Source organism: Trachurus trachurus (assembly GCF_905171665.1).
Source record: "Trachurus trachurus genome assembly, chromosome: 6".
Classification (NCBI taxonomy): Eukaryota; Metazoa; Chordata; class Actinopteri; order Carangiformes; family Carangidae; genus Trachurus; species Trachurus trachurus.
The window spans coordinates 4,119,718-4,244,398 of record NC_139897.1 but is presented as its reverse complement, the minus strand read 5'-3'; the positions used below and the strand labels follow the sequence as shown (position 1 = coordinate 4,244,398).

The following is a 124,681-nucleotide window of genomic DNA, read 5'->3' as shown; positions in this document are numbered from 1 at the left end:
GTCTTTGATGGAAAGTTGGTTTCGAATTCGTTAGTGCCCTATTGTGTTATAACGACAGTAGTTTGAGTCACTTGCCACTTGTGAACAGTTGTTGTTCTTTGAGGCTAGATTGTTGAATCTCCTGGGAAGGGATGAAAGGGCAGCATTGTAAACTGGAGATAAGTGGTGTCTCAGACCTCCTCCTCTGTTTAGGGATGGTTTCTCTATTTTTACATAGATGGCTTCTTTAACTCCTCTTTCAAACCATCTGTCCTCTCTGTCTAGGATTTGGACATTGCTGTCCTCAAAGGAGTGGGCTTTCTCCTTGAGATGTAAATGGACAGCAGTGGTGGTGGTGTACACCCCAAGGACAAAACACCACACACCCACAAAAGCAATCTGGTTTATGCAGTCCAATGCAACGAGGAATGCAAAGACCTCTACATTGGAGAAACAAAACAACCACTGCATAAGTGCATGGCCCAACACAGGAGAGCAAACTCCTCAGGACTGGACTCTGCTGTCCATTTACATCTCAAGGAGAAAGCCCACTCCTTTGAGGACAGCAATGTCCAAATCCTAGACAGAGAGGACAGATGGTTTGAAAGAGGAGTTAAAGAAGCCATCTATGTAAAAATAGAGAAACCATCCCTAAACAGAGGAGGAGGTCTGAGACACCACCTATCTCCAATTTACAATGCTGCCCTTTCATCCCTTCCCAGGAGATTCAACAATCTAGCCTCAAAGAACAACAACTGTTCACAAGTGGCAAGTGACTCAAACTACTGTCGTTATAACACAATAGGGCACTAACGAAGTCGAAACCAACTTTCCATCAAAGGCAGTCATTTAAACGACTGTCGTTGGCACTTGGAGCACAAAAGGGAACCAGTGACATCATCACCCTTGTGAACGCTCAGCCTGGTCAGCTGCGTACATGAACTGATGAAGCCTCTTGGATGAGAGGTGAAACGTCTTCCTAGACAAATAACTAAGTCCAGTTGCTTTCGATTTAACCTCCTTTGAAATACTATGACCTGGGCAAATGAGAATATGCACCGGCTTATCAACACATTCATGTAACCATGCCACACTGTCACTCAGCTGGGTCCAGGGTTTTTCAGGTGGACATGCATTGAGTCAATTTCAGATACATAAGTCCCTTTTCTGTTGACTTTAGTTGAACAGATATACAGTATGTATCCTTTAGAAACCTTTATTCTATTTATTTGATTATTAATGACATAATTTGCACACTATAGTTAGGTAGCTGTGTGTGAAAAAATCCACAACAAAATAAAGCAGAACCAACCACAACACTGAATACCGTTTCTATTTCACAGAATATTTAAGACTTGGAGACAAATTGTGATGTTTAACATCATGGTGGAGTTTGACTGAGGGACAGGTAAAAGTTATGACTATGAACTGTACAAACCCAAATGTGCTGAGACAAATCCTTTAAAACTGGACTAACTCCCTAAATGAAAAACGTAGCTCAACATCCTGAAATTTAAACAGAACCTTGAACACATCATTCCAATACTATTTCGCGTGGAAACCGGGAATATTATGAAGCATAATGTGCAAGAAAGTAACACTGATATCAGTAATACAAAGACACATGAAATTACATAAAATAAATCTTTGAAAATGTCCTTAAATCTTTTAATTTCATCCAGACAATTCAGCTGAAATGTTAGATGTTGATATTCCTTCTTATTTAGTGAGAGTGCAGACTGCTGTCTCAGTCAGAAGGAGGCGTGATGCTGCCACTGTAACAGCAGCTCCTGGCAGTCAGTATTTATTAGTATGTACCATGGTCTCTACTGTGCACTCACAGTAAGTTTACAGCAGCTTGAAACAGAAGGTCACGTGAGCTTTATTCACTTTCAATTCATTTTTGACCTGTTGACATTTTTTTCACATCACACAGTCACATGGGCTCCTGCATCTCCTGGAGCTTCATCACAGTCGTGGCCCACATTGAAACAACAGTCTTTGGGCCCAATCAGCATATAGTAGCTATAGTGAGCAGTTTGAGAGCCCACGTTGTACCCGAGCAGCCCGGGGCGTGTTGGACTCACTGTTGGGTGTGTTGACACTTCAAAACATTAAAGCAGTGAAGAGTGATTGTGAGATGGACCACTGAAAACGCGGTCTGATATCAGTGGGCCATGTGGTGCCAGTTAGGCACAAGAGAGCTGAAAACAAACTGAGATAAGAGACATTGCATCACAGCCCCTTATATAGCTCTGAGCGTCACGCACTACGTGCTGTAGCTCATGGTATGTCTTGAATGTGACGCACGAGGCTCTGCAGAGCGGCTTCTCTCTTACCTGTGGAATCCACAAGTGTTTCCAGTCATCACCTGAATTGCATCATCGCCTCCATCTCACAAGGAAGAGATAATTCACACTGATTATCATGCAGCACGTTATTTCTACCTGGTGATTCTCCTCAGAGCTGTGGACGGCGCATTGATCTGAGCGACTGAAGCCCTGCAGGGCTGTGCTCACTGCTCAGGTTCTAGTCAGTGACAATGATCAACTGTCCACAAACAGCCGCTAACAGTGTCACTATAATAAATAAAATCGGTGATAAAATAATAATGAAAAGCTTGCAATAAAGTGCAAGCGCGCCTCTATATAAACTAGGCTATGTGCTTGTGTTTTTGTCAGAAGTGATGTGCACACAGCTTCGACCTGCAGTTTTGTGGCCTACAACATTTTCTTCATGTTCCAGTATCAGCACAGTGAGACAACGAGACCTGTTTTCTTTAAGACTTGTTTCTTTATTTAGCTTCAAAAGAGCTTAACTGTGAAGTCTTTCTTAGACTCATAAGATCCCACTGGGACAAAACATTTTAAGATTCATAAATAAATAGTTTTCTTCATCCACACATGAGCATTTAAACCCTTAATACATTCAAACCAAATAAATAGATATAATTATTTCAATATTATTAGCACTTAAATTGTTACTCTGCAAAACTATACAATAGCCACTTTCTCGATGACAAAGCCATCAGTATGAAAACAGTACAAAGTACATTGTAAAATACCCACTTTACATTAGCTGCATTGTGCAGAGGTGTAAATGTGGCAATATAGAGCAAACAGGGTCTACAAGATCCTACATAACACACACAATATATCCATCAATTATGATGTCGTTCTGACAATAAATAGGCCCATAAACACAGGCTGGTAGATTATCCCTGGGGTGTGGGCCGTGTCTACAGGTGTGACCAGGTCAGGCTCTGGTTGAACCAACCGGCTGCTGAGTGATGTCCGCTCACTAGTCACACTGTAGGACACTGCCGACTCCCCACAGAATTTAGCAGACACAAAAAGAGCTGTAGTGTGTCGCTGTGACTGCAGGACTCCTCTACGAGCCGCTGGCTGTGACGCAGGTGCAGCCCACAGCCACCTTCACAGAGACGGGCTTCAGGTAGTATCCCTTTCCATCAGAGCAGCGCTCCTTCTTCAGAAACACCCTGCTCTGCGTGATGGCGCGAGAGTTGTAGTCGTGACTCTCCTGAGGTGGATTCTTGCCCTGGATCAGGATGCACCCGGTGCACAGGCACCGAGCCTCTGCATAGCTGGAGGGATAGTGATCCTGCTTCTCTACAAGTCTGGAGAAGAACAAGAGGGCTGAGTGAGCAGCACATCCAAACACAGTGAGGAGATCTGACACATGCAGACTCTGTTTAAATAAAACAAATCACTGCACAACTCTAACTTCCTTTTCCCCCCCTTTTTTTTACTTTTGTGTTTTTGTGAAACATTGGATAATTTTATCTCCAACTTAAATGGAACCAGGACTTTAGAGGAACTTCTGACATCTGAAATGTGACCCCAGCCACACACTGAAAGAGACAAGACTTCAATATTCAACACCCATACTAGTTTATGAGCCTAACATCTGAGAACTCTGACAATACCTGAAGTAAAGGCACTATAGTGAAAAGTCTCTATCACTGCTTCTCTGCACAGGACATCACTTCAACAACAGTCTTGCAAAACTCACAGTCAGATCAGACACATTTATTTTTGCCTCTAATAAACTGGTATTCACAACGAGCTGCTGCTGCTCCTGCACACAGGAGGATTTGAAACCAGCCACATTCTTCTACATCCTCTGGTCACACACACCCTCACCTGGAGGTTCAAACTCAGCACAACTTCTCACTCCTGTCTTAAACACTTTACTAACTTCAAGGCATTTGTTTCTCACTTTGAGGTCACACTTGCTCCACAAGACACAAGAAACCACTCTTTCACCTTAGTTCGTTTTATGCAAATTGGGCTATATTTGTTCTTATTCGTTTTCTTATTCAGTTTTTGCTCTTGCATTTTCGATTTTACTGTGGAGTAGTAAGGTGTCCTGGCTATTACTATTAAGTTTTCTCCACAGTGATTAAAGTTGTGGAGGCATCACTCTCAGTTTCAGCCTATAGACTCGTTCAGAGCAGCAGCCGTCTGCAGGTAAACAGGAAACTCCTTCTCCAATTACCGAGCGGCAGACTGGAGGCAGAGCTGCTCACTGGATGAAGCAATCCACGTCATTCCCTGCGAAGGGGAATTCCCGGGACCGGGGAGTGGCTCTAAATGAGGAGCGCGGATGTTGTAGCTGAAATTGCCACAGGTTGAGGGCAACGGCAGTTTTACAGAGGATTATGAAAGCTGTGGTGCACACACACTCATCTCCAGGTCCCGCATCACGCTGGGATGCTGAATGATGCTGAGTGTTTTTTTTTTTTTTTTTTCCATGGGTGCATCACTGAGCAGTCAGGATCTTACTGTGGGCTTAAGCATGGCCCATGATTTCCAAGCAGCTGCCCCAAGGCTTTGGAACGCCCTGCCTGACCACATGAGGGCCCCCCAGACCACAGACTGTTTTTTAAAAAAACGTAAAAACTTAACTTTTTAAGAAAGCCTATCGCTGATGTCCTGATCTTTTAGAATGTCCTCGTGCTTTTTTTTTTTTTTTTCTATTTTAGCTTTATTTTTATTTTTTATTTTTTTTTCTATTTTATTTTTCTTTTCTATTTTTTCTAATTTTTATTGTAAGCGCTTTGAGACTTGTTCTTCAGGTGAAAATGCGCTCTATAAATACAATTTATTATTATTATTATTATTATTATTATTATTATTATTATTATTATTATTATTATTATTATTATAGATGTTCATTTATGCTGCTGATAGGCTACTGCTGAAATAAATGACAGCTGCTCTTATAACAGCCTAAATGTTATCATCATTAAAATAACTGGGCTGATTACCATCTCCCTCTCTCTGACTGACAGCTCATCAATAACCAAACCCCGGCAGCATCAACAGCCTACTAACCCTAACCCTCTACAGTCACTGATTCCATTCATGTAGCCTAGGTCTATCTTAACATTTTTAAATGTGTGTGTTTTCGTTTGTTTGTTTGTGTGTGTGTGTGTGTAGGCTACTCACACTAGTCTCCAGGGGGACACGGACCGGTCGCGGACCTCCGTAGGCGGCTGGTGCCGGTACAGCTCCACCGGGCAGACGGGCGGTGTGTCTGCGGCCGTGCGCGGGGCAGCGGGCTGCGGGTAGTGGTTCTGCAGCTTCCTCTCCGCAGCCTCCTGAAGCTCGTGCTCCTCGTAGCACTTGTAGCCGTCACACGCCCACATGGGCACGAGGAGCAGTAGGACGATGACAACCTGTGGAAGCAGACGGAGCTGAAGTGATGGAGCAGCGGAGAGGAGAGCAGCGGAGAGCAGCAGCAGCAGCAGCTGTCCTGTCCTGTCCCCACATGTGTGTCACTCACCTGCTTTATGTCCATTCTGTGTCTATGTCTGTCCTCTGACTGACTGACACTGACTGTCACTGAGGGAACTGCGCTTTGCTTCTCATGCTGCTCACCGCCACTATTTATTGTGCTCATGTGGGAAAACATGAGGAAATGGAAATGGTAATTATTTCCTGGACTTCCTCTTTCTTTTAAGTGAAAGTTGCCAGAGATTGTTGGTTGGTGTGATGACATCACGTCCTATACCTGACAGCGCTCAGCCCACACACACGCAGGGGCGGTGTTAGGTCCATAGATGATCTGTTTACATCAGTGTAGTCTTGTAGGTTTAAGACAGAACAAGTCCAGTGATAGGAGACTTCAATGGTACAAAGCAGAAAATGAATGAAATCAGAGAGATAAAGAGATGCTGATACCGATCAGGACAACACAACAGAATCGTCAGTGTTACATCAAATCTAGTTAAACATAAAGATTTAACCATTCCTTGCTTTTAACATCTCACATTCATTCATTCATTCATTCATTCATTCATTCATTCATTCATTCATTCATTCATTCATTCATTCATTCATTCATTCATTCATTCGTTCATATTCATCTCAGGTTTTCCTATGAAAAATGCCATACACATGACATGGGGGGTATTCCTCAGTGTAATTATTATTATCAGAATGAAGTCATATAGATTTTTATTATTTTTGCATACATGCTGCATGACTTAAGTCTCTCAGAAATTAAACATCATATCCTTTGTTTAGTTATGATTTCACGACACAGAGTACTTAATAATCCTCATTACATCATTATATTGGTAAATATTTATATAAAAAAAAATTCCTTGTGTCACTTCCCACAGAGTTGCACAAACTCGAGAAACTTGAGAATAAAAAATTTCCAGGGCAGAGGAGTCGTGTGTCAGCCCTACACTGTGTGAATACAGGCTTGTGGATCCCAGCTGGGATCTGGGTATTTATTGTGACCTGTGTCGGTTTGTGTGTCTGACCCAATAACATGTCTTTACAATGGTTGTGTATCCATCTTGCCCTTATGTAATAACACACCTCTAATATTCAGTGATTGTTTGCACGCTAACTGTCAAATGTGTGACAATGGCTTCAACCTTACAGGATTACAACACACACACGCACGCACATGTGACTATGATTGTTAATGATGACCAACCCACAAAGCAGTATCAGATCATCTCTCTACAGAGCTCAACAATATCATTCAGCTCATAGTTTTTCACGTCTGGCTCACCCAAACACTAGAACTGCCGTGTGGTCATTTTGACCTCTCTCGCTTCTTAAAATGCATGTAACTCTGTTTGCGTAAAAACCCTATGTCTCCCAGTCGATGACTTTTCCTAAAAGTGTGTTCTACATCATCTTATGCGTTTTTGCGATTCTAGTATAAAAGAGAACGAAAAAGAGTGATTTTACCTAGAACTGCCAAGAGGTCATTTTGACCTCCATTCATTCTAATGCAAAAATGGTAAATGGACTGCATTTATATAGCCATATAGCCTACATTATAAAGCCAGCCACACACACAATTCAAAACACTTTATAGTAATGCTTCACATTCATATACACACACAACCAACCAATATAGACAACTCTTTATTTTTCTATTTTTCGAACAGTGTGTGTAGGCCTATATAAAAATTTATAAATATGATTTTCCAATCATTGCAATCTGGGCTAAAGAATGTCCATTTAGTCACTCAGTTTGTCAGTTAGTTACATAGTTAGATATTTAGTTAGTTAGTCATTTTGACCTCATCCCACAACACAACACGAGTTCAGATATTAGAAAGTTGTCAAACTGTTAAAACAGGTGTCAAACAGATAACAAATGAACATTACTCATAAACATTGAACATAACATTGACAGTCCCTTGCTCTCATGAGAAATGGACATGATTTCAGAAATTTGTAACAATCGCCTATATTGGTTGCCTAGCAACGACTATTGTTATTTTTTGTAAAGTATGTGTGCGTATATGAATGTGAAGCATTACTATAAAGTGTTTTGAATTGTGTGTCTGGCTGGCTATATAATGTATATGGCTATATAAATGCAGTCCATTTACCATTTTTGCATTAGAATGAATGGAGGTCAAAATGACCTCTTGGCGGTTCTAGTGTAGATGGATCACTATGGTAACTTGCTCCTGACCAGTCATTAATTCCAGGTCAGTGGAAACAATAATGATCGTCCCCACACAGTCCTGACATTAGTTATGACAAATAATCAAAAGCATCAGTTGAATCACTTTGCTGTTTTAGTCTTTGCATGTATCATTTTGGTTTAACAGAGAAAAATGGCTGATGCAAGGCTCAGTGAAGACAGATCCAAGACGCCCAGGCCAGGTCCAAGCTGCGTCATGGTACGGTACAGACTGGTACAGACCAAGACTTCGGGCTCTGGGTCCAGCATCAGAGCAGCAGGGGTGTGTCTTTGTGTGTCAACACAAAGACCACTCCACATACATCTAAATGTGATCTTATGTTAGTCGGATGTGTATTGCAGCTAGTGTTTGCTCACTTGAACTTGATGAGGTGATAATATGCAAGTCAATGCAAACAAAATACAGAAAAGGAAAACTCTTGCTAATCAAATAGAAACTGAGGACTGAACTTCACATCACACTAATGTGTTCTTCTTTTGAATTTCCAGAGGAGCATGTTGACAACACGAACAAAGCAGCATTTCAGAAAACACTGTGTTGTTTCTTGTTGTAATATATTGTGTGTATTGTCCCATGTCACATTGTTATTATTGTGTGTTCTGGTGTAAGACAGGCAGTGATGAATTTACTATTATTTGTTGAGCCACTGTGCACACAAATCACAGCACACAAAAGCACAGGTGGAGACACCACATGACTGTCCAGCTTTTGCATTAGTGTTGAGGACACTGTTTAGTACAATAAAAAAAAAATCACATACAGAATAGGAAGATGTAACACAAGATTTACTCAAAATCAGATGAATGCAATTGAAAATATTAGCTCTGTTTCTTCCAACTGCATGAATAAATAAATATACCAAAAATTAATAAATACATGAATCCAGCATATAACCTGGTAGGAATCAATTGAGAGTCCATGTAACGTGTGCATATGAAATGATAAAACAGAAATCAGAGTTTGTAATCAAATAATATTAAAGTTAATTTGAAAATGTATTTATAGATTCAGTGATAGCGTGGTACAGCAGCACAGTGAACAGTGGTTCATAAACCAAAACAATGATCAAGATGCTGAAATAAGCAGTTACATGTTAAATCATCACATGGTTCCATGTTACACCCTGTGGTTTTGCATTAATGAGCTCATGGGTGAATGAAGTGAGTTGACTTCAAGAAGGAAAGGTGTTGTCACGGTTGTGACGCTGCTGACCTAGTGTGTATCTTTGTGGGTGTGTTTGTGTTTGAGGGCGTGATTGTGTACAGTGGGATATTTTGTCTGCTAACAGGGGAATGTCCTCTTATCAGCTCAAACCTGTCAGGGGCATTCACCGTTAACTTTCCACTGGTCAGTCCCTGTACTGGACATTCAGCCTCTGCAGATGTAAACACCAATGTCTTTGTGTTATGTGCAGGAGCAAGGACTTCTGGGAAATTGTATCTAGCAGCATCGAAGTTGAGCATATGATTTTTTAATAGTTAGGCTCTGACTATTAAAAAGCGCTCTGATGTGACTGTCTCATTTTCTCCATCATACATGAAAGCTTCACGCAGGAGACATTGTGTGATTTCACACCCGTGCACCTGAGTATTCACACTGTTACCCTGTTGGCATCAAACTTCACTGGAGGTGTCAAGAGACCTGGACCAGGAAACAGAGTCAGCTCTGTCCCTCCTGGTAGATCTGGCATCCATGTTCAGGGAACAGTCCACTTTACTGTCCCACTGCACATCTGGGTAGTTATAAGTGTGGATCAGCTCTCCTGGTGCACCTGTAACGGAGGTGCACTCACTCACCCGTAAAGGACGTGCAAACCGTATTGCCAAGCGCTCATTGAGCTCTTGGCAAAATTGTTTGCATCGTCAGCTGCCGTGCAGGAGACCAGAGTTGGAACCCCACCTGGGGCAGTCCGTACCGAGAAAAACCAAAACGCTACAGTGGTATCGTGACCCGGATGCCCTGGGTGGAGTGAGTTCAGCGGGGGTGAGTGTAATGGAGGTGCACTCACTCACCCAGAAAGGCTGGAGTGTAGAAAAAATATGTAGCTGTAGAAGACCTGGTTCGTGTCCAACCTGTGGCTTCAGAAGATGGAGAAGCAGCTGCTCCAGAGTCCTCTTACATTAACTTAGGGAACTGTCAGAAAATAAGAAAACCTTTTCCTTTAATATCTAACACCACAGTCCACTGTTGCTGAGTGAGCAGTCCTGACAACCACCACTCTCTTCCCAGCCACTGGAGGTCATGTCCTTGGATCTGACAGCTGTTTCAGATCAAATGTTTATTATCATCCTGTCTTACACTTTACTTTCTGTTTTCCTGCCAAGTTCTGGAGTGATGTCACACCATCTGTGATTGATGCAATTCTATGAGTGTGGGCGAGATCAAAGATTCACTGTGAGGCAATAAATGTTGACAAAGTTGTAGGGTGTGGCCTGGTAACAAGTTAACACGGATTATTACGAAAGTCTGGAAGTTTATGACACCAAACAATTTAAAACCTACAGAGTGCGTCACTACGTATGAGCAGTGTGATGTCAGTACTTCACTCTGATTAAGTGCTGCAGCATGGTGGTGAAATAGGAAGATCTGTTAACTCTGTTTTTTTTTTATTAAGCATGTTAAAACAGATTGAAATCCATTAAGCACATTTTTAGTCAGAATCCCACATTGCTTCATAATATCAGTCACACTGACAGACAAGCATTGCCACTGAGTCTACTGGAGAACAAAGGTTAGAGACAGAAACACAGCTGGGACCATCATAAACAGTAAACAGACAATAAACAAATTGAGGGTTACAGGGGAAATTTTTTTACAACTTTCTCATACCAAACATGGACTTTAAAACCACATAGTACAATATCCACACACACACACACACACACACACACACACACACACACACACACACACACACACACACACACACACACACACACACACACACACACACACACACACACACACACACACACACACACACACAGTAAATGTACTTAGTTTCTGGTGGACAGAAACTAAATACATTCACACAATACTGTCCTAGGAGCATTTTGTGATATTTGTATTTTACTAAATACTTTCATCTTAATGATAGTTGTTACCTGTTGCTGTTGATCCGTTACATAAAAAAAAAAAACAGAGAACAATCTGAATAATATGAAAATGTTTATCATAAAAAAATCCACAACCCACGTTCACCCTGTGACCCAGAGGAAGGGGCCATGGCCCCAGACTGGGAACCACTGGATTACACTAAGTACTTTTCATTTATGTTAGCGATATTGAATAAATGACCCTAAATTGTAACAGTAATTTGTCGTTATTATGCTGAGACATAAAATGAAAAGACAAAACAGTTTTATAACATTTACAATTACCGCTTACAGCAGATAAAGTAACAGCTTTCTCCTTTTTGGACTCTCCAGGTCTCCATCCTCTTCAAATGTCAGGGCAATTTGGTTGAACAAAGTTGAACTCCACACAAAAGCACTGTGTGAATTTACTGTGTATTCATTAATGACTTTGCTGAAATAAATTTCAAAAAATCCTTTCAAAAAGAAAAAAACAAACACGTTTACTCATTTATTCATCTGTCTTAATTTGTTTTGCATCTCACCATTACTGTAAAGATGTTCAACTCATTATCACAACACACTATTAGGGCTTAAAACTTGAGTCATATTATCTTATGGAGTATTTATCACCTGCGTATGGATATCAAATCTTAAGTGAAAACACAAGTTTCGTATGTAGATTTTGTTACTGTCCATGTGCTGTTTACGCCGTCATGTACATGTTATGAAAAACTAAGCAAATGTCTGAGTCTGACAAAGGTCAAACGACTTGAATAGAATTTGTAAATGCCAAACACATGATTAAAAAAATACCACTTACATGACTGAGTGTTGTCCATTCATTTACCTCTTACTGACAAAACTAAATTGACATAATCATGATGATGTTGTGATTCAATGCTTCTTTATAAGAGACATTTTTACAGTAACTCTGGTCCCTTCAGAGAAGCCGGTCACTGTCCTTGTACTTCCAGCATCAAGCGTCATTCTTGTTTTAAAAGATTGTATACGAACAGAATAAGTTTCTCAAGAAATACATTAGTCTAAATGGAACTGTTGCGCTGAGGGAAGAGAAGAGGAGATCAAAATGCAGTCAAAATTTTGCCATAGATATTTCACAACACTGAAGTGATGCTTTGAGAAAAGGTTTGACGTCATTTAAGCCTCATGTGATGGATATTAAGCCTCTGTGGACATGAAGATGAACTGATCAGATTTTGGTGATCAAAGGTCAGGGTAATGGCCCCACTAAACATGTTTTTGGCCCCCTCAGCGTGGCGTCTCCGGACCTTGAGAGGATTTCTTCTTGTGTGGAACTCATTGCATTTTTGTGGACAAAGTTCAAGTTCAAGGTCATTGTGATCTCCCGTTAATGTAATATATCAAGGACCCAGAGAGGGTCATTACATCTGACACAAACATTCAGTTTGACTCAAAGATGAACCGATCACGGTTTAGTGGTCAAAGGTCAAAAGGTCACCATGACTGCCCAAAACACATTTTAGCTACAAATCATTGGCAATTTAACACAAATATCTAATGGGATAACATTATGGCATTTTTCATCCAAACGGTTGTCATATTTGTAATGTTTTATAAAAACACCTGTTACCTGTGTTATTCACCTCTATACCTCAAGAAGGAATGATTGTAACCAGGTTTCCTGCAGATGAGCTGGTTGGAGGCAAACAACCACAAAGTGCTAATGCCAGTTAACTTTCTTCTTCTTTTTAAAGTATATTTTTTGGGGCATTTAATTGATAGTCGAGAGACAGGAAATTGGGAGGCAGAGTGAGGGGGAATGACATGCAGCAAAGGGACACCAGAGTCAGGATTGAAGCGAGGACTATACATAGCCTCTGCATATGGGGTACCTGCTCTACCTACTGAGCTAAATGACACCCCACACCAGTTAACTTTATGTTAATGTGTTCACCCTTAGACTCTGAGAATGTAACAGTGATTATTGTGTCCATAAATGTGTGTAACTGTGCAGGTTAAAACACCTTAAGAAAAAACAAAACAAGCGACTGATCTTCTCTTTATCAAAATAGTTTATTTAGAAGGCTGTTGTCACAAAAGCAAGACATATCTTGTCTCTAAATGTCCCATTCCATCTTTCATACTCCAACTAAAAATGTGACACAAATAAAACATTGGTTTATCACTTGAGAAGAGCTAAGAAGAAAAAAAAATGCTGCAGATAAAAAAAAAAACAATATTTCACATCACTATTGTCTATAATTATATGCTTAAAAGAATCTGATGACTTGCTATTATTGTACAAGGTGTGACAGTGAACGCTGCCCTATAACACAGAACGCAGATGAGTCATTGGTTAAAGACAGGCCCGCTGTGAACAAAGCCCAGGCTCATGATTGTTTACAGGGGCTTAATACGGACGCTCAGGAATTTGTGGATTTCTACAAAGAAGCGTTGTGAAGCCCTGACGGCCATCGGTACCCCGTAGAGCTGACTCAACAGTCACACCACTCCACACAGAGAAAACTTAAGCAAAGATGTGGGAGAACAAGACAATAAAAGGGGGGGCAGAGTAAGACAAACAGAAGTAGAAGAATCAATGTGTATAAATCTGCTATTCATCACACCACATGAGGAAGATGCTTCCTTTTCACTGGAGGAACAGAGGTCAAGTTCATCTCACTATGCTTCTGTTTCTACACAAAACACACTCCATTCCTGAGACGTCCCTCTCTCGCCAAACACCCTCGTTTTTTCCCTCCTGTTTCTCGCTGATGAGGTAAACTGCAGCCAGACATTCAAAGACGTTGAAGGGGAGCAGGAGTCGGGCGTGTGGGAGCGAACGACGCTGTGGAATGAAGCGGAGCCGAACTTCTCTGAAGGCAAACAAGCAGAAGATGTTTTTTTTTTGTGGCAGCATGAACCATACAACATTTTTACACATCCACTGACAGCAGGGGAAAAAACGCTCCATCCCATGACCCTCACTGCTGCCCCGGCTCGGGAGAGGGGGGGGCAGGTAAACAGGTGAGGAGTGGGGCCTCCTTCTATTTGGCGGGGATCTTGGCTCGTTTCCGGGCGATGGCGTCCTCTACCGCCTTCAGCTGTTTGAGGAGCTCCTCGCGGCGGGACAGTGTGTTGCTGGGTTTGTTGGAGCCCGACCCTGAGCTGGAGCCCGAGCTGGCCGCCGCCGCCGCCGCCGCAGAGCCGGGGGCCACCGGCTTGCCTGATGGCGCCGCTGGGGGTTTCCCCGATGACTTGGAGGGTGGTGACAGAGGACGTTTTCTGAGAAAGATAATAGAGCGTTAAGGTCACGTTTTTACCGTGATCAGTTGTCACAAGCTGATAATGTGACATGACTAAGAAAAAAGAGGAAATAACAAGGTAACTATAATAATAATAAATTATCAGAGAGATCAAACTTCACTGTAACAGATACTTCAGCTCTGCACAGATCATGACATGATTTTAATCAAAAGTTTGAACAGACTGAACAGAGGTTTCATGCCGTTTGGGTTTCATGGTCAGCCTACACCACAGTATATATGATATACATGCATTCTCATTATTCTTTAGCTTTGCATTTGAAAGAAGTTTTTTCATTGGCTCAGTCGGTCTGTTCTCTGCTGACAGAGACGCTGAGCTCACTTACTACCTGTAGTTGTGCAACAATGTTACTCCGTGTGCATAGTGTCTTTAAACTTGACCGAGGCCGTGCAATTTAAGCAGAACAGAGGCTATTTCCAGCTGAGCCCCGTTACACAGCACCTGTTCTCGCTGGGGATTTTGCTTGAGAGCTGCTGAATGTTATGACACGTGCAGAGATAGTGTAATATCTATCTGCTTCCACCTCTGTGCTATGTTCCTCATTTTGGCAAAACACTTGTGGTCATACGAACTTCATGATCTAAAATCCCTAATGTGTTTGGCCTGAGTCAACATGGTCAGTGCTGCTGATAAGGACGATACGTCAGATAGAAAAGCTGATTTCAGAATTTCCCCACTTCCAGCTGAATACCCATTTTTACTACTGTTGACCTCTGTTGTTGTGTGATACAGCACTGAAAGATAAATATCACAGTTGTACAGCAATAACAAGCAGAAGTTTGCACCAACCTGTCTCCATGGGGGGGCAGGGGTCGGGGCCCTTGGCCTCTGGGCCGATCCATTCGTGGAGAGAGCGGGGGTCGTCCAGATATCCTTTTATCACGGCCTGAAAAATACCAATGTGAGAGTTACTTACAGATAACAATATATTAAAGATATATTTTGGGACTTTTAATGCCTTTATTGTGATAGAACAGTATGTGGCATAGGGAGAGATGGGGATGACATGCAGCGAAGGGCCGCAAGTCGGATTTGAACCTGGGCTGCTGTGGTAAAGCCTGTGACTACGGGGGCTGCGTTCCATGGGGGGGGGGGGGGGCACCGAACAGCGTGTGGTTTAGAAAGTCTGAACCAAAACTAAATCCCTGTGGTTCTTTGACAGAGTGTGCTGTTCAAAGTTTTTATAAAATGCCTCCACTTCCACTGAAATAAGGATGTGGGCTTAAGAAGGAAATTAAATGGACAGAGTGGACATTGATGCTTTCATCAACACCGACTTCCATATGAAAATCAGAACAAGAAGAAATGAAAGGGTGACAACCTCTATGGTGTGTTTGTTTGGAAACAGCTGCACTCAGTTGTGCAACTGAACCAAACAGTGACTCTGCGTCAACGACCTTGAAATCAAGGAAAGGGGCCAAAAGAGGCTGAGATGCTCATCATCTCTCTATTGTCACAAAGGAATAATATTATTATCAAAGTTGCTGCCAAAGCAAAAGTTGTGGCGGAACAACAAAACAATACATCACTGAAAGATAATCAGCAAATGTTGACTGTTAAAGTGAGAGGAAAGACTGGGTCTGACAGAGACTGGACAAACATTTCCAGCAGGAATGAAAACATGAATTGTTTACAAATGTTTTTCACAGTGTGAAACTTGCCAGAGCTCCAACGAATGTTTTATTATCAACGGACTTAAAGACTGCATAAGGGTCTGAATACAGCTAATGTTTGGCTTTTTCATCAAACAATAAGATTATAGGCAACTAGTTCTCTGTTAACCATCACCACCACAAGTTCACAACATTATTAATAAATGTCACTAAAAAATGTAATAAAAGTAAAAAACTAGGACTGTAGGGGGGTGCGCTCATCTGTGTGTGAATGACAATAACAGAGAAAGAGTGCTATGTGGAGATGAATGGACGGAACAATATTGCGTTGGTCGAACCAAAAGCTGAAAAATCTGTTCATGGCGGACGTAAAGAATGTATGGGAAACACTGATGGACAAAAGGCAGAATCATTACCACGTGTCACTCCAGCTGTGGTGTGTATGGTGTGTGTTTGTGTGTTTGCCATCTCACCTCTGTCTGGAGACATGGCCATCCTCTTGCTGGCTGGGGAACCAGGCCTGTCTTTGTCTGAGGGCAGGTACCTCTTCCTGTTACCCTTATCTCCCTGCTGCCACAAAACAGCACAATATCAAAACATTTAAAAAACACAACATCCACAGAATTACAATTTATTTCAACGTAATCAGTGGATTAAAGGGATAATTCACCCAAAATTCAAATTTCACTTATTATCTACTCACCCTCATGTCAACTAAGAGCTGTGAGTCCTCTGTGCCTTCTCTGAGTTATGGGGGGTCCGCGCAGCAGTATTTTTCCATATAATGGTTGTCAATGGATACCAACTTTCTTCATCCAAAAAGACACACCAAAAAACATCCAAATACCTCCATACTGCTCGTCTGTAATGTCCCTCTTGTATTGAAGCCCCGACATGAGAAATTGTTCCGAAAAAAATTAAATAAGTCTATATTTTAAGCTTGTTTGTAGCGGAAGCTCCCAGTGTCTCAGTTCACTGCTCTTCCTGTGTCAACCGGCGGAACAATTTCTCATGTCGGGGCTTCAATACAAGAGGGGCATTACAGACCAGCAGTATGGAGGTATTTGGATGTTTTTTGGACGAAGAAAAGTGGTATCCATTCACAACCATTATATGGACAAATACTGCTGCGCGGACCCCCCCCGTAACTCAGAGAAGGCACGGAGGACTCTGAAAATTCTCACAGCTCTTAGTCGGCATGAGGGTGAGTAGATAATGAGTGAAATTTGAATTTCGGGTGAACTATCCCTTTAATCCACTGTTTTTCAGAGGAGACTGAGACATTGTTTCATTCAAGGATCAAATCAAATTAGCTGAGTGGTGGGAAACTCCACACAACCAAAACCATCTGCAGGGTTTGACACTTCCTACAGCTGGATGAGAAAATATTTACAGACGTTATGAGGAGCAATAGTAACCTTGTTGAGGAGGGTGAGTTTAATGTCTTTGTGGGAACTTGGACCTCCGTAGCTTCCAGGCGGGCCCATGGCACCCGGTGGGGGATGTGCACCCCTGCCACCAGGCCCTGATCTGGGCACAGGGTTCCCTCCTCGAGGGGGGGCACCAGATGGGTCCATCTTCCTGCGGTCCTCCCTAAAGGACTCGTCTTTCTTTGAGGGTTTCTCTGTGATGAGGACAGGGAAACAATGTCATAATTGCTTCTGCATTTCTCATTTGTGATATACATATATAAAAATTAAGAGACCACTTCAAAATGATCAGTTCCTCTGGTTTTACTATCCATAGGTATGTGTTTGAGTAAAATGAACACTTTTGTTTCATTCTATAACCTACTGACAAAATTTCTCCCAAATTGGAAATAAAAATATTGTCATTTAGAGCATTTATTTGCAGAAAATGGCAACAGATCAAAATAACAAAAAAAATTCTGGTGTTTTCAGACCTTGTATAATGCAAAGTAAACAAGTTCATATTCATTTTAAAACAACACAACACTACTTTTTAAACTTAGAGTAGGAAGAGTTTAGAAATCAACATTGGTGGAATAATCCAAATTTTTAATCGCAGCAGTGTTTTTATTTATTTATTTATTTATAATCTTTCTTCCTCATTAAATATGATTTGGTTGATCAGCTAAGTAGAGTGAGGTGTGCTTGTGTTGGAGTTCAATAGACACTGGAATCGATGGCTTTACTTTACTTTATTTGTTTATTTAGTTGGGACAGTGCATATTAATGGACAGTGAGTACAAGAGTACCCACTGTAAATACACCGGATTAAGCACTGTGCTAAATTACATCTGTAGTCCCCAAAACAATACAACAATTAACATAAAAAGTCCATACATGTAGAGAAGCTGATTTATTAAGAACATTTTGGAGTGGTCTCTTTATTTTTTCCAGAGCTGTATTGCTGCCTAATTTCTGGAACTTTGACCTAACCTATTTGTGTATTTTTCTTTTCTACCTGTTGAAGTGATTGTGTACATGTGCTTTGATGTTTCTGGGTGTGTTAACAGTTGTGTATGAAGTCAGGGGTGGATGTGGCAGTGGGGTTGTTGCACACCGTTTCGGGACATCCTATTACAGTATTTTGTTATAGAGCCTTGATTTGTTTGTGGTGGCCATCATCTGAGACTGTGTCCTGTGTAGCTGCTGCTCACACTGACCTCTGTTCTTGTCTCTTCCATGTGGAGCCCGGTCCCGTGCAGCTCCTCGCTCTTTGCGGGGGTGATTTGGCGTGGGTGAGCGGGAGCTGGCTGAGGACACCGGGCTGGCCAGGTCGGCGTACATGTCGTCCGAGTCTGCACTACGCACAGAGCTGCTGCTGGACGACGCCGATGAGACGGACGACACGCTGCTCACGCTCAGCGACCTGCAGGACAAGACGACAGCTCAAACGTGGTGTCGATGACTCTCGGTCACACAGGGACAATAACTGTGGTGTTGCTGACTCTGTGTACACACACATACACATGCATGCATATGTATGTGCCAACACATTCCCTGAATAAGTATAGTACCTGGATTTCCTGGACAGTTTCCAAACAGAGACGTCACATGAAAGAGAGAGAGAGAGAAGAACAGAGTTACTCAGACACATCAGGTTGCAACTAGAAACAGAGGAAAACGTCTTGTCTTGGGATTTCCTCCACAACTGACTCATCTCACTGACTTCAGACTTGGCAACCAAATACCCCAGAAGTGTCAACTATAAAATATTCTGTCTGGACTACTAATAGGAATGTGAACATGTACTGTCGTTTTTTGTTTAGTCTGATGTCAGCCGCGTTTTGCCAACTGGATGCACTGCGCGCGCCGAACAGGCGTTATGGACTTGGTTTGGAGGACTCTGAATTGACTGTTTGGGCAACTCATCAAACGGAAAGTGGATGGGGGACATCAGTTCCCGTCCATTATTGAAGTCTGTGACAAGATGTTTTCCCCAACATGAACTGTTTGCTTCGTATTCTGATATCATTGCCTGTTACAAGTTGCTCTGTGGAGCGCCTGTTTTCAGTTGTAAACAGGATTAAATCCATCAGCAGAGCTACAATGCTCACAGAGAGACTGAATAGCATCTTGTTGCTCATGTTTGAAAAGAGCTCGTGGAGAAACTGGACTCTGATGAAATAATAAACGGGCTCAAGGCCAAGCCACGCCGTCTTGCCCTTTAAATTAAGAGCTGCGCAGTGCGCACAGGTAAGCAGCAATATCGTTGTCCTTTACTCTGCTGCTTTGTTTTACGACATAAAACCATCAAGCCAGGCTGTAATCATAATCATATGTGATGAATGATAAGCCCAATAATTGTGTTCAGATGGTTAAATAGCTTTGTTGATCATTAGGGCTGGGACGATATGCTTTTCTCCCGATTCGATTCTTCTACGGTTTTTTGGATGGCGATTCGATTTAAATTGCGATTCTACGATATTGCCGATTCTCTCGATCTTTAGTCTGCATTTTTAACATTTATCTGCAAAAAAATACTGTAGGAGCCTATAAATTAACATACTCCATTATAAAAGTGAACTTAAACTCTTTTCAAAGCCTGTACTCTCTGTATGTAAAAGAGGCTAACAAATACACATTGCACAATATTTAAAAAATTTCACAAAAAATTCAAAAAAAAATCTAAAAAAAAAAAAAAAATCGATTTTTGAAAAAAAAAAAATCAATTTAAAAATCGTCAAAAAAGATATCGCGATATCTATGTGAATCGATTTTTTCTCCCACCCCTATTGATCATGCGTATTGTGAATACCTACATTATGGCTCTACGAGAGTGCATTGAGTGTGTTATATTTCACTATGTGCATCTCATTGGGCACGCAATGTCTGTGTGTGTGGTTATGTTTTTGCGATGTTTTTTTGAGAACACACATAGTGTATTTTTTAACTCATTGAGTGCCAACCACGTAATTTCTCGTTTTTCGTTCCCATGCGTTGAGTGCCAAAAACGTAATTTTACGTTTTTTGCTTTTTTTTTAAATTATGAAAATAGACACTTTAATACACATTATATGTAAATTTGGGGACTCTACGACGAGGAGAACTGAAATAGATGACGATCAAAGTCACATGACAGCTCATGATCTGAAAGTTTTTATCATAACTCAGCTTCTGCAAACGAGTTCTGCATGCAGATGCAGCGCTGCTGCTCCGCAGCTGCTCTGCTCTCACCCGCGCTGCTGCTCCAGCTGCTCGAGCTGCTCGGAGCAGAAACAGGAAGCTCTCAGCCCACAGTCCCGCCCGGTCTTCATCTGGAGCAACACCGTGTCCTCCCCAAAGTCCTCCCGCGGTAAAATCTGATGGTCTCTGGACCAAAGCAGACCGGCATCACCGACCCGTACCACAGCAGGACCGCGACCACCGGTGGGACCGGTATTCGCGAGCCGCGGTGGCCGACTGACCCTCACGCTCCGCGGGGAGAAGCTGTGACACGGCACGGTGCGTCTGTGTTATTGTTGTTTAGTGGCGCCCCCCCCGCCCCCGATGGTGGTTTTGTGAATAGAACAACAACTGTTGTATATATTTATCTTATACGAGCCCTTTGATCCAGAAATGCGAGTGTGAGAAGAGCGACAGACACAAGCAGAGCACCTTTCATAAAAGACGCTCTATCTCCTTTTCTAGAAAAAAAGGAGGGATTTTGGTGAAACCCAGCCATGTTTAGCTTGACTTTTCTCAGGAACGGAGGCACGTAGAAACAAACGGTTTGTGGCCACTTGAAGCATTAAGTTAAACCTTTCAATTGAGCTACAGTATGTGTTGGTGGCAATAATATAGAATACACTGTGGCTCTACATAAAAAGTCAAAAATGGTCTAAATTGCCGGTACACTTGACTAAAACTTTGGAAAGGAGCGCGGCACTCAATGAGTTCATACATTGTTATTGATTTATTTGAGAGCACGTCATACAGTGTTTCCCATTAATTAACGAGAGTGTGGCGGCCCGCCACAGTCTCGTTTGGGCCCGCCACAGTCTCTCACAGAAAAAAATAATTTTTGAAAAAAAAAAAGAAAAAGATTTTTTTTTTCTCACATGTGTCTACGTGCGGAGTGCCCGCACGCAAGAGAGGCGGCAGTGTGGGAGGCTGACTGGCAGAGATTAGAGCTGGTGAAACGCTAGCATGGTTATTTAAAACACCATCTCTGATCTCTGCCTGCACATAGATACACAGACACGGGCGCACGCTAAATGTGCTATATCGCGCTAATTGCTCAGCTGCAGCGCTAATTATGTTGGAATGGAGAGAGATACATTCTCTTTTGAATGTTTGTGGAGGTGTAACGCTCAGTTTGTTGAAAAATAAATTTGGCACACTCAGGATCCGCATACAGTGATATAGTCAGTTGCTAGGCACCAGCCGAGGCGACCCGCCGTTTACGACAAGACGTCGTACTTTTACCGTGATCTTAATAAAAAAGATAATGCCTGGAAGAGGGTCAGCTTCCTCCTAAGTTGTGAATATTTCATATGTATTATTATTTATTAAAGGTCCCATATTATACTCTTTTTAATCAATTTCACACAGCTGTCAGGCGTCCAACTACACTGTATTCGAAATGTATTACCCCAAACTGATCCGTGGTCCTGAATGTCAGCTGTCTAAAAGTCTCTCAAATGAGCTCTAATGAGAACAAGCTGTTTCTGTGCCTGCACCTTTAAGTGTTAATGAGCTCCGTCTGTCACAGCCTGCCTTGCCTGTTTCACGCCCCTCTCAGGGACAGGATGTGGCTAACGGTAGCATGGGCTAATGTTTATGGGTGGATGTATCACTATGGCCAGAGCGATTGATATAACAGAGTGGTGACAGCTTTTGATATCGCCGCCAGTGCGGTCTCGTGGTTCATGTAGCTCCCAATAGTCCCAAACTAGGCTAGGCTTGAAACTAGAGATGCACCGATTGCAAAATTCTTGGCCGATACCGATTTCCGGTTTTTAAGGAGGTCTGACCTGCCAAAACCGTTTTTTCCGATACCGATTTTCTATATAAGAAATAATTATAATCATACAATAGACACCATATTTGTTTGGCTTGAGTACCCGTTCCCAAATTTAATGCAAGTAAAGTACCCCTCTCCCAGACAAGATTTTGCTTATATAACTGCAATTAAAGCCACAACTAGTGGTAGGCTATGATGCTATCATAACCCCCCATTTCAAGAATAAAACATCACAAATAAGCGCTTCTGCCCCTCAGCTGTGTGTGTGTGTGTGTTCATCTCTTGCGCTCTTTTTAGATTAATAAACACAAATAGGCTACAAACGTACACACACTGGCACACTGGCATCATCACGAGATTCTCTCGTGTTTCTTTGTGTGACCTCCTGCCAACATTGACGCGATCGCTCGCGGCTCGTGCACAAAATAGACCAGACGCCGAAACGATCGCTGCAGGGTGCGAGCCGGCCGTGGAGGATTTGGACGCCGAAATGAAAATGCCCCCGCTTCTCGGCGCTTTTGCCCCGGCGTTATACGGTCCGGACGATCCGGTGTTATGCTGGTCGCGCACTGCAGTCGTACTAGGAACAGAGCAGACGTGGTTAGGAACAGACGTGGTGGGAGTGTTCTCGCGCAGAGGGGCCGGCCTAACTCCCGTCTTTACGTCACCACAGGAGCTGAGTCTGAACAGCCTGTTTTAGCACCGTTTTACCAGTGGGTGGGCTGCAGAGTGGATGCAGGAATCGTCTGCTTCGCTCATTCTAGGAGTTGGTAGGCTCAGGGAGGGTCAGTTTATATATGTAGAGACCAGAAAAAACACGTTTTTCATAATATGGGACCTTTAATATTTCAATACTCAGCCATGGTTGACAACAAGAGAAAGAAAATAGTGGGAGGTGGGTTGCGTCATCGCACGATTGAAGTGATGGTCAAAAATGTGACAAGCGGCGCGATACTCGCGTTACGGGCGATGACATCGCATCCATCGCGTTTGGTGTGAACGCACGGTAATACTGATCGCATGATGATCAACATATAGACTCGAGGCCATGTTGCAATATGTAACATATGCACCTTCCACCACAATATATGTACAGCACCACAAACATCACAGCCCCTGACTTTGTTAAGTTGTCTTGTCAATCCTTGAAATAAGTTGTTTTATATGTCCCTCTATGTTCGTGTTTTTCCCCACCTGTCCTGTAACCATAGCACCTAATAATAATAATTTAAAAAAGTGTTGCATTGTGTACTGATACTAGAAAGGTATCACATTAAAACAACAATACCATTTCTCACGTATTTAGTACTGAAAATAACAGCGTTTGTTGTCTTAGCGGAGACACTAACTGCAACACAAGCTGCGTGGGTGTGGCTGCCTTTTCTCACACACACAGCAGGCAGCTCTTGCTTACAGGATTGAGTGACTAGGATTATCAACATGTCCTTTGAAATACAGAACAGTATGTTAAGGATTAAATAGTGTGTCACATTCTGAGCCATCACATGATGAGGTTTGTCCTGAATTTCAGAGTTGTCTTGACTGCAGCATCATCTGGCTCTGCCTGTGATAGGGTAAAACACGCTGCCAACGTTGGTTGGATCACAGACAAAAGTTGGAAAATTCAAACAACTTGTCATATGGACATGCAGTGCTGCGCCGAGCCCCCCTGTAACTCAGAGAAGGCACGGAGGACTCTGAAACTTCTCTCAGCCCTTAGTCCACATGAGGTTGAGTAGATAATGAGTGAAATTTCAATTTTTGGTGAACTATCCTTTAAAGTATTTTTCTTGGTATCTCAAGTTTGTAATTTTAGTATTATGACAACCCCAGTTCCGTTAATTCTCCATGTCCTGCTATATGTGAGTGTTTCAATTCCTAAGTTCAATCAGTGCAAACCGGAGCTAAACCATCACCTCATCCTCATGTATGTATTCACTCATTTAAAATTATTAATTATAAATCCCACTTATTATGTGTCTTTTTTTTGACAAACTGAATTTCTGATGAAAATGAGGACAAACACATGGGCAAGTACCTGGATTTTCTGGATCCGGAGCGTGAGTGTGACAGGGAGTTGGACGAGGATCTGGATCTGGAGCTAGAACCAGTATAACTACTACCACTTCCGCTAACACTTCCACTCACGGTTCGCCTGGAAGACAGAGAGGAAGATAGAGCTGAAACCACAGCAGGCTGTTTTTCATGATATCAGAATAGAGAGTGAGCCACACAGCTTCACGTTCAGCAAATAAAAAAGGATGCACATAAAAAAAGGAAGCAAAAAAAGACTAAAAAAGAGGATGAGAAATAATAAATGAATAAATATCAATCTGACTCAGACAATAAAGAGCAACTAAACCCCTCAGTTTTGGATGGCGTGCTCTAAGCTTGAAATTCAAAAAATGCCTTGATTGTGGGCGGGGCTCCAGGAGCACTCTCCGATCCCCCCTCCCACCTGCGCCGCATTCACACCATATAAAAATAATACACACCCACGAAATCACACAAAGGAGAAAAAAATAATAATAAACACACATCGACACTTCTGCTATAGCGCTAACGAGCTACTAACAAGCGACTCTAACAGCACTAGTAGCGCGGACACTACTAGGAGAGGACACCGGAGCCGTGACACAGTGCATCTACAGCCGATCCGCCGGTCACCGGCTGCGGGCAGAGCCACTAACAATAGAGAGCCTAAGCGGAAGCAGGAAGTAACGGTCACCATGGGACCTCAACTCTGAAAAACTATCCATGCAAGTGAACGGGACTGAAAGTTTTATTTCGTGATCCGATTGAATTGCGCCATGAGAAAAAAATATGACCTCTACCTGTTTAAAACATCATGTTTCATAAAGAGAAATCAGCAGTTTATCGTAAAACTATTGTAGAATAAAATTAGGAAGAATCTGTAACCAGAAAGACTACAAGTGGCGTAGGTGACGTCACACACCAAATGCCGCCCTTTCCCGTGTCAGTTGGTGACGTATTTTTTGTGGGACACCAGATCTGTAGTCCGTAGAGCAGTCTTCACACAAAATACATTCTGCCGTTGCCGTTTTACGATAAACAGCTTTTTTTCCGGATGAAACGTGATGTTTTAAACAGGTAGAGGTCATATTTTTTTCTCATGGCGCAATTCAATCGGATCACGAAATAAAACTTTCAGTCCCGTTCACTTGCATGGATAGTTTTTCAGAGTTGAGGTCCCATGGCGACGTTACTTCCTGCTTCCGCTTAGGCTCTCTATTCCCATCCAGGCAGCTGTTAGCAGCCGTTAGCGGCAGGCAGCGGCCGGTGCTGATTGGCCGGGGAGCTGGTGGCCGGTGACGAAAGCGGCCACCAAAACGTCATCGACCACCATCTCAGCCAATAGAGGGTATGCGTTTACGTCACGTTGCCCTCGGCAACGCCCCGTTCGATCGGACTGAGTGGCAAAGCAAGCGTCCCTCAACATGCTGGCGGATAGCGGTGGACTCATAAACTGGATAAAATATCTTATATCAAAACAAATTGATGTCTAATCAACAACCAGCTCCCCAAAAGCGTCTGCTCCACTGACACTTCCTGTAACCATAGTAACACACAGTGTGACCGCAGTACCTGCAGAGTGACTGACAGGCTGCTGTTACTGTGCAGAGGGACGAGATTACAGCTGTTGTCGTCCTGACAGTGACTCCCGACACTTAAACACGAGCTGCTTTTATTCTGAAAAACTCTGACCAGTCAAACTGTAGGATGTGTTAGAGGACTGATTTATCTGTCTAAACATCAGAACTATGACACCTGAAACTGTAAACACAGCTGATCGATCGAAAAAAATGACCGCTCCAGTGAATTTACTTTCCGTCATTGAGTACAGGTTCACATGCTGGCAAAGCTAGACATGTCAGACTTGTATTGTTGTGTCAACCCATAGAGGGCAGTCACTCTTAACATTTTTACTAGAAAATACACCAAATTTAAATATTTTGACTAAAATGTCAAAAGTTGGACCAGAATCAATCGTCAATTCTTTCTCACACTTGAGTGCACGTAATGACCAGTGCAGCACAGTGCTTGGCACCATGGGCGCCGATTTATGTTTTTGCCCGTGGGTGCGTGCGCGTGTCGGGGGGTATTATATTATAAGAACTAGTGAGGGGGAAAAACGGACGCGCGGACACCACGAAAATGAAACACTGTAACTCCTGTGACAGTGACCACAGCTGGCCACGGTAGTCCAGGTTAGCCCCACGTGTCAATCACGGGCTACAGAGGTTCAGCGCAACGTGTGGGCACGTGAATTAATATTATCATTGATGACGTATGACACGCATTGCCAGGAAAGATCCGATCTGTCTGTTTAGACGCATTGGCAGATATCCGATTTGTATCTGATTTATTTCCACATATAACGGGGGCCTGAATCTGATCTGACAATATCTGATTCCATGCGCATTTGTCCTGTTTACACATTCATGTTACAGATCCGATCTGAGCCACTTGAGAGGAAAAAATCGGAATTGGGCCACTTGAACCATGCAGTGTAAAGACAGCCATATATTCCCCTGGCAAATTAATATTGGAGGGCTACATGCCACGGGGCGGGTAAGTGTCCCGTGTTGTTGTTGTGTGTTGCACTGAAGTAGCTCCCCCAACGACCCCGTGGTAGAAAATCCTTCCCCTCAGAAGCAACGTGTGCGCAATGAAAATGGCCCATGACCAGGAGCCTTCCTGTTCACACCACATACGCATTTCTCCACGCCGGTTGACAAGCGCTTCTGCCCCTCAGCTGTGTGTGTGTAGGCCTATCTCTTTCTCACGCTCAGTAGTCTATAGATTGACAAATAGGCCTATATATAAATGCACACATGTATTGTACCTATTTGTCAATTGCTGTGTTTTATTTTGAAAATTGTTTTCAAATTAAAAGCAGCAATGTGGCGACACATATCCTACCTGGTGTGACTGAGTAATGAATGAGTGTTTCCTTTGTTAAAGTTTTGCAATGTTAAAGTTTCCCAATTTGCAATGTTTTGATTATTCAATTAATAAGTTTAAATAATACTTTGGCCTCTTGCCTAAGCATGTATTGCTATATAATACTGTTATCTCAATGAAAAGTACTGAAACAGATGTATATGTAACAAAAAGAGGCAATTTATTATTTGGCTGGTTAAAGATTTACTTGGCCGGTATTTTTTATATTTTTTTTCTTGAACAAGGGGACTCTGTAGCGGCGTCCTGATGGGAGCGGGTGGGTGGGGTCTTATGTGATGGTCTTAGCTCTCCTTATGACTGCTTGAGTATGGAATTCTGATAGTGGGGTTTGAGTTTTGCCTGTTATTTTAATTACTTGCTTGATTGATGATCTGGGAGAGATTAGATTTGTATTTTACTGAGGTGTGTGTGAACCAGTTAGGGCTGCACAAACATCAAATTTTAATCACGATCACGATTTTGGCTGCCACGATTAAATTAAGATGATCGTCGGCGATTTTAACATTTAAAAAGCGGGCTCTGTTGCATATCAAATCAAGCATTTTCTCAACCCAATAGTCAGCCGACCACCAGGGGGCGACCGAAAGGTTAGGGCTGCCGAAACAGCAAGCGAGTGCACCCTGCAGCAGCGGCAGCTTTCTGTTGACAAGCAAGTTATCAGAGAGAGGAGAATATGAGAGGAAAAAACACTCAAAGATGTGAAAAACGGCAGCCAGGAAATGCCAGGAATCTCAGAATAGCGCCGCAAGTTTGTGTACGTCCCTCGATAATTTGATTGGTTTGGATTCTGAACCAATAGAATATACTCGCGACAAAATCGTCACGCTGCATATCAGGACACCTTCGCGCGAGTTTTCGTTGGTGTGAGAGTGTGAGATGCGATGTCGGGAGCAGCATCTGGAGGTGAGGAGCAGCTTGTGCCTCCTAAGGGCTCCACTTTCATTGTGTGGAGGTTTTTTGGTTTCACAGAAAGTGATGCTGACCAGAAGGCGGTCCTGTGCAAAGAGTGCCGCAGGGTTGTGTCTGCGCCACAGGGCAATACAACAAACTTGTTCAACCACCTGAAAAAACACCACAAACCCAAATATGATGAATGCATGAAGGCCAAAGCTAACGCTGGCCCACTAAATCCCCGTCAGTGTTCAGCGCCAGCCCAGGCAACAATAACGGCAACCCTGCACCGGGCAACGCCGTATCCCTCCACCTCTCAAAGACATGCAGAAATAACGGATGCCATAACGTTTTATTTGGCCAAAGACATGTGTCCAATAAACACAGTGAACAACGAAGGCTTCAAAAGCATGGTCAAAACACTGGACAAGAAGTATGTGATCCCCTCGCGCAATTATTTTTCCAAAGTGGCATTACCTGCACTGTATGAAAAATGTCGGGGGGAAATAGAGAGGGAAATAACAGCAGTCAAGTATTTCGCAACTACGACTGACCTATGGTCCAGCAGAACAATGGAGCCATACCTGTCCCTGACAATTCACTATATTGACAATGATTTTACAATGAAGAGTCGGTGCTTGCAGACATCATTTTTCCCACAAGATCACACAGGAGAAGCTATAGCCCAGGGACTGTGGGAAGCACTGGCCTCATGGAGCCTGCAAGAGGAGAGACAAGTCTGCATCACCACAGATAATGGATCTAACGTCGTCAAGGCAGCTTCTCTAAATAAATGGATGAGGCTCCAGTGCTTTGGCCATAGGCTCCATTTAGCAATTGGCGAGTAGGAATAAAAACGACAATTTAAAAAAGTACACAATTGAATGGTACCTATGTATTCTGTGCTAATATGATGGAGTTTGGTCATCAAATGTGTAGGCATTTTATTTATATTTAAATTGCTTTACAAATGACCAGATAAAATTACAGACAAATATATAAATAAATAAATAAACAAATGATTGAAATAAAACATCTGTATCTTAACTGACCAAAATTTTACTGTGTGTGTGTTAAGGTGATTTGTATCTATTTATGTACAGTTTTTAGCCTTTTATTTCATGTGATGCTGGGACAAACTAATTTCCCTCCTCTGGGATCAATAAAGTTCAATTAAATTCAATCCAATCTTAAAACAACACATGAAAATAAAAGATTTAAAAGGAAAATGTATGCAAGGTTTGTTTTGTTTTAATTATGAATCTCATTTTCTTTTACAGAGAATGCAATGAAAGATCCTCGGATTGACTGTGCAGTAGGGATCTGCAAAAAACTTGTGAGCAGTTTCGGCGTAAAAAGGAGCTAGCACGGGCTCAAAGGAGCTGAAGCTTCCAGAACATGGGCTGAAGACGGAATGCCCCACAAGGTGGGGGTCAAGACAGGCAATGATTGAAAGAGTTCTGGAGCAGCAGAGGGCCATCTCTCAAGTCTTGTCTTCTGACAGAAAGTCCAGACATCTCATCCCATCATGGCAGGACACTGAGATCCTTGAAGCCATCCACAAATCCCTCCACCCTTTGACTGAGTTTACTGATGCACTGTCCAGTGAGAAGTATGCCAGTGTTTCCTTTGTGAAGCCAGTCCTCCATCTCTTCACTTCCTCCATCCTCAAAGTGAACGATGATGATTCAGAGCTCACAAACACCATCAAGACAAAAATCCTAACTTACCTGGAGGAAAAATACAAGGATCCCGAGACACAAGAGCTGCTCGACATGGCTTCTGCTCTGGATCCCCGTTTCAAGCTGCGATACGCAAGTGAGGACAGGGTAGAACCAATCCAAGCCAGACTTGTGTCTGAGATGGCTGCATCTGTGAGCATGGTAAGTAATAATTGTAGATACATAAATACACTATTTGTTATAAATTCAAGAAACTAAGTGGATTGAAATGTGCTAAAAAGTAATTAATGTGCTGTAATCTACATTCTGAATGTGGATGTCAATTTCATTTGACTGAATTTGTTATTCATATTTTATTTACCATGCACTTTTCAAGGAGCAGGGCCCAAGTGATGGGACTGCAGACAGGGCAGAGGATACACCCAGCACATCCAAGAGAAAGAAGACCTTGGGGAGCTTCTTCAAGATCACTGAGAGAGCCAGCCCAACCCATCCTCCTCACCAAGCTGTAGCCTCTGAGCTTCAGTCCTACCTGCAGTGTGCTGACCTTGATAGTGAGGAGAACCCACTGGACTGGTGGAGGGAACATCAGCGAGTCTACCCCTGACTGTCAAAGCTGGCCAAAAAATATTTGAGCATACCTGCAAAAAGTGCCCCTTCCAAGAGGGTCTTCAGCACTGGGGGAAACATAGTGACCTGCCTTCGGTCGTCTCTGAAACCACAAAGTGTTGACAGGCTGGTGTTTCTCGCCAAAAATCTGTAGGCCTGTACTAGTATGTTCCTGTTCCTTGTAGTATGTGCCTTTTCTGCATAGGCTTCGTTTTTTTCATTTGTTTGCACTTTATGATTGCACTTTGCAATGGCATATTTAATTTTTGCCCTTTGTCTTGGGTAAATTTTAGGGCCGGGACTTTAACGCATTAATTACGATTAATTAATTACACAAAAATTAACGCGTTAAAAAAATTAACGCATTTAAAGCAATACTTACCGATCTGGCATTTCACTCAGCACAGCACAAACATTTGAAAATCAACAGCTCCACCTCCCTCACAAGTCCCACCCACCTTTCCCTCCTCCTGCAGCTCCACGAGCCCCCTCCCTCCCTGCTGCATGCGTTGGCATGGCAACGGTAAACAGAACAGGAACGCGAGTGAAATGGGAACAACACAAACAAACACAACACCGGAGTTTTAAACCGTATAAACGGACTCAGTGATGATGACTGATGAGTTTTATAATAAACTGTTGTTAGCCTACTGCTACTGGAGACGCAGGGGAAGTGATTGTTACAGATTACAGTTCTCAACGAGCCGGGCTGGCGGCCGGACCAGCGCCACCTGATGCGCTGGTTCAGGCCGAAAATAAATCCAGACCGAGCCGAGTCGAGCCGCGCCGGTCCAGAGTTCCACCGGGTCCGGACCGCTGAGAACTCACAGAGCTAACAGTAGCCTAGCCGTTAGCACAGAGCTAACAGTAGCCTAGCCCCCTAGCCGTTAGCACTGGATGCTTTAGACACATGTGACTTCCTGTGTTTACGTATCACTCGGGGCTGCTCACTATCAACGTTACAATATCAGACATGAAACTCCACGACCAGCTGCGGCTGCAGTTATTGGTCTTTTAAAAAACTATTTATTTCCAAAAACCTTCTTTCTTGTGTGTGTTGTGACTCTAGTCTCCTCTGCTCTCTGTGTCCTGCTACTGCTCTGTCAATAAGCGTTCTTCCTGGTCGGGAGGGGGGAGAGGAGGAGAGGGGTGCACAAAGTGATTACAGATTAAGTAGGTTCGGTCGCTCGTCAAATCTTATTAATCGGACCGAATAATATTATTGGTCAGACTTTTCTCAGAATTATATGAGAATGAAAAAATGATGAGTTTTTAACCCTGTTGGGTTTCTCTTACATTTTAATGTATCATCAGATTATTAATAGCATTTTAACTTAGACAAAGAAATGTGCAAAAGTTCCAGAAAGGTAAGTATTGCTTTAATCGCACTTATTAAAAAAAAAATTCGATTTTTTTTTTTTTTTTTTCAATTTATTTATTTATTTTTCTCACGTGTGTCTACGTGCGGTGCGCCTTCACGCGAGAGAGGCGGCAGTTTGAGGGGCTGACTGGCAGAGATGAGAGCTGGTGAAATGCTAGCATGGTTATTTAAAACACCATCTCTGATCTCTGCCTGCACATAGATACACAGACACGGGCGCATGCTAAATGCGCTATATAGCGCTAATTGCTCAGCTGCAGCGCTATATCTATGACCTGTCACTGTCACAGGTGCATCTCATCTCATTATGATAGGACTTCACCCTCAGAGCTCTGTCTTCAGACTGTCCTGACCTGTCCCTGAACATCACACAGGGACAACATGGAGCAGCCTGTGTGATTGGTTACTGAGTTTTATTAATGTTTACATCAGGCTGAGTTCAACAAATCAGGTTATGCTACTGTGATTTAAGTAGCCTAGTTAAATACTACAGTAATCATCATAGTGTATTGGAAGGAAAGACCATTTCATCTGTATGTATCAAATATCGATTAATGAATTAATCGATAATTTGCATCCCTAGTCTGTTGGTCTTGGTTAAGTACCACCTTGAATGCTTAAGCTTATGTATTCAGTCATTCAATGGTATACTAAAATCCATGTGAAAAAAAAATGCTTCTCACTGTTCTCAGGTCAAATATTTATATGCGATTAAAATGCGATTAATTAATTACAAAGCCTCTAATTAATTCGATTAATTTTTTTAATCGAGTCCCAGCCCTAGTAAATTTTATTTTATTATTTATGATTTATGATTCTTAAAAAAGAAAGTGCAATAAAAAGACATGTTTTACCGAACATAATGAATAGTCGTGATTAATAATCGTGATTACAATATTGATCAAAATAATCGTGATTATCATTTTGGCCATAATCGTGCAGCCCTAACCAGGATGTGATGTTGAAGGTCAGGACAGATTCAATTAGTGATGTGCATGCCATTGGGGAACCTAGCGATGGCTTCTGTGTTACAGATCTTATCTGTCATTTCTAAACCGAGCACATTGATCTGAAGTTCGTACTGCAGGTGGCTTGCTTACTGTAGGTAAATACCTCACACAACTTCTCGTCAAATGAGAACTATCACATTAAAGATGAGGACATGAAGTGAAAATGATCACAGCCCAGCATACATAACAGAGGGAACTTAATTAGACACGGTCAAACAAACAAACTTTTCTGAGCAACTAATTTAACAAACACACTGTTTGAGTTGTGTGTGCCGCAGTAACCGAGACTTCTCTCTGCTCTGCAGTCTGCATGTGGGGTGTTAAGTGGAGATCTATTAACTGTAGCATCTCACTAATAGGCAATGCTGGTCAAACGGCACATTAACGAAACCTACACAGAAAGAAGAAAGAGCAGCCAATTACAACGTAATAGTTTCAGACACATGGTGGTGGAACTCGTGGTATTTGACTGGCATCTTGTCATCACAGTACGGAGAAGCCAATCCTAAACCAGCTGCATATCTGACTGAATCTAGTTGTGTCGGGTTAAAGTCATTCCCCGTCTTAATGGAACCACAAAGAGACACGACAGCTATCTGGCCAAACGCGTGTCAAACTAAATGATACTCTGCTTCGCTGCCCCAGGTCATATCACTAATCTATACATCTGTCAATCCAACTGTTGTGTTGTGTGTGTCAGCATAAACAGGTACTGGAACTGGTTTTCCTGGATATTTTCCATGTTGTATGACCCCTTCTGCCCACATACACACCTACATACACACATGAAAACAGTCTCACACTCTCTCTCTCTATGTTATTCCCTGCCCTTTAACTGCTCTTCCTCTCCGTCTCGCACACATACACACATGGGAGCACATGTACGCAACTTACAAATATGTAGTGTTTCCACAAGTCATCCACCCACTCCCTCGCCCACACACAATACCTATGGTCTTCTTCCAAAAAGCACAGCAGGGGGATACACCCGCAGTATCACTCATGGCACGACAAATATGCAAATGTAAATGTGTTTGGAAACACGGCTCTGCTTGATGCAATTCTATCTTTTCATCCACTGTTGACATATTTTCTTTGCAAATATGGGCCCAGTATACAAACCAGAGGAAAGCCTACATTCTCCCTCGCCCACGTACACACACACCCAAACCTGACGGCAAGACAGGGTTTCTCTGCAACCCACGCTATGCTCGGCAAGGAATCAGAACCAGTTTTTTCATTCAGTATCATAACACACGATGAAACCTCGCGGTGAGATAATATCTGTGACAGGTCCCAAGACTGACCACTAAACTGTTGCAATTTAACACTGTGACTGATGACAAGTCAATCTATTTCTTTAGATATTATAGACAGAAACCAAGGCCATGTGTTGAGGCTGCTAGTGAAACTACTGTACTGTAGCGTAAAATCACAAAAAGACCAAAACAAAACGCAACAAATCCTGGAGTAAATCACTGGGTATTGCATTTGTTTTACATTTCCATCATCATGGTACTGTGGAATTTTCCTATTCATGAAATAATTATGAATTAGTAGTTGAAGTGATTAGTGATTCAACATTGTAAGTACTGAGTGCATATAAATGGACATATAAATGGACACTTTGTACTTTTTTGTTATTCTGTAACAGAGACAAAGAAGGGTACAGATAACAGTAGTGATAACTGTCCTGTTGACATACAGTAGATGATGGATAAGCGGTATCCATTTAAGAAGTACCACCATTAAAATCTTAATGATAACCATATCCAAAAACAAAATGATGCACAACATCTTTATGAAAAAACAACAATCAAAAGACTGGATTAACTGCTTAAATACATGTCACATTCAAAGACTGGTTCTTGATGAATGGCCCTGCTGCTTCCATTCTACTCTCTTCTTCTCCTTAATTCTCCATAACTGGAGAGTCAGCTGCCAACCGAAACTGTACGTTTTCCAAATATGTGATCATCATCATCATCAACTAAAATGTTGACATTGTCACAGCTTCGGTGTCGTGTCTGCTAACAGGTCACACTGGATCTAAGTGAACCAAACCCCTTTCTCTTCCTGATTCCTGGAAGGAACTAAATTCCTTTGAAATCAAATGTAATCCAAGAGTCTGACCTCGTGGGTGGATAATAAAAAATGTATGTATGCAGCACTTCCTATTGTTTTAATACCAAGGGCTTGAAGATGAGACACCTACCTCCGAGGAGGGTGCTGCTGTCGTTCTTTCCGCCTTCCCTCCCTTGGGTTGGGAGGTTTTCCAGGTTCCCGTGGTGGCAGTGGTCTTCCTGCTCCACTGCTACTAGCCCCACTACCTGGGCCGCCAGCCTCCCGAGGGTTGGGGGGAGGCTTTCCTCCCTCTAGAATTGGTTTTGGGGGCCGACCCTGTGATCCCCCAGGTGCAGGAGGGCTGGGAGCTTTCTTCATGGGAGGCTTATCCCTGCGAGGGGGGGGCATGGCACCGGGCTTCACTGGTACACTAGGAGAGAGAAAAGGCAGTTAGTTACTTTTTCTTGCATGTACACAATGACAGAATGTTTTAGCTAATGATCAATACATAATTATTAGTAAATAGACATGATGCAATATGACGATGAAGAATTGTTCGATCCTAACAGATGATTAGGATTTACCCTTTGGCTAACATAGGAGAAAGTTCTGGTTTGTTCTTTGCGTTTCTTGGCGCCGCTGGGCTTGATGAGGGCGATGTGGAGAATGACCGAGACCTATAAATCAATAATGCTGTTGTCAATACAGTGTTCTTATGTTGTTCAATTTCAAGGTTAGACCACGTCACACACACGCCATTCAGAAAAAAATAAGGAGTTGTGTTTTGTTATATTTCAAGTGTAATTGACTCAACAATCGAGGAAACGCAGCTCATGTATGTAGTGAACACAAACCTGTTGCTGTTCATTTCCACATTCAACATATATTTCTTTAAGCCCAGTGTATGCCTTCTCTTAAAACACATATGTGGCTCTTTTTTTTTTCACACATGACAACCCTGAATTTAAGGAGCCTTTACCTAGTGGAGTTACGTAATGTCTGAATCAGCTGGACAGGCTGTGAAAAAGACTCTCCAGCTCCCAGCACAAAGTCACCTGATGCATGAATGAGTGGGTGCATCGATGACATCTCTACCCTGCCACGCTGTGCCATATCTCACTGCAGCTGTGGTATATAAATGACCAAATGGAGAATTAATGGGTTGTTTCTTGCAGTCTCCTTCCAGAAATTAGCCCTCTAACACTAGTTCATACTCAGTGGGCATACATAGTATATTAGAGTCATCTTAACTAACAAATGTATGTCACTTCTCCCTACAGTATGTCACTGAAGACGAATATTAAACACACATTACGTACATTAAAATCATACTGTCAACAGTCTCCATTTCGTAGTTTATGTACTGAATGTTTCCCAGCTCTGGTGTGGCTAAAAACACATTTGATACTATTATGTGGGTGAACTAAAAACGCTGTCTCAACATGTCTTCAGGCTGAAGGGAGGTAGAGAAAAGACTGTATAACTGACTTTATTTGCATTGATACAAACCCAACACAGTTTTGTGTACCTAGAGCGGCTGCCGCTGAAGGAGCTGCGCTGGGAGGAGTGGCTGGAGTAGGAGCTGAATGAGGAGGAGCGGCTGCGAGAATGAGATGACCCAGAGCCTGTGTAGGATGAAGAGCGAGATGAAGACCTGCCAAACACACAAACATAGTTAGGATTAATGAATGACTTCTTGAACAATGATCATTGCCTTTTTTGCCTTTGCATCCTACACACTTGAAGACCAACCAAATGATGTCCAGACCAGGAGAGGGATCTAACCTCTATAGAATCGAGGATCCATTCAATAACGACCTGTAGCTCTCACCTCTCAGGGTTCGACATTAACGGTTGTTTGATTGCCCGGGGCAAGTAAAAATTACCGGTAGGCAGGTAGAACCTGTGCAGACTTGCCCAGTCGTGCAAGCATCGATTTAGATTTTCTTATTTTTTATTTTCAGGCTTTTTATGCATTTATTTTGAAAGGACAGCTGGAGAGAGACAGGGGAGGGGGGAGAGATAGTGAGAGGCTGACACGGAGCAAAGGGACTGTCAGGTGGGATGGAACTGGGTCTCTGCAGCGGGTGTGCTCTACCAGGTGAGATATACGTCGCTCACGGCTCGTCGTATTTAATCGGTGAGTTCACCGAGCGTTTCAGTGACGGTGAGCGGCTTCATTAACGCCGCCGCTGTTTCAGACTCGGGGCAGACGCACCGTCACGCACGCACTAACAGTCACCTGTTACCGTCCGTTACCATACCGACGAGCTAACGTGTACTTTTTAGGTTATTACCCTGTTGTCAATAAACACACGTGGAGACGGTGCTTCAACCGAACTACACAGCTGTTAGATGACTGGCTGTTTCCCCGTCACTGCTCAGTGTCCTATATCCTTGAGTTTTACAGGGGCAACTCAATAAACTAGAATAACATGGAGAAGTCTGGGCTATCTCCAGTAGTTCAAGTCAAATGGCCCCAACCAAGTACTGAGAGCATATTAAAAATGCTTTTTCAAATTGGTCTTTTCTAATATTAATTTTTTTAGATGCATTAATACTGAAGCTAAATTATCCACTGTCCACTGCAGCATGTGAATGCAATGAAAAGAATAAAATCTGATGGAGGAGGAGCCAGCTATCTGTTAAAATGTTGGCCATGTTTTTGGCCATTAAAGGCCCTTCAGTTCAAGATTTCAACTGTGATCAGGCATTAAACAGGTGGCTGATCTGTTCAGATAGGGCATGGAGGGTGTAACTGCTACTGGTCAAATAATGTGAAAGAGCAGTTAATTTTACATGTCTGCAATGACTGCCATTATAGATAATAATAAAAACTGCTTTCTGAAGAAAGAAGCGTTGTGTAGTGTTGCATATGGTCAACAGGAAGTATTTTAGTAAGATATAAGTGATGAGCAAAAGTATGCACCACACCACCAGAAAAAAAACCTAGGCTGGGCAAGTAAGAATTGAGATGGGGCAAGTAAATTTGAGAAGTACTTAACGTCGGACCCTGCCTCTCTCCCTCTCTCTTCCTATCTCTCTTTAGCATGGAGAGAAATCAGGACAGGACACAGTGTAACCCAATAAAGAAGTATCTAGAGGCCCTAACCAGACTAGACGGCACCGTGAATCTGGAGTTTTTATTCAGAATTACCCAAGGTGGGTTTTTTTTATCACGAGGGAAGGAAGGCAGGTAAAAAAAAAAAAAAAACCTGCCACATGAGGATAAATAATGAAGTGTTAAATTGTAACAATTGTGTTATCTTGTGAAAAATGTACCAAACAAAGAGGTCACGGCCCTGATCTCCACTTCCCTCTTGGCCAACAGTTTAATTTGTTTGCACATATTGGAAGTAAAGCTTGTTTCAGTGCTCGGAGTTGACCAAAAATAATTCTTTAAATTTGTTCTTTCTTTTTTTTAGATCTTATCTGGAGTCAAAGCACATGAATCATAACCTGATACAAGGCTGTGGCTGTTGTTCTTTGTATTGTACAAATGTCACTGTGCTAAAACTGAAATTTTATCTTTCAAGTTGCAAGAAATGAAGCATCAATTTAAAAAAAAATCCCCTTCATGGTCTCTTATGTGTTTTCTAGAGACCAAAATCATCAGTGTTTTTGCTACCAGTTCTCAGCCACAGACGACACTGTGCTGAGGGAAATAAAACAAGTCTGTAATGCTAATTACTCAAGTTACAAAACAACAGACTGCCAACAATGTTTCTACACTTTGAGTTCACAATATATTTACAATATGCTAGTTTGCCCATCTGTAAAAGATCATCACTATGCATTTTGTCTGCCATATAAAGTAGAGAAATGTAGATTACTTGTGTGGATCCATGTGACAACAGAAGGTTAATTATTAGTAAAGACACTTAACCACAGCAGGATTCTATCAACAGTACTTGTTTTTAGTCTGATGCAGTCAGACTTTCATTATGGAAACGAGGAGGAGTTCATACCTGGAGGAGTTGGACAGAGAGACGGAGGAGCCTGAGGGCCGGTGTCGCCTGCGGCCTCGTGGTGGAGAGCCCAACCCAGGTCGTCTCCTGGGCGATTTGGACCGACGCCATGGGTCCTTCCACTCATCCGGTCGCCTCATCAACGGAACAATCTCCTTCTTAGAGGGAGGCTCCATCGGCCTGCTGGAGGGATTGAAAAGCTGGTGAAAGGCTGGTCAGAACAAGTGGCAGAGCAGAAATAAATCGAACTCAACTTCAATATCAACTGAAGCATTTATGTGCTTTTTAAGAATACTAGTGTTTACACATGAGAGACATTATGATCTTTTTTTTTTCAGGGTTTCCCCCATTGTATTATAAGCCAGGTTTTACTTGCCCCCCCGCCAGGCTAAGCATCGTTTATTAATTTTTTAAAATAAGTTTTTGTACTCCATCAACATGTGATCAGGTGGGCACCGGTGGGCTACCACCGGGCTTAACAAGTTTTCTGGGGGAAACCCTGTTTTTTAATAGGTGACTGAGCCCAAAGAGCTGCAGTGTTTCAACGAGCACTGCCGTTGCCACATTATGAGCATACCTGCTAAGATTTCACACGCTCATTAATCAACAAGCTACAAATGATATACTTGCACAGTGTGTGCACAACACCTAACTTTATCTTGGAAATGTTTCAAGTCACTGATATAAAGCTGCCTAGTGCAAGAGGATAGCAGTGGCAGAAAAGTCAAAGTGAAGCCGTGAGGTGGAAACCCACTGGCCTTACTGCAGCTGAGATGTGTAATTGTACTATATTCAACCATAGTGTCAGGAAAATGCGTGTTAATCCTTTGGAATTTCCTAGTTTTCTGCATTAATTTGGCAATTTAATGCGATCCAATCTACATCTAAGTCACAAGTATAAAGTTTAAACAAACACAGTGGGTCTCATTCATGAAACGTGAGCAGCACGGATTTGTGTGTAAACTCTGTGCAGCGCAAATTTACGTGGATTTCCGCATTCATCAATCTTTTAGTAGTGCAGATTTTTTCGTAGCTACTCACAAAATCTACACCTGCTCCGGACTGTGTGTAGCACTTGTGTAAATGTAGGAATGCAAAGAAATGCTGCTTGTCACTGTTGAAAATTACAATTTTAATCCGTATTACTCTCTCTCATGTTCAAAATACGCCGACGCCTTTGAAAGACGTCATTTAAACATGACAAACAATTAGAAATATTTGGAGAGAGAGACGTTTTAGGGATCGGACACGCACAAACACGTCAAGGCTCCATCTTATGATGATAATAATCTGATATAAAACCGGAAAAAACTTTTTTGTGTTGCTACACGCTCGGTGGGCACACACTTCACCCTGCGCAGCAGCGCAGTCGGCACCGGTTTGGATGGAGCTGTGACAGACGGCTGGTGCTTCTGTAACAATATAACCTGCCTATATAACTTCATGTGTTGATACAACTATGCTCCTCTACAGCTGAGGCAGTGAAGAGCCTCCTCCTCCCGTCGCTGCTGTAGCTCTGTAGTTGTGTGTATTTTTTTTTTTCATGTGTCAAATCGAACTATTCTGGCTTTACTTCTTAAACGGTTCTTTAATAAACCAAGGACACTTAATTCACTAAATCTGTTTCTTCCCTCCACGCCTTTGACCTGTCCCAGTCACACCACTACTAACAGAAGAGAATTAAATATTTTTTCTGGACTCCACTTCACCCAAAATGACTTCGATTCCCGATCGCTCTCAATTCTCTCTCTCCCTCTTTCCTTGTTTGCGTCATGGCCGCAGGTGAACAGGTTGCACCTACCTCCTGATATGGTGGTCAGGATCTCCTTATATGGCTATTCATGTATGGAGATCTATGCTAATTGCTGATCACCGGGGGCGTGTTGTTAGTTTACGATGGGTGGGCATTCATGATCTTACACACGTGCTTACGATCAAATCTGAGTTTCCCGCACCGTTCATGAATCCGGAGTAGAGTTTTAGTAGAGTGAGCTTTTATGTGCAAATCTACACACAGATTTATGAATGAGACCCAATGTACCTAATAACACACAAACAAGTATAATACTTAATGTCTATATTGAAGGTTGTATTAGGTGACTGAGCCTAAGAGTTGCAGTGTTTCAACGTGCACTGTCGCTGCCACATTATGAGCACACCTGCTAAGATTTCACACGCTCAAATGCTATAATAGTTCATGTCTTTATTGAACATATCCATTAATCATTCACAGTGCTGGTGGAAAAAGTAAGTGAACCCTTGGATTTACACTCAGGATGAATTCTGGACCATTGGTCCTGACAGAACTGCTTCGGCTCAGCCATGTTCTTAGGATGTCTGGTGTGAATAGCTCATTCCACAGCATCCCTATTGGATTCAGGTCTGGCTCTGACTGGGCCACTCCCAAAGGTGGGTTTTCTTTTTTTTTAAGCTACTCCAGATTAGCTAGATAGTAGATTTATTTCAATGTTCAGTGTCCTTGGCCTGCTGCATCTCACAACTTCTACTGAGTTTCAGCTGGTGGACAGCCACCCTGACATTATCCTGTAGGAAGCCTTGATAAACTCTGGAAGTCATTTTGCCCTCGATGATGGCAAACTGTCCAGGCCCTGAGGCAGCAAAGCAGCCCATAACCATGCTCCCTCCACCAAACTTCACCTTTGAGATGATGTTTACATGCTGCTATGCAGTGCCATTTTATATCATACGTTGAAGAAATACAAAAAAAGTTAAATTAAATAAATAAAAAACCCAAAAATTCAATCTTAGTTTCATCAGACCACAAAACATTTTTCCATTAGTGTTGTGGAGTGGCAAACTTCAGGCCTGCAATGGAAAGCAAAGCAATGAATGCAGAAAACTAGAAACTTCCAAAGGGTTCACATACTTTTTCTTGCCAGTGATTGGCACCAGGCAAGTATTTTCTGATTGACTGGCTGAAAGTTTAATTTGGGTTTACATACATATAAATAATCTGACAGAAACTGAATCTCGATGAACACATGAACACAACACACTGTGTTGCAGTGACCTAAATTCCTGATAAGCTGTGACCCATTTAACTTATTATCTAAAAAAAAAATGGTAGACCAGAAACTCGAAGTCAGTCAGTCATTAAACCAACACTAAGGGACTTTTCAACCTTCATATAATATTTTCATAACTTTTGTGATGGTACATCGACTTACGACTTACTCTCTCCTCATTGGATAAAGGTTGTAGGATACAAGGAAAGTTTTCTCCTCGGCTTACAGCAGAGCAGAGTGACTGACAGACCCGTGTTTCAGACCAAACACTCTATATAAGTGATTGCCGTTGGAAGATATAACTATTTAAGACTTATATTAACATAAACATTCCGCTTACTTTTGCTTTTACAGCATTCACTTAAAGCTACAGTTGGCACATCGACAAAATCCTGGCGACTTTTTCAGAAACTTCAGAATGATCATTTCAGGTCCCTACATCAACCTCTGCCACTGCTAAATTTTGCTGGCACCATTTGCACAGTTACTACAAAACAAAAAAGCCCTCATGCCAAATGTTGAGGAAAGTGACAAATCCATGGATCTGGGTGGTTCATCACAAGCACACAAGAATACACACTGGGTTTTTCAGGTGCAGCCCCCTTGTCCAGTGAACCAGAACAAGACAACCAAAACAGGCTGGATTTGAACCTACAGCAACTGCGACTATTTGCCACCTCATTGTTGTGTCACAACATGAAGTCAATCGAGTCAACCAACTACGTGGTTGCCAGCTCCGCCCACCAGCTACCTGCTGCTGGTGAACAACACAAATGAATAAGACTGCACAGCTAAGAAGCTGGAGACGGACCAGGGGACTGTTGCAGTTGGTTCTGCTAAATGGATGGACAAAATGAAAACATGAGAAGTATACTAAGCAGAAAATTCGGTAACACTTTACAATAAGGGTCCCTTAATTAACGTTAGTTAGTACATTATTAAGCATTAATTAACTGTTTACAGATATATTAACAACCATTACTTTGTATTACTTAGCATTAGAAAACACATTAATTAAGGTAGCCTATTAGTAAGCAGTTAATTCATGTTTACTACTCAAAGTTAGTTCATAAATTATTAAGCATAATAATGTAATTAGTTATCATTATGTATGCATTACTCAGCATTAATTATACATTATTTAATATATTAATGCTTAATAATGTGCTAACTAACGTTAATTAAGGGACCCTTATTGTAAAGTGTTACAGAAATTTATTTTCTCATTTTATTGAGGAATTACTTGGTATTAAAAAATGCTAAAGTAGCAAGTTAAAATGAAAAATGTCCCCAGAGCTAAAGCTGACCACTTTTAATTGTTTAGAACTAGCTGACAGATGATATAACGTCATGGCATCATCCGCAACTCTTATCTACTGACAACACAAACATCCTTTTAATGTGGGAGTTGTCTCAGCCTTTTGGACCCCACTGTATGTGGGACCTTGTTTGCAATACACAGTTAAATAATGCACAGCTACAACATTTATCGGCAGTGTGCATGGGATTTTCCCTAGGAGAGAGGCTACTGTTTATTTTTGCAAAAAAAAAAAAAAAATACAGCAAGGAGTTAATCTTCAGGTGTATCTAAATATTTGTTGGAGGAAATTACATGATTTATGGATATTCCCACTGAAAACAATCCGTTGTTCCTGAACTTTTGATTCAATGCTGAAAGGTGTCTCACCTTTGTATCAGTTACTATGGTGTCTGGTGAGGATAAAGTCTTGTTATTTCAGTGACTGAACTACACCTAGGATTAGTAATGCAATAGAAACTGCCTTCAAACAATGTGCGGCACAACCTGTACAGCTTGAACTAAGCCCATCAAAAATGTGGAATAGGTAGACATATTCTTTAGGGAGTGCATACGACATGCAAGAGCGTAAGAGTTACAAGATCACCTCCTGTTAAGTGAGAAATTCCACAGGTGTTATGCAAGAGCAAACAAGTGCGGTGACGTCGTCACTATTCCCTGAGCTAAAAATAGGACAACAACATGGGAGCTATTTTTAGCTCTTAGATATTCATCACCAACATGATGCTTCCTTTGAGGAAGCAATGAAAAAAAGGAAGTGAGGCAAACAAAGCAATTAACTCAACAGAATAAGTCAAAGATAAATAGGATGTTTGCAGACCTATGTGGGTTTAATGAATCAGCCTAAGGAGCGGCCTGTTTGGAGGAGGTTTAGATGATTGTATAGGCTATATATGAAGTGCATTGACTTGATATAACTGTTACTAAATATAGAGCAGGTGACAGTGACAGGGAGAGTGCATGTTTAAGCAGATACACGCAATACCAAGGTATGAGGCAACAGTCTTGCAATAAGTTGTACTGAAATCTAAAAAAAAAACGTATTTGAGCATATTCACAAATATTTTACTCTATTTCATATCAGGGTTTGGTAAATATGCTTTTCTGGGCCAAGTCTAATTGCTGATAACAGATTATAAATGCACTACTAGTAGAAGTGATGTAACACAATACTAACACGGAAACACAGAAACAGTCCGATCGCAGCCTCCGGTCCCTGGACTTTGTAACATTTCAATTGAACCTTTCAATTAAATTACCACGAAAAGAACGCTTAAGGGGTTCAGCAAAGAAATGTATCGGTAATCAAATAAATGGGCTTTCAGTATCGACCTTTAAAGTTCATAGTAGTTCCCCCTATTTAACACACCCCCCAAAAAAGAGAGAGGAAACAAAACAGCCAGCCGCCTCTTTGCACTTATAGGTTCTTTAGTAAATTATCACTCAGCCCACACAAACAATAATAACTCATAAATCAGATTCATTGTCCACTTAAAGAAAAAAAAGAACAACAGTTAATGTTCCTGCCTTTGATTAAGACCCCCCCCCCCCCTTACTGTGGCGGTGTCACAACTTCATCTCGTTTGCCATCCAGTCAGTCCGTACTGAACTTGGCAAGAAGGCATTGCAGCGCCTGCAACCTGGAACATGCTCCAGCAGAGGCTGGAGCTGTCCAGCTTTATTCCTTTAGGGGACTTCAAATTGCTTGTAGGAAGGCTGTAGACAGTCTGTGGGGGTCTGCACATGTACTGTAAGTCTTATTCTTCTTTGTACTTTGTAGTTTGCACTAACTACTTCAATGTTTGTATTCTGTGTTGTGTCTCCTGTATGTTCAGTTAGTCTATAACTTTGTGTTTTGCTGCTGCCTACCCGGAACAGGTCTCTCTTGTAAATGAGACCCTGGGTCTCAATGAGATTTTACCTGTATAAATAAAGGTTAATATAAATAAAACATTTACTACAGTGATTAAAAAAAAAAAAAAAGCAAAGAAGAAGTTGATAAGCAAAGAAGTATTATTAATTATAGTCCACACAGTTAAACTTAAATTACATTAAATTAAATAACATTTTAATTTACTAAAGTTGAGACCACTTGGCTCCCAAAATCTTCAAATGGAAATTTTGAGCAGGGATATATTTCTACATCTTCTACACAGTATGGCAACAGCAAGGTTCACCCAGTTCTCATTCAACCATGACCGTGTGCAGATCATAGCGGGACTATCCCAACACCGGAGATCGCCCACAGATTACAACTTAAGTGTTTTACGTCACTTGTCACTTAACACAATAGCAAAATATAGGTGTTGCCTCCTTGTTGACAGGTTGTGTCTCAAGGCATGACAGATATCTTTAAGCTCCACAATTTCAAAAACAAGAGTAACTGTGGGTAAAGCAATGGAAATATGTGACAGTGCCATTTGTTATCAGTCTTTAACTGGTGGACTGTAACCGCATTTGTCAGTAATGAATCGCAATGTGGGATCACAAACATTCAGTTACATGATATGGTTGTTGTTCCATCTCTCTTCTTTTTTTAACTTCACGAAATGTATCTGACAATTTTAGTCATTCATTAAATAAATACATGAATTAATACAAAATAGATTGCGGGCCAAGCATTGCTTAATAACTAATTGAGAGACCAGACAATGTTATTTTATATGATAGTCTGTGTGTATGTGTGTGTGTGGGAGGGGGGGGTCCCTTGTGATAAGATTATATGAGGATAGCGGAGCATTGAGGGGCCCCCTGGTGGCCACAGGGACCCTATGCAGCCGCTTAGTTCACTTAAAAGTGTACAGAAAAGAAAAATGGGTAACACTTTACTTGAATAGGTATTCATAAGATTGACATAACACTGTCATAACCATGACATAACAGCTGTCATAAACATCAATGAATACTTATGACAGCTGTCGTTAAGTGTCATTCGGTAAGTTATGTCACTTTTAATTCAAAGTTGACATTGTTTGAGATGTTTTTGTTCTGACAACTTGACATAAAGACAATTTAAACCGTCATAGCAGACCTAATTGCCAAACTTTAATAATTATGTCAAGTTGTCATAACAAGGACATCTCAAATAATGTCAACTTTGCATCAAAAGTAGGGATGTCACGATTATAAATTTTCTTGGTACGATTATTGTCAGAGAAATAATCACGGTACTACGATTATCACGATTATTATGCATTAATTAATTTCACAACACTATGAATGTGTAAAATCAAATATAGTCAAAATATAATTACATTACTCATTGTTTACACAAAATATTTCAAGTATCTATTAATATAGGACCAATTCTTAATCTCCAGGGGAAATGTTTGAAATATTCAGGTCATAAATTGTTACAGTATCTATACCAAATGTTTGCGTTTATTTTAATCGTTTTTTGTTTTGTTTTGCTTTTTTTTAAAATTAAAAATAACACGCTAACATTTAAATTCCTACCAATTCAATGTTACGTTAGTTAAATGGACCAGTATCTGTGCATTTACCTTTGTTTTTGCACACATCTGCCAATAAGGTTCCAACATCAAATTTTTGTGAAAGTAACGGTATTTAGGAATCTTTACGATCAATTAATTGTGGCGTTTAATACCGCGGTTAATTGTGAAAACAAGTTATCGTGACATCCCTTATCAAAAGTGACATAACTTACCGAATGACACTTAACGACAGCTGTCATAAGTATTCATTCATGTTTATGACAGCTGTTATGTCATGGTTATGACAGTTTTATGTCAATCTTATGAATACCTATTCAAGTAAAGTGTTACCGAAAAAGGAATTTAATTCCACTCTGGGTCATAAAATTAGTGTAATAACTCATCTATCAGACGATGGATCCCAAACTTTGTGCAAAATTCTATTCGAGTAAATCCGGGATGAAAGTGCTGTGGGTTTTTTTTGCATTGGACAATGCAGGCACACAAATTATGCGTCACGTTGCTCACGATTCATCAGCCACTGATGTTGGATCCGTCAAACAAACGTCTGAGACACACACACACACACCGAGCTCAGTCTCACCCCAAACATTGAATATCCCGCCCACTCGATAACGACCAATCAAATTTGTTTTCCTTACTCGGGTAAACTCGTGTGGCAACTTGTGGAAACTCGCAGAAGGAGGGGCGACAAACGGCCATTTCTGAACACCTTTAATGCTTCGGGCTGGCCTCAAAACTAAGCATAAGTGAGCAAAACTGATTCATGGTATGTGATGTAACTAATTGATGTGCCTGGTATCCAATAAGAGCTTTACGGTTACTTTTTCTCCAAGTAGCACATGCTGCTGAGTTGAGAAAATTTAGAGGCATGTGAAAAATTTAAGAGGTGCAATGAAAACTGTTGCAAACATAACTGCACAGTCAAGCACAGCAAATATGATGGATTACATACTACATCAAAGTCAAGCCATTATTGAAAAACAAAATTATATTCTATACATTTTTATAACACATGGATTGGCAGCCCAATAACATCAGAGATCCACACTGTGTAAAATGAACATGGTGAAACATGGAGGGTTTGTCGGTTGCTAGTTGTAAATACACCATTCAAAGTTGGCCCCTCCTCCCCAGCTCAAAAGTGAAAGGTAGAGATCAGAATGCATGAAAGGAGTTAGTGAAGCAGTGAATTTGAAGTGCAAATAAACAAGCACACACCTCCTCACAGCCTGCGGCAAGGTGCCACAAAGGGAACACACAAACAAAAACACATACTTTCTCTAATCGTGTTGGTGTGTGTGGCTCCCTCCCAACAGAAACACAGACCTGCCACTCTTTACACATCCATGATGACTCAGACAGAGCAGAGGGGAGAAGGGGAGACAGTGGTTTGATCCCCCCACCCCCACCCCCCACTGTTATTGACTGGAGGCTAAACACCCACTACCCAGAAACATGACGCAGCAAAGACACCCAAGATAATAAGATGACGTGACTGGTATTTACATGTATGTTCTCTATTAAAAAGAGGGTGAAACTCACAAACGGAGGGAAAATCTCAAATTTACCAATAAGCAAACTTCTGTTTCCTGTATTTTGGTCACGACAATGGTATGCACAGAATGCATTGTTGTTGTGCTGTTGTTTATTTAAAGCATGTCTGGACTGTTTCATCTGTCTCCACCTGGGCATTTTCAAGAAAAGCCCAGCTACCAGGTTTGTTTTATTTATGTCTTGCTGCTATTACTGGAAAGCTTTACACCTTGCCTGAAAAATGATGGTAACGTAGCCAGCAATCAGCAAATCCCCACAGTGCACCCAGCTTGAAGAATGTGGTAGTTCACTTTGTGGAACTGACTTTTGTTTTGGAGAAACAAATGGAAATGGGGCCAAGAGGGAAGCTGATTAACCTGAACTGTGATAATGTATCCTTCACTCTAGTTATGATCACCTAATCTTAACTATCAACCCACCTGCCAGTGTGGTGAAGGTGTGTCCTACTGGCCATCACATACATTAACATAAGTGCTGTCTGATGTGTATATGTTATATGTGTGTGTATATTATACTTCTTCATCCATGACTTTTATTTTGAAGCAGAATAAGCCCAATAATGATTTGCATACAAAATATACTACAGTGTTGGTTATTTTTTATATCGGACCAGATACAAAACTAACACATTCACTCATCTGGAATAACAATCAATTTTTTTGCTGATCATACTTCAGAATGAATAACTTAGACATAGTAATGTCACAGTGACCTTTGTGTGATACACTTCATTAGCTGCATGATACTTAATGTGTCTTGGAGTATCAAAACTGCTAAAACTCGTGCATCAGTGACTTAATCGACAGATCAAATGCAGTCAAACATTAGTCAACAGAACACATGGTCAGAGAAGGAAGCGCAATTTTGAAATTGCTTGTCTCAGACATCACTATTGTCAAAGTTCCCCGCTCTTGCATACTTCATTCCCATTAATACTATGCCAAGTCTGTACTTAATTTAAATTAAATTAAATGTTTTACCCAAATTTGATCTCATATTTGTGTTTTTGTGGAAAACGTTACGTTACCATTATACTGTAAATGACATACTGTCACTGACTGATGAGATGGCAATTTCATCCACTTAAAATACAACAAGTGTAACAACGAAAGTTACAATATGCAGCACCAGGCACACAGGATACAGTGAAAAGACTCAAGAGACTCTTGCAGTCAAACCACATCCCAGCCCCTGTTGGTTTTGTGTATTATTACAAACACACTGGAATTTCCCTTATGGATGGCCTAATTCGGTGATGCCCTGTCATTTGAAATACTGTGGCATGGGATAAATATAAAAAATAACTTCCTGATTTCATGGACTTTGTGCCCTACATCCAAAGCAAAAATAAACCCCACTCCTTTAAAAAACAATTCAAAGAAGCTCCCAATCTCCAACTCCACCGTGGCGTGTACTGTCTAGACAAAACAATACCCAAAAGATGGCCGAAACTTCACTTACTTGGGTGGCATGCTGAGGGGAGAGCGTGGTTTCAGTTTGTCTTCGTCTTTTTTCTCCCTGGCGTCTCGAGGCGGACGCATCCGTGGCCTCTCCTTCTCATCCCGCTTCATCCGGTCCCTCTCCCACTCTTCCTTCCGCCGCATTCGCTCCTTCTCGCGTTCCCGCTCTCTTTCCCTCTCCCTCTCTCTCTGCCTGCGCTCCCTCTCACGGTGGTCTCTCTCTCTCTCTCTGTCCCGGTGCCGCTCCTGAGGGTCACGCTCACGTTCACGCTCCTGTCAAAACGGACGTGCAAAATGTGAAATGTGAAAATGTGCTATTTAATGACTGTCATTCAGAGAAACAGGCATGACCTTTTCAGCCCGTCAGTCACCCTGCTTTTATTAATTATCCCCAGCTCAGAAATTTATAGCTTCATCTTTCAAAGAAAAAAATCACTTATTTAACAGTCTCATGCCCTTTTACGGGCATTGATGGGGCGGTTACCTATGCTAATCCTATGTTAATTAGACTCACCTGGCACGTGCTCTCAACTTATGAGGAGGTGGCATTCATTAATGTAGGAACACAACTAGAGATGGTCCGATCAGGTTTTTTGGGACCGATACCGATCACCGATCACCTAAAGCCTCACCGATCCGATTACCGATCAGAACCGATCGATCACATGAGACGACATTATTAATATTTATATTTTTTTTACTCTTTTTTTCCCCATTAATTCATCCACTCATGCAAAAATACTCTGGTAAAAGTAGAAGTACTGATTCAACTCCTTTACTCAAGTAGTAAGAAGTACAGGCTCTGAAATGAACTTAAATGTAAAAGGGGGCTTCTTTGCTCTGGGCCCCCCAGACTCTAGGACCGGCCCTGCTACCCATAACTTTTTTTTCATATTCCTGCTCTGTCTGCACATTGTTGGACTTTCCTTCAGTAGAGGAGTTTGATGAGCAGACACTAAGTAGGCTACAGCATCTTACTGGGAGTGACACCGAGTCACACACCTAAGGGAAAAAGATCGTTTTCTATCGCTTATTTGCGTATCTATATGTCAATAAGGTTGAAACAAGTAACGAGCCTGTTTTGACAGCGTAAGGAGCATTTCGTTTAATTTTGGAATCCAGCCGCGGGATTCGGTCCGTGGTCCGCCGGTGTCGAGAGCGACCGGGTTCTCTCTCACTCACGCACAAAATAGACCACACGCCGAAACGATTGCTGCACACACACACTGGTCGAAATCCGTTGTTGCGACGGAGAACTTTAATCCCAGCAAATGCCGCTATTGGGCTTCATCATGATGCAGCTGTCTATGCTGCCAGTCACACACGCAGAGAGAGAGGGAGAGAGACGCTCGTTCCCTCTCGTGCATGCTTTACACACATGCAATTGTGATACAGGCAGCCTTATTTTACTGTCTGCATGCGTGGATGCGGCAGGGAAACCCTGCTGTATGTATCCACAAGTTTCCGATCATCATCTATGGTCAAAACCGGCTTACGTTTTTGACGTTCGTAAAAAGGTGGATAATGCGATCGGATCTGTGATTTTAACCTTTGATTGGATTTCCTGATCGATCGTTTTTTTATCATATCGACCCGATCCAATCAGTTGCCGATCGATCGGCACCATCTCTAAACACAACTGCGAACAATTTGGAGGCTTGATGAATCTGATGTAAGGTGTAGTCAAGCCTCTAGGCCACCCACTGTGCCTACATGAGGGATCCTACCTGGGGCTCTGGGCCCTGAACAAGACCATGTTGGTTGAAACCAGTCTGCGTTTCACTATTGTTTTATGATTATGCCCCAATTCATTAAAGGCTTTTACGTAACAATCCTTGGCTCTAGCGAGTGAGTGCCTGAAGCAAGCCTAGTGCTTTTTTGTCAGTCTATCACACTTTTTATTGTCTTGGGCTTTGAAAAGTCACCCAGAGTGACCCAATAGCAGAGTGGTTAGAGCACATATTCTTTTGCATATTCTCTAACAACTCTGCTATTGGGTCACTGCACTCACCTCTCACGTCGGGCAGCATATGGAAGGTACTCACACTGTAGTGGTAAGGAAGAGGAGCTTCTGTGTACTGCACTCTGAAGTTTTCATACTGGCCACCTCGCCAAAGGGCCTCCATTTCATAGTCATAGTACGGATCGTTATATGGGTCACTGTAGAGGCAAGCACATTTTTTATATGTTTACTGCACAGATTTGGAAAAAAAAAATTCAAATGGCACCCCATAAAATAACAGGTGTGTGTTCACTAGAGGTGTGATGAGATCTCGTTCCATAAGGTCTCGCGAGATTAAACTCGACGACATTTCTCGTCGCGTTAAAAATCTGTCTCGCAAGATTTTTTTTTTTTTTTTGTTAAAAAATGTAAAGCAGCGTTTCCACTACCAGTTACCATTACTTTGCACCCCTTTCCACTACACAGTTATAACTCTACTCGACTCGGTTTAGGTGCTTTTCAATCACAGCTGAGTTCTTCATAGTTCCTCCTTCGCTGCCACTACTTGAAAAATCTTAGAGGAAACACTGCACATAATATTGTTTGCACTTCAAAAAAAGAAATAAATATTTAATTTTAGTTTTAGTTTCAATTTGTGGAAGAAGAAATGTAGCTTACATCATGCAAAGAGTTATAATAAAACATTTCAAAATGCATGTGCAGTTAAACAAAAGTCTGTTGGCCCAGTCATATATTTTGTCATTGTAGTTTTAAAATCTTGTTTAAAGTCTCGTCTCGATCTTGTGAACCCAATATCGTGTCTCGTCTCGTCTCGTGAGCTGAGTGTATCGTCACACCCCTAGTGTTCACACTGCCTGTATCTCCTCTGTGCTACCGTTTACAGGTTACATGAACATAGGAGTTCTCTCCATTATGAATTCCTTATTTTTGACAGAAAATATCAATTAGGTGCCTCTGTCAAAACGGCCCACAGTCAGCACACAGCAGGAGAAGCAGTATGTTCCTGACCCAGGCTGGTGTGAGGTACTGAAGTTTTTACTACGGCTGCCTAGCATAAAAACACATTGGTGCTGCAGCTCTGCAGTACGTCATATGTTGCACATCAGTCAAAAACAACCGAATGGCAGCAACAGCAACGATTAACCTGAAATCAAGTGTGGACAGCCAGTTTTTAAACTTGATTTCCTGAAGAGCCTTCCTCCAGAGCTGTGGCTCACCAGGAAACATCTTTATGGCCTTTGTCTTTGTGAGTCATATGTCTGATATATTTCTTAAATTCAACATTTCATCTTTCTTTACTCAGTCAATGCATGCTGATAAGAGACAGACACGGCAAAGGGAAATCAAGCTCCGCTGGAACCCAGGAAGTGTAAAACTGATTTATCTCTGTTGACTAAAATATTTTTATTTAATTGTTGATTTATATATTTGTCACGGGGCGGTACATGTCTCGCTTGGTTCTATACATAGAAGACGAAAGGGGCAGATATTTTAACATGTAGTTGAGCAGTTGTGTGCTTTTGTGTTTGGTCAACACTTACCCATAGGCTGGATCTCTGAAGTCCATCTCACTGAAAGAGGAAAAACTAATTTAAAAACGAACTTACTAAAAATACTACTAAAAAAATAAATATCATACATGCATTGATTATTATAATTTCTTAATACAGAACACTGTGCTGTGTGCGTCAATGTGTGTCCCAGTTGATGAGCACAAATGAAGTTCATACTCTCTAATGATGCGGTAGCTGCGTTCTCTGAAGAAGTCGTTCTCTTTGTCAAATTCTCGCTCATCCTCTCCGATGGTCACATTGAAGCGCTTCTCCTCAAAGTCTGGTTCCTGTTCCTTCCTGATGGTGGCTTTCTTCAGCACCTATGGGACACAGTACAGTCTGTATGAAAACCTGTGAGTCATTTCTCCAGATAGCAACAAAAGGAGGAGCTGCTGCTTTTAATAAGACTCAGTGTGGGCATTATTACAGCTAACTAGTGTATATGTATGTATCAAAGGGTATTTATATAACTTTGTCGACCCCATTTAAAGCCCCTACAAGGAGCTTTCAGTTTGTGCTGATTTTGGCAGTCCCTGTGGCCAAAAGCGATAGTGTTTTGTCTGAATGAAGACTGCATTTCCCATGAGCTCTAGCGCGTATTGCCGTAAAGATGCTTATCTGGCTCACGTGTCAGGGCTCCAGACTAACTTTTTTGTGAGCAGTTTTAGGCAAATTACATTGGAAATGTATTTAAAATACAGCAGAGCAGGCTGACGCTATAGCCCAAGACGGGTGCTCTGTGGGTGAGAGGAGAGACTCGGCTGGCTGTAAACCAGCCGCCTTGCCCCGACTGAGCATGTTGAATCGGCCCCGACGAGACCCGACGGCTTCCGACGCTCCCTGACGGAGATGAACACACCAAACAGACGAGACCTGACGCCTGACTGTCGGGCCGGTGTGTCCCTGGCTTTACAGTAGTGACTGTGGAGCTTCCTACATGCCCCCTGCTTTCAGTTCAGTCCTGAATCTTTATCATTAAATAAAAAAAAAAAAAAGGTCTGAGAACGCATCATTTGGTCGATGTAGGGATGAAGGTGGGCCGCGAACATTGTTTAGATTGTCAAGTGGGCCCTGAGTTGGAAAAATTTGGGAACCCCTGCTGTAGGGGCTTTAAATATCACAGTAATGGAAGGCTTAATATCATCAATCAACACACAAAACTGATTGAACAGTTTTACAATTACAGGAAAACAGTTTACAACCTGTAGTAGTTGTAACTACGGATGCCATAAAAACATAAACTTTGCAATTTGCAAGCTCTTCTGTTTGGTCCACAGTGTCACTAAACAAACAGCCCCACAGTGGAAGCTAGTTTTACGCAGACAACCAACTGGAACATCTGTTTCCGTGCGTCGCAGTGGACTTGTTTACCTCTTTGGCGTGCCTCAGTCCTCTCTCCCAGGCACTCTCCACAGGAGGTTCCACTGGGGGAGGAGGGGGAGGGAGCTCCTCCACTGCAGGCGCAGCCTAACACAGTGGCAAATTAATTCATTAGTATAATTAGTTAGTTACTATCCACATAACTGCAGCTGTGTAAATCTCTTCAAAGAACACAAATGAAAAACACTGTTTTCAGACATACCCAGGGATTGTTGGGTATGAGCGGGTGTGGTCCTCCAGGGGGCGCTCCATTAGGTGAGAAGAGGTCTGGTTTACTGATGAGGGAATAGTTACCCTTGTCATTGACTCCAGGGTGGATGAATCTACAGTTCATACCCCAAGTGCAATTCCCTGGAAACAACAAACTGTACGTTACCCACAGTGAGAAGAAACACGTCATGTTACTTGTCTTTCTTGAATCAAAAGACAGAAAAGAGAAAATTAAAGACAACTTCACATTTTGCCTTAGTATAATGCAAAAGCCAAAATATACTCTGATTATGATTTCCGCTGGAAGAAACAATATGAGCGCTTCAGACAGTATGATATGAATTTATCTTCATTTGTAATCCTGGTACAAAATAAATCCTGTTGTTAACACCAATTTATACCATTTCACAAGCAGAGAGCAGCCACTCTCTAGTGCTCCAACAATTATAGGGGCTTAAATGTGCACTAAGCCTGGGGTTTTACTGTTTTACTGGTCATTAGTGCTCTCTGGTGGACAAACTAGGTCATGGCTGACATAACTCTGCCAATGTAGCACTCTAACTTCTAGTTACTCATCAGCTCAAATACAGTGGTAAGAAAAAAAGTGAACAGTTGGAATCACCTGCATTAAAGAATAAATGTATTTATTAAATTCAGATCAGAAACAATCAATGTTAATTAACTAATGACACATTCATTTTTGTACTCTTTGTACATTTTTGAAAAGCTACGTGAACCCCTTGGCCAACGACATCCACTAAATGAGGAGTCATGAATCAAACCTAGAGTCAAGGCACTAAAGAATGGAGGTGGGTGTCTGACATACAATTTGAATGAGTGAACTAAGCCTCAGGACTCTGGATTACTGAATTATTGAATTGTGATTTCAAAGAGTAAAGATAGTTGTCAATCCACAATTATATAAGAGGCTTATAAATGGAGATGAATTACTTGTAGTGAATGAATGAACTGAAATGAACCCCAGAGAAACAGCTATGGCTCAAAGTATACAGTGGAGCTGCTTAATATCTCTTCACAAGACAACCACATGCACATCATGGTGCATGGCGCAAGGTGTTCACGACAGGACATCAAGGAGCCACTGCCTGTGCACCTGCAGTTTCCAAAAGAGCCACTGCAGGGTTCGACATTAACGGTTGCCCGATTGTACAGTATACAACCTGTGCAGACTTGTCCAGGTTCATGTTTTTGGCCATTAAAGGTCCTTCAGTTCACGATTTCAACTGTGATCAGGCATTAAACAGGTGGCTGATCTGTTCAGATAGGGCACGGAGGGTGTAACTGCTACTGGTCAAATAATGTGAAATAGCAGTTAATTTTACATGTCTGCAATGACTGCCATTATAGATAATAATAAAAACTGCTTTCTTAAGAAAAAGTGTTGTGTAGTATATGGTCAACAGGAAGGATTTTAGTAAGATATAAGTGATGAGCGAAAGTATGCACCACACCACTAGAAAAAAAACCTAGGCTGGGCAAGTAAGAATTTAGAGGGGGCAAGTAGATTTGAGAACCTTAACGTTGGACCCTGCCCTGTCTCCACAACTTTGCTGGGAAATGAATGAGGAGTCGAACGCACATCAATTTGCCTACAGAGCCAACAGATCCACAGAGCTACGCCGGGTGGATTACACCTTAGCCTTTAATACCACCCGGCTCATCTCTGGGGGAGATGAGTCGGCTCACAGGGACGAGGTAGAGCGGCTGTGTGAGTGGTGCAGCAACAACAATCTGGTCCTGAACACCACCAAGACCACGAAGCTGATAGCAGACTTCAGGAGAAATAAAGCAGAGATTCATGTGGGGTCTGTAGGGAGAAGGTGACAACATTCAAGTTCCTGGGGGTCCAGATTGTAGATAACCTGACCTGGAGCGACAACACCACACAGCTGGTTAGGAGGTCACAGCAGAGACTCTACTTCCTGAGACTCCTTACTGTGCGTTCACACCAAAAGCGCCGGGAGCGTCGCGGCGGCCAGAAGTCATTCATTTTCAACTGAGACTGTTGAGGGGCGTTGGGAGCGTCGACGCGCGTCGAGAGCGTCAAATTAGAAGTTGAGAGAAGTTCAACTTTATGCAAATGAGGAGCGTCGCCGCCACGGCGGCAGCCAGTTGCAGACCAGGAGTCTCACAGCGGGAGAAATTGAGAGTGCCTGAGTGGACACATCTTCTGCGCTGCTTGAAAGTCCCGCCCCTTTCGCCGCCGGCCGCTGGAGCTGGCAGCCGGTGAACAGAGCGTTGAGAGCATCTGCTGCCCATGCTGCTGACGCTCCTGACGCTTTTGGTGTGAACGCAAACAACTGCCTCTCCCAGCAGCTACTTGTGGCCTCTACCACTGCTGCATTGGAAGTCAGCTGACATACTGCTAATGTGTGTGGTATGTCAGCTGCACAGTAGCAGAGGAGGTGGCGCTTCAGTGGGTCATAACTATTGCTCAAAAGATCATTGGCTGCACTCTCCCCACTTTGGATTAACTTTATGGCTCCCGCTGTCTCACAAAAGCAAAAAAAAAATCCTAAAAGACAAAACACATCCAGGTCACTGGTTTTTTGAGCTACTGCCCCTCAGCAGGAGATACAGGACAATCAAAGCCAGTACAAACCAATTAAAAAACAGCTTCTACCCCAAGGCACTAATTGCACTTAATGCTGAGTGAGGATCGGGGACGTGAGCATAGAAGGTGAGATAGAAGTAAAAGGAAAGTATATTGTATGTTTCTTTTTGTATGTGTTTTACGACTTTGCACTGTAGGAGATGCACAATTACGTTGTTGTGGAAATGACAATAAATTATCTGTCTATCTAAATTATTTTATGGACTGGTGAAGCTAAACTGAACATGCAACTCAACATGTGCTGTAAATAGGGCACTGCACACCAACATAAAAAATATCAAGCAAAAAGGTGAAGCATAGTTGAGGCTCAGGATCGGTCCAGTTTAAAGCAGAACTATGCAGGATTTCGGCTGTAATTATTGTGGCTCAGAGTCACTGTGATGGTAGAGTGACCTATTATGAGGTGAATGGGGTCTAGGCCAATGCGCTCACCCCCCCCACTGGCTGAAAACCGCACTTGCAAGATCAGTCCTCCGTCTCGGTGTCACAAATCTCATCAATGGATAGAACTATCGCGAGAAACTGCCTTACGGCAGTACGAGATAAGAACGCAGATGACGTCATGCATGTCATGAATCGTGATTGGTTTGAGTTCGGAAAGTCGGAGGAAACCATGGAAACATGTTTGTACTGATGAAGTTCGGCTTGTGGCTAACACGGAGCTAATGCTAACAGACACACACACACCATGGATCTTTTATAAGATAATGTAATACATCATGACACACACACACACGCCTTCGCGTTTTGGAACCTTTATTCATGTGTGTGTGTATGTCTGTGTCTTTGTGTCTTTGTCTGTGTGTGGCCGTATTAGCGTTAGCTCCGTGTTAGCATTAGCTCCCTGTTAGCGTTAGCTCCGTGTTAGCATTAGCTCCCTGTTAGCGTTAGCTCCGTGCTTAGCAAACACCGCTCTCTACCTTCAGCAGTAAACACAAGCACGTGTAGGGAGGGGGTGGAGGAGGTGGCGGCGGCAAGTTTTTTTACGACAGTGACATGTGCCTCCCAGAACTGTGGGGGAGCCCCGGAGAGGGAAAAAAAGAGAAACCAACGAAGGAGCGAGCTATTTCCGGCCAAGTTGCATAGTTCTGCTTTAACATCATGCAAGGCAGTCTGTAGGATGAACAGTCGTGTGTAGATCAGCAGCCTCTTGACATTACTGCTGCCAAAGGAGATTCAGCCAAGGGCAGAGGTGGGTAGTAACACACTACATTTACTCCATTACATTTACTTGAGTAACTTTTTAGATAAACTGTACTTAAGAGTAGTTTTAATGCAGCATACTTTTTACTTTTGTGAAGAAGAAGTGGTACTTTTACTCTGTTACATTGAGCAACATTCTACTTTTTATCGATCCAATGCGAGATCAGTTTGTTTTGTTTTGACAAAGATACTTCCAACAGAAAAAAAAATCAATATCACATTTGTGTTTCACCAGTCAAAAGTAGCCACTAGCGAAGTTTGACGCACACAAAATCTCTGCTGTAACAGGGCAGCCACTGCGCCTCAAATTTGAGGGAACACACTGCGGTTAGCAGATGTGTTCTGGCTGTGAATAGGATGAAGTCAGCCCCGGTATCTGAGGAATAATGTCTGAGGAGGTGTCACTAATCAGGAATCAATGGATGTGGAGGCGTGAGCCATCCGACGCGAAGCGTGACACACACACACAAAGGGTTTATGGACAGTTCATAGACCTCTGTATGCAAATATATGTAAATTACTGTGGCTGAATTTGCCTTAATTTGTGTTACTTTTTTAAGATTTCATTTATTGTCTTTATTTATTGTCTTGTTAAGTGTTCTTTGGCAATATCTGAATTTGTTCATTGCTATTTCATATTTTTGTGAATTTGATTACATTCATGTGCTGATCAGTGTGTAACTTATTTGGCTTTTTATTAGCAAAAATCAAATATTGCTTTCATAAATATGTATTTCACTGAAGTGGATACAAATGAAAGCTTTCTGGTACCTTAGAATGAGTTGTTACAAGTCGTTACAAATACATAAGTGGGCGACGCACCGAACCGAGGCGGCCATGTTGCATCGCGACCGTAGGTAACCACGGAAACTAACCGGAGCTGTCGGCTCGGGGAGAAAGTTTTCCAGGTAGCGCCTGTTAAAACTGTCACCACTGTGTAGTGTGAGGAAGGACGGAGGCACTGATGTTGCATTCAGGTGCAGTCAGGCAGACGGCCGTCGGCAAACCAACCGGATGTCATTTTACTCCACGAGAGAAAGATGGTAAAACGTGTGTTACAAGCTACAAGTCATTTATCTAACATCACAATTAGTCCGAAGCTGTTTAACGACGGTTAAAATGAAACTTAAGGTAAATATCCTGCATAGTTTGTTTCTGTTTTCTGAGCTCCTGTGATCAGAGCGCCGCTCCGCAGTGTGTTGGCTACAGAAATAACAATAAAACACACGCTTTCACATTTTGAAAGTGCTTGCGATTTTTTCCATACAAGTGGAGTCAAACACAAGGCAGAAGAGAGAGGGACAGCCGAGCTGCTCTGACGGCTCAGCTGCAGGTGAGCCAGGCAGCGCAACGGTGCTGCCCTGGATTACTGGCACACGCCATAGCCACACGCATTCTGTTTTTAAATATGAATATGAATATTAACAATTAATCGATAATTGATCGTTAATTTTCCTGATGATCAATCAAAAAGATTTCTTCAAATGCCCATTCCTACTACATATAACTTTAAAGGTGTTCAGAAATGGCCTTTTGTCCTGTTTGTTGCGCCTCCTTCTACGAGTTTCCACGAGTTGCCGCACGAGTTCACCCGAGTAAAAAAAACTAATTTGATTGGTCGTTATCGAGCGGGCGGGATATTCAATGTTTGGGGCGAGACCGAGCTCGGTAGGGCTGTAATCAACCAAATAAATTGTTGGTCGACTGAAGCCCTGAAATTTCGACTTGACGTTGGGTCAAAAAAAAAAAAAAAACTCTGTCGCTTGGAACACACTGATGCACTGATATGATCAGAAACTCTTTCAATTTGTGTGGACTGTCTGTGAAGACTGACAGGAGTGAAGCTGACCTCATCCTCTGCTTCAGAGAGGGACAGCCTTGCACTGTCGGACCTCCTCAGCAGGGGCGGGGTCGTCACGGGGGCGATCGCGGGGCCAAAAACTCACTCGTCTGCACCTCGATTACGGACCACAGCGTGGTTTTACACACAGCATCATTTGACTCGGGTGAATGAATAACATCAGTCTCGGTACAGATCAGTGGTCGCTGTTGCCGCTCTGTTTTTGAAATTTCCGGGTTTGATTCTCATGTCGGACGTAGCGCTCGCACTCTTTCAGTGACGACGCTCTGTCCAATCAGTAGAAGGCAGTCGGCTGACGTCACGTTTTAGTATCGCTTCGGCTCGCTTGGAACCAGGGCAGAGGAGGTACAAAAATAGTACCTGGTACCAGGTACTACGGCTAGTGGAAAAGCAAAAAAAGCAGGCCGTGCCGTGCCATGCCGTACCGCGCTAGTGGAAAAGCGCCATTACTTTTCTCACCAGCACTGTGAATATTTGAGGCTTGAGGTAAAGTTTAGGATCTGCTCTCCTCTACTCACCTTTAATGAAGAACCTGCAGATGGGACGTGGTCTGATTTTCCTGTCGGAGGGATCTTTGACCTCGCCCTCCTCCAGGTCATCATCCTGCCCAAACAAACACAGGGAGTGTTACACCAAAGTATCTTATGTAATAACATACATACACAAACTCCAGTGTCTGTTACAATGTATAAAAACTATATCACTTAATTACAATGGGATCAAGTTGAGCCAGAGGACAGAATATGTATTTAAAGGAAGGACAGCCAGACAGTGGAAAATCACAGTGATTATAATGGCTCCTTGTATATGATTGCAGACTAATAGCTTATTTAAATCACACTATTTACTGTCCAGTGAAAATGTGTTTTAATTTAGGCACAAATATAAATATGCCTCAGTGAAACAGCGCAACTCAAAATTGAGCAATACAATTACCTATATAACAGTTGTTATATTTATTAACTCGTTTTCAACCTTTCTTGCCTTGCCCCTCAATATGAGCAGCATTAATCATATTTTTTCTTTCTTTTTTTTAAAAAAAAAGGAAAGAAAAGAAAAGACGAGGACAGCTGGATGGACAAATCAAAGTGTGGGATGACGGCTGAGTGCGAAAACAGGGTCAACCAAAGAAATTGGAGTTGACAAAAGTTGTTTTCACAGGACAGACGTTTAGTTTTTGTAGATAAGTAAATAAGGGTAAAAGGCATAACACCGTATGACCCTTGAAATGAGTTCGGAAAGGACAATTTTAAAACACCAGACTTGTTATTATTTGTTATGTGACTGAAAACTTTGAGTTTTTATACTTTTACAGAAAATGCAGTGTGGAAATATCAGGTGAAAGTCAGAATAATAAAAGACCAGCACCACATGGGTTGTCACCATTATTAATTCATCATTTGACACATAAATTACGTTATCTAGCATAATACATAAAAACTCTGGATGTGTGTACCATGTATTGTCCAAAATGATAATCATGTGACGTAAATATTGTCTGAATAATTGTATTTATTTTTTTAAGTAATAATTTGCCCCCTATCCAAGCTCTGTAAGAACTGACATTGATGCTGATATAAAGTCTGATCCAATACCTAACATTGCAGTAGAACATAATATGCAGTGCTGATTTAAGATATCTCTGATAAATAATAAATCTAGCCTAATAACTTTGCCACACCTAATTTTTCACAACTTACTTGTTCCAGGTACCAAAAGTCCTGGTTCAAAACTATGACATTTATAAATTTAAATATGATATTCTGATATTAAAGAAAGCTTAACTGAGAGATTGTGAATCCTTAAATTGACATGACATAATTAGCTTGATCAATTAGTTTTTTTTGTGAGAAGCAAAAAAACACAGCCTGTTTGCACCTCGACAGTGGTGTTACAACGCACAGTGTCTTCCCACACAAATGATCTCTGGCTGTAAACTGCAGCTTGCAAAGAGCATGCACAAACAACAGCCAAGTTTAATTATGGACTGAATTTACAATTATTTGCAAGAGCAAACATGAAGTGCTGCTGGCAGAATTAGTGAAACTAAGTAAATGCTCCTGGATATTTTAGACACTACTCTTTTTTTCAGAGAAACAGATTCAGATTTATTTTACTAACCTGGATGTCACATTCACATGCGGTATTTAAGAACAAAATGCACTGTACGCCGTAGAGCAGGAGACTAGAGCTGAAACACTATCAGTCTGAGATCGAGGGACAGATCAGCCTTAGATGTTTGTGCTCTGATTTAGCTGATATAACCTCAAAATGCAACATACAACTACGAGGCAAACTGTGATCACTTACATCAATCTCTCCTTCATCAATCTCTCCGTCATCCTCATCCTTCCTCTTGTCTCTGAAGGAGTCTCTGCCCATCCTTTCAGGCCCTTTAGAGTCGTCTGTTCTCTTGGATTCATTATTTCGAGGAGATGGGGGGAGGATTGGTTTCTTCTCCTTCTTCTTACTGCTCTTGTCCTCACTCTCCTCCTCTTCTGCATCTTCCTCATCTTCCTCGTCCTCATGTGGAGGAATGCTCGGCTCCTCTGGGACTTCCTCGTCGTAATCCAGTTCGTGCTCATCCAACTCCCGGGAAACAGACACAGAGTCGTCCTTCATCTCCTTCATAGCAACTGCCCTTCTCCTGTCTGCCTCCTCAACTCTTATCCTTTCATCCTCCTCCTCTGCCTTGCTTTTGTCTTCCTCCTCATCATCTTCAGCTTCAGCTGGATCAGGCTCTGCCGAGGCGTCCTTCCTGGAGCCACTGACACCATATCCTTCCTCCCCATCTTCTCGGTTGTCTTCATCAGTGAAGCTCTTGACATGCTCTGGTTCTGAGTCTGGAGACTGTGGGGTGTCGATGACTCTGTCCTCTTCCTCCTCCTCTTCTTTCTCATCCACCCCATCCAACTGGTTCCCCTGCGGCCCATCTTCATCCCCCTCCATCAGCACAATGTTCTCATCCTCCTGCCCAGTCCCTCCAGGCTCCTCATCAGAAACAAAGTCAGGGGCCACCTCATCCTCTCCTTCAATCTCCTCCTCCGAGTTCAAACCTCGTCCTCGGCTTACCGCTACCTCGTCCTCTTCATCCTCCTCAACCAGCCCTCCATTTTCCTCTTCATGGACCATCTCACTGCCTGAGATGACCCTGTCCTCCTCTTCATCAGAAGAATCCAGGAGGTCACAGTCAGACAGGCCCTTCTCCTCCTCCTCAGGAGACTGGGGGGACTGCGTAGGGCTTTCGGGAGAATCCATTAGGAAATAATCTAGTGTAAAAAATACAATAAAATTATAGTTTGTTATGATAACATGCTGACTGAGCCTGCACTCTAGTAATGTAAGTTTTACTGTATAGTGAACAGAACATCAAGCCAAACCTCATTCAAAACCTGTCAATTTAACATCTCAACCTATCAGCCAGGTTAAATACAAAAACATGATTTCAGATAAACTGTCAATTCACCAATAAGGCTGTCTCTAAATAAATACGAATTATAAATACCAACTACTCTTTAGCAATTGCATTCAGCACTCAAGATATTTCTTACATTGACTTAACTACCTATGAAATACATTCAATTAGCATTTGCACATGATCCAATACAGCACTTATGACTTGTTAATTCACAAAATAAATGACAAAGAACTCTAAATATCTGAGCTGAGACAACTTGGTCAGCCTGTCAACAAACAGATTTATTAAATCACAAAACTCTCCATGTCAGAAATAGCCTCGTCGTTATGTTTATAATAGGTTTTCTGACAGCAGGATTTTTCTTCTCTCTTTTTTTTAAGCTTCCGGTGCTACTAATTCAAAACCTTAGCTTTTGTCCAGCTACCTGACAACTTCCAACGACATGGGTTAACAATAGCTCTATAACACTACACATGTCACTTACAGGTTTATGGTATATACCTACTTGTGTGTAGAAAACTAGAGTATTACATAAGTTGAACTGTAGCGTAACATCTCTGGTAATAAAGCCTGGGTCGCGCTAGTTGGCAACAAGGCCCACAACTAAACAACGAGACGAGACCTTGCTAAGCACCGAGCACCGAGCACCCTGCCTCCACTTAACGGGAAATCTTTACTAACGAACAGAAACAAACAGACCGGTTAGACGAAGGACACAGCGATAGCCGGAAACTGGCGCTTTCGCACTTAGCCTGCTGCTGCTGCAGTGTAGCAGCACATTTAGCCTGCCGTTCAATTAACAATGCAGCCTCCCATGTAGCTAAGCTAACAGCGGAGCTGTGCCCTGCTAGCTGCTCAATACCACACACTTAATTCACCTTGGCGACCGAAGTTGTGTAAAGACGGCGCTGTTTCGTTCAAGAAACCCCCCTCGCCCGCGGATACAGTTTTTTTTTACAGTGTGCAATTAATATTAAACGTTAGATTTAGCCGCTATGCTAGAGAAAATAAAATACCCCGCACGGCACAGCGAGAGCGGCCATTACCTATACGTCATCAACATACGACGATCTGAGAGGAGGAGGAGGGGGAGGCGGGGTGGTCAGAGAGCAGTTCATACTATTTGAACTGAAAAGGTCTAAGGTCCAGATAGCTATCTATCTATCTATCTAATGCACACACACACACACACACACACACACACACACACACACACATTTATAGATGAGATTTCGCAACTGTGTCATGTTAGAAAGCATCCCGTGTTTGGAGGAGATCAGAGTGAATGACAGACAGGCCACGAACGAAGACCCAACCTATAGTTCATAATGTATGATAATGTAGCCTACCTATGTTGAACTGATCCTGTCTGACCATAACTCACTGGGAGATGTGATGGAGAGATGCACACTGGTGGAGGCCATTCTGAACAACTCGGATCATCCACCTCAGGCACCTTGATGACCCAGGAAAGGTGGACAGCTCCTCTCTCTTCGCTGCAGGACGAAGAAAGACAAGCCTTTGTACCTTCTTATTCTTCTGCAAATGGTCGATGAGCTGACAGACAAATTGATTTCCCTTTGGGGATTAATAAAGTATTCATATTTGTATTTGTATCGTATAATGGACGACAAGAAGCCTATAATAGGCTACAGCATGCCCGTGTAGAGACCTTTGGAGGGGCAGGTGCTCCAAAAAAAAAGGCATAAAAGCCATATATATATATATATGGCTGAGTAGCAATAAGCTTAAATAGGCCTATTTGGGACATGTGATCACTGATGATCTGTCTGATGATGATGATGGCAGGGGCATGGTGTATATAGGAAAAGCCAATGTCTTAAAACTTAATTATTTTGGTGTTCAGATGATGTTAAAACCAACCTCTTCAGAGCTTACTGTACCCCTCTATACTACACTGCCCCAGTGGGTTAAGTTTAAAAAGGCAAGTATTTACAAACTTCAGTTTGCCTACAATGACTGCCTACGTATTTTGATGGGGAAACCTAGGTGGAGCAGTGCAAGTGAGTTATTTTGTCAACTGCAAGTGAATTCATTTCATGCTCTGTTGCGGAAATTGATGTATAAATTCATCTGTCGACTGAATGGTACACATAATTCTGTTTTAATGTTGTTGTCCAGGTCTCAGTGCAGTGAGATACCACTCTTTTAAATGTTTGTGTGTTTGTTTTTATGGACCTGTGGAGTCTAATAAAGTCTTGATTGATTGATTGATTGATTGATTGATTGATTGATTGATTGATTGATTGATTGATTGATTGATTGATTGAGTGAGTGAGTGATTGATTGATTGATTGATTGATTGATATGGGCCATTCTACAGAATTGGTGCAAACTGCTGTCCCGGACAAAAAAACAAATTTAAAAAGCATTTAAGTATGCAAATTTTAAATGTTTACTAACATCTTGCAATTATCTATCGAAACCCAAAATAATATTTAAGATGTCAGTATGCTTAATATATATAAAATCAACATTTCTAGGGGACTTAACATTGGGAGATGGCTGTCCCCAACCCCAACTCCTAAATTTCAATTCATGAAAATGATACTGAAATGATATTTATAAATTTTTCGTTTGGTGTTTTTATAAACATCCTTTTGATTTTTTTGAAAGTGAAGTGTAAAAAAGGACATTGATTTTATATATTTTTCATAAATCTTGAAAATGTACAGTATGTAAAAATTGTTGTCCCTCATTTTTTTGTCACTAACGAAACATTGTAGGTTTTAGTCCATAGGCTGAGACTGATTTAAGCCACACCTCTAATTTTTTTTGTCAGGAGGTATTCCTTTGTCCCTCTCATGTTGTGGCTGCATGTTGAGTAGCTAGGTCTCATCATTTTTGAAGAAAATGTGTTCAAAAGTCTGACAATCAGTGTGTAACTTTAAGAGACGTCACTACCGAAACACCTATTTTCTGCACTTAAACATTTTTTTTTGTTTTATTGCAGAAAAAATAGTTTTTATGTGTGTGCAATAGTTCAGAAAAGTGCTAGTTAACCATGTGTTGATTATCATCTTTAAGCTAGGCTCAAAGTTATCTAAAATTGTTACTACCGAAACAGTCACTACCGACACATTTGTTTCGGTAGTGACATAACTGTTTCTGTAGTGACAAAATGGGACACTTAATCCTTTAATTAGGAAATATACAGAAATATGTTAGCATAGTTATACACCAAAACAGCCTCTTCTCTGGAGAGCTCAATGGAGGGACTTAAAGATTGGCTGTAAACCTGGACCAAGGCTGAATTTGAGGCAAAAGATCCAATGATTCTGATAAATGATGCTTAAACAATTTGTTAAAATGATATATTTCTTAATTTACCTGTGAATTTTGAAAAATAACATTTTAGAAAAATATATTTACAAGGTAGATGTAAAAAAAAAAAAAAAATTAATAGATCGGTAAAACCCTTCATTTTATGTGATATGCGATTGTGTTTCGGTAGTGACAAATTTTGGGAGAGGAAAAATATTCCAAAACTGAGAACTGAGAATTAACTGTACAACTACTAGAAATGTGTACCTTGGATATTATACAACTAACATACCTGAAAAGTTTTGGGGAAAAGACACATTTATTTCAAGATGTTTCCAACTCTGACTTTGCACCAATTTTGTAGAATGGCCCATATAGATACTGTATACTGTGCACCAAAAAGTGCCGTAGTGTCATGTCCTGTCTCTGTACCCTCTTCAAGCCCCCCCCCCATCACAGAGCCTGCTTTTTTGATGATCTTGTTCAGTCTGTTAAGGTTCCTCTTGCTGGTGTTGCCCCCAGCATACAACAGCACACTGGCAACCACAGACTGATAGAACACCTGCAGCAGCTTTGTGCACCAGTCTCCTCAGGAAGTACAGCCGGCTTAATCCTTCTTGTAAGGAGGTGGTGTTCTGAGCCCAGTCCAGTTTGTTGTCCAGGTGGAGCCCCAGGTACTTACATGGGCCCCTGTAGCCTGTTTACCTCAAGTCAGGCAAAGTAATGCTATTCATTTTGCAGCTGGCTTAAAGTGCAACAGTAGGACTAGACTATTGATGTTCTCAGTGAGATAAACAAGTGGCCCTGCATGTGGTGGGGAAGCCCTAAATGTTCCAAGTTCTTTCCAGGCTGAAACTTCACAAGAGGCAAGGCTTCATTTGTAATGACATTAAGTGATGTCATGAGACTGGGTTCAGAGGTGGGTTGTCAAAGACCTGTGATATACACCAAGCTTAGCATTAAGGCAATTTGAAGTTGAACAACCTGAAGCAACCAGGACCTGAAGACAGAATAACTCAAGGAAATGAACGCCGTTTGTGCAGCCTACATCCCAATAACCAGTCTTGGAGTTGAGACGATATTGGTTGTATACCAGAACCATTGTTCTGGGTCAGACAGCAAAAGCCTCGCCTTAAGTGTTACAGGTCAACTTTTAACAACAGCCATATTTAACTGACGTAAAGTCAAGACCAGGCACAAGATTTTGTAACAAACATTTTAATTGGCATCAGGTTGTCAACAAGAAGAAACATTGGGGACCTGAAAGACAAAAACATGGGCAAGTTGAGAGCAAAGATAGTTAAGCAGCTATGGTGTTGATTTAACTGCATCTTACCTGGAAGGTCTCTACCAGCCACCTTTAGCTGGAGCTGCAGCAGGGCCACTTTCTGTTGAAGTTTTCCTGACAGGTTTGTATACTGGCATGACAGGGGAAGCTGCGTCTCCTGGGCTGTAGCGGGTTTGACCAAACACAAACCTTCCTCGCTGGTAGCGTGAACGGGAGCTGAATGAGGAGACTGGCTCCAGGTCAGACACGTCACTGAAAACTGGTTGAGGGGCTTCAGGGCCAGCGTTGCCATCAGATCCAGAGCTGGCCCCATCTTGATGGCTTACATACCCGTAAGACCTGCTCCCTCCATATCCACTTGCTGAGCCATCATAGCTGCCACTTGGAGCACTGCCTTGGTACCCACTTGCATGAGAGGCTGCGTAAACCCCATATCCACCGTGCTCAGGGGCTCCATGGGCCTCAACCCCGTAACCTGCATAGCCATAATTGAACCCACTGCCCCCAGCCATGTTGGTGCCAGGGTGGAATGGGAGTGGCACCTCCACAGGTTCTGAGACAGCTACTGGTGCAGCTTGTGGTCCATGGGCTGGAAAAACATTTGCAATTAGAGTCATTAAACTGCAGCATCATCAGTCTTGAGTAGGCAGCAATATCATACCTTTTAACACAGGGCTACAAGTGATGCTTCCAAACAGCAGATATGGAATCCAGAAGATCCTGCAAACACATCAACGTTAACTTTTTTTAAAGCCAGGAACATATTCATGAAAAGTCAGTTGTCTACTTACACCATCGTGGTTCAGCAGGTGGATAAACTAAAGATGTCTGCCCTACAATTTCACTCCAAGAAACTACAGAGATAAAGCACAGGCAATAGTGTTCCTGTTAACACAAAGAAAAATGGACAATAAACTCTTGAACATTAAGCAAACGCTATGTCTCACCTGCTACTGGCACAACAGGCTTCCACCAGCACTATGTCCTCAGGAGCCTCAGGAGCTTCTTTTAAAGGACTCTCACAGGTGTGTTCATTAATGAAGTGGGCACAGCTGATGACAATGAAGCCTGAGGTGTGTTCAAGGGAAAATGTTTTGCAGTGGTTTTATTTTCAGGTTACAAAAGAAATTTGTATCCAACAAAGAGTAAATACAAGAGCATCTCAGTAAATTAGAATATCATGGAAAAGTTCATTTATTTCAACAGTTCAATTCAAAAAGTGAAACTAATACCTGATATAGATCCAAGACACACAGACTGAAATATTCCATGTCTTTATTTTGTTTAATCGTTATGATTATGGCTTACGTTTAATGAAAACCCCAAATTCAGTATCTCAAAAAATTAGAAAATATTACATCAGACCAATTAAAAAATGATTGTTAATAAAGAATTGTTGGTCTTCTGGAAAGTATGTCCATTTATATGCACTCAATACTTGGTTGGGGCTCCTTTTGCTTGAATTACTGCATCATTTCAGCGCGACATGAAGGCAAACAGCCTGTAGCACTGCTGAGGTGTTATGTAAGCCCTGGTTGCCTTGATAGCGGCCTTCAGCTCGTCTGCATTTTTGGGTCTAGTGTGTCAAGCCATTCCTGGACCAGAGACAACATCAGAGTTGTCTTACCTGGGCTAAGGAGAAGAAGAACTGGACAATTGCCCAGTTGTCCAAAGTCCTCTTTTCAGATGAAAGTAAGTTTTGCATTTTGGAAACCAAGGACCCAGAGTCTGGAGGAGGGCAAGGCACGAAAATGTTATTTGTATATGTGACAGTGGTGGTCCTGTCACTATGCCTCCAATTGATCATGTGCCCTGGCTACTTGGCCAAGGGGATGTCCCTTTGGGTGACTGGCAAGCGCGCATGACTATTACCCGGGAGGTGTGGGTTCAATCCCCGCCCGGGCCCTCTTCACCTTGCCACATTCTGGCGTTGTTGGCAGGATCCATGTAGCACTAGGGGTGGGTCCATGGATTCCTAATGTGTGGCAGCCTGCGCGGAAGCACGAGGACGTGCTTGTGAAAAGAGGGGGAGAGATGTGACAGTGGTGGTCCTGTCACTATGCCTCCAATTGATCATGTGCCCTGGCTACTTGGCCAAGGGGATGTCCCTTTGGGTGACTGGCAAGCGCGCATGACTCTTACCCGGGAGGTGTGGGTTCAATCCCCGCCCGGGCCCTCTTCACCTTGCCACATATAGACCATTTTTACAAACAGTTTGTCTCAAAGGGCTTAAATTTCTCTGGGATTTCTAGCCTAGAAATCTAGACGCATCCTAGCGGCAGCAAATATATTTGCTCCGCAGGTGGGTCTAGAAACGAGCCATAGGAACTTTTTGAGTCTCGAACACTGTTTGTGTTCACCAATCACAGCTCTCTATCTGTTTAGAGAGTCGTTGGGTGGTCTTAACGCGATGACAACATACATTTTAATTGGCTTGTCAGGCTAACGTCATCCTGCTCTTTGCTCTGATTGGTCGTAGCGCTACCCTATTGCGTGCAGAGGCAGTTTGAGACAGCCTTCATCTCGCCCCCTGGATTGAGCCGAGGTCTACCGCTCGTTGCCAGACTATACGTGTTAATGATATAGTCTGGCTTGTCAGGCTAGGGGATTTCATCATTACGATGATTATGGCATTAGCATTGAATTTACATGTTTGTAGTTAATTGTAATGAATTCAACTACTATCATTCAGCAAAAGGGTGCAATATTTTCTCCACAGAAACAGGTGACTAAATTCTCACATATTTCAAAAACATTTTTAATTTTAGACATTTTAGTTTTGTTTTGCACAAGTACCACATCGCAGTGTTGCCAAATAAAGACAGAAAAAGAAAAAATGGTAAAGATCAATCATGACTTGTGATTTTGCAGGTCAAAGCCACCAATAATGAACTGAGCCGGGTGACTACACAGAAATCATCATCCCCAAAGAAATTTAACTCAAAAGCAACTGGACTTGGTTATTTGTCTAGGAATAACCAAGTCCAGTTGCTTGGACTTGGTTATTTGTCTGGAACTTTCCTAGACAAATAACCAAGTCCAGTTGCTTTTGATTTAAATTTCTTTGGGGATAACGATGACCTGGACAGATGAGAATATTCACAGGCTTATTACACAGAAAACAGGTGTTGATCTGGGCAATGCTAATATCTCATGATGGGATCAACACCTACATGTAGATGTCTAAGACATAATGAAGTATGGCCATGATTGTATTGATCATGATGTATTTAAACCAGGAGTGGGTCTTGTGATGTCTACGGGGAAAATAATCAATAGTAAAGTGAATGTGACAAGCAAAACAGCAGCAACACAGTGGAACAATAAGCCTGTGTCCAGGTCATAGTTATCTCAAGGAAATTTAAATCGAATGCAACTGGACTTGGTTATTTGTCTAGGAAGACGTTTCACCTCTCATCCACGAGACTTAATCAGTTCATGTACGCATCTGACCAGGCTGGGATTGGAACAATACAGTTAATGTATTGGGGACATTTTTGAACTGAGAGCAAACAAGCCTCACCCTCAGAATCAGAATCAGAATCAGTTTATTTGCCATTTGTGGAAAGAGACCATATTGGAAAAGGATTTGCAAGAGCTCAAACAGGAACACTTAGGACAAAAGACAACAGACAACATTTTTGTTAATAAAACAATCAATAAACAGATACAATAGATAAAATAAAAAAAGGACAATTTGCTGACGATGACCAAGAAAAAGTACAGTGCATATAAAAAAATTCATACTATATAAAGTGCAAAAGTGCCTGCCACTGGTGCCTGCAGGAGCATAATTTAAAGCAGAAGTAAGCAGAATGTCTGTGTTAAGTCTTAAATAGTTCTATCTTCCGACAGCAATCACTTATAGAGTGTTTGGTCTGAAACACGGGTCTGTCAGGACCTGGACCTGTAAATGACTTCAAGATATGGCAGGTCAATACCAGTGGTCTTGCGAGCAAGATGGACAATTCTGCTCAGAGATTTCCGATCACGTACAGTCAAATTACCAAACCACACTGTAAGTGAGGAGGTGAGAACACTGCTGATAACACAATAATAGAAGTTTGATCAAATCTGGCAGTTTGAAGTGAATTCCTTTAGTTTGCGCAGAAAAAAAGGCGTTGAAGAGATTTTTTAACAATTATGCTGGTACTGAGATGCCAGCTGAGATCATTGGTGATAGTAACACCAAGAAATCTAAAATTACTCACCATCTCGACCTCTACACTATTAATGGTGAGAGGGAGATGGGACACTTTTTTCACAATTTCCTTTGTTTTGGAGGCATTTAAGACTAAATTATTGTTCTCACTCCACTTGATTAAGTTTTGTACCTCTAGTCTATACTTTGATTCATCATCTGAGTGTATAAGCCCAAGGATAGTAGTATCATCAGCGTATTTTACAATCAGATTGTTCTGAAAAGAGGCAGTGCAGAGTCATATGTACAAAAGAAAACAACAAAGGACTAAGGATGTAGCCTTGTGGCGAGCCAGTACTTAAAACAAGTTCGTCAGAAACACAGTCCACATTTTCTTTGTCTAGATGTTCATAAACAGAATTTAAAACAAAAGAAATAGCATCCTCCACAGATCTGTTTTTCCGATAAGCATATTGAAGTGGGTCCACAGAAACAGGAATCTGGCTGTAATATAGTCCAGTACTAACCGCTCAAAAATTTCATAAGTACAGAAGTGAGAGCAACTGGTCTATAGTCATTGTGACTTGTCACTGGTGACTTTTTGGGTACTGGAATAATAATCAATTCCTTAAAACTGCGAGGAACACAGGGGAGCTCAAGAGACATGTTTTGATTGATTGATTGATTGATATCTTTATTTCGATCATGTAAACGACAGTGTAAAAAAATAAATAAATAAATAAGATAAAATAATAATATAATAAGTGAACAGAAAAATGTATACACGACATCTCATAAGCAACGCAGTTTACATGTTACATGTTTACATGTTGAACAGGTCTGTGAGCACAAAACAGAGCTGTTCAGAGCATAGTCTAGCAACCCGGGGAGAAATGTTATCTGGGCCAGCAGCTTTCTTCACCCTGGTCCTGGCCAGAACCTTGCAAACTTCAGTTGCTGACACAATAAGACGGCCCTGATCGCTGGGTGAGAAGGAGCAAAAACAGGAGCCACAGAGTTCATAACATCAAATCTGAAATAAAAGTGATTGAGCACATTTGTAAGAGCAGGGTCAGGAACTGCTGAGGCATGGCCACCAGGTTTATAAGAGGTAACAGTTTTCATCTGTCGGGGGTCATTCTCCATGAAGTGACGCTCAATACGCTCACTGTAGGCTTGCTTGGCAGCTTTAATAGACCGCTCTAATGAGTATCTGGCCAGCTTATAGTTAGTGATATCCCCAGATTTGAATATATCCAGTGACAGCATCATAGCCGATTTAAAAACAGACCAGTCTGTGGCATCAAGACATCCTTGTAGTTACTTCAGCGTCTTTGGACCAGCATTGAATAGAGTGGACAGTTGATTTTATTAATCTGTTCCTCGTACATTATGTAGCCATGCTGTTCGCTTCATACAGGCAGCTGATTGGCGGGGCGAGAACAAAGCAGGCCTGTTGTCCAATGAAATGTCCGGTATGTAAACTAGGTATCAGCGTGCACACACCCCACACCAGAGAGAGAGGCAGAAAAAAAAGCCGATTTCAAACACAAAATGTATACTTTCAACCAAAACTCTTATTTGAACCACTGGGTGGCACTTTATGCAAAAAAACAAAATTGAGTAATTTTGAAAAAAAAAAAAAAAGCGCTGATTTCTCGCACTCGGCTTTGCCGACTTGTCTCCGTTTTCGTGTCACATATGTGGGAAGGATAGACAGGTGATCTGTTGCGCTGACTTGCCCACACATGAGGGGCTACATTTCAATTTGTTAGAATATGACAATGAATAAAATTTAAGATGTTTCTGTAGGCTTCATAATGCCAGATAAAACAAAGACTCTTTTGTGTACGCACAGAGAAGCTGCACATGCAAGATTAACATTTTGTGATCAGTATCTCTAATGTGAGTGCATTGTTCTGTGCTGGGCAGACAACAGCCTCCGTCTTAAATGTTACAGGTCCATTTCAACTACAGCCATATTTAACTGAGGTAAAGTCAAGACCAGGCACAAGATTTTGTAACAAACATTTTAATTGGCATCAGGTTGTCAACAAGAAGAAACATTGGGGACCTGAAAGACAAAAACATGGGCAAGTTGAGAGCAAAGATAGTTAAGCAGCTATGGTGTTGATTTAACTGCATCTTACCTGGAAGGTCTCTACCAGCCACCTTTAGCTGGAGCTGCAGCAGGGCCACTTTCTGTTGAAGTTTTCCTGACAGGTTTGTATACTGGCATGACAGGGGGAGCTGGCTCTCCTGGGCTGTAGCGGGTTTGACCAAACACTGACCTTCCTCGCTGGTAGCGTGAACGGGAGCTGAATGAGGAGACTGGCTCCAGGTCAGACACGTCACTGAAAACTGGTTGAGGGGCTTCAGGGCCAGCGTTGCCATCAGATCCAGAGCTGGCCCCATCTTGATAGCTTGCATACCCGTAAGAGCGGCTCCCTCCATACCCACTTGCTGAGCCATCATAGCTGCCACTTGGACCACTGCCTTGGTACCCACTTGCATGAGAGGCTGCGTAAACCCCATATCCACCGTGCTCAGGGGCTCCATGGGCATCAACCCCGTAACCTGCATAGCCATAATTGAACCCACTGCCCCCAGCCATGTTGGTGCCAGGGTGGAATGGGAGTGGCACCTCCACAGGTTCTGAGACAGCTACTGGTGCAGCTTGTGGTCCATGGGCTGGAAAAACATTTGCAATTAGAGTCATTAAACTGCAGCATCATCAGTCTTGAGTAGGCAGCAATATCATACCTTTTAACACAGGGCTACAAGTGATGCTTCCAAACAGCAGATATGGAATCCAGAAGATCCTGCAAACACATCAACGTTAACTTTTTTAAAAGCCAGGAACATATTCATGAAAAGTCAGTTGTCTACTTACACCATCGTGGTTCAGCAGGTGGATAAACTAAAGATGTCTGCCCTACAATTTCACTCCAAGAAACTACAGAGATAAAGCACAGGCAATAGTGTTCCTGTTAACATTAAAGAAAAATGGACAATAAACTCTTGAACATTAAGCAAACGCTATGTCTCACCTGCTACTGGCACAACAGGCTTCCACCAGCACTATGTCCTCAGGAGCCTCAGGAGCTTCTTTTAAAGGACTCTCACAGGTGTGTTCATTAATAAAGTGGGCACAGCTGATGACAATGAAGCCTGAGGTGTGTTCAAGGGAAAATGTTTTGCAGTGGTTTTATTTTCAGGTTACAAAAGAAATTTGTATCCAACAAAGAGTAAATACAAGAGCATCTCAGTAAATTAGAATATCATGGAAAAGTTCATTTATTTCAACAGTTCAATTCAAAAAGTGAAACTAATACCTGATATAGATCCAAGACACACAGACTGAAATATTCCATGTCTTTATTTTGTTTATATTTAATGAAAACCCCAAATCCAGTATCTCAAAAAAGAAAATATTACATCAGACCAATAAAATATGATTGTTAATAAAGAATTGTTGGTCTTCTGGAAAGTATGTCCATTTATATGCACTCAATACTTGGTTGGGGCTCCTTTTTCTTGAATTACTGCATCATTTCAGCGCGACATGAAGGCAAACAGCCTGTAGCACTGCTGAGGTGTTATGGAAGCCCTGGTTGCCTTGATAGCGGCCTTCAGCTCGTCTGCATTTTTGGGTCTAGTGTGTCAAGCCATTCCTGGACCAGAGACAACATCAGAGTTGTCTTACCTGGGCTAAGGAGAAGAAGAACTGGACAATTGCCCAGTTGTCCAAAGTCCTCTTTTCAGATGAAAGTAAGTTTTGCATTTTGGAAACCAAGGACCCAGAGTCTGGAGGAGGGCAAGGCACGAAAATTGTATTTGTATAGACCATTTTTAAAAACAGTTTGTCTCAAAGGGCTTAGACCCTCACATCGACTGAGGAAAAACTCCCAAGAAAACCCTGAACAGGGAAAAATTTGGAGAAACATCAGGGTGAGCAACAGAGGAGGGATCCCTGGGCAGAGGTGCAATAGATGTTGTATACAGACAATAAATGGTGCAGAGGCACAGAATCCAAGTCCAGTGTAAAGTTTTCACAGTCAGTAATGATATGGGGTGCAACATCATCTGCTGGTGTTGGCCCACTGTGTTTTCTAAAATCCAAAGCCGCTTACCAGGAAATTTTATAGCACTTGCTGCACTTGCATTCTTTCTTCTGCTGACAAGCTTCATGGTGATGTTGATTTAATTTCCCAGTTGGATTTGGCACCTGCCCACACTGCTAAAAGTACCAAAAGCTGGTTAAATGACCATAATGTTACTGTGTTTGACTGACCAGCAAACTCACCGGACCTCAAGTAGCCTACATAGAGAATCTATGGGATATTGTCAAGAGGAAAATGAGACACACTAGACCCAAAAATGCAAACAAGCTGAAGGCCGCTATCAGGGCAACCTAGGCTTCCATAACACCTCAGCAGTGCCACGGTCTGTTTGCCCCCATGCCACACTGAAATGATGCAGTAATTCAAGAAAAAGGAGCCCCAAGTATTGAGTGCATATAAATGGACATACTTTCCAGAAGACCAACAATTCTGTATTAACAATTTTTTTTTTAATTGGTCTGTAATATTCAAATTTTTTGAGATACTGAATTTAGGGTTTTCATTATGTCAGACATAATCATAACAATTAAACAAAATAAAGACATGGAATATTTCAGTCTGTGTGTCATGGATCTATCAGATATTAGTTTCACTTTTTGAATTGAACTATTGAAATAAATGAACTTTTCCATGATATTCTAATTGGGTAAATTTCTCTGGGATTTCTAGCCTAGAAATCTAGACGCATCCTAGCGGCAGCAAATATATTTGCTCCGTAGGTGGGTCTAGAAACGAGCCATAGGAACTTTTTGAGTCTCGAACACCGTTTGTGTTCACCAATCACAGCGCTCTATCTGTTTAGAGAGTCGTTGGGTGGTCTTAACGCGATGACAACATACATTTTAATTGGCTTGTCAGGCTAATGTCATCCTGCTCTTTGCTCTGATTGGTCGTAGCGCTACCCTATTGCGTGCAGAGGCAGTTTGAGACAGCCTTCATCTCGCCCCCTGGATTGAGCCGAGGTCTACCGCTCGTTGCCAGACTATACATGTTAATGATATAGTCTGGCTTGTCAGGCTAGGGGATTTCATCATTACGATGATTATGGCATTAGCATTGAATTTACATGTTTGTAGTTAATTGTAATGAATTCAACTACTATCATTCAGCAAAAGGGTGCAATATTTTCTCCACTTTTTTATTTTATTTTTTTTTTACCTTGACCCAGATCAGAAACAGGTGACTAAATTCTCACATTGTCAAAAACATTTTTAATTTTAGACATTTTAGTTTTGTTTTGCACAAGTACCACATCGCAGTGTTGCCAAATAAAGACAGAAATAGAAAAAATGGTAAAGATCAATCATGACTTGTGATTTTGCAGGTCAAAGCCACTAATAATGAACTGAGCTGGGTGACTACACAGAAATCATCATCCCCAAAGAAATTTAAATCAAAAGCAACTGGACTTGGTTATTTGTCTAGGAATAACCAAGTCCAGTTGCTTGGACTTGGTTATTTGTCTGAAACTTTCCTAGACAAATAACCAAGTCCAGTTGCTTTTGATTTAAATTTCTTTGGGGATAACGATGACCTGGACAGATGAGAATATTCACAGGCTTATTACACAGAAAACAGGTGTTGATCTGGGCAATGCTAATATCTCATGATGGGATCAACACCTACATGTAGATGTCTAAGACATAATGAAGTATGGCCATGATTGTATTGATCATGATGTATTTAAACCAGGAGTGGGTCTTGTGATGTCTACGGGTAAAATGATCAATAGTAAAGTGAATGTGACAAGCAAAACAGCAGCAACACAGTGGAACAATAAGCCTGTGTCCAGGTCATAGTTATCTCAAGGAAATTTAAATCGAATGCAACTGGACTTGGTTATTTGTCTAAGAAGACGTTTCACCTCTCATCCACGAGACTTAATCAGTTCATGTACGCATCTGACCAGGCTGGGATTGGAACAATAAAGTTAATGTAATGGGGCCATTTTTGAACTGAGAGCAAACAAGCCTCACCCTCAGAATCAGAATCAGAATCAGTTTATTTGCCATTTGTGGAAAGAGACCACATTGGAAAAGGATTTGCAAGAGCTCAAAAAGGAACACTTAGGACAAAAGACAACAGACAACATTTTTGTTAATAAAACAATCAATAAACAGATACAATAGATAAAATAAAAAAGGACAATTTGCCCCCATGGATAGGCTGACGATAACAAAGAAAAAGAACAGTTTTATAAAAAATTCATACTATATAAAGTGCAAAAGTGCCTGCCACTGGTGCCTGCAGGAGCATAATTTAAAGCAGAAGTAAGCAGAATGTCTGTGTTAAGTCTTAAATAGTTCTATCTTCCGACAGCAATCACTTATAGAGTGTTTGGTCTGAAACACGGGTCTGTCAGGACCTGGACCTGTAAATGACTTCAAGATATGGCAGGTCAATACCAGTGGTCTTGCGAGCAAGATGGACAATTCTGCTCAGAGATTTCCGATCACGTACAGTCAAATTACCAAACCACACTGTAAGTGAGGAGGTGAGAACACTGCTGATAACACAATAATAGAAGTTTGATCAAATCTGGCAGTTTGAAGTGAATTCCTTTAGTTTGCGCAGAAAAAAGGCGTTGAAGAGATTTTTAACAATGATGCTGGTACTGAGATGCCAGCTGAGATCATTGGTGATAGTAACACCAAGAAATCTAAAAGCTTGGCATTCAGAACTATGCAGGATTTCGGCTGTAATTATTGTGGCTCAGAGTCACTGTGATGGTTGAGTGACCTATGAGGTGAATGGGGTCTAGGCCATAGACTGTAAAAAGAATGGACGTAGCGTCCGTGACGTCACCCATTGGTTTTGGGGAGTCGTTTTTGTGACTCAAATATGGCGGCCTGGACAGCGCCATGTTGGATTGGCCGGCCGAGAACCCGCCCACTGGCCTCGAAGCAGCTGTCCACGGAGCTGCTCGGACCTGTCACTCAACGTTTCCGCGCCCTAATTGGCCAGAGTTTTAACCTAATAACAGTAAAACGGTAGAGTTTAAAAAAAATTCACCCCCCTCAGAGTGTGTGCGGGGGTAGAAACTATCGATTGAGAAAAAAAAACGTTCTGACACCAGGCTTTTAACATGTTTACTGAGGATGTAAAATCAGCGATTTTTTTGCAGTACGAGATAACGCAGATGACGTCATGAATCGTGATTGGTTTGAGTTCGGAAAGTCGGAGGAAACCATTGTTTGTACTGATGAAGTTCGGCTTGTGGCTAACATGGAGCTAATGCTAACCGACACACACTGGATCTTTTATAAGATAATGTAATACATCATGACACACACGCCTTCGCGTTTTGGAACCTTTATTCATGTGTGTGTATGTCTGTGTCTTTGTCTGTGTGTGGCCGTATTAGCGTTAGCTCCGTGTTAGCATTAGCTCCCTGTTAGCGTTAGCTCCGTGCTTAGCAAACACGCTCTCTACCTTCAGCAGTAAACACAAGCACGTGTAGGGAGGGGGTGGAGGAGGTGGGGCGGCGACAGTGACATGTGCCTCCCAGAACTGTGGGGGAGCCCCGGAGAGGGAAAAAAAGAGAAACCAACGAAGGAGCGAGTTATTTCCGGCCAAGTTGCATAGTTCTGCTTTAAGGCAATTTGAAGTTGAACTGCCTGAAGCAACCAGGACCTGAAGACAGAAAACCCCAAGGAAATGGAACAATGCCGTTTGTGCAGCCTCATCCCAATAACCAGTCTTGAGACAATATTGGCTGTATACCAGAACCATTGTTCTGTGCTTGGCAGACAGCAGCCTCTGTCTCAAATGTTACAGGTCCATTTCAACTACAGCCATATTTAACCGAGGTAAAGTCAAGACCAGGCACAAGATTTTGTAACAAACATTTTTATTGGCATCAGGTTGTCATCAAGAAGAAACATTAGGGACCTGAAAGACAAAAACATGGGCAAGTTGAGAGCAAAGATAGTTAAGCAGCTATGGTGTTGATTTTTTTAAAATATATTTTTGGGCATTTATGCCTTTATGGATAGTTCAGTTGAGACAGACAGGAAACGGGGAGGCAGAGAGAGGGGGGATGACATGCAGTAAATGGCACGCGACGCGGTGCAGCGAGGACTGCGCCTCTATACATGGGGCGCCCGCTCTAACCACTACGCCACGAGACGCCCCCTATGGTGTTGATTTAACTGCATCTTACCTGGAAGGTCTCTACCAGCCACCTTTAGCTGGAGCTGCAGCAGGGCCACTTTCTGTTGAAGTTTTCCTGACAGGTTTGTATATTGGCATGACAGGGGAAGCTGCGTCTCCTGGGCTGTAGCGGGTTTGACCAAACACTGACCTTCCTCGCTGGTAGCGTGAACGGGAGCTGAATGAGGAGACTGGCTCCAGGTCAGACACGTCACTGAAAACTGGTTGAGGGGCTTCAGGGCCAGCGTTGCCATCAGATCCAGAGCTGGCCCCATCTTGATGGCTTACATACCCGTAAGACCTGCTCCCTCCATATCCACTTGCTGAGCCATCATAGCTGCCACTTGGAGCACTGCCTTGGTACCCACTTGCATGAGAGGCTGCATAAACCCCATATCCACCGTGCTCAGGGGCTCCATGGGGCTCAACCCCGTAACCTGCATAGCCATAATTGAACCCACTGCCCCCAGCCATGTTGGTGCCAGGGTGGAATGGGAGTGGCACCTCCACAGGTTCTGAGACAGCTACTGGTGCAGCTTGTGGTCCATGGGCTGGAAAAACATTTGCAATTAGAGTCATTAAACTGCAGCATCATCAGTCTTGAGTAGGCAGCAATATCATACCTTTTAACACAGGGCTACAAGTGATGCTTCCAAACAGCAGATATGTAATCCAGAAGATCCTGCAAACACATCAACGTTAACTTTTTTAAAAGCCAGGAACATATTCATGAAAAGTCAGTTGTCTACTTACACCATCGTGGTTCAGCAGGTGGATAAACTAAAGATGTCTGCCCTACAATTTCACTCCAAGAAACTACAGAGATAAAGCACAGGCAATAGTGTTCCTGTTAACACAAGGAAAAATGGACAATAAACTCGTGAACATTAAGCAAACGCTATGTCTCACCTGCTACTGGCACAAAAGGCTTCCACCAGCACTATGTCCTCAGGAGCCTCAGGAGCTTCTTTTAAAGGACTCTCACAGGTGTCTTAATTAATGAAGTGGGCACAGCTGATGACAATGAAGCCTGAGGTGTGTTCAAGGGAAAATGTTTTGCAGTGGTTTTATTTTCACGTTACAGAAGAAATTTGTATCCAACAAAGAGTAAATACAAGAGCATCTCAATAAATTAGAATATCATGGAAAATGTCATTTATTTCAATAGTTCAACTCAAAAAGTGAAACTAATACCTGATATAGATCCAAGACACACAGACTGAAATATTCCATGTCTTTATTTTGTTTAATCGTTATGATTATGGCTTACGTTTAATGAAAACCCCAAATTCAGTATCTCAAAAAATTAGAAAATATTACATCAGACCAATTAAAAAATGATTGTTAATAAAGAATTGTTGGTCTTCTAGAAAGTATGTCCATTTATATGCACTCAATACTTGGTTGGGGCTCCTTTTGCTTGAATTACTGCATCATTTCAGCGCGACATGAAGGCAAACAGCCTGTAGCACTGCTGAGGTGTTATGGAAGCCCTGGTTGCCTTGATAGCGGCCTTCAGCTCGTCTGCATTTTTGGGTCTAGTGTGTCAAGCCATTCCTGGACCAGAGACAACATCAGAGTTGTCTTACCTGGGCCAGGGCTGGACTGGGACAAAAATTCAGCCCGGGCATTTTCTGTCCAGACCGGCCCACTAGGATACTGATCAGCGGACACAGCGTAGAAGTCCACAAATCTTGCGGCGTCTTCTCTAACGTATACTACAAAGGAGAGTCATATTCCTTGATAGCAGTTAACAAATAAAGCACGTAGCTATGAACTCAAGGACTAAAATTGATCAATCAATAAATCTTTATTCATTAGTGTCAAATCACAACAGAAATTATGTCATGACTAGAGGTGGGCGCTACCTCAATTGGGTGAAGGGGGGGGGGGGGGGGGGGGGGGCAAAGAGAGACGGGGAGATAAGGACAAACAGGGACAATAATAACAAAATATCCTGACAAATAATCTAAATAGAAACATATTACAGACAGTAGTAGCATTAGAGCTGGAACTCATTTGTATTAAAGGTGACTCAGTCATTATGAAACCATAGAGAATTGAAAAAAAAGAATTACAGGTCTGAATATATGCATTCTCATATGTGTATGTGCACAAGTATGTATTGCCCTACTTCCTGGTCCGCAGCCAGCCAGCTCCACTCTCACCAAATTTGTGACCTGCAAGAAACAGCAAACAGAACTTGTACTCAGCATCTGTGTACTGACAAGTATATGTAGCCAAGTATACTTTTTGTGCAAACTGCAAAACCTTTTAACCTGCAAAAGCATGTCACATGCTCAAAACCAAGTATTCGTATCAATGAAAGTGTGTGTATCATAAAACAAAAAGTCCTGTCACCATCATTTATGAACAAGACAGTCAAATGGCTTTGTCGTGTTTTCATTAGGACACTTTAGTGTTTTCCAATGCAAAAAAGTCAGATCTTTGTGACCTGAACATGCTCAAGACAGCACAGCCATTAGAGAAGTACAGTAAAAGTAACACATTTACACACAAATTATACCTATTACTCAGTAAACTATAAATGAATTGAAAGATTACAATAAACTTAATGGTAAATATTGTTAAACTATTATTTCCTATAGGTTTACTTGTATTTTGTGCTAAAATTCAAGTATCTCAGCTTCCACGTGAATGTTTACTGTTGCTACGGCAACAAGAGACTGCTGACGTTAGCAGCTGTTAGCTAGCTTAGCTAAATCATCTGAACAATAATAATCCATAATATCACAATTCGGCATATTTAAACAAAACCAACCACAACTACCAACAGTCACAGCCCGTCCACTCTGGGCTAATATGTTATCACATGTTCATTTATCAAAGTTAGAAAAATAACGGCTTTAATCCCTGAGGAGCTACGTTAGCTGCAGCTGCAGCTGCATTCACCAGCAGCCTATGCAGTTATCACATCAATGTAAAAACGTTTTTTACTTTGTTTTGGACATGTCTCAGAAGTGTAGCCAGCCCCAGGCTAATGTTACTTACCATGTCTGCCTCCACTCGCTCATCATCGTCGGGTCCTCCTCGCTCGTCTCCCGGCGCAGCAGCACCTGTGGCTGCTGGGGGGTGGGGGGGGTGGCGGTGGTGATCCCCAGCACTAAAGATCCGTCAATTTAGCAGCCTCCACCTCCAGAGACTCCGGCTTTTTAATCGCTGTTTCTCAGCGCCACCCGGGCGTTTCTTACACTAAATACATTTTCAAGTTAGGGAACAGCTTTGAAGACGTTCACTACTCTTTAACTGGCTCAGCAGCAGCAGCAGCCCGTCCACCGGCCCATTGAGGTCCCGCCCCACCCTGGTTCGTGTAGTGATTGACAGCACTGTCAGGGCTCTCTGAGCCTGTCAGCCCATGATTGATTGACAATGACAAACAATAGACCAATAATATGTGTCGATGCTGGCACACACGGCTAGCCCTCTGTAGCCTGGCCCAATTGGAAAGAATTTAGAAAAAAAAAAAAAAAAAAACAGCGGACCGGCCAGGCCGGCCCACATTGGGTCAACGGCCCACCGGGCATTGCCCGGTATGCCCGATGGCCAGTCCAGCCCTGACCTGGGCTAAGGAGAAGAAGAACTGGACAATTGCCCAGTTGTCCAAAGTCCTCTTTTCAGATGAAAGTAAGTTTTGCATTTTGGAAACCAAGGACCCAGAGTCTGGAGGAGGGCAAGGCACGAAAATTGTATTTGTATAGACCATTTTTAAAAACAGTTTGTCTCAAAGGGCTTAGACCCTCACATCGACTGAGGAAAAACTCCCAAGAAAACCCTGAACAGGGAAAAATTTGGAGAAACATCAGGGTGAGCAACAGAGGAGGGATCCCTGGGCAGAGGTGCAATAGATGTTGTATACAGACAATAAATGGTGCAGAGGCACAGAATCCAAGTCCAGTGTAAAGTTTTCACAGTCAGTAATGATATGGGGTGCAACATCATCTGCTGGTGTTGGCCCACTGTGTTTTCTAAAATCCAAAGCCGCTTACCAGGAAATTTTATAGGGGACACTTAGGACAAAAGACAACAGACAACATTTTTGTTAATAAAACAATCAATAAACAGATACAATAGATAAAATAAAAAAAGGACAATTTGCTGACGATGACCAAGAAAAAGTACAGTACATATAAAAAATTCATACTATATAAAGTGCAAAAGTGCCTGCCACTGGTGCCTGCAGGAGCATAATTTAAAGCAGAAGTAAGCAGAATGTCTGTGTTAAGTCTTAAATAGTTCTATCTTCCGACAGCAATCACTTATAGAGTGTTTGGTCTGAAACACGGGTCTGTCAGGACCTGGACCTGTAAATGACTTCAAGATATGGCAGGTCAATACCAGTGGTCTTGCGAGCAAGATGGACAATTCTGCTCAGAGATTTCCGATCACGTACAGTCAAATTACTAGGGCTGCCCCCAAATAGTCGACCAAGCACTGGTCGACCAAAAAATCATTAGCCGACCAAAATTTCATTGGTCGATTGGTCGCAGGAAAAAAAACAAAAACATTTGGAGCCGTGTCTTGTCAAAATTAAGCCAACGTCAATGACTGAACTGTATATGAAAGGTTATGGGGCTTTTATTTTGAAGGGCCAGATACAGGAAGTCGTGACGTGACACTTTTTTTTTTTTTTTTTTTTACACGGCACCGCAGTCTCTCTCTCTCGTATCACCGCTGTCACCATTAGCGGGTGCTGTCTGAGCCCCGGTCCCGTCCCACAGCGCTCACCGGCGGGCAGTGTCACGGAGCGGATCCATGATAGTCCCCGCTGCAGTCAGAGACCCGCACCCATAGACATATGTCTATGCCCGCACCGCTCCACGCCGCGGACCCCCACCCCCGCACCCCCGTCACACAGCCTGAGCTCAGTAACTTTTTACCCTCCTCATCTACTGTGTTTATTGGTGATAAACGGGCATTCTGCCGGTAATAACGGTGAAACCCGACCGGCTTGTTGTTGAATCTCGGACCCAACACGGCCGGAGTCACGAGCATTAATTAATTAATTCTCAACCTGACCGCGGTCAAAAAAAAAAAAAAATTTTTTTTTTTTTTTTTTTTTTTAATTTTTAAAAAAAAATTTTCCCTCAAGGTGGGGGGTCGATTAGTCGACTAATCGCCATAAGTGACGACCACTGGTCGACCAACAAAATCTTTGGTCGGGGGCAGCCCTACAAATTACCAAACCACACTGTAAGTGAGGAGGTGAGGACACTGCTGATAACACAATAATAGAAGTTTGATCAAATCTGGCAGTTTGAAGTGAATTCCTTTAGTTTGCGCAGAAAAAAAGGCATTGAAGAGATTTTTAACAATGATGCTGGTACTGAGATGCCAGCTGAGATCATTGGTGATAGTAACACCAAGAAATTTAAAATTACTCACCATCTCGACCTCTACACTATTAATGGTGAGAGGGAGATGGGACACTTTTTTCACAATTTCCTTTGTTTTGGAGGCATTTAAGACTAAATTATTGTTCTCACTCCACTTGATTAAGTTTTGTACCTCTAGTCTATACTTTGATTCATCATCTGAGTGTATAAGCCCAAGGGTAGTAGTATCATCAGCGTATTTTACAATCAGATTGTTCTGAAAAGAGGCAGTGCAGAGTCATATGTACAAAAGAAAACAACAAAGGACTAAGGATGCAGCCTTGTGGCGAGCCAGTACTTAAAACAAGTTCGTCAGAAACACAGTCCCCAATTCTGACCCTTTGAGGTCTCAAGGTTAGAAAACTAAAAATCCACTCACACACAGCATCACACAAACCGAGACGCTGGAGCGTGCAGATGAGGTTAGAAGGGATGATACAATTACTGTAAAAGCAGAACTTAGCATTCTAGCATAAACATTTTCTTTATCTAGATCTTCATAAACAGAATTTAAAACAAAAGAAATAGCATCCTCCACAGATCTGTTTTTCCGATAAGCATATTGAAGTGGGTCCACAGAAACAGGAATCTGGCTCTTAATATAGTCCAGTACTAACCGCTCAAAACATTTCATAAGTAGCCTACAGAAGTGAGAGCAACTGGTCTATAGTCATTGTGACTTGTCACTGGTGACTTTTTTGGTACTGGAATAATAATCGATTCCATAAAACTGCGAGGAACACAGCGGAGCTCAAGAGACATGTTGAACAGGTCTGTGAGCACCAAACAGAGCTGTTCAGAGCATAGTCTAGCAACCCGGGGAGAAATGCTGTCTGGGCCAGCAGCTTTCTTCACCATGGTCCTGGCCAGAACCTTGCAAACTTCAGTTGCTGACACAATAAGACGGCCCTGATCGCTGGGTGAGAAGGAGTAAAAACAGGAGCCACAGAGTTCATAACATCAAATCTGAAATAAAAGTGATTGAGCACATTTGTAAGAGCAGGGTCAGGAACTGCTGAGGCATGGCCACCAGGTTTATAAGAGGCAACAGTTTTCATCTGTCGGGGGTCATTCTCCATGAAGTGACGCTCAATACGCTCACTGTGCTTGCTTGGCAGCTTTAATAGACCGCTCTAATGAGTATCTGGCCAGCTTATAGTTAGTGATATCCCCAGATTTGAATATATCCAGTGACAGCATCATAGCCGATTTAAAAACAGACCAGTCTGTGGCATCAAGACATCCTTGTAGTTACTTCAGCGTCTTTGGACCAGCATTGAATAGAGTGGACAGTTGGTTTTATTAATCTGTTCCTCTGTACATAATATGTAGCCATGCTGTTCGCTTCAAACAGGCAGCTGATTGGCGGAGCGAGAACAAAGCAGGCCTGTTGTCCAATGAAATGTCCGGTATGTAAACTAGGCATCAGTGTGCGCACACCCCACACCAGAGAGAGGCAGAAAAAAAGCCGATTTCAAACACAAAATTTATACTTTCAACCAAAACTCTTATTTGAACCACTGGGTGGCTTCCACATTGCACTTTCTGCAAAAAAAAAAAAAGAGTAATTTTGGAAAAAAAAAAAGCGCCGATTTCTCACACTTGGCTTTGCCGACTTGTCTCCCGTTTCCGTGTCACATATGTGGGAAGGATAGACAGGTGATCTGTTGCGCTGACTTGCCCACACATGAGGGGCTACATTTCAATTTGTTAGAATATGACAATGAATAAACTTTAAAATGTTTCTGTAGGCTTCATAATGCCAGATAAAGACTCTTTTGTGTATGCACAGAGAAGCTGCACATGCAACATTTTGTGATCAGTATCTCTAATGTGAGGGCATTGTTCTGTGCTTGTCAGACAACAGCCTCTGTCTTAAATGTTACAGGTCCATTTCAACTACAGCCATATTTAACTGAGGTAAAGTCAAGACCAGGCACAAGATTTTGTAACAAACATTTTAATTGGCATCAGGTTGTCATCAAGAAGAAACATTGGGGACCTGAAAGACATAAACATGGGCAAGTTGAGAGCAAAGGTAGTTAAGCAGCTATGGTGTTGATTTAACTGCATCTTACCTGGAAGGTCTCTACCAGCCACCTTTAGCTGGAGCTGCAGCAGGGCCACTTTCTGTTGAAGTTTTCCTGACAGGTTTGTATACTGGCATGACAGGGGAAGCTGCGTCTCCTGGGCTGTAGCGGGTTTGACCAAACACTGACCTTCCTCGCTGGTAGCGTGAACGGGAGCTGAATGAGGAGACTGGCTCCAGGTCAGACACGTCACTGAAAACTGGTTGAGGGGCTTCAGGGCCAGCGTTGCCATCAGATCCAGAGCTGGCCCCATCTTGATGGCTTACATACCCGTAAGACCTGCTCCCTCCATACCCACTTGCTGAGCCATCATAGCTGCCACTTGGAGCACTGCCTTGGTACCCACTTGCATGAGAGGCTGCGTAAACCCCATATCCACCGTGCTCAGGGGCTCCATGGGCCTCAACCCCGTAACCTGCATAGCCATAATTGAACCCACTGCCCCCAGCCATGTTGGTGCCAGGGTGGAATGGAAGTGGCACCTCCACAGGTTCTGAGACAGCTACTGGTGCAGCTTGTGGTCCATGGGCTGGGAAAACACTTGCAATTAGAGTCATTAAACTGCAGCATCATCAGTCTTGAGTAGGCAGCAATATCATACCTTTTAACACAGGGCTACAAGTGATGCTTCCAAACAGCAGATATGGAATCCAGAAGATCCTGCAAACACATCAACGTTAACTTTTTTAAAAGCCAGGAACATATTCATGAAAAGTCAGTTGTCTACTTACACCATCGTGGTTCAGCAGGTGGATGAACTAAAGATGTCTGCCCTACAATTTCACTCCAAGAAACTACAGAGATAAAGCACAGGCAATAGTGTTCCTGTTAACACAAAGAAAAATGGACAATAAACTCGTGAACATTAAGCAAACGCTATGTCTCACCTGCTACTGGCACAACAGGCTTCCACCAGCACTATGTCCTCAGGAGCCTCAGGAGCTTCTTTTAAAGGACTCTCACAGGTGTGTTCATTAATTAAGTGGGCACAGCTGATGACAATGAAGCCTGAGGTGTGTTCAAGGGAAAATGTTTTGCAGTGGTTTTATTTTCAGGTTACAAAAGAAATTTGTATCCAACAAAGAGTAAATACAGGAGCATCTCAATACATTTGAATATCATGGAAAAGTTCATTTATTGTAATAGTTCAACTCAAAAAGTGAAACTAATACCTGATATACGTAGATCCAAGACACACAGACTGAAATATTCCATGTCTTTATTTTGTTTAATCGTTATGATTATGGCTTACGTTTAATGAAAACCCCAAATTCAGTATCTCAAAAAATTAGAAAATATTACATCAGACCAATTAAAAAATGATTGTTAATAAAGAATTGTTGGTCTTCTAGAAAGTATGTCCATTTATATGCACTCAATACTGGGGCTCCTTTTGCTTGAATTACTACATCATTTCAGCGCGACATGAAGGCAAACAGCCTGTAGCACTGCTGAGGTGTTACACACTAGACCCAAAAATGCAAACAAGCTGAAGGCCGCTATCAGGGCAACCTAGGCTTCCATAACACCTCAGCAGTGCCACGGTCTGTTTGCCCCCATGCCACACTGAAATGATGCAGTAATTCAAGAAAAAGGAGCCCCAACCAAGTATTGAGTGCATATAAATGGACATACTTTCCAGAAGACCAACAATTCTGTATTAACAATCTTTTTTTTTAATTGGTCTGTAATATTCAAATTTTTTGAGATACTGAATTTAGGGTTTTCATTATGTCAGACATAATCATAACAATTAAACAAAATAAAGACATGGAATATTTCAGTCTGTGTGTCATGGATCTATCATCAATTGAACTATTGAAATAAATGAACTTTTCCATGATATTCTAATTGGGTAAATTTCTCGGGGATTTCTAGCCTTGAAATCTAGACGCATCCTAGCGGCAGCAAATATATTTGCTCCGCAGGTGGGTCTAGAAACGAGCCATAGGAACTTTTTGAGTCTCGAACACCGTTTGTGTTCACCAATCACAGCGCTCTATCTGTTTAGAGAGTCGTTGGGTGGTCTTAATGCGATGACGACATACATTTTAATTGGCTTGTCAGGCTAACGTCATCCTGCTCTTTGCTCTGATTGGTCGTAGCGCTACCCTATTGCGTGCAGAGGCAGTTTGAGACAGCCTTCATCTCGCCCCCTGGATTGAGCCGAGGTCTACCGCTCGTTGCCAGACTATACATGTTAATGATATAGTCTGGCTTGTCAGGCTAGGGGATTTCATCATTACGATGATTATGGCATTAGCATTGAATTTACATGTTTGTAGTTAATTGCAATGAATTTAACTACTATCATTCAGCAAAAGGGTGCAATATTTTCTCCACTTTTTTATTTTATTTTTTTTTACCTTGACCCAGATCAGAAACAGGTGACTAAATTCTCACATTGTCAAAAACATTTTTAATTTTAGACATTTTAGTTTTGTTTTGCAGAAGTACCACATCGCAGTGTTGCCAAATAAAGACAGAAATAGAAAAAATGGTAAAGATCAATCATGACTTGTGATTTTGCAGGTCAAAGCCACTAATAATGAACTGAGCTGGGTGACTACACAGAAATCATCATCCCCAAAGAAATTTAAATCAAAAGCAACTGGACTTGGTTATTTGTCTAGGAATAACCAAGTCCAGTTGCTTGGACTTGGTTATTTGTCTGGAACTTTCCTAGACAAATAACCAAGTCCAGTTGCTTTTGATTTAAATTTCTTTGGGGATAACGATGACCTGGACAGATGAGAATATTCACAGGCTTATTACACAGAAAACAGGTGTTGATCTGGGCAATGCTAATATCTCATGATGGGATCAACACCTACATGTAGATGTCTAAGACATAATGAAGTATGGCCATGATTGTATTGATCATGATGTATTTAAACCAGGAGTGGGTCTTATGTCTACAGGTAAAATAATCAATAGTAAAGTGAATGTGACAAGCAAAACAGCAGCAACACAGTGGAACAATAAGCCTGTGTCCAGGTCATAGTTATCTCAAGGAAATTTAAATCGAATGCAACTGGACTTGGTTATTTGTCTAGGAAGACGTTTCACCTCTCATCCACGAGACTTAATCAGTTCATGTACGCATCTGACCAGGCTGGGATTGGAACAATAAAGTTAATGTATTGGGGACATTTTGGAACTGAGAGCAAACAAGCCTCACCCTCAGAATCAGAATCAGAATCAGTTTATTTGCCATTTGTGGAAAGAGACCACATTGGAAAAGGATTTGCAAGAGCTCAAACAGGAACACTTAGGACAAAAGCAGTGGCGTAGATGACGTAGGGTTGGTGGGTTTTGTAAACCCATGGGCCCTTCTTGTGGTGAAATCCTGCGACCCCACCACACTGCAGAGGATTTTTTTTTTTTTGGTTTAAATCAGGGGCGGGCTGGTCATAGGGAGGTTCGGGATGCGGTTGACCGCGGCTGCCTTCCGTCGCAGCGGCAGGTAGCACAGAGTGTAACATCAGACTGGGTCACTGCATTATGTTGCATATTAAGGGGGGATACGAGCGGGCGCGGCCCCTCCCAATTTGAGCTGATCCATTCGTTACATCAAATTAAACAACAGAAGCTGGTCTACAACGTGTAAAAACCATGTTTTTATGACCCAAACACAGCCCAAACACTACTCAAACAAACAACTAAACATCAAACTTCATGAAGCACCTCTGTGTGGACCCAGTCGCCACATTTCTGGCTGGTATACTACTGTACATTATGCAAAACAGTAGCCTACACAGCTACCGCTCATATGAAAGGGCTACAAAGATTGGAACGTTACATAGCAACCGCGGCTTCACAGCAGCACGGCAGAGAGAGAAGACAACAACCAGCAAAGTCCAGCACACACAGACACTGCTTGGCCAAAACATGGTTGTAAATTTCCTCTTACCTTTGCTGTTTTGCTGTGAAAAGTTTGTTTTATGGGCAAATCCCATAGACTGTAAGGTAAATCCACAATATTTCCAGTTTGAACAGAACTTTGACAGGTGTTACATCTAAACCGGTCCGGACGGGCTTTAGGAGCGGCAGAAACTTTGTTGGTTTTTTTTCGTTTTTTTTCCAACTTTATTTAAAGCAGATATCAGTGGAATGTTTTTGTTAATATAAGTCCTAAATAGTCCTATTTTCCGTCAGCAATCACTTACATGAAGTATTTCAGCCTAAACACGAGTCTCTCCGTCACTCTGCTCTGCTGTAACCCGAGGAGAAAATTTTCCTTGTGGGATACAAGTGTTATCCAATGAGGAGAGAGAACGGCATGAAGGGCTGTGTGTGCAGCCAAGGGATGCGCGTGAATGTGGTGACGTAGCACGAGGACCAATTGATGCCTGACAAGGGCGGGGGCTGCTAACTCATGGTGCGTTCAAAGAAACTCGTACTTTGTGTTTTTCCTTCCTGTGAAGTCATACCAGTTCGATCTGGTACGAGTTCACGGGTCGGAAGTTACGAGTGGCCGTTATAGGGAACTTTCACAGACAACAGGATGGTAAAAACACGAGCTACGGGTTACCTGGAACGCTACCAAGTCGTAGTTGTGACTTGAAGCTGTAACTTACAGTTTCAAAAGCCTGCCTTGAACGCAGCATTAGCCGAAACGGCCGTGAAGCTGATATCTGCTTTAAAGTTGTAGCAACAACAACATTTCAGTCTTTCCAGCTCACATTCGTTACAACAGTAACAGCACACTTTATCAGAATCAACCACTGCAGAGATAATGTTCATACATTGTACAATCATTTGATAGAGGTTTTGAGCTTTAGCAGCATCATTCTGAAGGACACTCATCTAAAATATGATATTTTTTTTATTTGGGGGGGGGGGGTATTATTATTTATCTATTTATTTTTCCTGTGTGCCATCTTCATTTACTCTTCACCAGTAGGCTAACATATACTGAAATTTACACATCTCAGCAATTTCAGATGTTTTTCTAATCACTGTCATGGTTCATTCTTGATGCACTTTTTTGGCTTTTTTTCTGTCCTCTATTTGTGTGTGCAATGTGGCCCGCTGCGCACGCGGGCCCCTTGGACCTCAAAACCCATGTGGAATACAGCCCAGCTACGCCACTGGACAAAAGACAACATTTTTGTTAATAAAACAATCAACAGATACGATAAAATAAAAAAAGGACAATTTGCTGAGGATAACCAAGAAAAAGTGCCTGCCACTCAGGGACGTGCACATGACTATAGAGGGGCAGGGGCTCAACATCAGAAAAGGGCAGTATCTACAATTTTTTCAGGCCTTAATATCAAAATAAATAAAAATAAATTACAGTTGCTATTTAGTTGGTAGAGAAAGCCAGCTTATAGTTAGTGATATCCCCAGATTTGAATATATCCAGTGACATCATAGTATTGGTCCAGGTCCGCCGATTTAAAAACAGACCAGTCTGTGGCATCAAGACATCCTTGTAGTTACTTCAGCAAGAACAAAGCAGGCCTGTTGTCCAATGAAATGTCCAGTATGTAAACTAGGTATCAGCGTGCACACACCCCACACCAGAGAGAGAGGCAGAAAAAAAAGCAAGATTTCAAACACAAAATTTATACTTTTAAATCAACCAAAACTCTTATTTGAACCACTGCACATTCTGCAAAACAACAAATGAGTAATTTTGGAAAAAAGCGCTGATTTCTCGCACTTGGCTTTGCCGACTTGTCTCCCGTTTCCGTGTCACATATGTGGGAAGGACAGACAGGTGATCTGTTGCGCTGACTTGCCCACACATGAGGGGCTACATTTCAATTTGTTAGAATATGACAATGAATAAACTTTAAAATGTTTCTGTAGGCTTCATAATGCCAGATAAAACAAAGACTCTTTTGTGTATGCACAGAGAAGCTGCACATGCAAGATTAACATTTTGTGGATCAGTATCTCTAATGTGAGGGCATTGTTCTGTGCTTGTCAGACAACAGCCTCTGTCTTAAATGTTACAGGTCCATTTCAACTACAGCCATATTTAACTGAGGTAAAGTCAAGACCAGGCACAAGATTTTGTAACAAACATTTTAATTGGCATCAGGTTGTCATCAAGAAGAAACATTGGGGACCTGAAAGACAAAAACATGGGCAAGTTGAGAGCAAAGATAGTTAAGCAGCTATGGTGTTGATTTAACTGCATCTTACCTGGAAGGTCTCTACCAGCCACCTTTAGCTGGAGCTGCAGCAGGGCCACTTTCTGTTGAAGTTTTCCTGACAGGTTTGTATACTGGCATGACAGGGGAAGCTGCGTCTCCTGGGCTGTAGCGGGTTTGACCAAACACTGACCTTCCTCGCTGGTAGCGTGAACGGGAGCTGAATGAGGAGACTGGCTCCAGGTCAGACACGTCACTGAAAACTGGTTGAGGGGCTTCAGGGCCAGCGTTGCCATCAGATCCAGAGCTGGCCCCATCTTGATGGCTTACATACCCGTAAGACCTGCTCCCTCCATATCCACTTGCTGAGCCATCATAGCTGCCACTTGGACCACTGCCTTGGTACCCACTTGAGGCTGCGTAAACCCCATATCCACCGTGCTCAGGGGCTCCATGGGCCTCAACCCCGTAACCTGCATAGCCATAATTGAACCCACTGCCCCCAGCCATGTTGGTGCCAGGGTGGAATGGGAGTGGCACCTCCACAGGTTCTGAGACAGCTACTGGTGCAGCTTGTGGTCCATGGGCTGGAAAAACATTTGCAATTAGAGTCATTAAACTGCAGCATCATCAGTCTTGAGTAGGCAGCAATATCATACCTTTTAACACAGGGCTACAAGTGATGCTTCCAAACAGCAGATATGGAATCCAGAAGATCCTGCAAACACATCAACGTTAACTTTTTTAAAAGCCAGGAACATATTCATGAAAAGTCAGTTGTCTACTTACACCATCGTGGTTCAGCAGGTGGATAAACTAAAGATGTCTGCCCTACAATTTCACTCCAAGAAACTACAGAGATAAAGCACAGGCAATAGTGTTCCTGTTAACACAAAGAAAAATGGACAATAAACTCGTGAACATTAAGCAAACGCTATGTCTCACCTGCTACTGGCACAACAGGCTTCCACCAGCACTATGTCCTCAGGAGCCTCAGGAGCTTCTTTTAAAGGACTCTCACAGGTGTGTTCATTAATGAAGTGGGCACAGCTGATGACAATGAAGCCTGAGGTGTGTTCAAGGGAAAATGTTTTGCAGTGGTTTTATTTTCAGGTTACAAAAGAAATTTGTATCCAACAAAGAGTAAATACAGGAGCATCTCAATACATTTGAATATCATGGAAAAGTTCATTTATTTCAACAGTTCAATTCAAAAAGTGAAACTAATACCTGATATAGATCCAAGACACACAGACATATATGAAATATTCCATGTCTTTATTTTGTTTATATTTAATGAAAACCCCAAATTCAGTATCTCAAAAAAGAAAATATTACATCAGACCAATTAAAATATGATTGTTAATAAAGAATTATTGGTCTTCTGGAAAGTATGTCCATTTATATGCACTCAATACTTGGTTGGGGCTCCTTTTGCTTGAATTACTGCATCATTTCAGCGTGGCATGAAGGCAAACAGCCTGTAGCACTGCTGATGTGTTATGGAAGCCCAGGTTGCCTTGATAGCGGCCTTCAGCTCGTCTGCATTTTTGGATCCAGTGTGTCTCATTAGGGTCCGGGCAGCGCAGCTGACAGGACACTATTGTATTCCTAGGAATTCTTCTTCTTCTTCTTCTTCTTTCTTTCTTTCTTCTTCCAAGGAAGTCATACTTCCCATGGGCGAAAACTCACCAAACTTTGCACAAAGGTTCAGTCCCATGCCAGATTCACTCAACTCCAAGGACATGTGCCCCCCCCTCCTAGGGGGGGCACAATAAGCGTTTAAATTTAAAAACTTTAAAAATTCCTACCAAACCAACGGTAGATGCTACAGTGTTGAAACTTAACCACAATGTAGCCTCAATACTGCTGAAACTTTTGTCCACTTAAACTTATTACAAATTATGAAGTCCATCACTCTGTTTTTTTCAATAACTGTAAAACTTTAAAAATGTATCTCCTCCCACAATTTTTGCTCAATTGACACCAAACTTGCTACAGAGCATCTCCAGACCGTACTCCACAAAACTTGTTTCTCGGATTTTTGATTAAGCAAAAATTGAGCCTACAGTGCATGAAAACGTTTGACTGCAAACAGTACTGTAAACATATACCATCAAATTCTTGATAAATACATTTTCAATCTTCCTGAAAAAAAATGACAATATTCTGGAGTCATGGTTGATGAAGTTTGGCAAATATCAGAATTTTAACTCAAAAACTGAATTTTTGAGAACATTTTGAATTCTGCTCTCATGGGAACAACTGCAGTCAATGTGAGAGTGGAATTTATAAACATCAGATTTTCTCTTATGAAGCAAAACACTTATCATTAAAAACAAATCACCAACATTTCCATGCTGTCAAGATGCAATTTATGTATTATCAGATTTTTGTTTAGATGACTGAATTATTGACATTTTGACCATTTCATCACAACAGCTGCCCGGGCACTGGCTCACCTGAGTGGATAAATGAAGCTACACAGCAGGTCTCACTACCAGCTAATTAGCTCAGCGAGTTAGGAGTTGGTTCTTGGTGTCAGAGATTGTGAGTTCGAGACCCAGCAAGGCTGATGATGATGATGATGACGGATCAAAATGTCACATGTCCTTAAGCTGTTTTGCTGTCTAAATGCAATTTATGTATTAACAGATTTTTGTTTAGATAATAGAATTTCTGACTTTCTGAAATCTGCCTTGACAACAGCTGCCTGGGCACTGACTCCCTGAGTGGATAAATGAAGCTACACAGCAGGTCTCACTACCAGCCAATTAGCTCAGCGAGTTAGGAGCTGGTTCTTGGTGTCAGAGGTTGTGAGTTCAAGACCCAGCAAGGGTGATGGTGATGATGACAGATCAAAATGTCAGTTGACCTCAATATGAAACACAAGACAATTGTCCTAATGGTGGCATCACAGCAAGCCTCTAAATTAAAAAAAAACAACAAATAGCTTGGACTGGTCCATGCGCGAAGGCTCCTAACATCTTAGACTCATAGTAGATGTTTGACAAATATCATTATTTTACCTCAAAAACTGATTTTTCTTTTTACTGTGGTTTCAAATCTGCCTACACGACAGTGAATGGCTTAGTCAATTTGTGAAGCCACTATTGAACTGCCACTTGTCAATTAGCTCAGTGTGATAGACAACGGTCTTTGGTTCCCGAGGTTGTGGGTTCAATCCTCAACTGATGCAAATTGAACATTATAAGGTCAACTGTCTTGTCTTCCTATTCTCCTGTTTGTTGCTCAGAATTGCCTAAATTTGCCCAAAAGTAGCCCGGACCCGACCCATTGCTGCGCAGCAGCTATAATAATTTTCCTCCTTATTGTTTCACTCTGTTGAGTGCAAAGTAACATATCCTTGTAACTGTAACTTGTAACACAAACATTTCAATCTTAATTGTCACAGTATCTAGCACATAGATGACTGATCTGTAATCGGACTATTTGTCCTATCTAAGCCACAGTCATAGTCTGTCTTTGTGAAACCAGCCCCTGGTCAGAATCTAATATATCCATACAACATATTTTGAGGGAAATGGGAAAACTGTCAGGAAAATGAAGGAGCAAAAGGGAAAAAATCTCACACCTGATTTAAACCACAGGAATACTAAAACACACATAAACCATGTATTTCAGCTGATTTTTCTTCCCCAAAAACGCTTCCTTTTCTTTTATAGCCAAATTTTATTCAACTTTCTGCAAGTTTGACAAGGTAGTGTTACAGAATCATATATTTTCCACCAGTAAACAATTGCAGTGAACCTAGAATAATAATATACAATCAATCAGCAAAGTGAATAAATACATAAATATGTAAAGAGTGTAAAGGGGAGAAAAAGAAAAGAAAAAAGCAGAAAACGATAACAACAGCAGCAACAAAAAGAGGACATCATGAGATACAGTATATTGTAAACATGTACTTCCTGGATCTCTAGGCTGCCAACATCTGTAAAATTTGTCTATTGAACCACAAATCGAAAAAGCTTACTTAAACAGGAAAAAAACACACATTTAACATTTCACTAAACTTTCCAATCCTGTTACAGAGCAGACAACCAAACAATATAGTGATTTAAAATATTTTTGGAAAGATCAGTAAATCAGAATGAGCTTTTTATAACCCCCCAGTTCTGTCATCACACACATCATTTATTTCTCTATTACAGTACCTCTCACTCAGGTCAGAGACGGAAATTATCCCAGAAGAAGTCATTGACTAAAATGATAAGAAAAAAGATCAATACAGAGATTTTGTTGCATCTTAAAAAAAAAAACCTTTCTCAGTTTTAAATCGATTTAGTCAGTTTGTGTTTTTGTATCATTTTTTGTCTCATAGAAGTATTACTCTTGTAGTATTGCATCAAGGAAAATCTCATGACATTGTGATGATGAGGACAGAATATAAGTGGATGGACACTTAGATGAACTGGCCCTTTAATGATGTGGCGATTTCTGCCATATGGATTTTCGTGTGTGGTGACTTGAGGGTGTGAAAGAAAAATGTTACTACCTGTGGAGGGCAGGCAGTATATTCATTAACTGTCAGACTCAACTGGCAACTGCCATGACTTCTACAACACTAAAAGAAAGGCTATAATAAATATTACACAGGTTACACAAATGTTAGTAAAGTTGACTTCACACCATACTGTATAAGCCACAATGATTTTGACACAATGACCTTTATACTTTTTATTAACCATGAATGAATGTACATATACAGTATGATCTACAGAGTGAATCTTCCTTCCAGCTTTAAGTCACTAGATGGCAGCAGTGACAGTTTGATGGGAGACTCTCTCTCTCTCTATCTCTCTCTCTGTGTGTGTGTGTGTGTGTGTGTGTGTGTGTGTGTGTGTGTGTGTGTGTGTGTGTGTGTGTGTGTGTGTGTGTGTGTGTGTGTGTGTGTGTGTGTGTATTATGATTATTTATTCTGAACTGTGATTTACAATTCATTGTAGCCTACAGTGGGACTATTATCACAGGGGAATTTCATGTGCAGTTGAGTATTTTTGATATTTTTGGACCAAGTTAATATAAGGCATGATCACACACTCTTTCCTACTGTATTGAGGACTTGTGAACATACACATTCACTGAGCACATTATTAGTAAAACCATAGTAATACTGGGTAGTTCATCCCTTCTTTCTCAAAACAGCATCAAACTTCCACGGGATGGTCAAACCTTCCTCTGCTCCATGTTGTCAGGTCTGCATCACATCATCACAGCAGATCAGTCAGCTGCACATTCAAACTGTCAATCTCCTGTTGTACCTCATCCCAAAGGTGTTTCACTTCAATTCTGGAGATCAGGATTCCAATAAAGGCTGCATATTATCATGACCATGCTGTGTAAATAATGGAACTCATTTTCATTTTGCTTGTATCTTGATGTTCTTCCTGTAAATTACCCTGAGACATAACAATGGTGCTAGAGCGCACAGGAGGGAGCTGCTTACTGAGGGCACTGTGAGGATCAGTTGTCAAGCTGCGGTGTAGACAATACATAACTTCCTCCTGTGAATTTCAAAATAAAACGATCATTTATCAGAATTTTCCTTTTTTTCTCCTTTCAGTCTTTTCAGTTTGTATACCATTCCCTCATGAGGGCTGATTGAAGACACCTCTGTTCTAGTCACCTTGACATGTAGGCTGGTTTCCAAATCCTTATAATTTCAGATTCATAGGTATCCACTGGTTTATGTGTTCCATTGTTTTATGTTGATATCAATAAGTTAAGTTTTGGCTTCACTTACAGAATAATGTTAACTTAATTAGTGCTAATCTGATATAACTAATCAAATTATATTGAACTTCATCCTAGAATAATATGTGTCCACTTTTATTTTGAAGGCAGAAGTGCCGCTTCCCATGAGTTTGTGTGTGCATGTGTGTATGTGTGTGTGTGTGTGTGGAAGTGCCCAGTGAGGAGCGAGGCACAGCGCTGTGTAGAGTACACACAACAGTTAGGACATGGCTAAGCTCCAGATCCACGCACTAAGGAAAAAATAAATTATTTTATTTTGTGATGACACATGAAGGCTTGAAGAAGATTCTACAAGAAGCTGACATGATGCAAAGATGCACAAGGTAAATCATCTTTATTTTCTATAGTAAACTTGGAGGGATAATTCGTTCTTCATCAGTTGGTGACATCATATACCATACCATAACATCACCCATTCATTCATGGTGTAAAAAGAGTGAAAAGAGAGAAAGAAATTAGCCTATGTCATTTGTTATACATCAAAATCAGATAATTTCTGAAAAGATGAAAATAATCAAATGTAGCAGGGGCACAAATACAACACAAGAAAAACTGGGACATGTCTATTATTATTTCACTTTTCATATTTGAAGTCATTTGTAGTAAATCTTGTGTCATATAAATGATCAGCCTTTCCAATTTCTGTTACATTTCCTTTAATCCTCAAATGACAGGTCTGCGCTTCAGTCCTGAATGATCTCAAGCTGATCCTCTTCTTGACAGTTGTCTCATACCTGATAACTGTCAGTTGAGCCACATGCTGGTTCATTCACACATACTCATAGTGCGTCACTAATCATATACTGTAGTCATGTATTCATGGCCACTGGGACACAGTGTTGTTGGTGCCTTGCTCAAAAGCAGCTCAGTTCTAACCCGCAATTATCCTCACCAACATTATTGTTGCTTGTGTAGTGATTTACTCGAAGTCAGATGCCTCAGTGTGTTCGTCTTACAGTATTTTTAATACTAAGAATGTTGATGAGTTACGTAAATGAGAGCTCCTGAGAACCAACGTCAGCTGAAGGGTCATCTGGAATTTGGACCACAGAGTTGAGTCATAGATATGGATGTCATTTGGGGTTGATGGTCTGAATTTGTGACCTATTAAAATGTTTTCCACATAAATATGTCAAAAAAAGAAAGACCAGACCCAACTTATATATTTCATTGGGTTGTGTTCTTATATCCAGAAATATTTCCAGAAATGTTCAAACCTTGTTTTATTGTAATTGTGGTTTTGGTCAGCTGTCAATGGCATCATCATATTCCCTTTCTGCATTTATTTCAGTTAAGTGTTTCCTTGTATTCATCCTTCTTGTTGTAAAGCTTTGGTCCAAACTACTGTATAGCCCAAATTCAGCCGGATCAACGCCAGGTGTAGTCTCACACAAGTTGTGTTACAATGTGCTTAGTCCTCAGTGAAACACAGATTGATACCACTCCAACTAACAACCAAGAGATGGTTACCCTACCTTAGCTATTATTCATTTATATTCATTATTGATTTGTTTTAAATTGATAAGTTGTCTCCTCTGCTTTATTAATATCTCATGTTAAGGAGAGCAGTGTATGTGAACAACAGCTTAACGCTCCAACCAACCAGTGCCTCACACAGCAGAGCTCCATGGAGCAGCCTGAGTGGTGGCCGGTGATGGAGCGGTGAGGAGATGAGCTTTGATGTATCACAGAATAGTGGAACTAAATTACTTTTTATTTTATGTCCACCTCAATTTATTAGAGGCAGCCCTCTGGAGGCAAGGTCCAGCATGTGTATGTGTGTATGAATGTGTGTGTGCTCAGGCTGGGTGAGAGCAGTAGATGCCTTGCAGGGTTACACAGTAGGTCTCCTGCTCACTGGTTAATTAGCTTTCAGCAGACTGTGAAACCTCAAAACAAACCTCAAGACCCTGTAGCCGAAGAAACACTTTGTCCTTGAACCCCCTCGAAATCATATGAAGCTGTTCAAATTGAGGAAATAGCTTCATTCAGTCATTCCCACTGCTGTGCAGGATTTTAGAAATCTGGCTGTAACTTTACTAGAAATGCACTAGGAGGCATCATAAGTGCATTATTGTCAGAGTATTATGTTAAAATGATCTTAATGCATTCATTGAGTGTGTTTATACCTTGAGCACAGGATTAGGGGTTATTTGTTACACCTGCATGCTCGGCAGCGTCTAATTGGCTAATTTGAATATTGCCTGATAATGCTTATCCAACGGGGATCTTATTAATGATTGACTTGGCAACATTCATCTCTGGCTCTCAATCTGGGGTCTTCAGACCTGCAGGGAGAAAGGGGACAGGGCTTCATGAGATCAGGTTTTTATTTTTGTTATACAGTCCACTCCATCTGTTGATTACAGTATGTTCACCTTTCTGACCAGCTCAGACATGTGCATGCGACTTGGCCATGAAGAGAGTTCCCCCGATCTAGTTCAAGTGCAGCTGCAAAGTGCTCTGTGTACGAACACTTTCTTATGTTCTGCTAAAGTCAGTGCGAGCCTTCAGTGGTCTGAGACTCTGAGCTAGACAGATTAGGGTTTCATCTAGTGTCACAGTCTCTTTCTCTTTTTTGCAACATATGCTGCTTTAGTTTTCCTAAAGTGTCTCTGTCTGCACAAAAGTCACCTACATAAGAAGATAATGTTTTACTCAGACTGCTTTAGCCTCATATCAATTTCAGTAAACTCAGACCAATGTGAATTCAATTAAATTATTTACTGTCATTGTCATAATAACACAGTTATAAATGGCAACGGGATGTCATTTGAGCATCTTAATACTGACATAAAAGTAATAAAAGAGCAAAAGTGCCTCCCAATTATCAAAATATATCCAAAATATGAACTGTGGGCTATTTAGAACATTAAATCATAAATGAGAGCCATAAGAGACTAGCTGTAGAGTTCAGTTACTCATCCTCCTCCAGCCCAGCCATGTCAAGGTGACAAAATAGGTTCTCGACAACCTGAGTGCTTCCATTTATAAGCCTGCGATCACGTCAGACCTCCAGAGGGGTTTCCATTCCCTCAGAGCAAGTCTTCTCAGAGCATCACAGGGTGTTGTACGGTTAAAGGGCAGCACAGAGTGGACTGTGACCCGCCAAAAATGGCGAGTCCGGCTTCTAAAGGCAGTGACCTTTCAGAGGCCCTTTAACACGATTAAGTTAACACTCCACAAGAGCTCGCCCAAAGTTCAGCTCTCACAGATTAAATGAAGTAGTTCACGGTCATTTCTTTTGTCTTCTTAAATGAACTGCTCTGCTTCCCGTTCCCTTCACTGCTACATCCCAAAAAATAAATATATAGGAATATAGGAAATATAGGTAATGAGTAATTACATATATATATATATATATATATATATATATATATATATATATATATATATATAGGAATATAGGAAATATAGGTAATGAGTAATTTATTTTTTGGTCTGTTTTTCGAGGTAATTTTTTCTGTTTTTCCAAGTAATTTTTTCCCCCTGTTTTTCTGACTATTTCTTTCCCCTGTTTTTTTGAGTAATTTTTTTCTGTTTTTCTGAGTAATTTTTTTCTCTCCAGTTTTTCTGGCTATTTTCTTTTCCCCCAGTAATTTTTTCTGTTTTATATATTAGAATATCATGGAAAAGTCTATTTCCAGTAGTTCTAGTCAAGTAGCCCTAACCAGGTATTGAGTGCATACTGAATTTTAGGTCTTCATCAAATGTAAGCTATAACCATTACAATTCAAAGAAATTAAATAAATAAAGTCATCAAATAATTTCATTTCATTCTCTGTGTAATGGATCTAGGCTATATAATGTAGCCATTTCACTTTCTGAATTGAATTACTGACATAAGCTAAATAAACTTTTCCATGATATTCTAATCTATTGAGATGCACCTGTATGAGCGCCACAGCGACCCAGACCATCATATGTAGCCTACAGCATATTCTCAAATAAAAGCTGAGTCTAACAGACGCCGGTCTGCTGTATACTGGCCAGATCTGCCTCCAGGTTTGAGCAAGAGGTCGGGTCTATTTCTATTTTCTGCAAGTTCTTGTGAATGTACAAAACCTCTCAAAGTCCACAATTGCCCGTCTGAGAAGATTCTCAACTGCTTAATTCGTGCAAGAGTTCTCAAAGTCTGGTCCGCAGGTGTTAAAGCCTGGACCAGACGGACTCACGACGAGCACTAATTCTCAGCCGGACCGCGGCAAAACAAAAAGAAGAAGAAGAAGATGCCCACGGTCCGACCCGACCTGGGTTATTAAATGCTTTCGAGCATTCATGCGCATTCATAGGATGCATGCTTGGAGCGCTGCAGAAACCCAGACTTTACCCAGCAACAAGAAATACTATTTTCCGATTTGCTGACAGGTCGCAGACTCAAGGCAGCTGTATGGATGGACTGAGCAATCTGCCTTTCCATCATCAATTCTTATATTACTAATTCATGTGCGGCGACTTTTGTCACTTCTCAGTGTGAGACTTGTCATGTGCGGCGTGTGAGCGTGTGAACTGATTGAAATGTGTGAGAGCCCTGGACAGTAACACTCAGTAGCTCCTGTGAGAGTTGCACCCATTGGTTACAGTCATGTAGGCTTTGAAGACCAGTCAAATATTTCACACTGCAATCCTGTCAGTAAAAAGCAGAACCAGATGTACTGTATATCAACCTTTTGAAGGCATCCATATCTTGCCAGATATCTCAAGCCAGATGAGACAAAACAATTTATTGATTCTGATTGATATTCAGATGTTGTATCTTGTAAGCTGTTTCTTCCTTAAAGCTGTACCAGTGTTTCTGCAAAACACCCGCACACCTGTCTAAGCTGTTTGTGCTGCAGTTATTATGTAAGCATATAGATATTTTTGCATGTCTATTTTTCACAAATTTAAAAATGTCATAGAAAATTATCATATTGATAATTTTGACATGTTTGTGTGTTACTATGGGGATTTCATACTTCCTCATAGAGGTGTATTAGATGTAATAACAATATAGCCTCTTATATTTGACATATAAGGCATCACTCTCGATATAGAGAATATATCGCCTTTCTTAGTAGGTTTCTATGAATGACACTTTCTGCCTCTAAATTCTCCAAGTCTTTGCATGCACATCATTCACACCCACCATCACAAGAAAACTCTCAACTTTATAAGACAAACAACAGTGCTGTTATTTAAAAAAACAAACAAAAAAACAACCTGCAACCGAACAGTTGTTTTAAATCATACTGTTATGAGATCGGAGTCCGCATATTCCCAGGTTTCTGAAAGAGGAAGTGTGCTCAATCACAGAGAGACTGTGTATATAAGTCTGTGCTGACATGAAGGGTTTCTGTGAGTTCAGCTCCCCATTTCTTCAATTTAATGAACTAATTTTCTGTTATAGGTGACTGAATGGAGGCCTGGGTGCTGTTTGGAGGATTCAACACGTTCTTCTTATTTACTCTTTAACATTAGTTAGAAAGAAAACATAGAAGGTGAATGCCACATGGAAACATTATAAGACTGGAAAACAAAAGTAGTGTGTAATTCTCTCTCAGTGATGAAAGACTAGCTATTTACCATGGTGAAACTCTGAGCTGTGAGATGTTTAAGGTTCACAGTCAATATCAGATGCTTTTAACAGGGCTGACATTAGATATGAGTAAATGGCGAGGAAGAATCATGCCCCTCATCACTGAGCTTCAATGAAATGAACTGAACCTTTCATTAACACCAGTTTAAAGAGACCAGACGTTAGCAGATATGACCAACAACGTGAGCTCCAGGATGGACACCCCAACCAACATCTCTCTGAGCTCCATCATCCCTGTGACTGAGCTACTGGAGTACAAGACAGTGTCTGTGTTCCTGGTTCTGTTGGTATGTGGTGCGGGCATTGTGGGCAACATTATGGTGGTCCTTGTGGTCCTCACCACGCGCCACATGAGGACACCCACCAACTGTTACCTGGTCAGCCTGGCCATAGCTGACCTGACAGTGCTGGTGGCGGCGGGGCTGCCCAACGTGTCCGACAGTCTGACCGGCACCTGGGTTTTTGGCCACGCCGGCTGCTTGGGGATCACCTACCTACAGTACCTGGGCATCAACGTGTCCTCCTGCTCCATCACTGCCTTCACTGTGGAGAGGTGAGCACCGACTACTGTCCTCTGCAGCTTCTTCTGGCTAGTACTGTAGACTTATCATTTGCATCTGTTGTACTGATACTGGAGAATGAGTTACCTTCAAATGCATGCTACACAGAACAAGTGTTAACTTTATGCTCTTAATGATGCAAGCAGGGCCGGCCCTAGGATTTTGGTGGCCCTAAACAAGATTTTTTGTTTGTGGCCCACTCTAAGCGCAAACACCAAATCACTGGTTAAAACTGAATACAGACATGTTTATGCCCTCTGAGGTTTGAGGCCATTTTCTCGACTTTTACATATTTTCTTAAATTTATCTTTTTAAGATACTTGCAGATGTAACAATACTCATGTGTTTTATGTTTAAGTATTAGAACCTCCGCTGTAAGCACACTGAGGCCAATTTGTCCTAGAACACTGTATAAAGAAATAATTTAGGCCAAATGCTGGAAATTTGAGATCTGCTTTTTGAAAAAAAATCTAATCCCTTGTGAAAACACACCTTCAGTCATGAGAATGAACTGTTTTGGTGCTTGAAATAGGATATGAATACAGTAGCCTAATAGATACGTGTAGAAAACAAGTCTAAAATGAAATTTTGTAAGATTGCTTTTTGAGCACAAATGTTGTCATTCTGCCTCTTCTATTTTCACCAAATGTCTCAAATGTGAGATAAAAGAAGCTGAATATTGACTTCAAATTACATATAAAGCTCATGGCGTGCACGTGCAGACCTCAGGATGTTTAAATGACTTGAATGAACCCCAGTACCTTTCTGATCATGTGGCCCCCCACCTAACGGCTGTGGCCCTAAACAACCGCATAGAGTGTTTATGCCAGGGGCCGGCCCTGGATGCAAGGAAACATCAGCATGTTGTCACTGGAGCCCCAGAGAGAAGAGATGTAAATGATTATATAGATACTGTGTGTCTTCTAACAGTTGTCACTACTTCAAATAAAACAAAAAGTAAGATAAATTATTTGGGACATTTAATCACTAGTATTACCCAAATCACAACCTTACCAACCAGAGACCATTTCACAACCTTAACCATTAATATTACTAGTTTTTTGTTTTTTTGTTTTTTATTATGGATCCCCATTAGTCCTCACCTTGGTAAGGACTATTCTTCCTGGGGTCCAGACACTCATATAAGACAATCAAAACATAATACAATAACTTACAGAATTAGATAAATGACAAACAACAGAATAAAACAAAATAATAAGAATAAAAATATTTTACAAATACAAACCAACTATGACTTTTCAAAACCTTAAAAAAAATTAAGTTCTTTACTAATAATGGCCTCTTTTATTTTCCTTTTGAATCTCCATTTATTTCCAATGTTGGTCATGTTTGGTGGGAGCCTATTCCAGTATGTCACTGCTCTGTACATTACAGTTCTCCTAAGTGCCTCTGTTCTTGGTAGAGGCAGGGTGAAATGAGCACTCAATGCATGCCTTGTTGCATAGCCATGCCTTTCCTTAGTAGATTGTAGCTGCAACACCAAATTATTAGGTTTTCCCACATGATAAATATTAAACAAAAATGTGACCAAACTATAAGCAAATCTTTGTTCTACTGTCATCCAAGACAGCGTTTGATGCATCCCCTCTACCCTACTCCTCCCCGAGCAACGGAGAGCGAGTCGTGCTGCTCTATTCTGTGTGATTTGGAGTTTTTGTAAGTCTTGTTTTGAGGCGCTAGACCATATTATTGGGCAGTAGTCAAGACATGACAATACTAAAGATTGCAATACCAGTTTAACTGCTGAACCTGACAAAAGATGAGCAGCCCTCCTTATCATTGAAATGGTTTTGCTCATTTTAGATACAACTCCATTAATATGTGTGGTTACCAGTTAGGACAACTGTTAAACTACAAGATTCAGATATCACCATCCACTGTTAGTTTGACGTCCTGTCCTGTCCTGTCCTGTCCTGTCCTGTCCTGTCCTGTCCTGTCCTGTCCTGTCCTGTCCTGTCCTCCTCTTTGCTTGCAGGTACATAGCTATCTGCCATCCAATGAAGGCTCAGACAGTGTGCACAGTATCCAGGGCCAAGCGGATAATTGCTGGGGTCTGGATCTTCACCTGTGTCTATTGCATGCTGTGGTTTTTCCTGGTGGACATTCAGGTTAGAGAAATATTCAGTGTTATCCATAACAGTTTGTGTGTGTGCGTACTGTTTTTACTGGATGTGGGTCCCATCAGAGCCCTCAATAAAAAATAAGGTTGAGGATAAATAAAACTACACAGAGTGCAGATTTAAGTTTTCCATATATGTGTTTATATTTTCATCAAATGGCTAAATTGTATTGTTATGTTTTAGGCAACACTCAAAGATAAAAAATTATAGTGCCCTTTACAGGCACCACATAGTGTTTCAGTAAGTGCATGAGCCATGAACAGGGAAATAAAATGTTTGTGATTACCAAGACCCATTTTGTATAAATGCTTGTTCTACTGCAGGGGAATGTGAAAAGCTTTTCGAGAGTAGTATCATTATGTTCAGATGCAGTAGATGATTATGTGCATCTTAGCCCAGAACCAGTGTGTGAGGCAGTTGCCTGTTTTATTACAGTGTTGTCTCCGGTAACTGTGTGATATTCAGGAAGGTGAGGATGGACATGTGCAGTGTGGCTACAAAGTCAAACGGGAGCTCTACCTGCCAATCTACCTCATCGACTTTGCCATTTTCTACGTCATCCCACTGCTTCTCGCCATTGTGCTGTATGGCCTGATAGCACGAATCCTCTACCTCAGGTACTGCAGAGCAACTGAGGCCTGAATAAGGAATTTATATATTACTAAGGCTGCTAATAAGTGTCATTGCTCCATTTTACAGATGAGTACTACTACTATATTATAGCATATTAAAGCTGCTGCAAAATGTCATGTGTACCTAGATGAACTTTGTCAAGTCTGAGTCAATAACCATGTCACCATCTGGTGACATACTCTCAGTTTACTTAAATCTCAGTTTGACTTTGAAGCCTAGACATTTACAACACATGACATTTACCATCAACTAAGTTTCATTAAGAGAAATACCTATGAAAGTGGATAGCTACATTTCCATCGGACACCCTCGAAGGTACAGCCAGTATGTACGTAAATATTAAATCTTCATAAAGTATAAAGGTGGATGTGCATCTGTAGTGTATTTATAAATCAGGTATAGGTTCTATGTTAATAGTGTAAAAGTATCAAACCCTCAGCCCACAGAGAGATGTACACAGTCTGTATTCAAAGATTAAAGGGACAACGAGGAGTTTCTATTTGGTTATAAAAAAGTCTCACGTTAATGTGGATGAATCTACGCTACCCACACTTGTTAATGGGCCCATTTTCGATAAATATATCGTTCTGTCTCTATCGTTATTTTGTTATTATTAGTGGTGGCGGAAATGCTGGTCGAGCCGACCAGCGTTTCTTTACTTTCGGTTTCGTGGCGAGTCATGAGAATAACGCCGCCGAATCGCTGTTTATGGTCGGAACTACGCCGGTATGTGATCGTCTTCCAACCTCTGACTTTAATTCTTGATGAATAAAAACATGAGTCTGTCTTGCGCCGGTCAAAGAATTTCACGGTGCGCGCGGAGGCTCATAAATGTAGTGTGAAAACACTTCGCTTTTCCAAAACTCCTCGTTGTCCCTTTAACCCTAAAACAGGATTCCTGTGACTGTGTGATGTCATAACAAAGCAGTCACACAGCCCCGCCCCCAAGCTAACGCTCACAGGATCTGGTTTCTGTGAGTGTTTCTGAAATCTGCCCTATTTTTTATTGGATCAATCAGAAGTTAGTCAGCCAATCAAGCTTGTTCTTTAGAGCTGATATAATATAATTGCAGAGTACTGCAGCTGCAACTTTGCTATCCATCTAGCAAAGTGGATAAAATGACATAATGGACATTACTTTTGACAGCTTGTGTTAAAAACTGGCTGAGACAGGATTCAGAAGGTCTTTCACCCAGACAGGATTAAATCCTGGGAGAAAAGCAAAGTCTGCTTGTTCAGAGGCCAAATCTCCTGGCAAATAAAGGTGGAGTGCAAAGATATCCAGCACTGACATAAAATATTAATGGCAGATGTAATCTAAAGCTTTGTTATTGTGATTCAAAAGGCCCAGACCAGACCAGCTGAGCCCTTTTGCAGGATTTTGAGCCCTGTGAGGAAACCCTAAAGACCATGTTAAATCCAACCACCAACTCATGCATGATCTGAATCAAGAATCTTAACCAGCCAATTAAAGCCTCTCACTCCTCTGTGGGATAAATGCTCTAACACCCTGCACATGTCCCCCCAGCCCTCTGCCAAACCATCCTGACACCAGCGCCACCACGCTGCGGCGGAGCTGCCGGGAACCTTCTGAAGCAGGGAAGGGGGGTCGTCAGGGCCGGCCAAAGACCACGCTCTCCTCCAGGAAACAGGTCTGAACCTCATCCCACATTTACCCCCTCTTCCCATTAACTCCTACTGCACTCTCCTTTCTTGTCGTAACATCTCGTCTCATCTGTCAGGTAATTGCTCTGAGATAGCTTTGGTCACATTTGACCCGAGTCTCATCTGTGGCTGTCCATGTGATCCTCTGAGAATATAGAGGCCATGATTCCCTGCTTACAGCGTCAGGAAAGTGCCCTCTTCTTGGCTCTTTGTCCTGGCTGTTATGAGGTCCTGCAGGCAATTGAGGCGGTTATGGTCTCTTTTCCTTAGGCTGAGCAGTCAAAGAGCCTTCTTGCTGAGAAAGCCTCGCTCTCTCTCCCTCTCTGTCTTGGGTTGCTCTGCGGTGGTGCTTTTTCTGTGCTCATGGATGTAGAACATATTCTGTCAGGGTTTTTAGACTTGAAAGCACAAAGTTTCATAAGCCCTCATGCACTCAGGAGTGCAATGACAAAGTCCTTTTTTTTGTCCAGAGGGGACCAGTTTTGTACCCATATTTTGTTCTTTAAAAAGTTGTAATGCATGTGAACAGAGATTTGTGTTCTTTACAAAGCAACAGAAGTATCTGTTTCTGAACATCAGAGGCTTTTTTAACATGTTTACATGAAAAACATCCACATATTTGAACAATATGAAAAGAGATTGGCCCATAATCTTTCAGAGTTTCAACTTCAATTAATGACTGTATCACTGTATGACTGTACCACTGGATGGATAAGCATGTCTTAAAGTTGTGCTGCGTCGAGTAGATAAGCACCTGAGTGAGTTGGATACACTAAAAAAATGCCCACAGACAAAAAGCAGGTGTCAGCTGAAGTGTGCACTTTATTTTGAATACCTTCACATAAACTACACTGCAGTGCATAATGTATTATCCCCAGTTTTGCTGGTTGAGACACAAAGAGCTACACACAGGTGGACATGTACGTACTGTATACAACCTCCCCTCAAATAACCACTTTAAGCTTTGCTACTGACCCCCAGGTGCCTCACTATGCTTCATCTGAAGTGCTTGTTGAGCAGCAGCTGATATGTGAAGTCAACAGGACAGTGTTTAACAATTGTTGTAACTCACAAATAACAAAATATGCATGTGACCAGGAATCTACAATCGATTCATTCAGTGAGCCTGTGAATATTCTCATTTGTCATAGTTATCTCAAGGAAATTTAAATCAAACACAACTGGACTTGATTTTTTTTGTCTTAGAATCGATTCAGTGGAAAAACCATACCCTTATATTATTCAAGATGTAATTTATAGAGGGAGACTAACTGACATAACCCTTAACACCACAGATAATGACTCATATGCAGTCTGACAACTATTGCTACCCCTTTTTGGATAACAGCCAAAGAAAAATCTATGCCCACCCCTCTGTTGGATTAGAGATATTTCACAAACCAACATTTTACCCAGAGGTGAAATAATCTTGCAAGCCAGCAGCATGCATTTAAAGGGGAAATGTGTGTGATTTTAAGTTCATGGGACAAAATGACCACCTCTCCAGATCAATACTAGTGATTTGGTGATCTTTTTATTTTAGGCCCCCATTGGATAATACAATCACCATATAATAAGAGATGACCATGTCCTTCCTAACACTAATCCTCCAGAAATATGCAGATATGTTGACATTAGAAAGTCCAAATCTTCATATCAATGCATTTTGATGTTTTCTGTGATATTTCAATAGTATTTCCGTTTGAGGAACTTATTTGTGACCCAGGTCATGCTGAAGTTGTCAAACTTATTCATTGCATAGAGTTCAGTATTTTAAATGTACTTAATAGTCTAGTCTAACTCAGACATCTTAGGTTGCTCAATTGGCTGTGAGCTGGAACACACTTAAGACCAGAAATGACGAGCAGATACTTTAAAAGAAGTATAATTATAATCAGCCTGATGGTGGCGAAGTAAGAACTTTGAACGGCTGACCACCCTCATATGACTTGAAATTAGGCACAGACATAACCTACATCTCAATTTCCTCTGCAAAATAACATCTTGAATAATAAATAGCTTTTTTCCCCCACATCACATTGTATCATACAATTTATATGAGAAATAGTATGACACAGACCTTATGCATTCAGGCTCAATGAAGACCAAATCCGGCGTATAGTCTTGTAGGAGTAGGACTGAGATAATTAAGACAGGATCACCTAAAAAACATGATTGCCACAAATCAAAAACTGAATGAACACTTAATACTTAATTTATTCACGAGTACATAGCACTTAAGGCTCCTCCTTACTCAGTGTCCCTTTCAAAATAAAGGCAAAGAACCTGTCTAAAATAAGTTATTTCTCAGCTTCACTGAGCAGCAGTCACAACAGGGATTATCAGAAACGACGGAGAGGTGGTGCACATCTACTGCTGAAGGAGCCACCATCTGCACTGTAGCATTTACCACATCTTTGAATTAGATGTGAGACCACCGGCTGCTTGTACCAGACACCAAGCAGGGTCTGGTGCGTACTTTCAAGACAATTAAAGTCGTCTTGGAGGAGGCAGGAGAGTGGACCCGGATTATCCAGTGTCTGCTAATGGGCCTTGAGGGCCATGTTTGACGTTAGACAGACCCCCCCCCCCCCCCCCCCCCCCAGCAGCAGGGGAGCTGCTGACCTGCTGTGACCTTGATTTCACCTCGAGAAATATTCTTTTAATCTACACGGGACTTCATACAAAAGAGTGGATAACAATTCTTCAAGATGGGATCAAAAGAAACTGGAATCCAACATCACTGTGAGACTCACAGAACCAAGGAGGAGACTGTCCTATAATATGTGTCTGAAAACATAACCTCAGCCTGAGGGCACTTCCTCCTGGAGAATCCAAAGCTCCCTCCCTCTGATTGCCTCCTATTCATTCAAATAATTTGTGCTCAAGGCTATAATGCCATTACTGCATGATTTTTTCCTATTGTTTCAATGTGCAAGCATCTGTATCTCTATAACTATCAGAGATAAGATGTGTTACAATTAGTCTAGTTGTGTGTGGATATCTAAACATCAAATGTTGCTTAATTGTAGTCATTTAGTCACAAATGAAAGGTTTTAAGGGCATTATCTCAAAGCAGGCATGTGGCCTCTATTAACCAGGGACATGAGATCAAGTTTGAACATTGACACCACATGGATCGGGTCAGATACTTCCTCTGATTTGTCCAACCCTTTCCCTCTAAAAGGCCATATATGGATTACCTTTGTTACCAGTGTCCTACCCAGTTCTCTCTCTGTGATGTCTTTACAACGTCAAACATGTTGTAAGCTGCTGCCCTTCCACACACCTATCCTGAGATCACATATTTGTTATTTTATTCATCTGTTGCATATTTCGTTGGACCATTGTTGTGTCCTTATTGTGCTAATTTGTACCATATAGATGCTCTTGGATTATCACCAAGACAAGAGTTTTATTGGTGTTGGTACAATGACTCTTTGTTATATAATTATAACACCGGACAAATAATTGCTTCCATGTCATAACTGTAATAATTACCACACTAGCTCCTCAACTGTATCCCACATGAAATAATGTTATCTACTAATGGACACTTTTTTTAGTGTGTATTTGGCGTGCACAGTGCTCACAGCAAGAAGCATCTGGATCCCTTGGGGGTCTCTCTGAATGGAGTTTACATGTCCCTGTGCCTGTGGGGGTTCTCTCTGGGTTCTCCAGCTTCCTCAGTCCCATGGTCTAAAGACATGCACATTAGGGTTGATTGGTGCTGTCACTGTGTGTGTGTTTGTCTCTATGTTGGCCCTTTGACAGACTGGCCACCTGTCCAGGGTGTAGCCCACTTTTGATTGGCTCCAGCCCCAAACCACAGTGGGTGTATGTGTCACGAGAGACCACCACAGGGGTTGGACTCTCATTGACCCCAACTGGTAGTACCTTTGCTTGATGTAGCACAGAAACATGTGTTTGTCTTATTTCATCTCACTTGGTTTGTTTGGCTGCACTACAAAAAACACAAGTTTACCTTCTTTTAGTGCATTTTTGTAGCTCCTTCAAAGAGAGTTTGCTGCCCCTGGTACAGTATAGGTGACTATGAGATCTGTTTTTATTACTCCTGCACTGTTACCATCTGTAGTCAAAACTGTGTCCAAAATAACCAAGAATAAAATATTATAATATTAGCGCAATTCTTTTTTCTTTTTTTTGTCTCTTAAGGCCAATGGTTCTTTAAGTTTGTGATGTATGAAACTCTGCCTGTGTGAATCTGTGTTTTTGAGATAATCAAGGTTAACTCCACAATATGCAGTCATAGTGCACTGATAATTTCATTTATTTTGGGACTTGTAGTAATAAAGAAGCATCATATCATCATCATAATTATATTATATCAATGTAACATTCTTGATTTTCATCGGATCCCATGCAGACCTACAAGCTCTAGCATTTTCTGTGTCTCTCTCTTACAAGAGCAGAGAGACGATGGTAATCTCATGTGTTCAAGGGGCCCCATCTAGGAGCAGAAGATTTGCATAATGCGATTTGGGATTTACATTGAAGTGCGTTTAATACTGCAGATGATTTCACTCTCTCAGTTCTTCAATAGGCACTTCATGCTCTTTCATTCATCATTTGATAGGCCAGCTTAATCTGATAGCAGTTTGATAAACTTGTGTATGCCAAAGAATGGCACTTTTATGATTGGAGATTAATACAGTGTGGCGTGGGATTACTGTATAGTTTTAATCTCTGAGAGTTTCCTCATGTCTGTGATCTCCTCAAGTGCATGTTGAGGAAAAAGCAAAGCTTGGTCATTGTTGCCCTGGGCGATTCAATAGTGTAGCATGAGAGGCTAAAATGCTAATTCTTTGGCATAGTGGGCCAGGGATTCGGGCACGTTGCTGTGTGGGTGGATGCTGTTATTTTCTGAAGAAAAAAAAACAATAACAGCATAAAAAAAACAACACATTTTATTTGTAATACTGGAGTCAAGTATCCTGCCACCACATAATTACAGTCATAATATGCAAATTCAGAATGTCATCCTGCTGCTTTCTGTTTCATTATCACAGTACAGAGATAATTAGAAAGCTCTCCTCTTCACCTCGTTTGTGTTCAATTAAAAGCTTTGTTGTGCAGAGATCTTACCTTTTTTTATCTACCTGCTGAGCTGGCTGTCACCGGCTCACAGCTGAAGGCATGGACACAGACCCTTATCTCAAACAGCCTATTGCTGCAAGGAGGCATGTGCATGATACCTGGTATCAACCTGCCAGACTTTATTTTTCAATTTTTTTTTTCTGCTGTGGTGTGGAAAAACCGGAGCAGCTGGGTGACAGGCAGCCACGCTTCAGCAAAGGTGTCACGCTGACCCCATTTTCTTTGACAATGTCGGATGTGGAAACCACATCTCTTACTGTTAACTTTAACTTTCTAACAGGGAAAGAGCTGCTGATGGTGATCCATTTTTCTTTTAATGAAAATATGAAGAATCAATAAGCAGCCAACATTTATTTGATTAGTCTGCCCTCCTCTAAGAAACAAGTCCACAGGTCATTAGGTTTTGGGGTGGTGTGATGTGGTGCAGTGGTTAGCACGGTCACTGTGTTCGAACCCCGGTCTTGGGTCCTTTCTGCGTGGGTTTGCATGTTCTCCCATTGTCTGCATGAGTTCTCCAGCTTCCTCCCACAGTCCAAAGACATATCCTACACTATGTTAACTGGTGACTCTAATTTGCCCATAGGTGTGAATGTGAGTGTGTGATAGACTGACTGAACCCCACCCGCCCTGAGTCAGCTGGCATTGGCTCCAGCCCTCTATTGATTTTGCGGTCAAAGTGATTATCGGAGCAGAGGGAAAAGTATCAGTGAAATGATATGAAGACAAAGTTTTTAATTCCACATCCACGACTGCTGAACAAAGTGAACCACATCATTATTATAGTAACCATGGCTACAAAGATTGTCTAAAGTTGAGAAAGTACTTATCTAAACCAAATCACAACCTTTCAGTGAGGTCGTCATAACTAAACCATGGTTATTATTATACCAACCATAGTGACAGATGCAGTGCACATCATGCTTGGTACGTGCTGCTACAGTACATGCAAGTTCATTATTGTAACCATGACAACTGAGAAGCAGCACACCTGTCACCACGGGGACACTATTTCAGGAGACGTTCTGATGGCATGTATCAGAGGTTGATAAAAGCCACCTGTGGTTGTTCAGGTTGAAGACCAGTTGCTTTTTGTTGGTGAGACAGTTTCTCCTTTGCACATTTTCTGTGTGTTTCTCAATTTGTCACTTCATAATTCCACATTGTTTGCCCCCCCCCCACACACACACACACACATTTGTAATAGATAAAAGTAACACAATACTGTGAATCTTTAATTGGTGAGATGATAATTGCTTGAGACATGTAGCACCAGAAAGTGTTATACACATAGCCATCGACAGCACATTTATGGGTTTTTTATAGAAACACTAATGAGTAAACCAGAGGTAATAATGACTGACAAGTTCTGCCACTCACAGATCCTTCACAATTAACTGATAACCGCTCCTGTTTATCATTCATTTTACAGGTGCAAATTTCCCCAGTGTGAATAAAGGACTATTTTAGGCCTCCTGGTACCTCCTTTTTCCCCATCACTTCATTTTCACAGTCATTAGGTTAAGACGCCTCAGTTAACCCCTCTTAACATGCACTCAGACTTGCATGTTATTTATTTGTGTCAAATTACCACACGCAGGAGAGGACCCTCTAACACACTCACTCTCTTTCGTAATTGCTTATAGGCATCGTACAATATTCTGCTGAACTCAAATAATCATGAAGCAATCACAGGTAATCAGGGAAATTATATCGATGCATCAGCCCATATTGCACAGGGCCTTGAGGATTTGGCATGAATGTTCAGTGCCTTGCTTTCCTGCTGGGTGCACTGATTGTTGTGCACTGTAGATGAATATCAACATGATTTCAATGATGCTCAAACCCCATCTTATTGTTAATTTGTTTTCACCAATTAATGTAACTTAAGTCATGATTATAATGACTGCGACAGTGCAGACATTATCATGGACACATGAGACCACCACTGTTAAGACTAACGTCAACTCCCAGCCTCTTTACTATATTGGAAATTGCTGCCAAAGACATCTATATAGTGGGCTGCAGTGTGGAATGGAAACAGCAGAGAGCAGAAGGTACACCAAATATTTAAAAAAATAATTAAATGCAGTTTAATGTTGTTCTTGAGTTTGAGAAATGCTTGTAAGTAATTTTTGTTGTTGTTAGGTCGAACCAGTGTAGAAATCACTCCATAAAGCTTTGCCATGTGTCCATGCCATGTCATGTGCCATGTCATCATAGCCCTTCACTCTCATTTGTACCAGTCTGTATCTCCTTTCCAGATCCCCAGTTTGTTTGGGTGAACCCTTTCCTGTCTTTGACCACTGCCTGACTGTGTCAGCGCTCTTCTTCACATTCACATTGCCAACTGCAAACCCACCCTACCTTTAAATAAACCATCTAAAAAGAAAAACTCTCATCAGATGGAGTCAGTGGTCTGATTTATGTCTGGTTTTGTCATCTGTCTTTGATGTCAAAAAGTCTGAGAACCATGCACTGACCTAAAGGAGAGTAACTGGACTCCAGCAAAGCTAGCAACATGTTAATATTGCTCACAGTGTCTACAGATAAATGATAGTAAAACATTTGCCCTATAACAACTTGTTAAACCCACAATATATCATGACTGTGAGTTTACTTTCTGTCCATATAGTCAAAATGTAATCACTTTAAGAAGCTCATATCATTTTTCACATTTATGGAGCACCACATTTACATGGTTAATGTACCAAAGTAGTGGAGAAACAACATTAGCTAATCGCCATCTTCCATATTCACTACTGTATACTTATCAGGGTAATTCTGGTCCAACAACCTTTGAAACTCCTTTGCCCCTTCCCCTTTTCTGAGCAGATGTCACAGGGAACTGAAAAGTTTTAAAGCTCAAAGCCCCCATAGCCAATGTAGTTAAAACATCTGTGACTATGGACGCCACAAGTTGTTACAGTTCTTAGACCTCTTAAAACAACAACAATTATAGCAATGGTCGGGGCCGGGCAATTTTTTTTATAGACAAAATTGGGCAATTTGAAAGTGAAAGTCGCAAAGCCGTAGCACATATTTGGTTGATCTGATATGAATTTATTTTCAAAGTTTTGAAATTTAGATACATGCTGTAACGCCACCATCAAATACTGTCCAATGACAGCTGAATATTTGAAAGTCAAGCAATGATGTGTCATGTCTGAGACAGGAATCGAACACATGATCTCATGATCAGTAAACCTTTACTCTGCCACTAGGCCACCGAGAGCCAAGAATAACATCAGTTCTATACTGTCATAAATCAAAGCTGTTTGAATGCCAGGTGGAAGTCTTGTGAGCATTTTACAAGACACATGTTACAGTAACATAAACCAAGAGAGAAAGACGAAGAGGTAAAGAGACAGATCAGTTGGAAAATGCACCAACAAGGTTATTGAAGCGAGATGTAAACCCACAACCTTGGTGTTGCCAAGCTGACACCATACACACTGAGCTACAGTGAGACTTGTTTAAAGGGACAACGAGGAGTTTTGGAAAGCGAAGTGTTTTCATACTACATTTACCATGAGCCTCCGCATGCACGGTGAAATTCTTGGACCGGCGCAAGACGAATGTCTTGCTAAGAATGTTTTCATTCATCAAGAATTAAAGTCAAAGGTTGGAAGACAATCAGATACCGTCGTAGTACCGACCATAAACGGCGATTCGGCGGCGTTATTCCCATGATCCGCCGGGCAGCGTCTGCGAAACGTAAAGAAATGCTGGTCGGCTCGCCCAGAATTTCCACCATTAATTAAAATAACAAAATAACGATAGAGACAAAACGATATATTTATCGAAAATGGAGCCATTAACAAGTGTGGGTAGCGTAGATTCATCCACATTAATGTGAAACTTTTTTATAACCAAATACAAACTCCTCGTTGTCCCTTTAACAGGGATTTTGCACTGTGATCAATTTGATGTTATTCAATGATGGCTGAAGGCCAAGCAAAATGCTAGAAAATGAGACTGATGGTAGTAGTTTAAGTTCAAAGAGGCTGGTACACTAACAAAGTTGGGTAACACTTTACTTGAAGGTATCGTCATAAGAGCGACATGACACAGTCATGAACGTGTCATAAAAGTTATGTCAATGTCATAACGTTGTCATTAAGTGTCATTCGGTTAACCCTAACCTAAACCTAACCCTTCAAAAACCGAATGACACTTAATGACAATGTTATGACATTGACATAATGTTTATGACACGTTCATGACTGTGTCATGTCGCTCTTATGACAGTGTCATGTCACTCTTATGACGATACCTTCAAGTAAAGTGTAACCCAAAGTTGTCATGGTGGGATTACAACCAGTGACTTTACGGTTGGGAAGCAGCCACCTTACCGCTGGACTATAGCAATACTTGAGAAAATTAGAGGTTGAGACTTTTATGAATGTGAGATTATTTATTGATTCACACTAATAATAATAAAGAAAATGGCGGACACAAACAACAATAGTGTGAATGCTGAAAGAAAATGGCAGACACGAACAACATTCAGCATTCACACTAATAATACGGTCAATGGTTGGTGCTGGGGCAAGTTTTTTTTTCCCTATTTAAATTTAAAGGCATGCTGTGACACTAGCATTGAGGACATCTGGTATTTTAATGTGTCCTCATGTGTCACCCTTACTGGGACTTAAACCCACAACCTTTGACACCAAGAACCAGCACCTATCTCACTGAGCTAATTGTCTTGAAGAGAGACTTGGTGTGTTGCTTCTCAAATAGACTCACCGGGCAGCATCTGTCGTAGCAGTTGTTGTAGCAGATTTCGAAAATTGTCAAAATGTCACAAATTGTATTAGCTAAATACAAATCTGATAAAACATCAATTGCATCTTGACAGCATGGAAATGTTGGTGATTTGTTTTTAATGATAAGTGTTTTGCTTCATAAGAGAAAATCTGATGTTTAAAAGGGTTAATAAATTTACCAGATTTTGAAAATAACAGAGTGATGGACTCCATAATTTGTAATGAGTTTAAGTGGACAAAAGTTTCGGCAGTACTGGGGCGACATTTTGGTGAAGTTTCAGAACTGTAGCATGTACAGTACCGTTGCTTTGGTAGAAATTTTCAAAGTTTTTAAATTTCAACGCTTATTGTAATAAACTATCATCAGGCAGTTGAACAGATCAAATGGAACAAAAGGCCCTTTTATTTCAGTCCTCCACTTGCACAATACTTTTGCATAATTATTTGACTGCCTGATGAAGGCTTGATAGTGAAACAAGTCACAGTTTGTTTGTTTTTAATCCCATGACAATGAAAAGTTAGTTTCACAGAAATGTGCCTTTTTTGAGTGCATATACCATGTCGCTGTCCAAATAGCACCTCAAACAGATTGATTTTGAGTCCAGGAAGTACTTTTCTAACATTTCTCACTCAGTAACATGTAATCAGTAAATCATTTGTTGTTACACATGGTTTTGGTATGGTAAACTCCATAGGCTACTTATGGTAGCCTACTTGTTTTTTTGTTGTTGTTGTTTTTTTAATGAAGTGGCTTGTAAATTTCGTAGACTTCGACTTCCAAAAATCTTTGCTGTGTGGTGTGTGCCTAGATTAGACCGACAGACCACCATTTGACTGTCACTAATTTAATATCTATTCTCTGCTTCTCTTCCCCACAGGTGACTAAGATGCTGGCAGTTGTGGTGATCCTGTTCGCTCTTCTATGGATGCCCTATCGGACTTTAGTTTTGATCAACTCTTTTGTGTCCACACCTTATCTGGATGCCTGGTTTCTCCTGTTTTGTCGGACATGCATCTATGCCAACAGCGCCATAAACCCTGTGATATACAATGCCATGTCTCAGAAGTTTCGCTCTGCATTCCGCGGACTCTACCGTTGCCAGCGTCCAGAGGCACATCAGAGGACACTGTCTACATTCCAGAGCGGCTTCAGCACTGTCCGTGACCCCCGAATCTCCCAGGCCAACAGTAACGGGACCAACGGGAACACAAGGAGAGCCATCCTGAGCACTGCCACCAATCTGACTACAAAGCAGAATGGGAGCAGCCATCAGGAGACGGCCAATGGCAAGAAAATCAACCTGCCCAATGACATAGGCCCAGCTGCGTTCAGCTTTGGAATGGGTCCAACAGAGACGTTTCCAAATGCTGAAGATGATTTGGATCAACTTCCCTTAAATGATACCACAGTAAATTTTGCAGACAAACATGCAATAAATGGAAAAGAGGAATAAAAGTAAATAAGTGGTGTTAAAATTAGATTAGACAACAACAACAGGCCTGCTACAACAACAACTACTGAACCAAGCTGTTTCTGTTTGGTCACTAAACAGCTGTGGATCACTAATGCAGGGGATGAAAAGGGGCAAATAACAAACCTGTAACCTTCATTTATTTCAGAACTCAATAGTGGTAAATTCTACCTCGACCACTGAGGTTACTAGTAAATGGTATCATTCAGTATCATTACCCTTTAAAACCCATGATTGATTCCTAGAACCTGTTTTACATTCCGTAGTAATGTAATGAAGGTCCATTATGAATTCAAATATTGAGTAGGCTAAATTACTTCATAGATGACACAGGTGGACATTACCCAACTTCATGAGTGGGGTCACAGTTTAGGGCCCCGTCTACATGGAGATGGGTTTGGGAGTATCTGCAAGTTTGTATCCAGCACGTCTACTTCACTGTTTTCGGTGTATTTCTGTGGCAGCTTTACAGCGCCACATACAGGCCTGCGTATGTACTACAGTGTTCTGAGTCGTTTTCACTGGTTTCGTGTGTACGCAGACATGTTTTGATACAATGTCGTATTAAGAAAAGTACGAACAAGAAAATGACCGTTTTGGGAAAGCTCAGTTTCTGTGTGGATAAGGCCTCATACAAATTAGTTGAGTAATTTTTTTAAACTTCAAGCGGTAGTTCAACATTTTGGCAAATTCGCCCATTTCCATAATGCCTATAGTCATTGGAATAGCGTTCATTACCTGTAATTGTCGGTGCAAGTTTGAAACTAGTGACTAAATGAACTGACTGAGCCTGTAACATAAAAAGGTGAATGATACTGAGTCTATGATATGACTACATGCCATTTGACATAAAAGTGTTATATGACTACTACAAAGTCTCTCTATCTGGAGTTAAACAAAATTACCACAACCTGCTTTTTCAGATTGGATGGTAAGATGGTTTCTTAGGAAGTGATGAGGTTTGATAAGCACTGTAAAAAACTTAAACAACAGGAATATGTTTATTTCTAACCCCTCAAACACAGCAAACACAGAGCAGCTCATGAATGTGTGTGTGCTAGGTAGGATGCTCCGAGAGCATCTGCAAAAGTGTGTGAGTCATTTAAGAACAGCTGTAAATTCTATCTACCAATAGTCTGCAAATGGACAGTGTGGTGGGGTTATGGGATGGATGGTGATGGTGCTTCTTTAATGTGCTTCTTTCGTCATGGGTGTGTAGACATGTGTAATGATGGTGGTTTTTAGTTTCTAATTTCTATATCAACCACCGACTTTTACTGTAAGTTCTTTTTTATGATGGTGAGCAGTAGCCTACTCAATTACCCAAACCCAGTAAAGTTACACAGAAGAGATTTATTTGTAAGACCATGACCATGAGGAATGATACCGTTAGGGCAAAGTCTTTTGTTTCAAGAGGGAGAGGGCTTCTTTTTTTTTAAAGTAAGTTTTTAAGAACAATGTTAAAATTCGACAGTCCAAGCTCATGACCACGTTCCAGTCTTTGTCCTCCTATAGTCTCTTCCGCCACGCCAAGTAGCCACCACGAGCCGTCCTCCGTCCGAAGATCTCTCTGTTGTTTGTGCTGCTTCCTCCGCTCACAACGGTCTCCACTTTGGCTGAAGCTCCTCTCAGCACCGCCATCGACCTAAGACACAGGAGATGGCCAGCAGTCTATTCTACAAACACAGGATGCACTCTCTCTGGTTTTCAGAGTTCTTCAGGCTGTAGCTAGCTAACAGTGTATCGGTCAGGGACTCGCAGCTTTTTGGCAGAAGCTTCAACTTCTGCCACATCATGTCCAAACGCCTTCGATACACTGTTGCTGAAGTCACTGGACGGCCCTCGTGGTCGCCTCTCCTACTGCGCTGCTTCCCTTCTTTCCAGCATCTTTGAAAAGAAAAAAAGAAAAAGGCACACACATCCGGCTACCTGGCCTGCCTATCAATCAGTCTGTGGGCTTGCTGTGGCAGCCGATTGGCTGGCTGGTCAGAGGTTGCATTCACTGCTTCAAATCATAATCATCCATTTCTAAATCATGTATGTAAACTCAAATCAAAGGAAATAACCACAGCAATCATAATTAAAGAAATCCCAAAACACACATAGAATAGGTTGATAAATAAACATGCAGTTAACAAAATACGGCACATAACAGAAAACAAATAACAGCAGTAATGCATTACTGTAACATGACACACGCTTACTGCTGTTTTGCTGTATTTGCTCTTTTATATGAATTAATCTGGGATCTTTTAAGTATTGCTTAACAGTTAAACACTGTTAGCTGTTTCCCTCTGAATTGTGTTATTGTCAGAAGGGTAAAAAAAAAAAATACAAGTAGTACTTGTACTAGAAATAGCCTATTATTGACCAGATATGTA

At 41.6% G+C, this 124,681-nt stretch overlaps 2 protein-coding genes and 4 long non-coding RNA genes across 10 annotated transcripts; 1 reads left to right on the top strand and 5 right to left on the bottom strand.

The window, feature by feature from the left end:
• Window positions 1-13,095: 13,095 nt before the first annotated feature.
• Window positions 13,096-65,053, bottom strand: zc3h18 (zinc finger CCCH-type containing 18). Of its 5 annotated transcripts, none has more exons than XM_083973742.1 (20): window positions 64,706-64,877; window positions 62,899-63,857; window positions 61,107-61,191; window positions 54,882-55,030; window positions 54,671-54,766; window positions 53,477-53,619; window positions 53,288-53,317; window positions 51,829-51,943; window positions 49,785-50,056; window positions 38,968-39,150; window positions 36,528-36,653; window positions 35,584-35,676; window positions 35,151-35,429; window positions 24,415-24,531; window positions 18,949-18,957; window positions 18,595-18,800; window positions 17,384-17,589; window positions 16,439-16,535; window positions 15,142-15,238; window positions 13,096-14,310 (listed from the first exon to the last, which is right to left on the bottom strand). In XM_083973742.1, exons 2-20 carry the CDS (start codon window positions 63,844-63,846, stop codon window positions 14,073-14,075), a joined length of 3,489 nt encoding a protein of 1,162 aa, XP_083829868.1. In that variant the 5' UTR covers window positions 63,847-63,857; window positions 64,706-64,877; the 3' UTR covers window positions 13,096-14,072. The 5 variants fall into 5 exon arrangements, with proteins under 5 accessions (XP_083829868.1, XP_083829867.1, XP_083829870.1 ...); XM_083973741.1 differs by lacking the exon at window positions 64,706-64,877 and adding an exon at window positions 64,512-64,633; XM_083973740.1 differs by lacking the exon at window positions 64,706-64,877 and adding an exon at window positions 64,885-65,053 and having other exon boundaries at window positions 13,097-14,310.
• A 3,760-nt stretch (window positions 65,054-68,813) lies between these two features.
• LOC310986821 lies at window positions 68,814-69,435 on the bottom strand. Its single transcript, XR_014595428.1, has 3 exons — window positions 69,371-69,435; window positions 69,241-69,299; window positions 68,814-69,168 (listed from the first exon to the last, which is right to left on the bottom strand). It is a non-coding gene; the product is annotated as an uncharacterized lncRNA (long non-coding RNA).
• Window positions 69,436-75,299: 5,864 nt separating this feature from the next.
• On the bottom strand, window positions 75,300-75,678 carry LOC310987006. Its single transcript, XR_014595436.1, has 3 exons — window positions 75,614-75,678; window positions 75,484-75,542; window positions 75,300-75,411 (listed from the first exon to the last, which is right to left on the bottom strand). It is a non-coding gene; the product is annotated as an uncharacterized lncRNA (long non-coding RNA).
• A 7,109-nt stretch (window positions 75,679-82,787) lies between these two features.
• On the bottom strand, window positions 82,788-84,279 carry LOC310987091. The gene is made up of 2 exons (XR_014595439.1): window positions 84,009-84,279; window positions 82,788-83,176 (listed from the first exon to the last, which is right to left on the bottom strand). It is a non-coding gene; the product is annotated as an uncharacterized lncRNA (long non-coding RNA).
• A 10,782-nt stretch (window positions 84,280-95,061) lies between these two features.
• Window positions 95,062-95,440, bottom strand: LOC310987043. Its single transcript, XR_014595438.1, has 3 exons — window positions 95,376-95,440; window positions 95,246-95,304; window positions 95,062-95,173 (listed from the first exon to the last, which is right to left on the bottom strand). It is a non-coding gene; the product is annotated as an uncharacterized lncRNA (long non-coding RNA).
• A 10,672-nt stretch (window positions 95,441-106,112) lies between these two features.
• On the top strand, window positions 106,113-122,282 carry trhr2 (thyrotropin releasing hormone receptor 2; the record flags this gene model as incomplete). Its single annotated transcript, XM_083973474.1, has 5 exons — window positions 106,113-106,495; window positions 108,499-108,631; window positions 109,109-109,260; window positions 110,805-110,928; window positions 121,707-122,282. The coding sequence occupies 5 exons, from the start codon at window positions 106,113-106,115 to the stop codon at window positions 122,280-122,282; spliced, it is 1,368 nt and encodes a 455-aa protein (XP_083829600.1).
• Window positions 122,283-124,681: the final 2,399 nt, after the last annotated feature.

Excerpts from the sequence above, each read along its gene's own strand:
- zc3h18 (XM_083973740.1), bottom strand. The coding sequence starts at position 63,846 with ATGGATTCTCCCGAAAGCCCTACGCAGTCCCCCCAGTCTCCTGAGGAG. Across the intron at positions 16,536-17,383 it reads AACTCACCCTCCTCAACAAG|CAGGGAGATAAGGGTAACAG; the intron begins GTTACTATTGCT and ends GTTTTGTGGCAG. Across the intron at positions 14,311-15,141 it reads CTGCCCCCCCATGGAGACAG|AAAACGTCCTCTGTCACCAC; the intron begins GTTGGTGCAAAC and ends TATCTTTCTCAG.